The 144,179-nt window shown below is 41.5% G+C and overlaps 6 protein-coding genes and 5 long non-coding RNA genes across 13 annotated transcripts; 6 read left to right on the top strand and 5 right to left on the bottom strand.

Annotated features, from left to right (window-relative positions):
* Window positions 1–10,496: 10,496 nt before the first annotated feature.
* Window positions 10,497–11,546, top strand: LOC308100703 (mitochondrial fission factor homolog A-like; the record flags this gene model as incomplete). The annotated part of the gene is made up of 1 exon (XM_080449771.1): window positions 10,497–11,546. The coding sequence occupies one exon, from the start codon at window positions 10,497–10,499 to the stop codon at window positions 11,544–11,546; it is 1,050 nt and encodes a 349-aa protein (XP_080305897.1).
* Window positions 11,547–37,819: 26,273 nt separating this feature from the next.
* LOC308100704 (uncharacterized protein) lies at window positions 37,820–46,323 on the bottom strand (the record flags this gene model as incomplete). The annotated part of the gene is made up of 7 exons (XM_080449772.1): window positions 37,820–38,331; window positions 38,888–39,023; window positions 39,316–39,479; window positions 39,575–39,886; window positions 40,622–40,900; window positions 41,337–41,475; window positions 46,225–46,323. 7 exons carry the CDS (start codon window positions 46,321–46,323, stop codon window positions 37,820–37,822), a joined length of 1,641 nt encoding a protein of 546 aa, XP_080305898.1.
* A 4,729-nt stretch (window positions 46,324–51,052) lies between these two features.
* Window positions 51,053–52,749, top strand: LOC308100449. The gene is made up of 3 exons (XR_013934446.1): window positions 51,053–51,215; window positions 52,061–52,130; window positions 52,552–52,749. It is a non-coding gene; the product is annotated as an uncharacterized lncRNA (long non-coding RNA).
* A 4,096-nt stretch (window positions 52,750–56,845) lies between these two features.
* Window positions 56,846–58,848, bottom strand: LOC308099954. Its single transcript, XR_013934402.1, has 3 exons — window positions 58,686–58,848; window positions 57,769–57,838; window positions 56,846–57,347 (listed from the first exon to the last, which is right to left on the bottom strand). It is a non-coding gene; the product is annotated as an uncharacterized lncRNA (long non-coding RNA).
* A 5,509-nt stretch (window positions 58,849–64,357) lies between these two features.
* Window positions 64,358–112,681, top strand: LOC308100780 (endoplasmic reticulum junction formation protein lunapark-B-like). Of its 2 annotated transcripts, XM_080449889.1 has the most exons (16): window positions 64,358–64,493; window positions 67,639–67,696; window positions 70,944–70,985; window positions 71,391–71,441; window positions 72,674–72,810; window positions 73,002–73,060; window positions 73,262–73,302; window positions 74,384–74,467; window positions 74,754–74,805; window positions 89,973–90,080; window positions 90,614–90,700; window positions 91,419–91,524; window positions 105,370–105,440; window positions 106,932–107,102; window positions 110,346–110,441; window positions 111,700–112,681. In XM_080449889.1, the coding sequence occupies exons 2-16, from the start codon at window positions 67,670–67,672 to the stop codon at window positions 111,933–111,935; spliced, it is 1,368 nt and encodes a 455-aa protein (XP_080306015.1). In that variant the 5' UTR covers window positions 64,358–64,493; window positions 67,639–67,669; the 3' UTR covers window positions 111,936–112,681. The 2 variants fall into 2 exon arrangements, with proteins under 2 accessions (XP_080306015.1, XP_080306016.1); XM_080449890.1 differs by lacking the exon at window positions 110,346–110,441 and having other exon boundaries at window positions 90,593–90,700.
* LOC308100784 lies at window positions 75,201–76,878 on the top strand. The gene is made up of 3 exons (XR_013934460.1): window positions 75,201–75,593; window positions 76,312–76,542; window positions 76,679–76,878. It is a non-coding gene; the product is annotated as an uncharacterized lncRNA (long non-coding RNA).
* Window positions 77,854–79,950, bottom strand: LOC308100782 (uncharacterized protein). Its single transcript, XM_080449892.1, has 4 exons — window positions 79,884–79,950; window positions 79,280–79,451; window positions 78,532–78,680; window positions 77,854–78,425 (listed from the first exon to the last, which is right to left on the bottom strand). Exons 2-4 carry the CDS (start codon window positions 79,333–79,335, stop codon window positions 78,226–78,228), a joined length of 405 nt encoding a protein of 134 aa, XP_080306018.1. The 5' UTR covers window positions 79,336–79,451; window positions 79,884–79,950; the 3' UTR covers window positions 77,854–78,225.
* Window positions 80,007–80,834, bottom strand: LOC308100783. The gene is made up of 3 exons (XR_013934459.1): window positions 80,751–80,834; window positions 80,276–80,351; window positions 80,007–80,141 (listed from the first exon to the last, which is right to left on the bottom strand). It is a non-coding gene; the product is annotated as an uncharacterized lncRNA (long non-coding RNA).
* On the bottom strand, window positions 80,851–88,391 carry LOC308100011 (uncharacterized protein; the record flags this gene model as incomplete). Its single annotated transcript, XM_080448910.1, has 7 exons — window positions 88,176–88,391; window positions 85,527–85,695; window positions 85,290–85,439; window positions 84,936–85,038; window positions 84,709–84,835; window positions 81,203–81,501; window positions 80,851–81,076 (listed from the first exon to the last, which is right to left on the bottom strand). The coding sequence occupies exons 1-7, from the start codon at window positions 88,266–88,268 to the stop codon at window positions 80,851–80,853; spliced, it is 1,167 nt and encodes a 388-aa protein (XP_080305036.1). The 5' UTR covers window positions 88,269–88,391.
* A 21,243-nt stretch (window positions 112,682–133,924) lies between the features above and the next one.
* Window positions 133,925–134,787, top strand: LOC308100124. Its single transcript, XR_013934412.1, has 3 exons — window positions 133,925–134,031; window positions 134,438–134,600; window positions 134,695–134,787. It is a non-coding gene; the product is annotated as an uncharacterized lncRNA (long non-coding RNA).
* Window positions 134,788–135,502: 715 nt separating this feature from the next.
* Window positions 135,503–139,093, top strand: LOC308100097 (uncharacterized protein). 2 transcript variants are annotated; one of them, XM_080448998.1, is made up of 7 exons: window positions 135,503–135,623; window positions 135,698–135,751; window positions 135,857–135,960; window positions 136,081–136,200; window positions 136,283–136,330; window positions 138,781–138,854; window positions 138,993–139,093. In XM_080448998.1, exons 1-6 carry the CDS (start codon window positions 135,551–135,553, stop codon window positions 138,820–138,822), a joined length of 441 nt encoding a protein of 146 aa, XP_080305124.1. In that variant the 5' UTR covers window positions 135,503–135,550; the 3' UTR covers window positions 138,823–138,854; window positions 138,993–139,093. The 2 variants fall into 2 exon arrangements, 1 of the variants encoding a protein (XP_080305124.1); XR_013934408.1 differs by lacking the exons at window positions 135,503–135,623; window positions 135,698–135,751; window positions 138,781–138,854 and having other exon boundaries at window positions 135,874–135,960; window positions 136,081–136,330.
* Window positions 139,094–144,179: the final 5,086 nt, after the last annotated feature.

Raw genomic sequence — 144,179 nt, forward strand, 5'->3', positions numbered from 1 at the left:
GGTGATGTCATCACGGTGAGTGGGCAGGTGGGTGATGTCGTCATGGTGAGTGGGCATCTCTCTCCGTGTTTCCGTGAGCTCAGTGCAGTACTTGCATGTTTATTTATGTACTCACTCACTTTCTGCACTGGGCTTGGTTGTATAGGCAAGAACTCCAATTCTTCAATTAGCTCTTTAAAGTCAAACTGAGCAACAACCAACTCCAATACCTCTGCTTTGGCCATGGCAGCATCAGCTTCTTTCTGGAGTTGTAGTGCTTCAATGGTTGCGTCCAAGCGGGCCTTCTCCATATTAGCAGTAGCCTCTGTGCGGGCCTTCTCCATATTAGCAGTAGCCTCTGTGCGGGCTTTCTCCATATTGGCATTAGCTTCTATGCGGGCCTTCTCCATTTTAATGTTCATTTCTTTGTCAGCGTAGGCTGCTCTGGCTTTAGCAGCCTGTGCGTCAGCCATTGCTAATGCTGCTGCCATACTGGCTCTAGTTGATGTAGATGATCTCCTTGAAGATCTCGCTGATGATCGAACAGACAGCTTCCCTGAAGAGTTTGAGTGAGAGGAGAGTGACTCCTCTTTGTCTTGGCCTTTAGCCTCCGATCCATTCTCCATTGTAGTGACTGGGTAGGGCTGGTGAAGATGAGTGCTTGTCAGCAGCGTCCACAGTTAGTTGAAGTCCCTCGTAGAGTGCAATCATTTTACTGTACTGTTACACCCAAAGTGACTGTCCTTATTGGGCTTTCACAGCCAGTTAAACTCTCCCTTGTAATTGTAATCCTCCAAGGAACAGACAGTTGTTGATCAAGGACTGATTTATTACAAAAAAGTGTAAAACTGAAACACATGAAATGCAGAAAGGCACAAATTAGGTACAGATAACACATACAGGTAAGTATAAAAAGGTAGAAATTAAGTAGTTGTAAAAATAACAGCATCCAATTATATCAGTAGGCCCAAAGCCAGAACTTCCAACACTGCCATGCATGTTAATAAAGTTTGCACAAGTAGAACAGAATGTCACAATACTTCCTAAAATAAGTGGTCACAATGTTAGATGAAAAGCCTACTTACTTATTTTGCACATCAAAGGGGTTTAAACAACGGATGGCTTAAGATGACTAACAACACTCAACACTATCCTTCATGTTGTTTACAGGTGGAATGGGAAGTCTGAATCATTTCCTGTAGCATATCAGCTGCAGCTCAAGAACATAAACAGCGCCCCCTGGAGGCAGGGGGTACTAAACACTAGAGAAAATAGGAAGAACTATGCCCCCTAGAGGCAGTAAAGAAAATAAGGAACATGTTCCATTACAATGTTTTCTACAAGACTGTAGGTTTAGCTGAGAACATGTATGTCACCTTTTGGAAGGATGCATGATTGTGTAATATATAAAACCATGACTTAAGAGAGCTCTCTAACCTGGTGGTATAGTAAATAGTCAATCAATCAATCAATCAATCAATCCATTGAGTGATTGATTGATTGATTGATTGATTGATTGATTGATTGATTGATTGATTGATTGATTGATTGATTGATTCAAGATGTATTTATTCTCGAAATTACGCTGAGTATCTAAACTCATTTGCAGCGTCGTTGAGTAATACAATTTAGGAATCGGGAAGAGATAAATATATAAAAGTTATAGATATAAAACAAAGACAATTTAATTTCCTAAAACAATTACATATTGTGGTGTCTATTGTGGTTCTAAGATGACTCATCAGTGTTTAGAGTGACAATAGACAGTAGATGCTAAATAATAAATAAATAGAAAAACAAAAACATACTATCTTATGAATATAAATTAATCTTCATTTCATTCATGATTGCCTGAGACTAGGTTGAGAATTGAGACGACGTTTCATAAAATGACAGAAAAAGCAATTTCATCACGTCTTTAAAATTAAAGTCGGTCACAGCATTATGTCAGTTAAGAACATGGGTGTATTTGACATCTAACCACTATCCTCGCTGCTATGTCCATTTCATCTGATATGTTGCAGATGCACCAGTGTCAGTGAACATTCACAAAACATCCGACGGCGTGTTCGAATGTGTGTCTGACTCCAATCCAAAAGCTACGTACACCTGGAGCAGGTAGCTTGAGCCAACAAGTTGAAATGCAAATGTTAACCAATTAAAACCGAGAAAATTTAGATTTTTGCTCTTAAAGGAGGAGTTCACCCAAAAAATGACTTATTTTCTATCAATTGCACACCCTATGAAGCCTTGAATCCATGGATTCTTTTTTGTTTTTGTCGCATTCCTAAGCTAATAATTTGATTCCCGTCTCCTACCGGCTAATGTATCCGGTAGGAGACACAAAGTGTACCGGAAATACACACGGTCATCAAATTATTGTTTTAGGAATGCCACAAAAACAAAAATAAATCCATGAAATCAAGGCTTCATGGGGTGTGTAATTGATAGAAAATAAGATTTTTTTTGGGTGAACTCCTCCTTTAAGACTGCAGATGTACAAGCTCAGAGCCATTTCTTTTACATTCATGAAAAATCTTAAAAGTGTTGACATTTTATTTCACAAATCTGCTCTTCTGGGGGTGTCCCTGGAACAAAACATTATCAGATGGGGGGTCTGCGGCCAAACATATATGAATGTGGGGGTCCTTAGCACGAAAAAGTTTGAGAACTACTGATTTAGAAGGTGTTTGTAGAACCGGCCTCAGGTCTTAATGGGTTAAATACGTGACAGTATTTTATTTTATTTCATGGGGGGATAATTCACTCATCTTGAATGTGGCTGTGTCTCTGTTCTCTGTGTCTCTGCAGAGTGGACCAGTTATCGCCCAGATCTGGGATCAGCGCAGAGGGCGGCAGGCTGCGGTTCATCAGCCGCACCTCTGACCTGGGAGGTCTCTACATGTGTGAGGCATCCAACCCGCATGGACGGAGTCATGCGTATCTCAGCCAGTACTTTCTCACAGGTAGTGACACAACGCCATGTGTTCTCACTCTGTGCTCCTCGCGTGAACAGACGCGTTTTAACGTGTCGCATAGAAAACACACACATTTCACAACACATTTCAACTCTTGTAGCGGGGTGGGCGTGTGCGCTAACCAAGGACAAACGTGACAGTTTCACTCGGGAGTGCGTCCGCTTGTCGCCCCGCCTGTCCCCTCTTTCTTGACATTTGCAATTAGCTAACAATATAGGCATTTAGCAGACGCTCTTCAAGAAAGACTACAATAAGCAAATAAATAATAAATAATCACACACTTTACAGCAATGTAGTGCCTCAAGAAACTAGGATAGATTACCAGGTAAATGATGAACCTATAGCATGTCTCTAAAGTCTAAACAACATGCTATCTAAATAGCATTCTGTACATTTGAAACTAGAGGATACCAGATAAACAATTAAGGTAAACATTTGGATGTAGGAACAGCTAGAAGAGACTTCACTGCAGCCATGGGTACAGACTCATAGGGAATCAGAAGGTCACAAATGTAGCCTGAGGCCTGTCCACGATGTACTTTCAAAGTTCTAAGTGAAATGTCATGTCATGTCAGGTGCCATTATGTCTATTTGTGTCATGACAATGTCGAGCCTTTTACATAATGTCTTCTGTTCTTTTAGGAGACTGGGATCGTGGTTGGACTATTATTACCGTTACTGTGATTGCTTCTGTTGGTCTTGCAATCATAGTATTTCTGATAACTCAACATCAGTAGCACAAATTATTAGATATTCAGACAAATGCAAAAAATATACCATGAAGTAGTTTTCTTATACAGTATAAGCTGATAAGAGAGAAGAGAAGAGAAGAGAAGAAGAAGCCGTCACTTCAGAAGACCACCTAACGATCCACACGGAGACTAGGGAGAAGGAAAACAAGAGATACACAATCATCTAAACATTTTCTTCTTTGACCTATAGTTATTTCAGACATTAAGTTGTAAGCAATTTGTTCAAAAGATATGTTAGCAGTTAGTCCAAAAGAAAAAATGCTTTGTAGACAAAGAGTTTCATTTTGATAATGTCTGTGTTCATAAAAACCTTTTGATTGAGTGATTGATTGCTTTATCTTAGAGATCTCGAGGATGACGACAGGGATGGACCGTGATTGGACCACAGATCGGTTGACCAATGGGAACAGCTGTTAGTATCCCAACCCCAGCACAATTATTGTAATGCATCTCTATATTTACATAGGTGGGGTCCGGGGAACCCCAGGGGTTCTTGAAGGTGTTCCAGAAGGTCCCTAAAAATGAGTTAATATAGCATCAAAATCAGTTGAACAACTTTAATCCTAATTTTCTAGACATTCTACATTTATGTCTGCCTTTACAGATTAACCAGTTTGTAGTTTAGGAATACATATACTCTAGCACAAGGGTTCCAAACTTTTCAGGCCGTGACCCCCCAAAATAATCATATTTGAACTGGGGACCCCCCACCCTGACAACTACTTGGAATTGTAGGCATTACATTTAGGGGCCTATTTTTCGCCCAAGTCGTGCTACCCACTATTTGGGGATTTAGCATGGCGCAAGGGCCGTTCCTGTGGCCGAGTTGCTATTTCGCGACACCAGCCTTATCCCTAAAACACCTGCACTACCCCTTACATTATGCATATATGTGGTTTGGGTGTTCCATTAATATAACCAATCAGTGTGCCAGGTGGCAGGTGCCATTGCCTTTAAGAGCCGGCTGCGCTATGCTTTATACCCAGTGCTATCTCACACTCTCTCCCTCTCTACCCATGGAAGAGAGCCCTATTTTGCGCCCAAGTCGTGCTACCCACTATTTGGGGATTTAGCATGGCACGAGGGGCGTTACCGTGGACAAGTTGCTATCTTCCAACTCCAGCATTATCCCTAAAACACCTGTGCTACCCGTTACATTATAAATAGATGTGGTTTGGGCGTTTCATTAATAAAACCAATCAGTGTGCACGCACACACACACACGCACGCACGCACTAGAGCAGTAGAGCACATTTTATTATAGTGTAGAATTATATGTATATATAAATTACCATCAACAATAAATGCAGTTATTTATAATAAAGGTATTCAACAAAACTCCAATCACTTCACCACAGACTCCTTACACTAACAACATTATTTGACCTATTTCACAGCTCAATTTACAATATAGACATATAGGCTTTGCTGCCACCTTGTGGTGACAATGGGCAATTGCAGAATACATAAACATTAAAATGAGTGATTTACTTGCAGAACAATATAACTATGGCGTTTATAATGAGAACCAATAACAAATGTACATGTTAATGGGTTTTATTTGTTCTTAAACATCATTATTACAGAGTACAGCAACAGCAACTTGCTATGGGCCTGGTCTTCAAGATACACCACAACATTGGGATCCCCCTGTATTTGTCTAAATACTTCCTAAATGTTAATGAAGTCCATGATCATAACACCAGAGGCAGCTCCACAAATCATGTGCAACCCAGATTTGGCTCAACAAAGGGAATGAACTCGTTCTCATGCTATTCATCAAAAATGTGGAATGCCCTAAGGAGTAAAGGAGTGTAAAACCCTACTCACTTTCAAAACTGCCCTAAAGATACACCTTCAAGAGGCTTAACCTACCCCCCTACCCGCCCCCCCCCTACTCCTTTTTCTTCTCTTGTACATTTGTTTTTCACTCTTCATACCAGTAACCTGTAAGCTGATTGTATGACATTCTGTATAGTATTGTGTATATCTGTGTCTCTTATATGTCATCATGATTTGTGTGCATGGGGATCTCATCTTAAACAAGCTCAGTGCTTAATGAGTCTTCCAGTTTAGTAGACCTTGTATTGTGAATTTGTACTTCCATGTACTGTTGTTCCATGTCTTACTAAATAAAGTACATCAATCAATCAATCAATCAATCAATAAGGCACACTGACTATCAAGAGATGGAAAACATGGCACTTCCTGTCAAAGAGGTTGCCGACCCCTGACACCTTATATTTATGGCACATTTGACTACTTTGACAAGTAAAATAACATTATGCTAGGCCCTGCTTGTATCATTATAACGAATATCACTATTCTTAGATGATGGTGGTGACCACAACATTGAAATCAGGCCAACTAGCCCTTAGCTGAGAGATGAAGCAGGGACCCCCCCCCCCCCCGTACACACACACACACACACACACACACACACACACACACACACACACACACACACACACACACACACACACACACACACACACACACACACACACACCATATAAAATGACGTTGCAGATTAAACTATTTTCATGGATTTCATAGTTAGCTTCAAAGCGCTATCATCACTGTTTCATGTTTTTTTTGTTCCGTTTTTTCTATATATATATATTGGATTCATGTTTATGTTTATTATGTCATTTAACCACTTAAACCCTCAGTACTTGGCAAACTCTGTACTTGGTCTGATCTTTTTTCGCTTTACACAAAATGTCTTAGCCGAAAATAGCCGATCTACAAGCTTAGATCGCATATGTTCCCTCCAGAATAGGGATGCTAGGGTTCAAGTCGTTAATGTACTGTAATAAAACGTTCCTATCACACAAAGAGTTGGCCACCCCCTGTAGTAACTCTGAGGACCCCCTGGACCCCCTGTTGAAGACCCCTGACGGACATAGTTGAAAGCATAAGTTTACCCTATCTTTCATTTTGTGATTTCAATCTCTTAAAATATACAATGTCTTTGGACTTGCATCCTGGAAGGATAAGAAACTCAAGAGAATATTTGTTTTGGTTAGAACTGATTGAAAATAACATTGTACTTGATTATTGATTGAATACTTTATTTACAATTTGCAAAAGGTACAGAGGTACAGTTATTCAATAATGCTAAAAAGATACCACTTAATGCCCTGAGGGCTTGTTTCCATTGTGGTCCTGTGTATTCAATTCATCAAGACGTATCATATCAATACAAGAGATCATCAATACTAAAAGTAGTAAAAGTATATTTACAGAAAAACATTGGGGGGGTATATTCTTTTGAACTTCATCCAGTTGCAAATTGCAGACAGGTGCTCTATGGGGGTTTTGGAGGAGGGTAGGGAGTCAAACATTTTGATGGCTGTTAGTGAATATCACTATCACTGCGTAGAATATTAGTCTTCAATCTCTGTGTGGAACCTGTATTTCTAAGGGGCGTATAAAAAAGTGGCTCTGGTGATAAACCCGGCCCGTATTTGCATACTGGTTCCTGATTGGTGCCCCACAAGGGGGCAGCAAAATCCAACCTAGTGGAGCCAGACTAATCTGCCAATGGCTATTTTCTTTTTTTGCACTGGCAGATTCGTCTGGTTTCCAGGCTAGGGCATTCCACATTTTGGAGGCAATTCATCCCCATGTTTGCGCCGAATCTGGGGGGAATGAGATCAGTGGAGCTCCCTTTGGTGTTGTGCCCGTGGGTGTCAGTCACTTTTCATGATGTTTAAACTTGTATAAAATGAATAACATTAAAAGTGATATTAGTAAATTCGAAATATTATCAAGGTACGGCACCCACTTTGAGAAACCCTGTAGACCATATGTCATTAGAAAATGCTCTAAAACATGATTAGTACTTATGAGAGCTTATAACTAATTATAGTGTTGCAAGTAGATACCTTATAAGTCGTTATAACATTCTTTATAATGTATTATGATTATTGTTATTACTGATTTCAGTAGACTAATGTGAAATTGATGACATCAGCGATTTCCATATGGACATATATGGGTATGAAAGAAACAGATGGATATAGATCTCCATATATGCTCCAGAGCTCCAGTGTGACATCACACACAACAAACTGTGTGCAACAAAATGCACAGGCATTCTTATCTGAAAACAAAAAAGAAAAAATATAATGGAGATCTCTGTATCTTCTGTCTGTCTGCCTGTGTCCATTTTATGCCCATATATGCAGATCTGTCTGCATGTGCCCCTTTTATGCCCATATATGGAGATATCTGTATCTGTCTGCCTGTGTCAATTTCATGGCCATATATGGAGATCTCTCTATCTGTCTGTCTGCCTGTGACCGTTTTATGCCCATATATGGAGAGCTCTGTATTTCTATATCCTGATGCTGATATCATAAGCCAGTGGTTCTCAACCTTTTCAGGCCGCGACCCCCCAAAATAATCATGTTTGAACTGGGGACCCCCCACCCTGACAAGCACTTAAGTTGGAATATAAGAGTTTGAGGCATTACATTTAGTTTGACTCGTTTCCACAGATAAATATTGTGAAAATAGCAGATCTACAAGATCTACAACGCCTCGTCACTTCACTATCATCTAGGGACCCCCCAAAGATCATGTGGGGACCCCCCTGGGCACAGTTCTGTGCACAGAACTCTTAACTCGAGGGGTGATAGAAGACCAAATTGTTGGGGTGTAAGCTTCAGATGACCCCTTGAAGGAACGTGCCAAACGGTAATTGGGAGAGGCTTACGGATCTTGAGAATAATAATAAAAAAACGGGCCTGAGGAGGAGGCACAGGATTAAATTAGAAAATGTGCTGCTCGGAGCACAGGTCTCCACCAGGCCGGGTAGAAGTCAATCTTAGCCAATCAGGATTGAATATGATAAATCGGACAGATCCGTCTTGATCACATGACTATGACTATAGAGATAATGTGTGATGTCTGGACAAAATCTGTAGGACTAATATCCAAAAATGCCTCCTGGTGGCGCTATAACAGGACAATGCAAAATGCGGTGGTATTCTTTTCCTTGGCCTCTAGGAACTGTGTGTGCAAAGTTTCACGCAGATCGGTCCAGTTATAAGTAAAAAAAAAGATCGGCCTGTTATAGTGCCACCATGAGGCCAATTTAAAAAATGTAGGGTGGCATTTCATCCTTGGCCTAGTGGGAATGTGCGTACAAAGTTTCACAGCAATCGGACGCTGCGTTTATGATTTGAGGTATTTTGTTCAAAACGGGCCCCTCCTGAAAACTTTGGAAGCCAATCTTAACCAATCAGGACGGAATATAAAAAATCTGACAGATCCGTCTTGATCACATGACTATAGAGATAGTCATGAAATTTTGCAAAAATCTGCTGGTGGCGCTACAACAGGCTGATGTGAACAATGTGGGCCACTGGTTCTGCTCTGGCCTCCAGGGAGTGTGTGTGCACAGTTTCACACCGATCGGTCCAACGGCGTCAGAGATTAGGCCCCAGCCTGGTGCAGAAGCCCACATGCCAGGAAGGTCGACGTTGCCATAAACAACGCTCTTCGGACCATAACTGGCTGCCTGAAGCCCACCTGCCAGTACTAGCGGGAATTTCCCCGGCCGGCCTCCGACGAGAGGCTGCTACCCTCGCCCTTGTAAGGAAAGCCCGTAGACATGACTGGCATATCCTGCACAACACCACCACAACAGTGTTGCCTCTAGATAGGCTCAAGTCCCGCCACCCGTACAACAAGGCGGTACAAGAGCTGCTCAGGTCCATCCCTGAGGACCTGTCTACAGAGGCATGGCTGGCGGCAGCCTGGAAGCAGGAGTGGGAGTTGGCCGGGCCCACACGCATCCACCGTTACATCCAGGACCCGGGAGGCGGCATTAAAGGAGAGGAACTGCCACGCCGGCAATGGACCCCGCTGAACCGCCTGCGAACCGGGGTCGGATGTTTCAAAACATCCATGAGGAAGTGGGGCCTGGTGGACGTAGCAGCATGCGAGTGTGGGGAGCCGGAGCAGACCGCTGAGCACATAATCACAGTCTGTCCCCTGTATAAACCACCCTCGGAGGCCGGCCTCTTCGATGTGGGACCTGAGACGAGGGCGTGGCTGTGCACTACTGAACTGGACATCTGATGATGACACACGAAAGAAGAAGAGATTAGGTCTGAGGCAAAGGCATCGGTTCTAGGCTTCTCTGGTTGGTGTATCAGACTCCTTGAGTGATAGGCAAGGCTTTGTGAGGCATTCGTGCCAGGCTTCGCATGATATTCATGCTGGGCTCCATGTGATGTTCCTGACGCGCTTCACGTGACGTCCGTGCCATGTCGTCAACATGGGTAACAACGCATGCAGAACCGGTGCCGACCTCATCATCAGTGACATAATCAGTGACATCATCAGGGCATATAACCAACCAATAGCCTCATACATTGGCACCGGAATTACTTGCAGAATTACTTGAATGCGGAATTACTTGCAACAGTCGTATAAGAAAACACACACACACACACTTCTAATTAAAAACAACAACAGAGTTTATAGGACAATAGTTAGGTAATAGAAAGATAGAAAAGCTCAAAAAGATAACTAAATAAAGGTCCAGAAAAGGCCCAAATACAAAGTCTCAAAGATATTGGCCGGTATTTGTTGTCATTAGTCCGCAAGCCGCGTGGAGCGCCTGGTATACTGGAGTGATCGTTGGCATAATTATACGGCTGTATACTCGGACGTTCCTCTTTCATCTTGGGACTCTTCAGTTAGGAGTATTCCACGCTCCTTTGCCCTGCCCTTGTTGCCAGAAAGAGGTACATAATAACATCACATCTGGATGAGAACGTCAGCCTTACCCACCCCCACTGCTGCGGACGTGGCAGAGATGAACCGTGTCCATCGCTACCACCTGGAATACACAGAGGGCATCAACCAGCTCATGAGGATCCCAGACATCCTCAGGGTGACCCCTGCAGAGAACACCAAGGACCCGGGGGGCCTGCCGCCACCACCACCACCGCACCGGGCCGTGGCCCCCCACCAACACCACCACCACCACCACACTGCCACCTTCATGCACGTGCCGGAGAGGATCACCATAGCAGGGGAGGACGGTGATGACCGGGGCCTTCCATACTGTCGCCACCCCGGAGATTATTCACACCCGATCCACACCTCCCCCCCACCTCTGGACTCGTACACAATGAAGCCCCCACCCCACGTCCTGACCCTCCAGGAGCAACCTCTAGAGTCTCTGGAGGCTCAGCGGAAGACCACCCCGTCTCCCTCTCCCGTCCATGATGCTGGGCAGGACACCACCCTGTCTCCCTCTCCCGTCCATGATGCTGGACGGGAGACCATCCTGTCTCACTGCAGCCATGATGCTAGACGGGAGGGACAACACTGTCATCCACGCTCCCGTAGAGAAGAGCAAAGCGCCAGCAGTGAGAACGTGACTGAGTGCCAAAATGGCCGTCGGGTCGTCATCAACAGAGTCGAAGCCAGCGCAACCTCATTGTCGTCATCACCACCATCATCACCTGCTCCTCCGTTCCTTGTGTGTCCACCGCTCTGCTGTCCCGAGGACGCGGACACAAACCTGTTCACGGCGGGAGGTCTTCTAACGTACGTGCAGTCGACGACGCGCCGGGGCTACCGGCAGGCCCTAGAGCTCCTGGACAAAAGCAGGACCCACCAGCAGCAGCAGGAGGTTCTGGTTCTGGATGAACCAGACGCCTCCTCGCTCAGGCGACAGATGGCGACGATGAATCGCCGTCTGCAGCTGTTGGAGGAAGAGAGCCGAGAGCACTCCAGACGAGAGGTGTTCCTGTCCGCCGCCACGGTGGCCTTCTGGCTCGTCAAGACCTGGGTCTGGTTACAGTGCTAGCCGGCCGGTGTTGGCCGAAGATTTTAGCGAGAAAGAACAAGTGGGCCATGGGTCTACGAAAACAAGCCCAAGAGAAGCGACGTACTAGGCCACATGAGCACACATACACACACATAGCTATTTGTAGCCGATCTACAAGCCCACACACAACGTGACATCTTGTGGGGTCCCTCGCACATAATGTGTTCAGATGGGGGCCCGTGGACAAATACAAATGTGAAAATGCTCTATATTCTGATAGCACTCGTTGCTGTAGAATGTTTGTTCAGTAACAGGAGTCTTCTTGTCTCTCCAGCTCTTTATTAAACAGGAAATGCGTTTTCAGGTCAGGATACCAATTTTATCCAATCAGGATATAGAGAACTCAGACAGGATACCGATTCAACAAGTGAAATTGGAAGTGATGAGACAAAGAAATTAGCAAAGAAATTGGAACTGGAACATTATGAAAATGACTACTCTCAAAAAAATGTTCAAATGCTTTAACCTTTTAACAAAAAACCTTTTGTTTTAACCAAAAAATATCACTTAACCTACCTTTAATGTCCTTGACATGAAAATGTTTGCGAATTAGACAGCCAAATAGGCAACTACGCCCCTAAAAACCCTGGAACTACCAACAACTTTACAAGCCCAAAGTCTCTTATAATAAGTGTACATGGCAACACTGACCCAACACGTAGCCAGGCTGGGCACTAGGGTGGTGCAGCCGCGTACAAGTACCCGTCCACCACCAAGGGGGTCCAAAGGGTTCGAATCCACCACGGTGCATCCGGCTCGGCTGAGCGTCTATGTGAACACAACTGGCCCGTGTTTGGGGCAGGGAAGCCCGGCGGGGAGGTGGGTGATATTAGTCACTGCACGTACTCCAGCAGGCTGGGGGCGGAGCCTGTCAGCAGGGAATGCTGAACGGGATGCGTAGGACGAAAGCTCTACGTCCTTCCGGTGGGGGCTCCTCACTGGCAGGTGAGCCAGTAGGGTACAACAGTACGTCCTCCCGATGTGGGCTCCTCACTGGCAGGTTTTTAATGTATTCAATTTCAATTTCTACTGACTCACCTGCCAGAAGTTGTAAATATGAAATATTTGTCTAACTTTTTAGCAAACTCAGCATTAGAGGCGGGACTATTCGGAAGAAGCCTGCTGGTTCGTTCGTCAATCAGGGACCAATCAGAAGGCTGACTAAGGGTCAATTGGGGAGGAAAAATGGGGTTAGAAATAACTAATAAATAAATAACCCGTTAAGACCTGAGGCCGATTCTACAAATGCCTTCTAAATCAGTAGTCCTCACACTTTCAAGATTTTTCAAAAATGTACAAAAATAGCAGATGTACAAGTGACGAGCTGTGCGCTTATCTGCTATTTTTGAATAGCCAATGCAAAAATCTAAAATGACACAGATGTTTAATGGGATAAATAAATAAACAAACAAAGAAATAAATGAATACATACATACAGTAGACGAATCCACAGACGCGCTGCCTGTAGCTGCCTGTAGGCGGCCATTGCTGCGGTGTCGCGGTGCGGAGCGTTGACACCGCAGCTATGGCTGCCTACAGGCAGCGCGTCTGTGGATTCGTCTATAAAATAGGGCTAAAGTGGTTAATGTATGTTTTATAATATAATATATTTATATCTGCAAAGTAACTAGTAACTAAAGCTTTAAAATAATTGTAGTGGAGTAAAAGTACAATATTTGCCTCTAAGATGTAATGGAGTAGAAGTAAAAGTAACGCAAATTGGAAATACTCATTCACTCTTTCATCATAGAAATATTGCGCGAATCAGAGCCTATCTGTCGTTGGACGATGCAAAAACATTGATCCACGCTTTTGTTTTCTCTCGGCTTGATTACTGCAATGCACTTTACTCTGGCCTGCCAAAGAAAACAACTGACAGATTACAACTTGTTCAAAATGCGGCAGCCAGAGTTTTAACTACTAAGATGAGACAACATATTACTCCAGTTCTAGCTTCACTACACTGGCCCCCGGTTGTTTTTAGTATTGATTTTAAAATGATTTGACTAGTTTATAAAGCTCTAAATGGTCTGGCACCTTCCTACCTCTATGACTGCCTAGAGAGATATGTTCCAAACCACCCCCTCAGGTCTTCAAGTGCTGACCTGCTAGAGGTGCCTACAATGACAAAAACACGGTGAAGCAGCATTCTGCTTCTACGGACCGACAGCGTGGAATAAACTACCATTAAACCTAAGACAGGCACCCTCTGTGGATAGCTTTAAAGCACAGCTCAAGACCTACAATTCACTCTTGCTTTTAGCTGATTTTTTGGTTGATTTTTAAATCTCTGTGTTGTTATCCATGTCCTCACTGTATTGCCTGATTCACTACCCTTTGCTATGATTGTAATGTGTTTTATGCTTCTGCTTTTCTTATTTGCTTTATTGTTAAATTATTTGTAACTGTGATTGTATTCTTGCTCTGTAAAGCACTTTGAGCTGCATGTCATGTCATGAAAGGTGCTATACAAATAAAGTTTATTATTATTATTATTATTAAAGTAAAAAGTAACTCAAAATTGTACTTAAGTACATGTACTTAGTTACTTTCCACCACTGATTAAAGGCATATTCTGTTTTGTTCACGTAATTTTTATTATGGAGTAGCAGTTGAAAAGGATCATTTCAGTTATACATCATGCCAATGTGATGTCTAAGTTCTTCAGGAACTGGCTGTGTTGCACATTCATCAATTTGTATTTTGTTCAAGTTAGTTCATTTTAATGAGTCAATTTCAAAAATCTTAATTTTATAAATGCATTTAAATCTAAATGCAAGTGTGACTCCAAACATGACTCCAAGCATGTTGTAATAAGGAGGCTGTCACTTAACTGTGGATCAACTATGCATATGTCAAGGTTACCGTGCTTTTCATATTTTCAGTGGCTATAGGTGAAGTAAACACCGTCATCAACAACATGGTTTACAGGGAAATTGCCTGTCACTATAAGTAAATATTCTTTCAAGTCTGCATGCCACTGAAGCACAAATCATGTTGTTCCTCTTCGATGCGTATGGTATCCAGGACTGATCTAAATTAATACTATCATTTATTAAGGGTTAATAACAGTGTGGGAATTTGCATTCTAAATTAAGGAGACTGTGAGGCTTACAGCCTTGTAGGGTAAGAGAAAAATCACAGTTAGATTCAAGTTAAAATAGTGCTGTGAGAACTTTTGCTCTGAACAGGTGTGAAGCTGCGACCACTGCTTTAGGATGAAAGGTAAATAAGGGAATGCCCAGTCACAAGGACAGCTGACTCAACCAGCTGCTCTTAAATGTCATGTTAGTTAAGTCATGTTGTCTAAATCATTCATAGAAGGTTGAATACATATGTGTGTGGTCTTATATTGAGGCTAATGGGATGTTGAACAATGATTTCATATTATGAGCTTGTGTGGGAGTGCAGTTTGATAGATAAGTGTTCTGTGTTGAAACCAAGACAGATTGTGTGATTGATTGTGATGACTGAGAAGGGCTGGCCAGGAAGCCTGTTGTTTCTGAAGGCTTGTTTGTGAGTGGACAAGAAAGAGGACAGAGAGGAGGTCCATGTGAAATGTCTGTCTGTATATATTGTGATGTAGTTGTGATTTAAGTACACTCTGTGGATTGGCTTTGCAGGTGTCACGTCTGTGGAAATAAACACATTTCTATGGACAAACCGTCTTTCAAACTGGATTCTTGTGTATTTTTGCACTTAGGGAATAGTTAGGGAATAGTGATTTTCCTGTCTGATCATGGCCAATTTACGACATAATTGGCAACCACGCTGGGCCCTGTATCTTCCGGAGAGCGGACTCATTTTTAAACTGGTGTCCGTTTCTCCAGTCGATCGGTGGACAAAGAATCTGTATTTTGGTCCTTTTTGGATCCGACGGGACACTTCACTATTTTCCTGTGCGGCGAGGTTCCGGTTTTGAAAGGTGGGGTCGCTTAGATATGTGTGATGCATTAAACATATATCTACGCGACAACATTGATTACGTGGCTTCACTTCCTAGCCTTAATGTAGTACATTTGCTGATTATGTAATCTCTTAAATCCTGTAGACCCTTATGGAAAGGATGGAAGGCGGGACCTTTAGGGCCAATATGTTGATGATGATGATTTCCAACCTATAGTCTCTACTTTATGAAGTGTTACTTTTTTTTATGGAACTTTATGAAGTGTTACTATTTTTATGGAACAAGGACTCCGGTTATTGGTACTTGGCTCTGATCAGGCATTTATAGCACCGGCTCCCTGGTTAAACACGATGCTTTTTCTGGGGCGTCTAAAATGTCTTTTATGATGATGATGATGATGATGTTGATGACGATGATGATGACGATGACGATGACGATAATGTTGAAGTGTGTTTTGACTTGTTTTGATTGGCGGTGAGAAGGCGTTTTCATCTCTTTTTTTTCTTGTTTTCTGGTGATGGGGGAGTGGACCTGTGGTTCTGCTGATTTTCCTGACTTCTGTGTTTCATTTTGTGGTGGCTTTTCGGCCTTCTTGGTGAACACGGCTCTTTGGTGTCATGGCTTTTCGGCTGTGTACTGCTTATCTTGAATTATCACTTTCGTGGTAATAATGCTACTTTCTTTTTCAAATTGGCAGTGGTGATGCTGGCTTGATTTTGGTTCTGTGTTTGTGTTGTCTTGGGCTTGAGCGTTCTTTACGTTGTGAGGCTGGTCTTGTCTTTGTTTGTTTACTGGCGGTGGTGACGCGGTGCTGTTGTTTTGTGTCTTTGTTGTGTGGTTGGTGATGTCAGTTTTGGGTGTATGTGACAGTGTATGTGCGGTGGAGGTGATGTTTGTCTCTTTATAGAACACAAAATCAGCTTTAACTGATGTAATGATGTTTTCGGTTATAACAGCAGGACTTGTGCTTGTAACAATTGCCTGCCATCCAAAGGTGTCTTTGCGGAAAGTTATGTGATTATTTTGATGTTTTAGGAGATGTGAGTGTATGTGTGTGTGTGTGTGTGTGTGTTGTTTGTTGACACGTGCGATATTTTTTTCCCTGGAGGGGAGCGCGGTCTGTGATGTGATCTGTGTCTTGGGAGGGCGATTTTGTTTTGTTTTATTATTTTTTTCGCCTGGATGTTGAGAGTTTTTCGGTGCCGATGTGTGCTTGAGATAGCTTGGACCTAGTGCTGTTGTTTTTTGGGGTTGGTGGGTTTAATTTTTATACAACACATTGTAGGATGTGTTGTAAGAGGGGAGAGATGTGAAATAATTGTGTAGATATTCAATTGTTGAACAGAAACATAACTATTCAAAATAATAGTCTAAATAATAGTGAAAGTGAAATAATCTTTTTGAACTGTTAAAGTAATCTACAAAGAAGTAAAAAGTAAATTTAGGAATATAATTTGAATATAATTGGAATGTTATAAGCAAGGGTTAAATTTGATCGACTACAGACCTTGTTGATATCCGTGTTAAAAATATTTAATTGAATACTACTAAAGTTTTATTAGATAGAAACGATTTCGGTCTGTTTTGTGCTTTATTCATGGCAGTTTTAATTGTTTGACTGGTCTAGTGTATTGTTGTGATGTGCTGTTCCTGCTGGTGTGGGATCGAGGCCTTTTTCGGAGAGATTACAAATCTGGGAGTGCACGCCTGGAAAATTTCTGTTACTCTGGCCAGAAACAGAATCTTGTGTTCTCTTTGGAGGGGGCTGAGGTTGATCACGGCTGGAATAGCATGGCACGGCCGTATTTTGGATCTGTTAAATGGTACTCTAGATATATTAAGGAATGGATGTATTAGCTACACATACGTTCTTTGATTGATTGACAAATTATTTAGTTGAACTGAGCCATGAGTGATGAGTGAAGGATTTGGATATAATTAGAGGTTAAAAAGGAGGATTAAGCCATGTGCATTGGGGAGTTAAGAGAAGGTATCAAACCTTTTCTTTGCAGGTTTTCTTGAAAAAACACGGACTTTTCTTTGTTGTGCTTGGATGTTAGATAAAACTTTGCCTTAAATTGAGTGACAACTTGTTAACAGTTCCCGGTCTGAGTCATTATCCTTTATATATCACAAATTGAGTAAAATGCAGAGTTTCAATGGTGAGCTAAAAACCTAATTCAATGGCTCACCACTGGGGCTAAAAATAAGCTGAAACGTTTTGTCCAAGGAATAGATAATATTTATAATACTTAAGCATGCAATAGGAGAGCTGTTTGTCTTATCTTATCAGGAGCAGAGGGAACATTTATCTCCCCATTATGGAGATTTAAGGTGAGTGCTGGGTGTTGGTTACAATGGTGGATAAGAGTAGTTTCGGGAACAGACCTAAAGCAGCTGGCATGTTTACAATGTCAGTGGGTGGTTATTTTTAGCTATACTCCCAGTGGGGTTTGAACAGCGATGGATCTTGGGGGAGGGGATTGGTTTAGCAGTTCCCATGCCCGGGTGTCGAATTGTAGGAAAAGTTAGTAAGCTAGTTAATAGATGACAGACAGTTAGGGGGGTCTGTTCCATTTGTTTAAACTGCTCTGACACCCTTGTGATGGACACCACCAGCACTGACCATTGTAATCTGTACTTAAAGGGATATTTCACTTTCAAATAAAATAAACATTAAAAATAAATATTTTTAAAAAATGGAAAAAGTTATGGCAAAATCACGGCCCCCTCACACATTAGTAGGATACTCTAATGCGTGAGAGGGCCGTGATTTTTCCATTACTTTTTTCATTTATTTTTAATATATTTTTTAAATGTTTATTTTATTTTAAAGTGAAATATCCCTTTAAGTAAAATAGATTTATTAAGGAGTGTACACATTTTGAAAATATTGAGAGTGAAAGTTCTGTTATTATAAAATTGAGGATCAAGAGGGGAACGCTTATACAGAGATTACTATAGTAGGCCTACACATTTTGAATTATTGTCAGGACATAGAGTTAAATAGCTGCTGAAACAGTAAAAATTGTATTTATTATTAGGAAAATGCTAAAACGTTCTGATGTATGAGTAACAAATGGGAATCATTGTTTTGTAAAATATAAAGAGGAGGAAAAAATCTGAAAAGTAACATAGTAGACTATAATGTAAGATTGCATGAGTCAATGTTATGTAGGAATAAAACGATTAGGTCATAGCTAAAATATACTATATGTTTAGATTCTGTAGGAAAGGTTTTTCCAAGTGTTTTTATAAACTAAGAACAGATTGAGATGGAGAAAGTTGGAGACACTGATGGAATTCGGAGATGCTGATAGTCCAGAGGACAGACCATGGAGGAGTGGACGTGTCTATTGCAGCAAGGAGGAGTCGGTGGGATGTCAAAGGGAGCACGCCAAAGATATCGCTAGGACAGCTGCTCTACCCAAATGATTCTCCGATCTGCACTGCACTGCATCTCCACTGCTTCTACTGAGATCTACCGTTTCAATCCGACACCATCTACACAGCTCTGCGTCATCGTATCAGCAGGGAGGGGGTGCCAGGAAGGTCAACTTCTGAACCCAGCTCTGCAAACGTCCACGACGAGGTCCGGTTTGACAGCTCAGCACAGCAATACAGGATGGCAGAAGGACGGAGGTTTATAGAGCCACAGACGTCAAGCAGACGGCTATATGTTTCAGAATCCAGATTTACTGGTCCTTGAGATTCAACAAAATTTCATCTGCAAAATGAAGGTTACTACACACGGGTGGATAGTCCCATATGTTCTTTGTCTACGTCCAGCGCTGAAAATAGCTGTGGGCGCATACCCAAAAAGGCAGTGATTTCAAGGAAGTGGCCTGTTGAAAGTCTTTTTCGTGGCTTCAGTTTTTGGACAATGAGGAACAGCTTTTGTTAGTATAGGCGAAAAAAGTAACATGAGTCATGCGTAACATGAGTCAGTTGTTTTTTCAAATCATGATGGAACCATGGGCTCAAACAGTACAATAGGTCTTAATACAAGTTGGACAGCAAGCTGGCAGATAAATCCTAGTCATAATGATTATTATAATTAGATGTGGAAAAAGGCTATAATTGTGTGTGTGTGTGTGTGTGTGTGTGTGTGTGTGTGTGTGTGTGTGTGTGTGTGTGTGTGTGCGTGCGTGCGTGCGTGCGTGCGTGCGTGCGTGCGTGCGTGCGTGTGTGTGTGTGCGTGCGTGCGTGCGTGCGCGCGCGTCTGCCTGTATGCATGTGTTTGTTTGCATGTTTGTGTTTTATTATTAGAAATTAATACCCAAGTGGGAAACTGAGCCTCGACTATGGAGACATAGGGGCATTCAAGGAATAAGATGAGTATCACTGCTGCATCTCCATTGGGAAATGCCCAAAGTGTGTAAGAGGAGAATACTTAACCACTAGAAAAAAACACTGCCACATAGCTCAAACTAATTACACGTCAAAGGGGAATACCACTCATTTTCAACATTGAACTATGTCTTTAAAGGAGTAGTTCACCCAAAAAAATACTCATTTTCTATTACACACCCCATGAAGCTTTGAATTCATATAGATTGTTTTGTTTTTGTGGCATTCCAAAGAAAATAATTTGATGAACGGTGGAAAGAGGCTAATGTCTCCTTTGAGTCTCCTCCTATTGACTTAGGAATGCGACAAAAACAAAACATCCAGCATCCATATTCTGAGGAGAACCTTAGCGAAAATATTGCCAATCTGCAAGCTCACAACGCCTTGCGCTGCAAGGCGTTGTGAGCTTGTAGATCAGCTATTTTGGTGTAGAGGGAAAATAAAGCAGACTAAGTACAGAGTGAAAGTTTAGTATTGAGGGTTTAAGTGGTTAAAGGTCTGAAAATACACATTAACATGAATCCAACACTGATAATGTTAATAATGTTAAATAATGCTGTCAAACAAGATATGAAGCTATTGTAACGAGGGAACAACTGCCAGCCTATCCCCAGTATCTGTGTTGATGCCAGCCTATTGTGTGTGTGCTGCTGAGTATAATCTGTCCGTATTGGCTCTCAGGCACCAGAGGTACTGTTGCATATTGGTTCAGCCCACCTGTAGGAGTCAGTTGTATTCCGGGTTTAAAGTGTATGGACGTTCGAGTGTTTATCCTCCGCCTCTACAAAAGAACCAAGGACTTATAACTCAAAGACTGACAAGGTTATAGAATAACTGTGAGTTCTGTAACACATACCTGTACTGCTGTTTATCGTGCTGTTGTCCTGTAAAACTGCCGGTCCGACAAGTAAACAAAGTACTGGATAATCCTTCTTGTGGCTTTATTACACACTCGCCTCCACCATCAGAAGTACACAAAGTGTCCACACCACAGAAAAGTAACATCGCCACACTATCTATGAAATCTATGAAAAAGTCTAATCTGAAACACAGTTTTATACAATATGTAGTGGGGGGTCCCTGCTTCATCTCTCTCTCTCAGTTAAGTGGGTCCTTGGGCTGAAGACCCCTTGTCTAATGATTATATTAATCCAACAAAGCTGCAGTATCACTTAACAACATTAACCCATTAGTCACTGAAAAGAAAAAACATGTGAAATACTTCCAAGCTAATTAGTCTCACACTCTAATCGGTCAACAGACATTGGCCGGGTTTCCCAAAGTGATTTCAGGTCGTGCGTAGCCTAGGCAGCTGCGTAGGAGCCTCCATGCAACAGCGCATTAGCAACCCCGCTACACACTATCTAGTTTAGATAGCACGTAACGCACAACCAGCTGCTACTAATAAGGGTAGATCGTAGGTTTGGCCGGGTCCCAGCTGTGTAGGAGGCTCTTACGCAAGCTGCGTAGGCTACGCACGACCTGAAATCGCTTTAGCCTGCTAAGGTACTGCGTAGCCTGTGTGGAGAGAGGCTCCCGCACGTAAGACCCTTCGTAAGGACCGCATGCATTCCCTACGCAGCATCTCTTTGGGAAACCCGGCCATTAGATAGATACTTTATTTGTCCTTGCGGAAATTCATTTTGTGCCAAGCAGTCATCAGGATACAAAAAATCACAAACACATAACATAATTACAAAATACATACAAGCTATAGACAAGGTCACCAGTCATGGTTCAAGAGGCATCACATTACATTGACTGTGTTTACAGTCAATCCTGTTTCTTATTCACGAGGACAACTGACCTCTTTCAGCGTGTGAATATTTATAAATGAGAGGATCAATGATTTGGGGAAAACTCAGCCTGGCTCCATGTTTTATTTGATGTATTTATGTACTGTACAATGTGTAAACCAAATTAAACTAGATGACTCTTTTCTATACCCACCCTCACTAACCTTAACCTCAGTAAAACAACGACCTAACCTCAAGAAACACTATTTGTAAAACTAAGAATTCCAAATGATGATCACTTCAACACATTGTTGGGGACAGGGATCGAACTAGCGACCTATGGATTCACAGGCTACCTCTCTTCTCATTGAGCTAGAGATATGGCCTCCCTGAAGGTGTCTGTTGATATCTATAGCTTTTTCCATCTGTTATGAACCAAGCCTCTGTTTCGTTAACTACTCTAGATCACTGGTTCACAAAACATTTACCAATAAAGTTTTTTTGTTGTCTCCTCGGAATGGAAACTAGTGAAAATAGTCGATCTACAAGCTCACAACGCGTTGCTATCTGAAAAGTTGTGAGATTGTAGATCGGCTATTTTCACAAGAAAGTATGTCATACATAAAAAACAACTACTCTCAAAAAAGCATTTCATGTTATTTTTTAAAAATTGCACATCTCTGAATTAACAGGGTCATGTTTTGTACAATCATGTTGTTCCTCTTCGATGCGTAACATGAGTCAGTTGTTTTTTCAAATCATGATGGAACCATGGGCTCAAACAGTACAATAGGTCTTAATACAAGCTGGCAGATAAATCCTAGTCATAATGATTATTATAATTAGATGTGGAAAAAGGCTATATGTGTGTGTGTGTGTGTGTGTGTTTTTTGTACAATGTAATTTAAATATAACCTGCATTGAGTGGGGTTTGAACGAGAGGCATTCGGATCAAGAGGCTAACACTTTACTGACTGAGCTATTCAATCCACAGACTAAGTCAGTGAGAAAGGAGAATCCAACAAAACAAAACAAAAGGGGGAATGAAGTACGTCATACATTGAAAATAACTACTCTCAAATAAGCATTTCACGTTATCTTTAACAATTGCACATGCATTCATTGATACAGTCATGTTGTGTGCAATGCAACTATAATGACGTCTGCATGAGGTGAGATTCGAATGAGCGACCCCATGGTTTCAAGGCAGATGATTAAGCAGTCAAGCCATTGAACCAACAGACCTGAAGAGGTGATAAAGGATGATGTGTTAGATGTGTTCCTCATGAGTCAAGGGACACGTGTAAGCAAGTTTCACGGCTGTCGGCCAAACGAGGCATGACTTTTGCCTGTTTAAAGTTTGCATGTTCAAATAATTGCTATAGCGCCCCCTTTGACCAATTGGAGTAAGATTGGTTTCAGTGATACTTGGAATGACCCTCTACATTATTGCAAAGTTTCAAACAAATGTGAGTCTGCATGTATGTGTTAGGGGCAGAAGAATAATCTTCATAAAACTGCAATATTAATTGGCTCATAAAAGCTGTGCATGTTTTCACTTAGAAAAAAATCCCCGCCATGTTTTTGTCGGCATAGGTCAAAAGTCCATGTGTAGACAGTTTCGTGCAGATTGTTCAAAAATCCCAGGAGGAGTTTGATTTTAACTGCTTTTCATATAATTCAAAATGGTGGGAGATCTAAAGGTCAGAGGTCAAAAGTTTGAGTTTCGGGTCTTCGCCGTTTGGCATAGCCCTCTACCATATTGCAGAGTTTCGTAAAAAGTGACCACAAGGTTAGGCCAGAACTGCAAAAACGGCGGAAGAAACGGTACAGTTTCAAAGAGGTTTCGAGCCTGATAGGCCTCGAACCCTCAAATACAAGAACCGCCCCAGCATACGGTCGGTGGAAAGAAATGGGGGTGAGCGTGTTTTGGGGTGAGCCTTCCAGTTACCGACCAGATAGTGCATGGAGTTGAACACATGTACTGTAATTTGCGATGCAGCCAGTTTGATTCTGGCCGGTGACCTGCTGTGCTGCACGCCCTCAGCTTCCTGTCACTCCACAATCTATACACTAAAAAACTGCCCAAAAAAAAAATCTTAAAATAAACACACCTCTGCACAGCATGGCAGCACTATGCGTGGCCTTCACACTGCTTAGCAGTGGCTCTCAACCTTTTCAGAACGTGACTCCCCAAAATAATCATATTTGAACTGGGGAGTGGGGACCCCCCAAACTAGTTATATTTGAACCGGGACCCCCCAAACTAGTTATATTTTAACTGGGGACCCCAAAATAATCATATTTGAACTGGGGACCCCCCAAAATAATCATATTTGAACTGGGGACCCCCCAAAATAATCATATTTGAACTTACATTTAGTTTGACTGGGTTCCACAGATAAATATTGTGAAAATAGCAGATCTATAAGCTCACAACGCGTTGTGAGCTTGTAGATCTGCTATTTTCACAATATTTGAATATATTATTATAAAAAATAATATTTTTTCTTATGTTATTTGACAATTTGGCCAAAGATTGACCAGTTTTTATAGTATAGTTTGTTGATTACTTTTGATGCAGTAATGGTCTTTTTTATTTTATTTTGTTTAGGTATTAAAAAGGTCTTAAAAGTCCTTAAATTGTCACTTGGCTGTATGAAGCCGCTCTCTGCAAAAACTCTTAAATGTGGTTTCTTAAAAAGCTGCAGAACGCACGTAGACCTGCCTCTCTCTGTGACACCCATAACAATCTACTATAGGGACGGAGGGTTTGTGAGGGCTTGTCGCTCGCCTACAACAAAACAACAGAACTTTTACAAAACAACCCTGTTGTTGTTTGTGACATCCTTAAACTCATTCAATCCCGGAACGCACACACTGTGTCATTTTAGATTTTTAGCTAGAACCATTATTGTATACTATTCAAAAATAGCAGATCTACAAGCTCATAGCGCGGCACCGAGTGCTGCGCTATAAGCTTGTAGATCTGCTATTCATTTTTTTTTTTTTATCTTGAAATGTTTTGCAAATCTTAATTTTTTTTCAAGCGGAAATGTTTAACTCAAATCTTTGCTTCTGGGGGATTCTACAAAATGTCTTCTAAATCCTAACAGTTTTTTTTAAAAATACTTACGTTGCTATAATATCAGTGGTTCCCTTTTTTCACGTCAATGACCACGCAAAATGATATGCATTTGTCCGCGGACCCCCATCTCAAAATATTTTGTTCCAGGGACCCTCAGTAGCAAAGATTTGAATTAAAAAAGTACATAAATTATATATATTAAAAGATTTGCACACATTTTCATGATTTATTTAAAAATATATAGCCAAATAAATCTTAAAATGACACACAGATGCGTTCCCTGTCTTAAAGGAGCATTTCACCCCTGGAAGAACTTACAGTCACTCAATGTTAATAATATTTGTAGTGGATAACAGTAGCAAAATTTGAAATTTGCACCCTATGGCCAGAAAAATATAGAAGTCTGTGTGTTTGACTGGGGTTTGACTGGACTGCTGCATTACTACAATGACCATAATGCTTTGGGGCACTGCCCTTCCTAGTGGGAGGGGAGGCTGCGTGGGGGTGTGGTCTACATTGTAGTCAGGAAATAAGGTGAGATAAAGAGACTATGAGTCAAATGACTCATAGTCTCTGATGATATGGATACAAATCTAAAAATACAGATAAAACACAAAAAACACACCAGTTTCATGTTTATGGGTCCTAGACCTAGATAAAAATAGGTGTTTGATGCAAAATCTGTGAAATGTCCCTTTAATTTGTTAAAATAGGTCACAGAGGTCAAAAGTCAGACTGTGAATATTGTGTTGAAATGTTGCATCAAATGGATCAGGTTTACCCCCACTTTCTCTCAGCGTAAATGCCCTTTATAGTTGATTAGAAAGGTTTAGAAAAGAACGTCAGATATGTGCATAATATAGTCTCAGTAGGGTGTTCAGAACTGTTACTTTTCAGGATTAAAAAACAAACAAAAATATCAACAGTAGAAGATCTACAAGCTCAAAATGTTGATGCTTTCGTGTGACGCCGTAGTAAAAAAAAAGTCCTTAAAAGTCCTTAAAGGAGCATTTCACCCCTGGAAGAACTGTGTTTTTGACTGGGGTTTGACTGGACTGCTGCATTACTACAATGACCATAATGCTTTGGGGCACTGCCCTTCCTTGTGGGGAGGGAAGGCTGCGTGGGGGTGTGGTCTACATTGTAACTTTCCCCTCCCAGTTCTCACTACAACAACATCAACACATGTTGTTGATGTTGTCGTCAACATCAACCAGTGTTGCCATGTCTGCTTATTATAAGCGACTCTGGGGCTTTGTAAATATTGGTTGTTGCGGGTTACCTTTTTTGGGCTTGTTTTTAAATATATAAATAAAATAATTGTGTACTTGTCCACGGACCCTAATCTGAAATTATAATTTCTGCCAAGGACCCCTGTACCAGATTTGTGTTGTTAAAATGTTTCAAAAAAGATTCCATACATTTAGCGCTTTTTTTCTTAGAAAATAGCAGATCTACAACCTCACAATGCATCACATCGCTACGCATTGTGAGCTTGTAGATCGGCAATTTTCAAATAGCCCATGTCTAGGTTTCAAGTGCTCTTGGCATAGGTATTTTCTTTTGGGCTTGTTTTCATAGACCTGGTTGCTTATTTCTCTCACAAGATCTGGCAACACTGAATAGACTTGAATGTTCCGTTCCGTGAAACTATTCAATCTTTGCTGCTGTTGTATTGTGTTCTGTATTGATTGCATCTTTTAGCAAACTAAATATCATGTGTAAATTAGCAGAGTAGCGCAAATGTGTGTGTGTGTGTGTGTGTGTGTGTGTGTGTTCAACATTCCTTCCCAGTTCCCACCATGAAGACAGTCTGGTGCTGGTGAGATCCATCTATAGTCGGGACATCCATGGCGATGAGGCATAGTCAACAATATAATAATACACAAAACGTTTCATACTCATGTCATGTGTGATTGCTTATTTCTGAGAACGTAATGTTTCACTGTCATTCCCAGTTATATTCTTTGGACTAAACTTATAGAACACATGATGGCCATTACTTTAGAATATATGACATGCTAATGTTCAAATACTCTTGTCATACACAGCCTAATCGTTTTTTTATTTTATTTTTCAAATGAGACCGTTTCATGCTTTCAATTGGTGTATATGGATAATATTAGGTTTTACTATAGCCTATTGTATCTAAGACCAGTAAAGTTGAGTCCAATGTGCTGGGGTCCCCAGAAAAATAATGATTACATGTAGAAGTAAATACTAACAGAATGTACAAGAGTTTTTCACTATTATATCTGTAATGCTTACAGTCATGTAATTATGTACCATTCTGCCAAATGAAAGACCATCTCCTATCCTATATCATGAAACAGTTCAAAAGAACCCTTATAGAATTGGGTGTACATACATTTTGTCATTATAAATGCTTACACACTGTAGAATATACCAATGAGTAGAGCAAGCAGTGTGTAAATGTAACAGTTTTATTTAGAAAAAAAATATATATGGCTGTAGTCCCAGGTCTTCATTTGCAGTTCCTTAATTTTTGCAGGCTGATGACAGTTTCTGTCCTGTCATTGGAAAGAACACATTAGATTAGACTTGTAGTTTACATGGATATCATCCGACGTGATACCTAATTTATTCTTAGTTGCATGTGTAGCAGGATGGGCGTTGGTTCCCATTCTACCCACGGCCCATCCTCCGCCCACTCATCAGTGGGCTGATTGACAACAGTATTAAAGCCACGCACCTCCAAACACAGTTAGCTGTCTGTCCCCACACTGCTCATACCATTCTTTCCAGGCTGGCCTGTTGGGCTCGCCTGTGTGTCTGCATCGCGCATCAGCGCAGGTATGTCTCTCCGTCTTGCTGTTTATGCTATTGTTTTATGCTGCGTAGGGCATGGTCTTGAACTTGACCATGACCGTTTGTGTCTTTGTAGCCCCGGTGTGTCTACCCAGCTGGTTGATGTTTTGCACTGGGCGTGCGTGTTGCTTCATGCTGCACAACTGGTATGTGGTGGTCCTCCTTCTCCGCAGTATAACCAATTAATTCTATGTCATAGCGGCACTATAATAATCATGGCCTTTATATTGCTACAGTTATTCCTACCGGTGTCCGCCGCTGCAAGCGGGCCATCATGGCTTCCGGCTTTGCTGCATAGCGGTACGTCACTGTGTGTCTCCCTGCTCCTGTCTTAATGAACATTAGTATTATAAATTGGTAGAATGACACGGCCACTTATCGTTTCAGGCACTGTGATACCACCTGCTGCTCTGCTGCTTTTTGACTCATCCACGCCTGTAATACAAACCCTTCATATTGACGCTCCTCGCTGAGGTTCTCCTCTCCCCGTTTCTAAACGGCGTGGACCAACTGGCTCAGCTGAGCATACACCCTCATATGGGTTTAGAGTATTACTTCCCGACGCAAATGTCCCCACTCGGGCTCTCAGCCAGCCTTATTGTTTATTTGTTTATTATTTAGCGTTATTGCCTTTTCTGTTTATTTGCTTATTCTGTTATTTGTTTATTACTTATTTTGTTATCTGCTTTTGTTTATTTGCTTATTACTTTTGTTATTTGTTTATTTTGTTTATCTAGTGCTTTATGATCATTGTTTCTTTTGGGTGAGACTAGGCCTATAGACGGCATTCCATTATAATATATATAAGATATAGTAAATATATATATTATTATATTATATATATATATTATACATAGCTCCCCTAATCCAAGTCCAATGTTAAACTACTCTAATTGTCCGACACCACTAAAACCTACTCTGTCTTGCAGGCCTTTTGCTGGGGACCTCTTGGTGTGTGGAAGCAGGTGGCGGCCGCCCAGTCGGGTTGTGGTAACCCCCCCCCCTTTGCTGTGCTTTGAGTGTGAAACCGTGTGCTGTGCCGGGGTGCCCTTCCTCTGGGTCGGTCGGCCTGCTCTTCCTCCCCCTTCCCCCCCAGCATCGGCCCTACCGGCACCTAGGTTTTATTATTGATTGCATTGTGACTTTGTTTTAGCTATTACTTGTTTTGCCCTTTTATTATTGATGCATTTACACTGTTCTTAAATTATAATAAAGCTTTTTGTATATTTGCCTAAAGCACTGTTTCTGCCTTTTAATTATTTTGATCTTACCACGAACTTGTGTGAGGAGCAATCTTTGTTCAGGCGATTGGTTTACACTGTAATCATTTCCTGGGGTGCAACTCCCCAGGTGGCGTAGTTGGCTATAATATATATTTACCCATACCGCCCTGCTACAAATTGGCGTGGGTCGGCAGGACGTACAGATCAAAGGCAGAGACGTGTTTAGTTTTATTTTTGTATTTGTCTGTTTCTGTTAACTTTTTTTTTTGTTGTTTTTTTTTGTTGTTTGTTAACTTGTGTTTCTTTTGTTTAAGGCAAAGCAGAGCAGCAGTGGGTATCAGTGGACGTGAGAGGACCCATTGGTCGCCTGAACGGACTCCCTGGTTTCCGCTTCAGAACCTGGGTTGTGTATTCAATTTGGTCGTAAGTCTTGGACATTTTCTGTCACCGCTATGGAGGCGGAGCTGCATGAGCTCAGGGAGCTGGTAGCACAGCTAAAGGCAGATCATTGTTCATTGAGGCAGGAGCAGAGAGATACACAGCCAGGTACTAATATAGTTCCCTCTGACGTGTCAGTCCCACCTTCTCCTGTACCCCCGTTGGGTGGGGCCAGGGTTATTTCACCAGGAAGATTGGTCTTTGTGCCGCGAGATAGAAAGTGCCCATATTTCAGTGGCAAGTCTGGTATAAGTATAAATGAATGGGTGGAGGAGGCACAGGCTTGCATGCGCACTCGCTATCTCTCAGCCATAGACCAAGCTTTCTTCCTATTTGACCATCTAGAGGGACAGGCACGAGAGGAGATAAAATATCGCCCTGCTGCGGAGAGGGAGGATCCCAATAACATCATTGGCATTCTAAAAGACCTTTATGGGTGTTCACAGTCCTACGTAGTTTTACAGGAGGCATTTTACAGCAGAAAACAGCAGGATGGAGAGACATTGCAAGAATTCTCTCTCGCTCTGATGAGCTTGATGGAGAAGGTCAAGCAGCGGGCTCCGGCCAGCATGTTTAATGCAGAGGTTGTGTTGCGGGATCAATTCACAGAGCACGTCATGGACCGAGCCCTTCGACGGGAGCTGAAGCAGCTGGTACGCTGTCGTCCCGCCATGACGCTGCTGGAAATTAGAGAGGAAGCTGTTCATTGGGAACGGGCAGGCAGGCCCTTTTGTACAAAGCGTGGCAACGATTCCGTTCCATCGACGCATGGTACCCAGTATGCGATTCACGGCAGGGCACACCCGGCGAGCGGTGACTCGCCGCAGGGTTCAGAGTTGGGGGCGATAAGAGAGATGCTAAAATGGCAACAGGATCAATTGAACCAACTAATGCAGGTTATGGCTCTCTTACCAAGTACTCGTCACCCCCCCCGTGCTGGTCCTGTAATATGCTGGAGGTGTCAGCAACCCGGCCATTTAGCCAGGAAGTGTAGGGGTCGACGGGTTCCCCTCTACCCTGTACAGATAGCAGTCCCACCAGAGCCAGTAGCTCTTGCTACTCAGGCCACCATCACAGCACTGCCAGGCCATAGCTTGTCTGACTTGCAGACTTTACAGACTGGGGACACGGTCATCCAAGAGGTTCTGGGGTACTGGAGGCAGGGGACACGTCCAAATCCTACGGAGCGTAAACAGCTGTCAAAGACAGCGTTAACACTGCTTGGTCAATGGGACCGCTTGGTGGAGAGGGAAGGCGTACTCTACCGTAAAGTTTTCCGCCCGGATGGAGCGGAAGAGTCATTCCAATTGGTCTTGCCTATCGTCCTGAAGGACAATGTCTTGACGCAGCTACATCAGGAACATGGGCATCAGGCAGTCGAGCGCACCACCGAGTTAGTGCGTCAGCGCTGCTATTGGCCCGGCATGTCCGCTGATGTGGCCCGCTGGTGCCTGGAATGTGAGCGGTGTCAGGTGGCAAAGGACGCCCGACCGCCTGCAAGAAGTTACATGGGTCCCTTACTGGCTTCCCAGCCCAACGAGATTGTGGCTGTTGACTTCACAGTGTTAGAAAATTCTCGGACAGGGTTTGACAATGTTTTGGTTATAACCGACGTGTTTAGTAAATACACTTTGGCGATCCCCACTAGGGATCAACGGGCATCCACTGTTGCTCAGGTCCTTGTAACAGAGTGGTTCTATAAATTGGGAGTCCCTGGGCGCATCCATTCTAGTTGGGGCCGAAATTTTGACGCGTCTCTATTTCAACAGCTGTGTAGCCTTTATGGAATTGAAAGATCCTCCACTACTCCGTACCACCCTGCTGGTAACGGTCAGGGCGAGCGCTTCAATCGAACTCTACATAACCTCTTGCGCACTCTGCCCTCTTTCCGTAAGAGGGACTGGGTCGATTATCTTCCCCAGATGCTATTCTGCTATAACACCACCCCCCATCAGGCCACAGGTGAGACCCCTTATTACTTACTGTTCGGGCAAGAACCGCGTCTACCTGTGGACTTCCTGTTGGGGAGGGTCCCGGAACCGGTAGCGGGTAGTGTAAATGCCTGGGTCATCGAACATCAGACCCGGCTTCAGATAGCTTTTGAGGGGGCCCAGGACCGTTTGACGGTTGCGGCAGACTGCCGAGAAGCACATCATGGCCGCAGGGTAGTCAGAGCTCCCAGGCCCGGTGGCGCCATGTACACCATGGCACCGGTGAGCGAACCAAGCAGAGTGAAGCATGTTCATCGCACCTTCCTCAAACAACGGGTTGGGCGAGAGTCTCCGGTCGGGACCTCCCCAAATGACCAACGGGTCGAGAGGTCACCACCCTTGGTGGGCGAAGACCAGAACGAGGGTGACTGGTTCGTTCTTCCTTCAGAAATGCCCCAGTCCCATCTGGCTTTGCCTGCAGATCCACTTCTAGCGGGAGCTCCCCTGCGTCCTTCTGGCCATCCAGACTACGCCTCGGTTGGGCCTGTGAACCCAGATGAGCACCCTACTGCACTAGCAGTTTTACCTTCGGGATCCTCCGTTTCTCGGTTGGATGAACCACCCGGCAACAGAGACAGTGATCCACAGATGAGTCCAGAGTGTGGGGAATCTTGCGATGATGATTCGGTCCCCATTGTGCTGGTGGCTCTTCAACCATCTGCGGTAGTGCCGGTGGACTCGTACACCCCTGGTCAAAGGGACCATCCCTTGATCATACCTTCCATCTTAGTCGAGTCCAGCATGGTACTGCCACTCTCTACATCACTGGTCTCTCAACCTGATGACACATCCGGTAGTAGTGAAGTTGTCCAACGGAGAACTTCGAGGTCTACAGCTGGCCACCATTCCAACCCTTACCATCTCCCACAGGCAGTAGAAAGGGGGCTTAATGATTCCCCTAGTTTGGCATTGAATGCGGTCTCGGCCTTGTATAGACCCTGGAATCAGGGTTTGGATGTAACTTGTCATCGTCGGGCCGACGATGCAATTGGGGGGGATGGATTGTAGCAGGATGGGCGTTGGTTCCCATTCTACCCACGGCCCATCCTCCGCCCACTCATCAGTGGGCTGATTGACAACAGTATTAAAGCCACGCACCTCCAAACACAGTTAGCTGTCTGTCCCCACACTGCTCATACCATTCTTTCCAGGCTGGCCTGTTGGGCTCGCCTGTGTGTCTGCATCGCGCATCAGCGCAGGTATGTCTCTCCGTCTTGCTGTTTATGCTATTGTTTTATGCTGCGTAGGGCATGGTCTTGAACTTGACCATGACCGTTTGTGTCTTTGTAGCCCCGGTGTGTCTACCCAGCTGGTTGATGTTTTGCACTGGGCGTGCGTGTTGCTTCATGCTGCACAACTGGTATGTGGTGGTCCTCCTTCTCCGCAGTATAACCAATTAATTCTATGTCATAGCGGCACTATAATAATCATGGCCTTTATATTGCTACAGTTATTCCTACCGGTGTCCGCCGCTGCAAGCGGGCCATCATGGCTTCCGGCTTTGCTGCATAGCGGTACGTCACTGTGTGTCTCCCTGCTCCTGTCTTAATGAACATTAGTATTATAAATTGGTAGAATGACACGGCCACTTATCGTTTCAGGCACTGTGATACCACCTGCTGCTCTGCTGCTTTTTGACTCATCCACGCCTGTAATACAAACCCTTCATATTGACGCTCCTCGCTGAGGTTCTCCTCTCCCCGTTTCTAAACGGCGTGGACCAACTGGCTCAGCTGAGCATACACCCTCATATGGGTTTAGAGTATTACTTCCCGACGCAAATGTCCCCACTCGGGCTCTCAGCCAGCCTTATTGTTTATTTGTTTATTATTTAGCGTTATTGCCTTTTCTGTTTATTTGCTTATTCTGTTATTTGTTTATTACTTATTTTGTTATCTGCTTTTGTTATTTGTTTATTTTGTTTATCTAGTGCTTTATGATCATTGTTTCTTTTGGGTGAGACTAGGCCTATAGATGGCATTCCATTATAATATATATAAGATATAGTAAATATATATATTATTATATTATATATATATATATTATACATAGCTCCCCTAATCCAAGTCCAATGTTAAACTACTCTAATTGTCCGACACCACTAAAACCTACTCTGTCTTGCAGGCCTTTTGCTGGGGACCTCTTGGTGTGTGGAAGCAGGTGGCGGCCGCCCAGTCGGGTTGTGGTAACCCCCCCCCCTTTGCTGTGCTTTGAGTGTGAAACCGTGTGCTGTGCCGGGGTGCCCTTCCTCTGGGTCGGTCGGCCTGCTCTTCCTCCCCCTTCCCCCCCAGCATCGGCCCTACCGGCACCTAGGTTTTATTATTGATTGCATTGTGACTTTGTTTTAGCTATTACTTGTTTTGCCCTTTTATTATTGATGCATTTACACTGTTCTTAAATTATAATAAAGCTTTTTGTATATTTGCCTAAAGCACTGTTTCTGCCTTTTAATTATTTTGATCTTACCACGAACTTGTGTGAGGAGCAATCTTTGTTCAAGCGATTGGTTTACACTGTAATCATTTCCTGGGGTGCAACTCCCCAGGTGGCGTAGTTGGCTATAATATATATTTACCCATACCGCCCTGCTACACATGCGCACCGAAAATAGCAGACCTACAAGCTCACAAAGTGTCGAGTCCGCTACGTTGTGAGCTTGTAGATCTGCTATTTTCGGGACCCGCCGCCCGCCGACGTCATGACTCAGTAGCTCTGAAACATGACAGTCATGGCGGAGCTTCAACCTATGGTGTTTGCACTTTCTACATGTACCGTACATCTACATAAACGTTCAGATTTCAAATATAAAGTGCTGACCTCATGCCACGGATGTTACAATTTGAATCGGGTGGGTCTAAGTACCAGTATCTTCCGTATTGTTTAATAAAAAGCATTTTAATCCAATCGGTGGCCATTTTCTCCTTATGCTTTCAATTACGCGACCCTATCGGTTGGGATGTATATTGCACTCTGATCAGTGGCGGAACAACTCAAAGCCGGGCCGGGAGGCACAGCACAGTGATCAGGCCCCCCCTGCGCATGCACGCACGGTGCACATCCCGTGCGCGCGCAAAATTGTGCGGGTTTTCGGCGGATTCGGTCACTTTTTGGGGGGCTTTTTGTCACTTTATTTCGGTTTTAGGGTTAGGGTAGGGTTAGGGTTATGTTGTTTAATTCATATTTTTGCCTGATTTTACCGATTTATTATCCGACGGCCCGGGCCCTCCTGGGTCGCGGGACCGGAGGCGGCCGAGTCCCTGGCCTCCCCGGACGCTCCGCCACTGACTCTGATACATTATACATCTAAGAGAAAATGGCCATCGTTCGGATTTAAATGTTTTTTTATTGAACAATACGGAAGATACGGGTACTTAGACCCATCCGATTCCAATTGAAACATCTGTGGCCACGGGGTAAGAACTTTATATTTGAAATATGAACGTTTATGTAGATGAAAGGGTTGTGAATGGAGAAAGTGCCAAAACCAGGTTGAAGTTCCGCCATTGATTGATTGAATATTTTATTAGGCAAAAAATTTAAAACAGCACAGTTACATTTAAAATACTTTGTCTAACAGGTCCGTTCATAAAAGTCCGTGCGGACTTGTTTCCAATGAGGGCCTTGGTATTCAATTCATAGGCATATATAGTGGCACCACAGTTCAAATATCATTACAAAATAAACAGCAAAAAAAATAACTATGTACAACAAAAAAAATAAAAAAAAGGGGGGAAAAAATTTACAAGAACAGGGGGGGGTGGGAGGGTCTGCTGTCTAACGGGAAAATGGTACTACCTCCTCCTTTGGCCTCCTGAAAGGTGATTTTTTAAGGCTCTTTTAAATGAGCCCAGCGAACTGCATTTTTTGAGGGATGGAGTTAGACTATTCCAATCCTGGGTGGCAGTGCTGTAGAAGGAGAATTTGCCCATGTTTGTTTTATGGGTGGGTGGTACCAAATTGTTGTTAACGCTCCCTCTGGTATTGTGACTGTGGGTGTCGCTAACCTTTTGGAGGTATTTACTCAGATATGCGGGAATAGGGGGCATATCGGGCAAATTTGCATTTACAATTTTGAAGGCCAGTCCCATTTTTTGTTGTTTAACCCTGTCTTCCACTCTGAGCCAGCCTAGGCTGGCAAAATGGGTGGGAGAAAGGTGGGTTATGGGCCCCAATCCGAGGAGTAGCCGAATCAGTTTGTTTTGGGACATGTTCCCAAAAAAAAGACATGGGTTTCCGAGGCTACAGGCAAAGTCAACGATAACAAACGTTCCGTTCACGCCTCGGCTCCACGAGCTAGTTTAGTCTACCTGAGGGATACAACATGAGATTATAGTGATAGTGGCAACTTTACAGCATGTTTACTTACTCGAGAGACAAGCGTCCACCGTCCACGGTCCGTGTACATTCTGTCAGTTCCACTAAGAAACATCCCCGACGGGTTGTTGCTCCTCACTGCCCGCCTAGCTGCGTGTGGGTCCTAGCTGCGTGTGGGTCCGGGTACTAAAGTATAACTCTGATATGTTTGCAGACGCCATGATAGTACATGTGAGGTAGCTAATGGGAGTGGTCGAGTGGGGAAAGAAGGTTGAACAATGTTACGGTGAGACCTTCGGGGACGGTCCTTTGAGCTATGGGTGTTGGTTTGGATTTGAACTACACCTGTAGTCACCTGCAGTCATGTAGTGCGGACATAAGGTGAGAAACTTCTGAAAACGTCATTAGACGCTTTGGGAAACGTCTTATGGATAAAAAAATTCTAAAAACACAGATGCAACACAAAAAACACACCGGGATCATGTTTATGGGGTCCTAGACTTCATAAAAATAGAATTTTTATCAAAATCGGCAAACTGTACCTTTAAATTGTCACTTTACTGTCATCTGAGGCAGTGCTTCTCAAACTTTTTCATGCCAGGGACCCCCAAATGATAAACATTTGGCCGCGGACCCCCATCTGAAAATGTTTTGTGCCAGGGACCCCCCCAGAAGCAAAGATTTGAGTTAAAAATGTTTGCTTTAAAAAAAAAATATATATATATATATTCAAAGATATGCTATATGAAAAGTACTCATAATACGGAATGTCCCATTTCACAAGTTTCCAAATGTATAAAATCCTTTGAAAATAGCAGATCTACAAGCTCACAAGCTTGTAGATCTGCTATTTTGTGGTTAGTGTATGTTTTGTAATAATCACAATCTTCACTGTAACTAGTAATACACATTTTCAAATAATTGTAGTGGAGTAAAAGTACAATATTTGCCTCCGAGATGTAGTGGAGTAGAAGTAAAAGTTTAGAAAATCGGATATACTCCAGTCAAGTAAATATACATCAAAATGGTACTTAAGTACAGTACTTGAGTAAATGTACTCATTTACTTTCCACCAGTGTTTGGAACGCAGTTAAAAGTTTCAAGTTGCCATCACAGAAAAGGGCTAGCCAGTAGGCAGTAGGCTTAATTGACCTGACATGGTTTTTATTACCAAACATTCAGACACAATAATAATAATACAAAAAAATATTAACAAAAACAGGCCTTCAATAATTAAAGAGATAGTTCACCCCAAAAATTACAAATTTTCTATCAATTACACACCCCATGAAGGCTCAAATTATTTTTTTTGTCGCATTCCTATGACTGGCGAAAAGATGCTAATGTAACCGGTAGGAGACTCAAAGTTGACTCTTTGTGTCTCCTACCGGAGCCACCTCTGGTCATCAAATTATTGGCTCAGCAATGCGACAAAAAATAAATAAATCTCCATGAATTCAAGTCTCCTTGGGGTGTGTAATTGATAGAAAAGGTCATTTTGGGGGTGAATTATCCCTTTAACAAACACAGGCCTTCAATAATCATGAACAAAAACAGGCCTCCAAATGTTTCGGCAAAACGAAAGAACTAAAAATGGTCGTTCATGAGGTCAAGGTCATGGCATTTTTCTTCCTTCCTCTCCTCACTCCCAGGCGTGGGCCACGACAGGACGGGGAGGAGGAGGTGGTAGCTGGCTGCCCGCTCTGGTGCTGGGAGGAGAGCAAGTTTGTGCGAGTATAGCTCCACTGATCACGTCCAGCCCAGATTTGGCACAAACAAGGGGTTGAATTCGTTCTCCTGCTATGCCACCAAAATGTGCATTAGTGGTGGAGGGGTGTAAAATCCTACTCTCCTTCAAAACTGCCCTAAAAGAGTACAGTACCTTCAGGAGGCTGCAATTCGAAACTGGTCCCTGTAAAAGTCATAACATAGCCCTCCCCCGTCTCTCGAACTGTTTACTGTACATATTTTTTGTTTGTCTAATTTTTTTAAACTGTTTCTATGATGTTCTGCATAGTAGTGTATATCTGTCTGTCATTTAATGTCACTATGAATTGAATACAAAGGACCCCAATGGAAACAAGCCAATGGCTTTCTTGGGTTTTTTAATTCCTATTAGCTGACCTTGTATTGAACATGTGCTTTTTTCTGCAAACTTATTCAATCAGGCCCGGACCTGGCCTAGAGGTCTCATAAGCAGCCTGACAGCGCACCGTGGGTTCGAGTCCCGTTCCCGGCGGTCTTTGCTGCATGTCTCTCCCCCTGTTTCCTGTCCATCTCTACTATAGAATTATAAATAAAAGGCAGAAAAAGCCACAAAAAAAAAAAACGTATTAAAAAATCAATCAACCAACCATGAGCCAGGTAAAATCCTGTCTAGGCCACCAAATTACAGCCGGCACTGGCTGTTGCTGGTGCTGATGGTGATGGTGGTGCAGCTGGTGGCACGGTCGTTTCCCGGGTAGAAGAGGCCATCATCGGAGGAGCCATCGGAGGCCCCTGCAGCCCGGCGAGGCGCTCGAGGGCCGCGGCGCTGCGCTGAAGCGCCGTGACGCCTTGGGCCATGAGTCTCTCCTGTCTGACCAGCCTGCTGTTGAGGCTGCACAGACCCCGCCGAAGGGCGCCCAATTCCCGCTGCACCATGCGGAACCCAGCCTGCTGGATCTCCTGAATCGGGTGATGGTCCTCCTCCTCCTCCGGTCCAGTGACCACGTTGTTCCTGAATGGGCGGGGTGGTCTCTGCCTGGCGGTACTGGGACCCGGTTCTGCCGCCGCTACCCCCGACGGACCTTCACCCGGGTCCGGATCCGCCTCCTCCTCGGCTCGCTCCTCGGCCCCGGTTCCTGCCTGGTCCGCCTCCTCACTCTTCACTTGAAGAGGTGGTTCATCTGTGGGCAGTGTTGATTTTGACAGCAAATTCTGATTTAGTTTTAGTCATAGACTTTTGAATACAATTCCATTTAGTTTTTGTCGTATTTTAGTCATCTGAAATGTTTTAGTTTTTTTCTAGTTTTAGTCGACTAAATTATAAGATTATAGTTGACTAATACTAGTTGATTTGGTCGACTAAAATGTTTTCTGGCGGTGCCTTGATGGCGTCATAATGGCTGATTTTACACTTGGTTGCATGCTGAAATAGCAGATCTACAAGATCACAACGCTTGTGAGCTTGTAGATCGGCTATTTTCAGAGCTCAACACCCGAGCGCAACCAAGCATAAAATGACATGTCTTAGTTCTACTGGATCTCTTCTCCACTCGTTTTTATTTGTTGACGAAATTGTCAACACATTTAGTCTTAGTTTTAGTCATCATAGCTTAGTTTTTATTTCATTTTTATTTCGTTTTCGCTAGTGAAAAAAGGTAGTCGACCAACATTTTTCGTCATAGTTTTAGTCGATGAAATCAACACTGCCAGGTGCAAGTGGCAAAATTATTGAATTACCTCCCTCGGCTCCACCATTCTCCGCTGGTCCCCCAATGCCATATATGCTCTCTGGGAAGAGAGTGGAGGCGGCGAGGACCTCCGGCGTAGCTTGTCCTCCTCCTGAGGGCAGTCGTTCCCGCCTGTTAGCGGCGGCCTTGGGAGTGATTGAAGGAATTATTTTATTGACAATTTCAAGGTACAGCAGCATGATAGAATAATGGGAAAATCCCAATGGATGAATCGCGAGGACAAAGGCTTGAGTCAAGCCTAAGATACCCATGTACCTGTCAAAGTACTTCAAAAACCTAAATGAAGTCCACAATCACAACACCAGAGGTATAGCTCCACTGATCACGTCCAGCCTAGATAACGTTATGAGCATACGTTCCCGGATTGAATGTGTTAAGAAGGTGACGAAATGACACACATAATACAGGCAAACAAACCCTTCTTTTCCTCATTCTCTTCGTCGTGTCGAATCTCCTCTTGATCTGGCAGACGTGTCTCTGGATGCCGGAGAACGCCGAGACGGCCTCCGCCACCTCGACCGCCGGGCGTTGTCTCTTGCGGGCCTGGACGTCGACGACCCGTAGATCCTCGCCTGCCTCGCCTTGACCTCATGCATGAGCAGCTTCTCCTCGCCTTCGGAAAAACGCTGCGAGCGTCTAGCCGGCTCCCAATGATTGCGTGTCGTGGATTTAGCACGTTGCAGCCTTCTTTTCCTCATTCTCTTCGTCGTTTCGAATTTCCTCTTGATCTGGTAGACGTGTCTCTGGATGCCGGAGAACGCCGAGACGGCCTCCGCCACCTCGACCCACGCCCGCCGGGCGTCGTCTCTTGTGGGCCTGGACGTCGACGACCCGTAGATCCTCGCCTGCCTCGCCTTGACCTCGTGCACGAGCAGCTTCTCCTCGCCTTCGGAAAAACGCTGCGAGCGTCCTACCGGCTTCCAATGATTGCCTGTCGTGGATTTAGCACGTTGCAGCCTTCTGCTCTTCAAGGCAAAGGCACCTGGCACTAGAGTTGTCACGATTACAAATTTAAGTTGACGATTAATTATCACTCAAATAATTGCGATTAACGATTTAATTGCGTTTCTGTCGTTGAAAATTTATGAAACATTATGAATAAAAATCACATTTCTGTTTGGCTTTTAGCTTTCGTAAACAAAAGTCGCACAGGGCAGATATGACGAATAACACATATCTAATTACTTTATACTTAAAAATAAACATTAACCCATTAACTGCCAGAGGTATTTTCATATTTCTTTAGCCAGTGCCAGAGTTTTTCATTGAAAAAAAAAAGTACTCAGGAGCCGGGATACAGAATTTTTAAGTTTTAAGTTAACAAGGAAGTGGATAGGAGTCTAGATCTTCGAAAATTCATATAAAAAAAAAATATATATATATATATATATATATATAATTTTTTTTTTTTTGTTCACGTAGATCTACGCGATCTACGCGATTGGCACGTGGCGGCTTTAAATAGGTTCGCGTAGATCTACGTGATTGGCAGTGAATCAGTTAATAGTGGAAATAGCCGATCTATAAGCTCAAAACGCGTCGCATCGCGACGCGTTTTGAGCTTGTAGATCTGCTATTTCCACTATTAAAAAAAATATATATATATATGACTAAATGTCTGTGTGTCATTTTTTATATGATGATTTTAACATGGAATTGATTTTGACGATTATGCAAAAATAATTGATATTAGACGATTATGTAATAATTGTGACAGGCCTACCTGGCGCGCCGTTCAGTTTGATTGGTGCAGCCACACCCAAACCACACCTTGCCTTTTTAAGGCTGCAGAGACCCCGCCGGATCTCGAGCATCGGGTGATGGTCCTCCTCCTCCTCCTCCTCCTCCTCCTCCTCCGGTCTGACCACGTTGTTCCTGAATCGGCGGGGTCTCTGCCTGGCGGCACTCGGACCCGGATCCGTCTCCTCCTCCTTGGCTCCTCCCTCTCCCGCCGTCGCTTCCTGGTCCGTCTCCTCCCGAAGTGGTTTCCGCCACTGTTCATCTGCAGTGGTGGTAAAAGTACTTCATGTTTTACTTAAGTAAAAGTATGAATACTGCATGCAATGTAGAAGTACTCTGTTACAGGTAAAAAGTCCAAATTTCAAATTTACTAAAAGTACAAACGCAAGTGTATTATTTCTGACCATCCATGTCTGCACATTAAAGGGATAGTTCATCCAAAAAAATACTTTTTTTTCTATGGATTAGTCACCCCATGGAGACTTGAATCCATGGATATTTGTTTTTGTTTCAGTCTCATTCCTAGGCCAATAATTTGATGACCAGCGGACCGGTAGGCAGCGGTTCCGGTAGGAGACACAAAGGTTATCAAAATAATGGCTTTTGGGTGAACTATCCCTTTTAAGCATGGCCTTACTCCCAATAAATAGACCTAAACAAAACCAGGTGCAAGAGTGGCAAAATGATTGAATTATTACCTCCCTCGGCCTCCGCTGGTCCCATGATGCCATACTCTGGGAAGCAAGTATCTGGGAAGAGAGTGGAGGCGGCGAGGACCTCCGCCGCCGTAGCTTGTCCTCCTCCTGCGGCCAGTCGTTCGCCTCCGTTAGCGGCGGCCTTGGGAGTGATTGAAGGAATTTTATTAACAATTTCAAGGTACAGCAGTATGATAAAAAATAAAAAGGGAAAATCCCAATGGATTAACCCATTAAGGCCTGATGCCAATTCAAAAAAATGTTTTCTAAATCCTAAGTTCTTTTGAAAAAAATATCAAAATATTTTTCACGATTTTTCAAAAATAGCAGATCTACAAGCTCATAGCGCGGCAATGAGCTTGTATATCTGCTATTTTTGAATAGCCTAAAGATATCTAAAAGTAACACAGATGCGTTCCCGGTCTTAATGGGTTAATGGCGAGGACAAAGGCTTGAGCCCTAAGATACCCATGTACCTGTCAAAGTACTTTTAAAAAAACATACTTAAAAAAAACGTAAATGAAGTCCCACAATCACGACACCAGAGGTATAGCTCCACTGATCACGTCCAACCCAGATTTGGCACAAACAACGGGTTGAATTCGTTCTCCTGCTATGCCACCAAAATGTGGAATGCTCTACCAAAAGTCATGAAGGAGTGTAAAACTCCTTCAAAACCTCCCTAAAAGAGTACCTTCAGGAGGCTGCCATTCCAAACTGGCCCCTGTAAAAGTCATATCCTAGCCTATCCTTTAAATATACATTTTTAACTCTAATCTTTGGTTTTGGGGGATTCTACAAATGTCTTCTAAATCCTAACAGTTTTTTTGAAAAAAACGTACGTTGCTATAATCAGTGGTTCCCAAACTTTTTTTCATGTCAAGGACCCCCAAAATTATATGTATTTGGCCGCGAACCCCCATCTCAAAATATGTTGTTCCAGGGACCCCCCAGAAGCAAAGATTTAAGTTAAAAAATGTTGCTTTAGAAAATATATATATTCAAAGATTTGCACAAATGTTCAGGCTGGGTAAGGCAGGTGTCCCAAAATAGCAACTTAATAGCGGGGGAACGCCCCTCTCGCACTCCTAAATGCCAAATAAGTGGGTTTAGCTGGGGACCCACTGGAACCCCCTCAAGGACCACTGGTGGTCCCCGGACCACTGGTTGAGAACCACTGGCTTAAGACAAAGCAATGTAGACACTGTCTGACATGAAAGGAAAGGAGTGATCAATCAATCACTGTCAATCAGACCAGCAGACATGTATAAACAGCAGTAACTCAGATAAAGCATGGTAAAATGATAGCCATTGTTCACGTGACGCTCGTCTGTCACAAGCGTCATGGAACCACTCGTTCCTGGTTTGAGAATATTTTACATTTACAACCGCTACATCTACATAAACGTTCACATTTCAAATATAAAGTGCTGACCCCCAAGTCATGGATGTAACAAGTCGAAGCGCCTGGGTCTAAGTACCCGTATCTTCAGTATTGTTCAATAAAAACTAAGCATTTTAATCCGATCGGCAGCAATTTTTTTTTTAATAACGTAGCAGGGTACAATACACCTCCCAACCGATAGAGGCGCCTCATTGAAAGCAAATGGAGACAAATCCGGAGAAATGGCCACCGATCGGATTAGAATGCTTTTTATTGAACAATACAGAAGATACGGGTACTTAGACGAGAACGCTTTAACTTGTTATATCCATGGCCGTGAGGTCAGCGCTTTACATGCAAAATCTTGAACGTTTATGTAGATGTAGCGGTTGTAAATGTAGAGTATTCTCAAACCAGGAACAAGTGGTTCCATGACCATGTTTCAGGGCAAGTTAAATGAATACAGCAACTAAACAATTGACTTACAGTGCTGCAGTGCTGTAATGATGAAGGTGGTTACTTTGAAGCAGGTGAACGGCTATTGTAACTGTATTCAATAACTATTTCATGTATTTAGTAACTATCATTTAGTAACCAAACCGCTTTCTCTGCTGTTGCTACTATGTTGCTACTGGAATTAATAAATAACCCACAATGCATTGCGCACTTAAAGTGGCAGGTACATGTTACAGACCCCCATCTCAAAATATTTTGTTCCAGGGACGCCCAGAAGCAAAGATTTGAGGTACAAATGTTTGCTTTAAAAATATATATTTTCAAAGGTTTGCACAAATTTTCACGACTTTTCTAAAATAGCAGATCTACAAGCTCATAGCGTGGCAATGAGCTTGTAGATCTGCTATTTTTTAATGGCCAAAGTATAAAAGGTTAAAGTGGTTAAAATGATTGTGATGCTATATTAACACATTTTGCAGGGGACCCCCTGGAACCCCCCCAAGGACCCCTGGAAGCCTTGAATCCATGGAGATTCTTTTGTTTTTGACCCATTCCTGAGCCAATAATTGGATGACCGGTTGCATTCCCGGTAGGAGACACAAAGAGTCTCCTTTGAGTCTCCTACCGGATACATTAGCATCTTTCCGCCGCCCATCAAATTATTGTCTTAGGAATAATGAGACAGAAACCAAAAAATATCCATGAATTCAAGTCTCCATGTGGGGTGACTAATCCATAGGAAAAAAGTCATTTTGGGGTTGAACTATCCCTTTAATGTAAAGTAATAGGCAAATAATAGTCAGCTTAATGTTATGCTTGGAGCCTTTCTAACAACTGCAATGCAGAAATACTCTGTTACAAGTAAAAGTCCGGGATTACAAATTTACCTGAGTAAAAGTACAAAAGCATTGGTATCATAATTTACATAAAATACCAAAAGAAGAAAGTACTCATTATGGCTAAGTTTTCAAATATATGAAATGTATCAAAATCTTTTGAAAATAGCCGATCAACATGCTCACAATGCGTCGCATCGCGACGCATTGTGAGCTTGTAGATCGGCTATTTTCAAATGGCTATTTTTAAATGGCTTAACCAAAGTGGTTAATGTATGTTTTGTGATAATAATCAAAATCTACAAAGTAACTTGTAACTAAAGTTTTCAAATTATTGTAGTGGAGTAAAAAGTACAATATTCTGCCTCTGAGATGTAGTGGAGTAGAAGTAAAAAGCATTGGAAATTGGAAATACTCCAGTAAAGTACGAATACCTCAAAAGTTTACTTAAGTGCAGTGCTTGAGTAAATGTAACTCACTTACTTTACACCTTGTTTTTTTTTATGTAATACTTTATTTAGAAGTTTTCAGAGAAAAAAGCACATGGAAGTATACAGTTCACAATACAAGGTCAACTAAATAAGATTGAAAAGCCCAGAAAAGCTGCAATGGCTTGTTTCAAATGGGGTCCTCACATACTCAATTCATGGAGAGATTAAATGACAGACATACACTACTATGCAGAACACCATATAAACATTTAAAACGTAAGAAAAACAAAGAATATGCACAGGCAGCGGTGGCCTAGTGGTTAGAGGGGCTGCCTTGATACCGGAAGGTCCCTAGTTCGATTCCCCAATTCATCACATCAATCATGAATCACCGCTGAATAGCCCTTGAGCAAGGCTTCCATGCAGGGTCTGGCTGTAAATAAGTTTCGCACTTAGTCCAACACCCTGGGTAAACAACTTGCTTTGCTTTGCTTTGCTTTACAGTAAACAGTTTTTTTTTGGGGGGGGGGGGCTAGGTTATGACTTTTACAGGGGCCAGTTTAGAATTGCAGCCTACTGAAGGTACTCTTTTTAGGGTAGTTTTGAAAGTGAGTAGGTTTTACACTCCTTCACTACTTTTGGTAGGGCATTCCACATTTTTTGTTGCATAGCAGGAGAACGCATTCAACCCCTTTCAACACCACTGGCCATACGAGTATATTAAATGTGCATGGCACATTTCCTTTTTGAATATGAATCATGTGTATACATCAGCATTATCAGGAAAGAATCCCCCCCCCCCTCCCCCAAGTCCCCCCTCTGTAATAATAGGATCTGTCTGTTTTGAGCTCCAGTCTTCAGTCTGTGGTTTCCGCCCACAATTTACACTCAGCATATTATCTGACACTACTCTGCATGGCTGCTGCTTTGGTTTGGAGACATTCCTCTGAAAGAGAAAACTGTGAAATGGAAAACATTCTTCCTACCAACTGATCTGCAAAGAAGACATTCTCATACAGTATTCTAAACACATTTGTCTCCCATACTGCAACAGACCAATGCAAATTATTTGTAGAAGAAGCGACTACATTGGTTCAGGGTTGGTGTATATAATAATAAAAATAAAATGTATTTGTATAGCACCTTTCATGACATGAAATGCAGCTCAAGGTGCTTTACAGAGCAAAAATACATTACAGTAAAGTACAACTAATTTAACGATAAAGCAAAAAAGAAGAAAAGCAAAAACTTAAAACAACATTAAAATAATAGCAAAACAGTGAGGACATGAATAACAACAAAAACAAAATCAACCAAAGCAAGAGTGAAGAAGTAGGTCTTGAGCTGTGCTTTAAAGCTATTGCTCCGTCACAGTGTGTGTGTGTGTGTGTGTGTGTGTGTGTGTGTGTGTGTGTGTGTGTGTGTGTGTGTGTGTGTGTGTGTGTGTGTGTGTGTGTGTGTGTGTGTGTGTGTGTGTGTGTGTGTGATATGCCCCCCTAGGGCAGTGGTTATCAAAGTGGGGTCCTTGGGGGAAGTTCCAGGGCGTCCTCTGCAAAAATGTGTTAAAAAATACAGCATCACGATCATTTTAACCACTTTATCCATTTATACGTTGGCTATTTTTTAAAACATTTGAAAAATATCGAAAATGCTTGAATAATTCGGAATAATTTTGATATATTTTTTTAACATTAAGCTTCTCTTCTGGGGTTCCCTGGCAAAACATTTTCAGATTGGGGGTCCGCGGCCAAATACATATCAATTTTGGGGGCCCTTGGCATTACATGAAAAGGCTTGAGGACCACCGACCCGGGACCACCGACCCGGGACCACCGACCCAGGACCACCGACCCAGGACCACCGACCCAGGGTACTGTTGTCATCATCAGCTCCCCCCAAACTTGCAAGCAGCTCAGCCTCAGTGTGACTTTGTATGGAAGATTTTACAACTCGTAATTACGGAGCTCGATTTTAATGATTACAAAGTTTACATTTTTACTTGCAGACCCTAGAAAACGAATGAAACAGTGAAAACATTCGCGAGTTGTATTTTGCGAGGCCTAAAATACAAGTGAAGTGACCAATGGAAAATACTTTTTTTGCGCTTTGAAGATAAATAAAGTCCAATAAAATCTTCCATATACCTTTGAGAAAGACACTGTCATGTTTGTCACTTCGCTATCAGTGGAATCACATGAATGACTCTGTATTGTTGGCATTCACTTTGTAGATCAGGGGGTGGATGTTATGTGTTGCTCAGAATGCCTTATAGTTTGTCATTTTGTCCCCTGTTTACGTATTATGCCATAAAAAAAGGAGTAAAAATTAGTAAACACAGTGTCCCGTACCCACTGGCCTTTTTAAAACACACCCTGGAGACAGGAGCAGGGAGCCATGTCTCCAGTCAAAATGCAGTCGTGGAAAGTAACTAAGTACATGTACTCTAAGTGCTGACACTGTACTTATAAGTACAGTTGTGAGGTAGTTTTCCCACTTTTGAGTCGATGGAGGCTGCTAAACAGTGTGAAAGTGTGAGCAATGTGTAGGTGTGTTATTGAGAGAGTGTGTGTGTGTGTGTGTGTGTGTGTGTGTGTGTGTGTGTGTGTGTGTGTGTGTGTGTGTGTGTGTGTGTGTGTGTGTGTGTGTGTGTGTGTGTGTGTGTGTGTGGGGGGGGGGGGGGGTTTCTCTGCATCCTCTGCCCTGTGTAGTGTCTTTGATTTATATGGTAAGTGTGCAAGCCCGGACGTCTCGCCATAAAGGTCCTTACACACCGGCGAATGTGGCGAATATACGCAAAATTCAGACTTGTTCCGAATAATTAAAAGACGCTTTTTCGCTTCGCTTTTTCGCGCCATGTACGCTTGCATTGACTTTATAAGGTTTTTTAAAAAAGCGTATTATTCGCACGAAAAAATCGCCCCGGTGTGTAAGGACCTTTAGATTAAAGTGTGGGACATGGGAAGCATTAGATATTCCATTAGTGCAGCAGCTCCTTCTGCCCTCTAAATCATGGGCCTTTACGTGGCATAATGTCTTCTTGTGTTTACTCTGTGAGGATACAACTTAGTTTCTGCCTGATGCGATTTGTATCATCATGCAGTTTGGGATTTATAAGACTCTAAACTTATGAAAGGTTAAAGCTGTTCTGTATGGTGGAACTTTCTCACAGACAGACAGACAGACAGACAGACAGACCGACAGACGTTGCAAGACAGACAGACAGATGACAGACAGACAGACAGACAGACAGACAGACAGACAGACAGACAGACAGACAGACAGACAGACAGACAGACAGACAGACAGACAGACAGACAACACACCCCGTGAAAAAAATTGTGTGCCCACACAAACTGCACACAACCAAAGCATAAAGTAGAAGGTAAATTGTGCTAATGTGATGATTTCAAGCACAGGAGGAACATTTATATAATATTGAGAGAGAGGTTGATGCATTCGGGGTATACAGTCAGTGTCTGTGTTGCCTTTTGGAACACAATGTTGACAAAACGCTAGCTTTAGGAAAACTGCATTCAAAGAAACTTACATATTTATCCAGATCTGATGTGGTGCCTTTTAAACTTTTTTTCCCCCCAATTTTTCTTTTTGGGGGGCTAGTGAAAGTTACAGGTATGGTGTGTATGATATTAAATGATCATTCATGAAATATGAATGATCCTTAATCATATTCCATCATATTATATGGAAGGGCCCCATATAATAAGGGCCCCATATAATTATATGGAAGGGCCCCAGACAGACGTTGCAAGACAGACAGACGTTGCAAGACGTTATAAGATATTTTACTTAAGTAAAAAGTAGCAATACCACAATATAAAGATACTCTGTTACAAGTAAAAGGCCTGTGTTCAAAATGTTACTTGAGTAAAAGTGCAAAAGTATTGGCCTCAAAATATACTTAAAGTATCAAAAGGGTACCGTTTGAAAATAGCAGATCTACAAGCTATACGTATACCGTGACAGATGCAACCATCCCTTTGTCCATCAGTCCATTTGTGTTGTTATTTCTTGTCAGAATAAATGGAGATTGTCTCCAAGGACAGTTCTGGGTCCGTCTAGACTCTAATCCATTCAACACAACGCAGAAATAAAGACTACGTCAAAGTTGCACCAGGGGTGATGCAACTTTGATGATGGAGAGGGCCACTATATTTCCACACTCACTCCAGAGGGCCACATTGCATTTACTGTCTCTCGGTACTTTTTTTTCGCCAGTCTTTCACACAAAAGTAGCAAAAATAGCCGATCTACAAGCTCAAAACGCGTCGCAGTGCGACACGTTTTGAGCTTGTAGATCTGCTGTTTTTGCTATTGCTATATTTTGGAATTGGAATCCTGAAAAGTACATTTTTTATTTAATTTCAAATGCATTTAGTTATACTTATGTTAACTTTATGAACTTGAATACAAATACATTGGACATAAAAAAGACAATATAATTGTAATACTATTCATTAAGCTACTAATATAGACTGAAGTAATTAAAGCGGGTCATGTTTGCATGTTTGGAATCGTAACAGCTGAAATCAATAATATATCAGTATTCTGATATTAACCTGTGGGCCGCATCAAGTGAAGGTGGGGGCCGCATGTGGCCCCCGGGCCACCAGTTGCCCACACTCCTCAACAGTGAAGAAAACAGGGAGGAGGTTGTGATGTGATGCAATGCGCCTCCTTTCTCATCTCTCCCCTTGAAGCTGTAACATAAATCTCCTCCCACCTCCCCACCGAGAGACAAGGCCATATGCTCAGGGCGTGGCCCCCAGAAACACTCCTTTTTACCTGCGTTAAACCCACACAACAAAACCAAACATCACAGGTCCGTAAAACTAAACCTTTTTTTATAAAAGGGAGCTGGAAATGGAGAAAAAAGACAAAGGGATGGTTGAGCATCTGTCACGGTGCAAAGAAGAACATCTGCGTGGATGGAGAGCTTCTCCAGCTCAATGAGAAGCATTGTGGTACCAAGAGGGCCATTACCTTCTATAACCCCTCTGCACCATGCAGGAGGAAGCAGTGGTAGTAGTAGTAGTTTATTTTGGTCAATTTAAAAGCATATCAATACAACGCCTTCATTAGTTGTCATAGACCAAAAAGGTGTAGGCTGAAGCCTTAGCTTATTATGCCTACCCGTTTTATCTTTGTATAGCTATCAAGAACTATGTAAGAAAAAACAAAACAACAAAAACAAACAACAGAGAACAACAGCGACAACAACAAACAAATACTAGAAAGTACTGTTCCTGAAGAAACAGTGTGGGATCGCTAAAAATGTTGATGGTATTCAGTATTGATAGTTTTATACGTTTTAAATGTATTAAAGTATTAGTAGTGCTAAAGGTTTGAAAGGTTCTAAAGGTTTGAAAGGTTTATGGTTCTAAAGGTTTGAAAGGTTTAAGGTTCTAAAGATTTGAAAGGTTTAAAATGTTTAAAGTATTAGTAGTGTTAAAACGTTTTGATAGTGTTGAATAGGATTCCCCATTGAAATGAATAGGATTTTTTTTGCAATTAAAAGTGAAATATCTCTAAAAGTACAAATTATTTCAAAAATTCGAATGGTAGCCGATATGTCCTAAGTAGGCCGAACGTTGTAGAGTTGGAACGGAGTTTGTAGCTAAAAGTATGAAGGACTATAGTTAGGGTCCAAAAAACGGGCGGAATATGGTATAGTATAATAAGTAGTGGCAATAACATTAGTGTGATCGCTTTAGCGATCCCACAAATATGTGACTTAAACTATGGGATTAGAACAGACTCAAAATTATCTGTATTCGTAAAAGCAGATTTGTACTTGTAGAGGCAATTTGTAACAAACAGTCTGTATGTGCAAATCAGATTTGTATTTGTAAAGTGCAATTCGTAAGTCTTATTGTCAGATTTATAATCCGTCTCTCAGATTTGTAACTCAAATATGAAAATGTGTAATCCATATAACATTTGTAAGTCATGTACCAACATTTGTGTGTCAACTTATACATTTTAGAAGGAGATTTATTTGTGACTCTCCACCGATTTGTGTGAGTCATTATGAGACTCTTTTACCTCGCTGTTAGTCATATGATTCGTAACTTGTAAAAAATAAAATCACCTATGCATGCAGAGTCATTTGTATTTGTGTGTCTAAATGTACAACTCGTATATCAACATTTGTGTGTCAACTTAGACATTATAAATGCAAATGTAGCTGTCAATGTGCACGGATGTGTGTGAGTGATTTTGAGACTGAGAGAACAGTCTCATAATCATCTGTATCCGTAAAACAGATTTGTACTTGTAAAGTCCAATTCATAATTCTTATTGTCATATTTGTAACTCAAATATCAACATGTGTAACTCGTGTATCAACATCTGTGTGTCAACTTAGAAATTATAAACGCAAAAGTAGCTGTTAATGTCCACGGATGTGCACGGATCATTTTGAGACTGTTCTACCGTGCTGAAGTCACCGCAATTTGTGATTCGTGTTGGGAGCAGTACCGAGTGCCTCCAGTAGATGGCGGCCATGCACAGATTCGAGGAATGTCTGGTATGTGTTTCCGCACGGACCGAGTTCAGTGTGACACACCAGGCTGGCTCAGACTGACACAGAGTAACGTGTGCTACGTTCTATGTTAAACTATATTAAAAGTGTAAGCAGCTACAATTGCTTTAACCATCCATTCTTGGTGTATGAGAGGCAAGAAGAAACAGTGTCTTTGAAGTTTATTACAAGTACAAAGGGAAATGTTTCTGGAATATGGACAGGCTGACTGAGGTAAATAAAAGTTTTATAACTGTTATAATGCAACAATCTATTTGTTAAGTGTGTTTGTCAGTGGGGCCTTTTGGGCTGTAGTTCATGTAAAAAAAAAAGTTTACTATTGTGGCTAACGCCACATTAGCATAGCTCCGCCAAATCAATACATTAATCTGTTACATATGGGGCATTAAATGAGACATATAACTCAATTAGTATCAACGTTAGACCCACGTTTGAATTCATGGAAAGTTCTGAACGTGTTCTGTTGATCTGTAAGCTGTTGGCTTAGCCCAGGGGTCTTCAACACGGGTCCGGGACCCCTAGGGGGTCCTCAGAGTTACTACAGGGGGGCTGCCAAATCTGTGTGTGATTAGATTTTTTGTTTTGTTTTACATTAACCACTTGAACCCTATTATCCCTATTCTGAAGAGAACTTAAGCCAAAGATAGCAGATCTACAAGCTCACGAGGCCTTGTGAGCTTAGATCGGCTATTTTTGGCAAAGAGGTTTGGTGTTGGTCTATGAAATCTATGAAAATACAATTTTATACAGTTTGTAGTGGGGGTCCCTGCTTCATCTCTCTTTCAGCTAGGGGGTCCTTAAGCTGAAAACGTTGAAGACCCCTGGCTTAGCCTATATTCTCATTTGTTTATGCATATATATCAGAGCTTGATATGAGACATGTCCCCGTTAATTATGTTAGCTGCATACTGTTGTTTACCTGCATATGGAGTCTGCATGCTTTCTGTGTTCTTAAGAAACACAATGTTGTTACTAGACACACATTTAAAGTCACATCGTGTTGTGATCTTGTAGAACTGCCATTTTTGAATTAAAATATTAATAACCTCCTGTTTCAGTGCGGAGGGGAGTCCTGACAACCAGACAGCCTGCATTGATACCATGTTCAGACACCAGTAGCAGATAAAGGTATGTGCAGTAAGGTTTATTTTATTGTTTTGTATTATTGTATCATTATCATATCACATCTTGTTATCTAATTTCTGTCGTGCCGTACAAATGGACCCAAACTGGTCCATTGGGTTCCATTTGTATGCTAGTTAAGTTGGCACTCAGGATAAATATACTTGAAAAAAAAAAGCTATTCTTCTTGCGTTGACCATCTTATGAGCCAAAGGTCGCAGTAGGTTCCTTCTTGTGTCAATATTGTTAGTCTGGTCTGGTTATTACAATGAATATACCAACCTCACCAAGTCAAATGTACTTACTTCTATGTGCAAGACATTGTACCTAAAAAATTGCAGCATTCGTTATGTGTGATTCTTAAAATAGACTGATTCTTTATGAAAATCTAATCGTTTCTTTATGCATATTGCCTTTTTGCATACAGGGACCTCTGCTCTGACCACCATTCGACATCCCTGACCCACTGTTGATCATCTCAACTGGATGTCTGAAGGAGAACAGCTGTACATCCGATCACACTGCAGCCTCTACCTTGTTGTGAAGTTGGACTCGTTTCCCTGTATGCAGACTTCCTCCCTTCATACGTACACTCTGCTGCCCTGTCTCTCCTCGAGGCCAAAGGCACCCACACCTGACGTGACATGGTTCCATGGCTGTATGATCATGGTGTGATTGCAGGAACGATATAATGAAATCCTCAGTGTTCATTTAACTCTTGAGACTGTACAAATGAAAACAATGTGTGGGCGAAGGGGTGGAATTCAACTTTGTTGAAATTTGACTAAAACTAAAAGGCTTTTATTTGTATTTGCTTGCGTTTACATCAGAAATAATTTGTTTGTGAAAGACAGACATAACTAATGACATGAACAAAACATGATTGGTTACATCCATTCTATACTGCACCATATTGTATTATAGGGCATTAATAATAAAATGTTGTATTATACTCTGACTGTAATGTCTCACTATTTAATTTGCTGATTTTGAGTTAATGAGATGTGTTTTGACCTGAAAGGTTACCATGATGGAAACCTAGTTTGAAAACGCCATTTCCACAATGTTAAAACAACAATGCACAGACATATACTATGTTATATTACAAAAGGGAGACGAGACTTGTTCGTTATTATATTATACGTGTTTTATTGGCCGCTTTAAAGCTGAGCTTTTAAAGTGGTATGACAGTAAATTCTGATTCACAATTATGGGGCCAATTATTTGCAGAACATATATCTTATCTACAAGCTCATAACGCTTCAGTTCAGAATGCAATGTGCTGTGAGCTTGTAGATCGTCAATTTGCACCGACTGTTTGCCACATAAAAGGGACGCTAGGGTCTGAACCTCATGCTATCCATGGACCAGCTGACAGCACTGGGGTCTTCTCCAGCCTGGAAGATGCAAGCCTCACCTCCTTGCTCACCTGTTGTGAATAAATCATACTCCTTGAATCTGGTTTGTTACAAATGCCAGAAATGTAGTTATGCTACAGGATATTACATTTTAAATAATGTGGGTTTTCATACCAACAACAACAAATACCTGAGTGTATTAAATATCATTTATGCGGTGCTAATAATATTTACTCTGTCATGGGGGCGGTCAGTGCATGTTTGCAATAATACAAGAAGCTCTGTCTCTAGTCTGTGAGCCAGGGCACCAAATATGGGGTCATCAGTTCACTCACACACAAGCTCAGCACACAGTGTCATGCCCATGACAGCATCCCCAAACTGGTGAGCAGAGACAGTGTTCCAGAATCCATCATGGTGCCAACAGACGAGGTCTGGCTTAACCTCTCTGGCATGGAGCCCAATGCACATGCATCTTCAGCAGGTACTGGGTTAGATATCAAGCGTACTTTGCATGGCCAGCAAGGAAGAAGTGTAGTAATTTTGGTGGGGTTTATGAATTGAATATTCCACTATGATCAAACCATTCACTGATCCAAGCTGGGCCTCTATGTTGCTGACGCATATGAACACAACTCCACAAGCATAATTATGAAGAAGCACTGCCAAGGAGAAGGTTGACCCCAGAGGTCAAATGCCCTTTTACACACACCGCTGCAGACTACGTGCCCCGCCACACACACACGCACGCACGCACGCACGCACGCACACACACACACACACACACACACACACACACACACACACACACACACACACACACACACACACACACACACACACACACACACACAAACATACAAACATAGTTTCCTAGACCCACTGGCTAGGATAGACAATGTTGCTGACATGGAACCATGACATCAGGACACAAACTTGGGACAGATTTAAATTGTAAATAATGCCATAATGTGCAGACTGTGACAGTTAGCTGTCACAGGGAAAGCTCTGCTTCCAACCAAATGGCCTGTGACCTATGACCTTGAGATCATCGATCCTCAAGCATTCTCCCTTAAGCATGAAGGTACATTTTTATTATCATTTGATTATTATTACTCATTATTAATGATTCATTATATTTCCAATATTCTTTTTAATTAGGAACCAGATGTGTGACTCTAATTTACAGTGGGAGAATATTGAATATAATGAATACATCCTTGTAAGGGAATGAACTTTAGGTTGAGTTAATTAGTTAGTGTTGTGGGCTCAGATTTCCCCCCCCCCTCTTTCTAAACATACCTTCTTTTGTTTCAGCCAATGACAGGGAGAGGCTTGAATTTCACATGGTATTTGGAATGGATGGACAATAAATGACCATCTCCTCATGCCCAAGACTCAGTCTTGTTGTGTCTCGTATGGTCTTATCTACGTTTGTATGCCAAATCCTCCCCTTGCCTTGTTTTAGTGTCAGTTAGGTGTCATTCAAAAAGGGTAGGCAAAATAAGCCTCGGCTTCAGCCTACACCTTTTCGGTGCCACTAGCATTAGTGGACTCAAATGTGAGTATGTATATTTGCTCTTTTAAATGGACCGAAATAAAGATAAAGATTCAATATTGCGTTATCTTCTGCAAAGGAATCAAAGTCGTGCCTTTCATCACACCAGAGGAAAGTCGAGACAGAGAGAGAGAAAGTATCACCATTGTATTTGGGTGCTAATTTGGGGTGAGATGAACTTACTCTATCAACAATATCTCACCAAGGACTCCAGCACCTACACTCTCTCTTCGCGAAGACTCTAATGCTATCAGCATAAAGACGACTGTTAACAGTGAAGATTTGCTGGCACTTAAGGAGTATTGAAGAAAAGTTGTTGGCAGGAGACGAAGACCAACAGCCCCAGAACGCTACTTGAAAAGTGACCCCTGTCAATCAAAGGTCTATTCCCACCATCTGATGTGTAACGGCAATAGGATTGTACTGAGTATTAGGCCTGTTTTCATCAACTTATTGACAGGGCTCTTTAAACTAGTGTTTTAGGCTGTCTCTATTTCTTTTCAGCCATCATATCTTCCCCTCTCTCTCGATCCCTTTAGTACAATTAGTATACCATATTTAGAACATAAAGTTCTAATCAGGGACCACAGCAGAAATTACATCTTGTATGGCTGTATTGTAACATTAAGATTGCCTATGGCATATGCATTTTAGTTAATAAACTTCCTTGATTAGAAATAAAAGTTGTTTGTCTTTTGTATATTGCTGGATGATCTATGACCCTGCCTCAGCCAAGAATTTTAAATCCTTTATGAGACTGATCTATATTAAAAACAGGTAAACTGGTGATATATAATTACATTGATATTCATGACATTTATTGATAATGAATCACTAAATTACCCCTATCCGTACTACAGAAGTACTTCATCATGTGCTTTATGAGAGAGAAGGTGACAAGTTAATGTCACTGTGTCTCCCTGCGCAAGTGTAGGAAGAATGAAGTTGTCTACCCACTGTCAGCCAGTAGGATGGAGATGAGCAGTGTCCAGGTACTGCTCAATCTGTTCAAATGTATTTGGCCCAGTTTACAGAAACCAATTCAAGAGTGCTCCTGATACACTCAGGACTTACCACTGAATTGTACAATTACAACAATGTAAAATTACATTGTAGAGCTGTACTGGCTGGTTCCAGCTTAACTGCAAGGTTACAACAAACAGCTGCATGTCAATGGTGAGGTGAATACCGTACATGTCATTCCCATGTCAACCAGTGACCATATCTGCTACCTGCATGGACACCTACTTGGAAGAGAAGGTGTGAGAGAGACCTTGACCTGACCTTATTAGCACATACGGTAGGCCTAAGGCTTGCATCTTCCAGGCTGGAGAAGACACCAGTGCTGTCAGCTGGTCCATAGAGAGCATGAGGTTTAGACCCTAGCGTCCCTTTTATGTGGCAAACAGTCGGTGCAAATTGACGATCTACAAGCTCACAGCACATTGCATTCTGAACTGAAACGTTATGAGCTTGTAGATAAGATATATGTTCTGCAAATAATTGGCCCCATAATTGTGAATCAGAATTTACTGTCATACCACTTTAAAAGCTCAGCTTTAAAGCGGCCAATAAAACACGTATAATATAATAACGAACAAGTCTCGTCTCCCTTTTGTAATATAACATAGTATATGTCTGTGCATTGTTGTTTTAACATTGTGGAAATGGCGTTTTCAAACTAGGTTTCCATCATGGTAACCTTTCAGGTCAAAACACATCTCATTAACTCAAAATCAGCAAATTAAATAGTGAGACATTACAGTCAGAGTATAATACAACATTTTATTATTAATGCCCTATAATACAATATGGTGCAGTATAGAATGGATGTAACCAATCATGTTTTGTTCATGTCATTAGTTATGTCTGTCTTTCACAAACAAATTATTTCTGATGTAAACGACCGCTCAGCAAATACAAATAAAAGCCTTTTAGTTTTAGTCCATGTCAAATTTCAACAAAGTTGAATTGCACCCGTTCGCCCACACATTGTTTTCATTTGTACAGTCTCAAGAGTTAAATGAACACTGAGGATTTCATTATATCGTTTCTGCAATCACACCATGATCATACAGCCATGGAACCATGTCACGTCAGGTGTGGGTGCCTTTGGCCTCGAGGAGAGACAGGGCAGCAGAGTGTACGTATGAAGGGAGGAAGTCTGCATACAGGGAAACGAGTCCAACTTCACAACAAGGTAGAGGCTGCAGTGTGATCGGATGTACAGCTGTTCTCCTTCAGACATCCAGTTGAGATGATCAACAGTGGGTCAGGGATGTCGAATGGTGGTCAGAGCAGAGGTCCCTGTATGCAAAAAGGCAATATGCATAAAGAAACGATTAGATTTTCATAAAGAATCAGTCTATTTTAAGAATCACACATAACGAATGCTGCAATTTTTTAGGTACAATGTCTTGCACATAGAAGTAAGTACATTTGACTTGGTGAGGTTGGTGTATTCATTGTAATAACCAGACCAGACTAACAATATTGACACAAGAAGGAACCTACTGCGACCTTTGGCTCATAAGATGGTCAACGCAAGAAGAATAGCTTTTTTTTTGCAAGTATATTTATCCTGAGTGCCAACTTAACTAGCATACAAATGGAACCCAATGGACCAGTTTGGGTCCATTTGTACGGCACGACAGAAATTAGATAACAAGATGTGATATGATAATGATACAATAATACGAAACAATAAAATAAACCTTACTGCACATACCTTTATCTGCTACTGGTGTCTGAACATGGTATCAATGCAGGCTGTCTGGTTGTCAGGACTCCCCTCCGCACTGAAACAGGAGGTTATTAATATTTTAATTCAAAAATGGCAGTTCTACAAGATCACAACACGATGTGACTTTAAATGTGTGTCTAGTAACAACATTGTGTTTCTTAAGAACACAGAAAGCATGCAGACTCCATATGCAGGTAAACAACAGTATGCAGCTAACATAATTAACGGGGACATGTCTCATATCAAGCTCTGATATATATGCATAAACAAATGAGAATATAGGCTAAGCCAGGGGTCTTCAACGTTTTCAGCTTAAGGACCCCCTAGCTGAAAGAGAGATGAAGCAGGGACCCCCACTACAAACTGTATAAAATTGTATTTTCATAGATTTCATAGACCAACACCAAACCTCTTTGCCAAAAATAGCCGATCTACAAGCTCACAAGGCCTCGTGAGCTTGTAGATCTGCTATTTTTGACTTAAGTTCTCTTCAGAATAGGGATAATAGGGTTCAAGTGGTTAATGTAAAACAAAACAAAAAATCTAATCACACACAGATTTGGCAACCCCCCTGTAGTAACTCTGAGGACCCCCTAGGGGTCCCGGACCCGTGTTGAAGACCCCTGGGCTAAGCCAACAGCTTACAGATCAACAGAACACGTTCAGAACTTTCCATGAATTCAAACGTGGGTCTAACGTTGATACTAATTGAGTTATATGTCTCATTTAATGCCCCATATGTAACAGATTAATGTATTGATTTGGCGGAGCTATGCTAATGTGGCGTTAGCCACAATAGTAAACTTTTTTTTTTACATGAACTACAGCCCAAAAGGCCCCACTGACAAACACACTTAACAAATAGATTGTTGCATTATAACAGTTATAAAACTTTTATTTACCTCAGTCAGCCTGTCCATATTCCAGAAACATTTCCCTTTGTACTTGTAATAAACTTCAAAGACACTGTTTCTTCTTGCCTCTCATACACCAAGAATGGATGGTTAAAGCAATTGTAGCTGCTTACACTTTTAATATAGTTTAACATAGAACGTAGCACACGTTACTCTGTGTCAGTCTGAGCCAGCCTGGTGTGTCACACTGAACTCGGTCCGTGCGGAAACACATACCAGACATTCCTCGAATCTGTGCATGGCCGCCATCTACTGGAGGCACTCGGTACTGCTCCCAACACGAATCACAAATTGCGGTGACTTCAGCACGGTAGAACAGTCTCAAAATGATCCGTGCACATCCGTGGACATTAACAGCTACTTTTGCGTTTATAATTTCTAAGTTGACACACAGATGTTGATACACGAGTTACACATGTTGATATTTGAGTTACAAATATGACAATAAGAATTATGAATTGGACTTTACAAGTACAAATCTGTTTTACGGATACAGATGATTATGAGACTGTTCTCTCAGTCTCAAAATCACTCACACACATCCGTGCACATTGACAGCTACATTTGCATTTATAATGTCTAAGTTGACACACAAATGTTGATATACGAGTTGTAGGCCTACATTTAGACACACAAATACAAATGACTCTGCATGCATAGGTGATTTTTAGTCACCTATGCTTTAGTTACGAATCATATGACTAACAGCGAGGTAAAAGAGTCTCATAATGACTCACACAAATCGGTGGAGAGTCACAAATAAATCTCCTTCTAAAATGTATAAGTTGACACACAAATGTTGGTACATGACTTACAAATGTTCATATATGGATTACACATTTTCATATTTGAGTTACAAATCTGAGAGACGGATTATAAATCTGACAATAAGACTTACGAATTGCACTTTACAAATACAAATCTGATTTGCACATACAGACTGTTTGTTACAAATTGCCTCTACAAGTACAAATCTGCTTTTACGAATACAGATAATTTTGAGTCTGTTCTAATCCCATATTAAACCCTACATCAATGTCCACCACAAGCCATGGTAGTTACAAGCTCATTACCCTCAGATGGAGGCTATATAACGTTAAACCTACAAACAGAAGGCAGAGGGGGCGAAATGTCCTTGTTTTCTTATACGTGCACTGAGGCGTGATTTTAAAGGTAAATACTCTTTCCCCAAAATCAAACAGGTCTTTGTTGTTTGCCGAGAGGTAAAGAGGCGGAAAAGTGAGTAGGATCTGAACTGGTTTCCATGTCAAACACTTCAATTCACCATAGAAACTCAGATCTTAACGCGGAAACTTTATTAAACTGTGATCACGGATTGATAAGGGCGAATTTCTATCGGCCCCCTTTTTATTGTGGCCACGGCAGACTGACAGAGGTAAATTGCTCTTTTAATTAAAGCAATGCACCAGGGGAAATTGCTGTCTAAATATTGTCTCACAGAGAGATGGGGGCCAGTGACCAGGGCCGGATTACCCATAGGCCGTATGGGGCGAGTGCCCTGGGGCACCAGCCAATGGGGGGCACCAAAAACAAAACAAAAAAAAATATTTTTTTTTTCTTTTCTTTTTTAATAAGAATGAAATAACATAACCCTAACCCTAAAACTGAACCAAAAACCGGAAAGAAACTAACAAAATCCGCTGGGGGGACGAGAGGCTACATGCATTAGAAAGCTTGACGAGGATGCAGTTATAGCACCAGCCATTGAATTATTTTCACTTTGTCTTGATTTTATTTCAGAGATCATCAGCCCTTATCAGGAACCTGTGTGTCAAGGAATTATTTATTTCAAAATACTACACTTAAAGGTAGGGTAAGTGATATTTTTGGATTAAAACAAAAAGTATTTTGTTAAAAGGTTAAAGCACTATATTCTGATAGTAATAATTGCTATATAGTGTTTGTTCAGTAACAGGAGTCTCCCCGTCTCTCCAGCTCTTTAATAAACAGAAAATACATTTTCTGGTAGGTGTCAAAATCTCAGCCAATCAGGAGAAAGTACCCATTTTTAAGCTTCATTTCTATAGTGTTCCTGTTCAAATTTTGCCTGCTCATTTCTTAGTGTCATCACTTCCAATTTCACTTGTTTAATCTATATCCTGATTGAGTTCTCTATCCTGATTGGATAAAATTGGAAATGAAACTGAAACTGAAACGAAAATGCATTTTCTGTTTTATAAAAAGCTGGAGAGACATGGAGACTCCTTATATGGACAGGACACTCTATAGTAACGAGCACTATCAGAACATAGACCCATTTTGCAATTATTTGAATAATTGCAAATCACTTACCCTACCTTTAATTGGCCAATAAAGCTTTAAATGGTTTAAATAAACGTGGGGAGCATTTTGTTTTTATGCACCACATTATCTGGAACACACTCCCAGAGAACTGCAGCTCTTATTTCTTTAAAAACACAACTGAAGACGCTGTTTGACACTGCTTTTGATTGAGTTATTTTGTCATTTTGTCAAATGTCATTTTATAGTTTTATAATTGTGTTTCCTCTGCTTGATGTTCTGTGCATCCTTTTGTAACCAAAGGCATCAACGGGACGAGATGGTCAGGGGGGACCCTTATACCCTAAAGTAACTAAGTACATGTATTCAAGTACTGTACTTAAGTACAATTTTAGTATTTACATTTTTCAATACTTTTACTTCTACCCCATTACATCTCAGAGGAAAATATTGGACTTTTACTCCACTACAATTATTTGAAAACTTTAATTACTAGTTACTTTTTCGATTATTTCGATTATTATTACAAAACACACTGACCACTTCAGCCCTATATATATTTCGGCCATTTGAAAATAGCAGATCTACAAGCTCACAATGCGTCGCATCAAGCTCACAATGCATTGTGAGCTTGTAGATCTGCTATTCAAAAGAAAGATTGTTTATACATTTTGAACTTCTGAAATGGGACATTCTCCACAATGAGTACTTTTACTTAAGTACATACTGTAAGTAACAGGGTCTTATTACTAGTCATAGACTAGTAATTTTGGACTAGTTTCAGACTAGTCTAAAATAAGAGAGACACACAGAAGACACACAAAACCGAGGATATTTCAATAAGGCCAAACGTCACTGGGAAACAAAGATTTAGAGTATATTAAGTCATCTGAAATGCTTAATATAATATTGAGATAATGAAATCTTACTTTAAAAAAAAATGCTAAAAAAGGTTTGTCAAATTGGGTTGTAATTACAACTCTAAACTTATTTTTTTTGTTCAGCACAGTTAAAATACCATTTTGTTATTTCAATGTTATATTTCAAAAAGACTTGTGTTATGCTACAGTATTATCTTCTTTCTGATGAGGTTCGTCCATTACATGTTTTTATTCTGTACTGTAGGACTTGATTTGTTTCAAATGTAAAGTGAATAAGTGTATCATTTATTATTATTATTATTGCATTACACATGAACTTTGTTACGTTGAATTCTGCATAGAAATCCAGGGTTGCACGAAGACCCTGAACTCAGATTGACTTACTGCCTTTTTTATTAAGGTGCAAAGTACATTGAACTGGGACAAGGTATAAGCTACATTGAAACGTAGGCCCAGTTCAATGTACTTTGTGCATTAATAATAATTAAAAAAAAACAATCTTTGTTCTTTGAACCTTGATAAAAAGGCAGTAAAATAATTTGAGTTAGTCCAGTGCCTGTAATGCACCGGACCTGCCAAACTGCACCTTTATTCTTAAAAAATATATATAATTATATCTGCATATTGAAAATGTTTCTTATTCAAAGGCACATAATGATTGACACATTAACAGATAGGCTTACAAGACAAGCCACAAGACTTTAATAAAAGAAAAAGGACAACCCGCCCCCCAAAAAAAACAAAACAAACAAACAAAGGAAATACAAACGTAACATAACATGACATTACACCAGTGGTTCCCAAACTGTGGGAGATCAAACAGGGGGGTCCCCAATGATTAGCTTTAATGTGTTTAGCTTAACATTGTTTTCTCACTCAACAGTAAACAAACCAACATACATTAGTGTATGGTATCTGCACATTTATAAAGTTACAATTTAAGGACTTTTTAAGACCTTTTATATAATACATTTATTAAGATATAATAGTCATTTGTCTGCTAATTGAAACGTGTAAAACAAAATGTAAACAGTGGTGGAAAGTAAGTACTTGTACTCAAGTACTGTACTTAAGTACAATTTTTAGGTATTTTTTACTTTACTGGTGTATTTCCAATTTTCAGTACTTTGTCTTTAACTTCTACCCCACTACATCTCAGAGGCAAATATTATTCTTTACTCCAACTACGATTATTTGAAAACTAGTTACTAGTTACTTTGTAGATTATTTTTATTATTACAAAACATACATTAACCACTTCAACCCTTTACATTTCAGCCATTTGAAAATAGCCGATCTACAAGCTTGTAGATCTGCTATTTTCAAAAGATTTTTATACAATTTATACATTTGTGAAATGGGACATTCTGCACAATGAGTACTTTCTACTTTTGGTACTTTAAGTACATTCTGATACCAATACTTTTGTACATTTTGAATTCCGTACTTCTACTTGTAACAGAATATTTCAGTATTGATACTTTTACTAAAAGGTAGGGTAAGTGATATTTTTGGGTAATTTTTTTTTGTTTGTTAAAGGTTAAAGTACTATATTCTGATAGTAATCATTGCTACAGAGCGTTTGTTCGGTCACATGGGTCTCTCCAGCTCTTTAGTAAACAGAATATAGTACATTTTCAGGTAGGTGACACATTTTAAGCCAATCAGGAGAGAGCACTGAAAATGCATTTTCTGTTTAATAAAGAGCTGAAGAGACATGGAGACTCCTTTTACTGAACAAACACTCTATAGCAATGAGTACTATCAGAATATAGAGCTATTTAACACTTATTTTAACCAAAGTAAATCACTACCCTACCTTTAAGTAATAATGTGAGTCCTTTTACCACCACTAAACAAAATGTATATACAAATGGTTTCATAGGGGTCCTTGGCAGTGGTGGAAAAAGTACTCCAATTCTTTACTTAAGTAAAAGTACCAATACTGCAATATAGAAATATTCTGTACAAGTAAAAGTCCAGAATTCAATGTAGGCTACTTGAGTAAAAGTACAAAAGTATTGGCATCAAAATGTACTTGAAGTACCAAAAGTAAAAGTACTACATTATTTAAAAATAACAGATCTACAAGCTCGCGTCGTGATGCGACGCGTTGTGAGCTTGTAGATCGTCTATTTTCAAATAGCCTGTATAAAGTAGGGCTGAAATGGTTAATGTATGTTTTATAATATAATCATTTATATCAGCAAAGTAACTAGTAACTAAAGTTTTCAAATAATTGTAGTGGAGTAAAAGTACAATATTTTCCTCTGAGATGTAGTGGAGTAGAAGTAAAAGTATTGGAAATTGGAAATACTTAAGTAAAGTATAAACATGGTACTTAAATACAGTACTTAAGTAAATGCACTTCGCTACTTTCCACCACTGGCTCTTTGGTTTGAATGAGAATCACCGCTTAGCCTTTAAGTGTAGAGAACTACAACGCAAAGAACTCTGGGTAAAAAATAAATGAAGGCCGTGGCAGACGACGTCATCGGGTCGCGCCGGGGGTTGACGGCGCACGGAGCCAAACAAAACGAAACAGCTGTGTGTGGTGGATGACAGTTTGACGGGGCTCTCTCTCCCTCTTTTACCGCTCCTTCTGGTTCGAGTCCCGGTGCTTCTACTAGTCTGCTCTCACACTGAAAACAACGCAAGTATAACAACAACAACAACAAACCCAGCTGCTTTATTTTCATTGTTTTATTGAAGCGTTTGCGCTCGTGCACGTTTGACCTGCTTTTTTCACTTTAGCTGTAGCGCTATGGGTGCTAACTTTACTTCATGTCAGCAGAGAGGGGAGGGGGGAGTAATGATGCAAATCAGTGGTTCTCAAAGTGGGGGTCCTTGAGGGGGGTTCCAGGGGGTCCCTAGCCCTGGTCCAGAGCGTTAGTGAGTTCTCTTTAACGCTCTGCCAGGCGCGCTGCTATTCTCATAGACCTGGCCCTGAAACATGACTGTCATATCATGACAGTCATGGAACCACTTGTTCCTGGTTTGAGAATATTTTACATTTACAACCCTTACATCTACATAAACGTTCAGATTTCAAATATAAAGCGCTGACCCCCAAGCCACGGATGTAACAAGTTAAAACGTTCTGGTTTAAGTACCCGTATCTTCCGTTTTGTTCAATAAAAAGTATTTTAATCCGATTGCTGGCCATTTTCTTGTATTTATTTTTATTTTGTATAATGTATCAGAATGCAATACACCTCCCAACCGATAGGGGAGTTGAAAGCATAGGAGAAAATTCATAGAAAATGGCTGGCGATCAGATTAAAAAGCTTTTTTATTGAACAATACGGAAGATTCGGGTACTTAGACCCGGCCCGGGCGTTTTAACTAACAACATCCATGGCCGTGGCAACGCTTTATATTTGAAATCTGAACGTTTATCTAGATGTACTGGTTGTAAATGTAGACATTTTCAAAAAACAGGAACAAGTAGCGCCATGACTGTCAGGGCTAGGAATTCCACTTCCCTGCGAGGGCTCCGTCAAAAATAAACAAAACCATTTCTTTACTCACCGAATCAAAGGCTGTGTTGTGTTGTTGAAAGTATTTTCTCCAGGGTGGAAAGCCTCTCTGGACCCCACCTTCTCTGTATAATACACATTTTGGGCAGAAATTAAAATATGTACGCCAGACGGAAATTATTTTATTTACTCCACTACGCCCTCTACAGATATGGTCAATATTGACCAGATGAAGTCTCTTTTTGGGGTCTCTGGCATATCTTTTCAATATGGGGGGGGAAGGGGGTCCGTGAGTTATGTATCAATTTGGGGGTCCTTGATTGGCTTGATTCGACTGAGATTGGCATTCGAATCAGTCTGAGTCGACTGCCAATCTCTCAGTCTATTTGGGCTGTAATGTCTGATTTAACTGCTTACTGCTGATTTAATTGCTTAAAAGAGGAGTTCACCCAAAAAATGACTTATTTTCTATCAATTGCACACCCTATGAAGCCTTGAATCCATGGATTCTTTTTAGTTTTTGTCACATTCCTAAGCTAATAATTTGATTCCCGTCTCCTACCGGCTAATGTATCCGGTAGGAGACACAAAGTAGATTATTTGTGTCTCCTACCGGAAATACACACGGTCATCAAATTATTGTCTTAGGAATGCCACAAAAACAAAAATAAATCCATGAAATCAAGGCTTCATGGGGTGTGTAATTGATAGAAAATAAGTAATTTTTTGGGTGAACTCCTCCTTTAATGTCTGATTTAACATGTACTTGCTTGGTTTCTCCCAATAAACCATGATGTGTATATATACTATTTTTGGCAAACTATTAGTTAATTAATTAATATAACAAACTAGGCCAATCTCTGTCGAATATTCTTTTTTTTCTTTTTCATAATTCGACTAAGAGATTGGCAGCCGACTCAGACACCCCTCGACTGTTTAGTCGACTATTCGAATAATTGAGGTCAGCCCTAGATTTCATAGATAGCTTCATAGACTTGTTTGACAACACGGCACTAGAACTGTGTGGCGTTGTTGGATTCATGTTAACCCATTAAGACCGTGAACGCATCTGTGTGTCATCTTAAGATTTCTTTGGCTATTCAAAAATAGCAGATGTACAAGTTCATAGTGCGGCACCGAGTGCTGCGCTATGAGCTTGTAGATCTGCTATTTTTTTAATAATAATTTATAAAATTGTGACTGTCTGTGCAAATCTGATATATATATATATATATATATATATATATATATATATATATATATATATTTTAAAGCGAACATTTTTTACTCAATCTTTTTTCTTCTGGGGGTCCCTGGAACATCATATTTTGAGATGGGGTCCGTGGCCAAATACATATCATTTTGGGGGTCCTTGACATGAAAAGGTTTGAGAACCACTGATATTATAGCAACATATTTTTTTTTCAAAAAACGGTTTGGATTTAGAAGACATTAGTAGAATACCCAGAAGCAAAGATTTGAGTTAAAATGTTCGCTTTAAAAGAATATATATTCAAAGATTTGCACACATTATCAAGATTTTTTTGAAAATAGCAGATCTACAAGCTCAAGCTACAAGCTCAAGCTATGAGCTTGTAGATCTGCTATTTTTTGAATAGCCCAAAGAAATCTAAAAATGACACCGATGCGTTCCCAGTCTGAATGGGTTAATGTGTTTTTTTCAGACAGTTAACTCTCTCACTGCCAAGAACGACTTATGACGAGACATCGTCATAACGACCTGGCTGCCAAGAATGACAGAACCAGAGATAACGCGATCCGAAGATGTACTGCTCCATTCACTTCCTGGTTAACTTATTACTTAAAAATGTCCTGTATCTCGGCTCTTTTTTTTTACTATGTATTTTTGGCCGAGACATGTTATTTTCAAAGGCGTATAAAAGCGAACGGGAGGTCGCGCTGAATTTATTTTTCTCTCTCGGAAGCACAGTGAAACCCCCTGTGATTAGCAACCATCAGGGGATCAATCATACTGGAGATAAATATTCTGTGACTACTTCAAAAGGTAAGATAATCGAAAAATCGCTGGCAGTGGGTGCACGCAGCCAGAAATAAGTCAGCTGATGAGAAAACGGTGAAATCAAGTAGGGCAGTGCAGGCCGGGCATCAAGGTCGCTGTGGCCGCGGGGGCATCTATTCTTTCGAGGGGCACACGGCCAAACAGAGGGGCAACGAGCGCCGTGGCCGTTGTGAAATTCCTGCCCTGGATTATACCACCAAATAAAACCAACCATTCAGTGTGAAAGTCTGTATTTTAATGTGTATTTTAACGTCACATTTTTGTGTCTTCTTATATAGTAAACCAGACAGACGGCTGTGAGTCACAGAGATGGGGGCTGTCATCTCACGATGGAGGGTAAGTGTGTGTGTGTGTGTGTGTGTGTGTGTGTGTGTGTGAATCAGAATCATCTTTATTGTCACATCACAGGGTTTACATGTGTAAAAACAAGTGGGTGAAATTCCTCTTTGTGTGAGCTCCATCATTGATTTAATACTTAATTAGTCAGAGATGTAAACAGCACGTGGTATGGTCAGACATTAACACATTCCATGCCAGAGGTTAATCTCATAATGTACTCACCAGTGCCAACGTTTTATTGTTGTTTTTTTGTTTTTTTCACGTCGCCATAGACCTTGTTAAAATCCTTAAGATTGAGCTCTGCACTGTTTGTAAACATCGCCGAGGTCTCCCTGCGTCTACCAGTGAAAACCACGTGTCAAACGGACCTCCATTGTTGTAGTTAGAATGGTTTACGTTAAACAGTGATATGCGAGGAGAAAAAAATACAAGGAGAAAATGGAGTTTCAGTGCGCGCTTTAGAATGGGGGCCGACGGGATCGGCAAAACGGGATCCCGAATAATTCCGCTTCCGGTGGCGTTACAATGAAATGTGCCGTAATAAAAATTGAGATTTTTTTTTTTTTAAATGAAAAAAAACCCACTTCGCGTAGATCTACACGATTGGCACGTGGCGGCTTTAAATAGGTTCGCGTAGATCTACGCGATTGGCACTCAATGTGTTAAAGGGATTCTAGGTAACTTTAAGCCTAAATTTAAAAGTATTTATATATATATATTTCGCATTTTTTCCCCTCTATCAGCCACTATATAATGATGCTGGGGTGTTATCCTGCATTGAAACACAGTCCTCTTTCTGAAATCCGTATTTTCCCTACTATTTATGTTTTGACATCCGGGTATCCGGGACATAAATGAAATGAAGTGCATGTGCGTCCGTGCGCGTCCGTGTCCGTGTGAACTGTCCCATCAGCGTCCTCGCTCAATGTTCTGTGATTGACAGCGAAGGTTGGCCAATCAGGTGGCGAGTTTGAGTGAAACTGAATGGAACCGAGTCCAGCCTGAGTGCACCCGACCAAAAACGAGCGGCAGCCATCTTTTCTGTGCGCTATTTTCTCCACCGTTTTAAAACTTCAAAAAGCTCTCAAACTTCTATTTTGAGGCACGGAATTTACTTATAAGATATCGTTCGGATAGAATTTAGTGGTTTAACTTCATGTGGTCAATTAGTCATGACAGAGCCTATTTAAAAAAAAATATAATCAGAGAACAGGCAGGGGCGGGCAGTGACACGCATTGTATCCGAATAAAGCAACCTATTTTCGACATGGCCCTTTCAGAAGTCCCCCTGCGTCACTTGTCTGGTGGTCCAACCCGATCTCCAGAGGAAACGTTCTCTTTGAACGTTTTTGAAATTCCGTGAATAGACACAGAAAAACCCGAAATTCCGTGCATAGCCGCCTCGCATCTCCCCCATTGTGACTAAACCATGACGGAGGCGCGCAGTCACAGGCGAACTGTCACCCCGTGAAGGACCACCGAGGGAGCTAAGGCGACCGAGTTGCCGTCCTGAACGGTGTGACGTTCGCCTGTGCCTACTCAGCGCCGTTTGAGTACCGATAGGCACAGAATCGTAAATTTTGTTGTGGGGACTGCTCTGCTTCCGGGTTTTTCCGGGTTGCGACTGCTTACGCCCACCGTGGGACTCGCCGTACATATGCACGCAATTTCTGGGTTTCTAGGCGACTATCCACGGAATGAAGTGCACTGGATCCGTGCAATGTTACGGAGATCTCTGGAGATCAGGCTGGGTGGTCGGGAAAACGAACTGCTGATGAGGAGGGGGGGGGGGGGGGGGGGGGGCGGAGTGTAGGGGCGGTGTTTGACAACAGTTTTTTTCTTTTTGTTGATCTCTGAAGTTGCCTAGAATCCCTTTTAAGGCTAAAAGGATAACAAACAAGTCCTGGGGACTTGTTTCCATTGTGGTCCTTTGTTCAGTTCATCAACATAGCATAACAAATAAACACAATAATTCATGTCATCAACAAATACAAAACACTATATGTACAAAGGAGGAAAAAGGGAAAAACGTCAGAAAGGTGAATGCCATCTCCTCTCTAGAGAATTGCATCTACCTCCCCTTGTGGTCTCCTGATTTTTCAGGCCAGTTTTGAGAAAACCAGTGATTCACACCTTTCAATGAGATTAACCCATTAAGACCGGGAACGCATCTCTGTCATTTTTAGATTACTTTGGCTATTCAAAAATAGCAGATCTACAAGCTCGTAGCGCGGCACTCGGTGCCACGCTACGAGCTTGTAGATCTGCTATTTTTTTTAAATCATGAAAATGTGTGCAAATCTTTGAATAAACTGTATATATTTTTTAAAGCGAACATTTTAACTCAAATCTTTGCTTCTGGGGGTTCTACAAATGTCTTCTAATTCCTAAGAGTTCTTTTTTGGAAAAAATTTATGCTGCTATAATCAGTGGTTCTCAACATTTTTCTTATCAAGGACCCCAGGGTCAGAAGCTAAGATTTGAGTTCAAAATGTTTGCTCAAAAAAATAAAACACTCAAAGATTTGCAAAAATGTTCACAAATTAAAAAAAATAGCAGATCTACAAGCTCGTAGTGCGGCACTCTGATACATAATACATCAGAATACTCAATACATAAAAATGTAATCAGTCTCATTATTAAGCTTCTGTGTTGTTTTATGAATCAGTCACTTCAGTATTGAAATTGGGTTTGCTGCTCAAAGCTTTATTTTACACATTGCACGTGATTGCCATCTGCTGGTGAATTTGAGGCAGTGTTTTTCAGTCTCTTCAGACAGACTACTGCACAACATTTACAAATGATGACATAATATGACAGCTATTAGGTAATAAATAAATAATTATGTCGTAATTGCAACTATTTGAGATGATCACAATTGTTTTGCATAATCGTTTAAAATTTTGCTTGATGATCAATTGTCACAAATAATTGCGTTTAACGATTTGTGTTTCTGTCGTTAAACATTGGAACATCATGAATACAAATTACATTTCGGTTTGGCTTTTAGGCAAAAGTTGCACAGGGAAGATATGACAAATAACATACATATTTAATTACTTGATACTCTCAAAAAAAGATTAATAGTGGAAATAGACAATCTACAAGCTTCAAACAATCATTTCCATGTTTGAAAAGATATGAATATTTTTAACATGGAAATTATGACAATTATGCAAAACAAATAATTGCGATTATCTCAAATAATTGTGTTTTTATCGTCGTTTTTCTTCTTTCCACGCAGACAAAACCAACCACTGTGGAGCAGCTGGAGAACATAGACAAGGTACACACACACACACACACACACACACACACACACACACACACACACACACACACACACACACACACACACACACACACACACAGCTGTTACATTTTTTCTTTTTCTCTTAATGTCAATCCAAGACGCTGATGCAGTCATTTATTTCCAACATTGGTTCCTATCCGCAAGTTTCCTATTGGGCGTTGTGGGCATCACATTCCTGTCGATTTGATCCCTGATACCTGATCAAATCAACAGGAAGTGATGCCCACAACGCCCTAGGAAACTTGTGGATACATTTGTAACCTTATTTGCAATGCTCTGGGCCTTTATATCTCTTTCAGACTCTCGGGGGTTCAACGTTTTGATTGTCACATAAATACATATTTAGTATTTGATCTATGATCTCTGTCTTGTCTTTAGGATATCAAATCACTGGAGGAGTTTAGAGCCAAGAACCAACGTCTGTTAAAGGTGAAGTTTACAATATTATTATTCAATAACACTTTACTTAAAGGTCGGGTCTATAGTATATTATAATGCATTCATAAGGCTTCATAACACTCGTTATGAATATTTATAATTATGCAATTATGCAACAAGGTTTATGAAGTATTGTAAGTGCTGGTCATAATGCATTATAAGCTCAGTGGAACAACACACTATACTGTAACTACCATACCTTAGTAGTCCATGGGTTCCCAAACCTTTCAGCCCGCGACCCCAAAATAATGCGGCCATTGACTTGCGACCCCACCTAACCCTGGAGGTAATTTATGCACATATATTTGCACGTTCGGTGTGCATTTGTAATGTATTTTAGTATGACTTTTGACTGTAGGCCTACTACTTGTACTGTTAATAATCTTGTTAATAATCAATCACATTTATAGTACCTAATGAGATGGGTAAAATGTACTATTTGTAATCATTTTTAGAATGTATTTCATTCATTCTGTTGAATATATATATATATATATATTTTGTAAAATATTTGTTATGACCCCAAATAATTTCGCGACCCCGCCGTCAGTGTCGGTCGCGACCCCAACTTTGGGAATCCCTGCCTTAGTCAGTCATAAATGGTCTGTTATAAGTTCTCTGTCATAATTGTAAACATTTGAGCTTATAAGAGCATATAAAGCATTATAAATGTGATAGAAATAGACGTTGTGAGGACCGTTTTCCTGGTCTGCACATGAAAAAAAAGAAGTTGTTTTGTAGTTAAATACAATTTGTTTTAGTTATGTTTACGAGTAGGAATAGATTCCGGTTGGGTTTAGGATTAGACATTTTTTAGGTTAATTTTAGGGGTTGGAGTTTTCCCAATACTTAGATGTGCGGCTAATCGCAATTATTTGAGATAATCGCAATTCTTTTTGCATAATCGTCATAATCTTTTTCATGTCGAAACTCAAAAGATTTTCATATATTTAATAAAAAAAACAATATTTTGAGCTTGTAGTTGGGCTATTTCCACTATTCATCTTTTCTTTTTAATAATATAAAGTTATTAAATGATGTAGGTTATTTGTCATATCTGTCCTGTGCACCTTTTGTTCACAATTAATTACAATTAAATCGTTCATCGCAATTATTTCAGTGACAATTAATCGTCATGTAAACTTTCATAATTGTGACAGTCCTAGTCCTCACAAGTATAGTAATACAAACCTGCGTGTGTGTGTGTGTGTTCCTCTCCACAGCTGTGGGTGGGTCGCTTGCTCCTCTACTCGTCAGCATTGTACCTGCTGACGTGTCTGGCGGTCTACTGTCTCTACCTGCCTGAACAATGGAGCCAGCGCCTGTTCATGGCCCTGCCCTTCTTCTGTTACCCCATACTGTGAGTGTACCACAGCGGCGCCGGTTCCCCAAATCTGTCTTGAGATTAGTGTGAGACAAATATATGAACATAGATCTGGTAACAATACAACTGATACCTCTCTGGCCCTTTCACTCTCTGTCTGTCTGTGTCTCTCTCTCTCTCTCTCGCTCTCGCTCTCTCTCTCTCTTCCCCCCCCCCCTCTCCATCAGGGTGTGGTTCATGAGGAAACTGTTAATCTTCCTCTTCTCAAAACGCACAGAGAGAAACAGTTAAGTTTCATATTTAACCTTTTAAGACCTTTTTACTTCATTGTACGACAAACGGCAAAGCATCGCTGATCTAAAAGCCACAACATGTCACATTACGACCTGCTGTGAGCTTGTAGATCTGCTATTTCTGCAGTTTTTTTTCAGTGATATACTTTGTGAATAGATTCTACATAGAGTCATGTGTTGATATCGTGTTTCAGATGATAAGCTGGAAGACCTGAAAGTCACCAAAAGAAAGATAGTAAGTATCACATAAAATGTGAAATAGTGTGCTTATGTAGAGCCTTCATTATTTACAATATACATAGCATTCACCCAGTCACACACACATTCACACACCGTCGGCAGAGGAAACCATGCAAGGCGCCATCCTGCTCATCAGGAGCAGTTAGGGGTTCAGTGTCTTGCTCAAGGACACTTTGACAGTAACCCAGGGGCAGCTGGGGATTGAACTCCTGTCTGCCTTTTTTAGGAATGAATTAATCATCATTCTAAGCAATTGACAAAACAATAATCTACAATATTTTATTGTAGCTGGTTTAAGATTAATTGAGTTAACCCATACAATTTTTATTACTTAGGCTATTCAAAAATAGCAGATATACAAGCTCATAGCGCGGCACCGAGTGCCGCGCTTTGAGCTTGTAGATCTGCCATTTTTTCTTTTAAATCATGAACATTTGTGCAAATCTTTGAATGTATATTATATACTTTTAAAATTAACATTTTGAACTCAAATCTTTGCTTCTGGGGATCCCTGGAACAACATTTTGGGTGGTCTTAAACATGAAAAAAGTTTGAGAACCACTAATATTATAGCAACATAATATAATTAAAAAAAAATTTTAGGATTTAGAAGACATTTGTAGAATCCCCCAGAAGCAAATATTTTAGTAAATATTTGCTTTAAAAAACATCAAAGATTTGTACACTTTCATGATTTTTCTAAAAATAACAGATCTACAAGCTATTGGTGCGGCACTCGGTACCACGCTATGAGCTTGTAGATCTGCTATTTTTTAGCCAAAGAAATCAAAAAATTACACGGATACGTTCCTGTCTGAATGGGTTAAACACCATAGCACACTTTGCTGCTGTGTAACTCTCTGATCGTATTTTAAATTGTATTATTTTCATGTAACACATGTACATGCATAGATGGAAGATGAGAACATGTCAGTTCTTTCAGTGCATTTGCTGTGTTCGTGTCAAAGGACTTTCCTGATGTGTGCATTATTTGTAACTGGAGGTGTCAGTCATATTGGGGATGGAAGGGTCCCGTCTTCAGGGTGGAACTAAAGTTGTGTGGCGTGTGTTTCCAGCTGGAGGACGTGATGGAGACGGAGACGTACAAGAACGCCAAGCTCATCCTGGAGCGCTTTGACACCGAAGCCAAGAAGAAAGCTGTGAGTCTGTCTGTCTGTCTGTCTGTCTGTCTGTCTGTCTGTCTGTCTGTCTGTCTGACAGACAGCTGAATGAATGAATCATGTGTTTGTCTATCTGGGTAGTTCTAGTATGGTAGAAAACGACCTTGACTGTGTAGTCCTTAAAGGAGTAGTTCACCCAAAAAATCGCTTATTTTCTATCAAGTATACACCCCATGAAGCCTTGAATTCATGGTGATTCTTTTTAGTTATTGTTATAAATATTGTAGTATTATAATGTAGTTATTAGTGTATTCATTGTTTTTAGGAGCTGGAGGCCACACCGCAGCGTCCTCAGATGACCCCTCGTCCAGGACAAGGTACACAGCCATGACATCACAGTACACACTATGACATCACAGTACACACTATGACATCACAGTTAGGGATTGGACGATAATCATCACGTTTATCGTGATAAGGAAACGCTCACAATAATCCAGGATGAATACGCTTTTGTTGAGCTGCAAATTCAGCACCACTTAAACCCTCTATACTTAATAAAACAGACCTGTAAAGAGCACATTTGGTACACTCTGATTTCACTCTACACAAGTCAATTCGCCAAAAATAGCAGATCTACAAGCTCACAAGGCGTTGCGCTGTAGATTCCCCCCAGAATAGGGATGCTGGGGTTTCAAGTGGTTAAAGGCCAACTTGCAGGTTAAACCCTACTCTTCAATTATGTGTAGTTTACATCATTGGTATCTAATTTCAATATTTATTTTTTTCCATTTTACGCCGGAAATTCCGCTCAGAAAGGGTTAAAAACGTCCACGCACGAACAACATGTATGGAGCCAGTCAAAAACCTTGTTAGACGCTATCAGCGCCGTGACGTCACCGAAGGTTACTTTTCCCTTCCTCTCATCCACTACAATGGAGTTTGACTAGTGCGGAAAGACATTTTCTTGATCCAAAATGGACGCCTTACAAGAGGAAAATGGGTTTAATCGTCGGAGAGACTTTGACGGACCAGCACCATACAATTTCGAGCCTGTTAGGCAACCGAGACCAGCAGCAGATGCCTCTTCTGTCAGACCTCGATATCGCCAGGAGATGGAGACATGGGGTCACAACAACATGTGGCGGATCGGTCAGACGTCTTGGTAAGCGCCATTATCAACAGTATAGCCTAGCGTTGCATTGTATCAATAACGTGCTGGAAAAAGTACTTGTATTACTTAAGTAAAAGTATCAATACTGCAATGTAGAAATACTCTGTTACAAGTAAAATGTACTTGAGTAAAAGTACAAAAGTACTGTCAAAAAGTACCAAAAGTAAAAGTACTCATGGTGCAGAATGTCCCATTTCACAAGTACAAAATGTTTTTGAAAAATCTTTTGAAAATAGCAGATCTACAAGCTCACAAGTGCTTGTAGGGCTGAAGTGGTTAGTTATGTTTTGTAATAATAATCGAAATCTACAAAGTAACTAGTAACTAAAGTTTTCAAAAAAATACAAACAATATTTGCCTCTGAGATGTAGTGGAGTAGAAGTAAAAGTACTGAAAATTGGAAATACTCCAGTAAAGTAAAAAAAATACCTCAACATTGTACTTGAGTAAATGTACTTAGTTACTTTACACCACTGTCAACCTTATTAAAAGTATGATAATTTGCCTCTGACCTCCATTTTCACAAAGTAGGCTACAAATATGTTGATTGTTACTTGAATGCTGTTGCTAATAGAATAGTCCAGGTTGTTATATAGCCTAAATAACTCATTATCAGTATTTTTTAATTTCAAGGACCCCCAGTTTGATATGCATCAGGCCACAGACAACATTGATATAATATATAGACCTTTTCTTTTTTTTGTCTCAGGTGTCTGTGTGGAGAATGTCAACCTATGACCACTGGTATAGAGAGCGTGTGTTGCAGAGAGAGACAGCCCTACTGGAAGCTAGTAGAGGATTTAGCACCCAGACCTGAGAACATCCGGTGTCTAACACAACACCCTGGATTTGAAGGTTCCTGTCTGAATCCTTTCGTGCTGCAGATAGCATATCTCGCCTTCCGCCAGGAGCATGGAGCACTAACCCTCAGGACTTTTGAGTAAGTTGTACAATATTTTATGAAGTTTTATGACGCACCTGAAATGAACATGACCTGTATTTCATGCCTACTGCAGTGCTGACACCTGAATTTCCCTTGCAGGATTAATAAAGCACAATCTATCTCTCTCTTCCAGCCAATACCGCTACACAGCATACAGACAGATGGTTCGCTGGGCTTACGGTAAACTTGGTCGCCACAGTAGGAGGGTCGTACCTGCCTGTGTAGTCCACGCCATCAGACAGACATTTCCAGAGGAAGGTGGAAACTACAGAGGCTTCTCATGGCCAGACTTGAGCCAATAAAGTTATTGAACTGAATTGACGGTATTCATGTTTTTCTTCTTTAGATGCCAAAAACATTTGGTCACTATTGTCAAAGATATGATATACTATATGCCATCTATGTTATCATTTATCACAGATTGACCATATGGATTAAGGCAATACAATTGGACTTGCTATAGCATTACAAGTCATAAATAACCATGCAGGGTTTTGATTAAGAACACAAAATGATTTTCTCATCATTTGCTTCTTACACAGTAAACGGTCATGTGTAGTATAGTCAACATTTAATCTTTTCTTCTACTTACAGACCAGGTTGTCAAAATGTAAATACATGTCATTAACAGATATCAAGAAGTAGCATTTATGTCAAAGTGCTTACCTAAAGAGCAGTTGCTTACACAACACAAGTATATCATCTGTTATCAACAGGGGAAGCCAAACGCAAGATATAGACTGAGTTGAAGAAAACATTTATTTATCACAGACAGACACACATTTGAAATATTTATTTATGTCCACATAAACAGAAGTACACGATGTACAAAGGACATAAACACTGCCAGTGCAGTCAGATAATGGGGAAACAGCCAGTTACAAAGTGCATGTAAGGCAGAGCATTGTGCATACATCTGTAGCCTAGCTGAGAGATGGTCTGCTCTAGCCGATGATATTTCAGCACTTTGGTTAGGAAGGCTTACTCTAAGCTGTAATCAAAAGTACAGCCGACCTCGAGAATGAACACCTCCCTATGGTTTTCATTAACAACAATGACATCAGGGGTGTTAGCTGAAATGTTAGAGAACACAGAATCATCGTTACACAGGTTAAACATGCTCGGCTTCACAGTAGAATGCTTATACAGCATGATGGAGGACCTGAAAATAGAAGTGATATCTTTAGATAACAAATCCACTATTCTGTCATGCCTACTTATGTAGAGTCCCCTGTATACATGGCACCCATTTAAGATGTGGGACATGGTTTCAGCTATTTGTTCATGTCCATGATGTATACAGTGAGGAGCATGGTTGCCTGGAAACCAGATGGAGAGGTTAAGTTTAGAAGGTAAAACCTGCAACCTCGCTTTCAGAGTAAAGACAACAATGCATTCGTCTAAAGCAACATTTTTGAACACAGAATGACAGACAGAATGGTCCGCAGCAGCGAGACATGCAGTCTTCCCTTGCAACCTCAGTTCAGTCCAATGCCTTTGCTGTTGTGCCCATAGGAGGGGATTAGTCAGTGGGAGTTGGTGTTCTGTTCCACACACAGTCATAGATGCTCTGACAGAGATACTGGGGTCAGATATAAAGTCCTCCAAGACAGCCATCGCCTCAGAGTTAGACCCTACCCACTTCAAGGTGACATCAGCCCAACACCACAGATAGCAGAGCTAGCGATCCTGGTGGCCAGAAGAAAAGCGGGACTGCTGTGTCAGGTACTGGGTCACAGCTTCAGCCTTGTCGACCTGTTGGAAGGTTCTTGCAACGGGGGCAGGAGCAGCAGCAGCCAAACCTTCACTGACGGCTCTCAGGGCTGATGGACTTCTGGCATATTGGTCCTTCAAAGAGCCCATCAAATCAAATGCATAGTCTGAAGAGAAGAGAATATTATATTGAAACACACACATTATAAAAGTATAGCAGTATTTCCAAATGTGCAAATTGTTGATAATTCCAAATAGTTATTGAACACACACCGTAAGATGGTTTGTCTTTGATGGGATGCACAACATGTTGCCCTTTACGGAACCTAGGGTAGGACACTGCGTAGCGTGGTTCTCCAGCACAAGTAGTGGCCACTGTTCTGTTCCCATTGTGGTTGTAATGTATAGCTGCTAAAAGGAGCCTATGGAAAGGAGAAACATTTTATGATAATTAATTTTATGATAATTAATGTCAGAGATGAGGATGAAAACTGAAACGCTCGCACACTGTGGGCTCCAGTTGTAAGAACAGTGCTGCTGTGACGTTTCGAGAGCCCGAAACATCACAGCAGCACTCAGGTGTAATAAAAGAAATCCTACAACTGGAGCCTGCAGTGTGCAAGCGTTCTCTTTCAGTTTTCATGTTATATTTTTTTGCTTAGCACCGGCCCAAGTTTGGTTGTGGATTGCGCATGTCTCTCCTTCATTTAGAGATGAGGATGAAGGCACAGTTACCAAGGGTGCAAGTGCACACCAGTCCTTGCAAGGTGCCAGCCAACGAAATAAACACTGTGGGATAAGAGTCGCCACACCCTCGTAGCTGCCGATTGCAAAAACATATTGTGTACACAGGAGTGTGCGGTGACTTTTTATTCTACTGTAATGAGGATAAGATCTTTTCATTCAGAATACATTTACTTAATCATTCTGAAATTTCAATGTATTGAAATTTCTAATTTTGCATTTTTACTGCCAAAACCAAATTATCTTACGACACTGATCCTTAATAGTCTGACTGTACCTGCTATGCATTCCAAGGAAGGAGAACCCTGTGTGCTTTGGGGCAAAGCGGATCATCAGGGAGTGGAACGCCTCGAGTGAGTAGGTTTGGTTCTGGGGAGACAGCTGCCGTACGTCTTTGATGAACAGTTTTTGACTCACAAGAGCCTCCAGTTGAACAGCTGCTGATGAACCTGCACACACATACAACATCAACTGATTTTTCAATCTCTCCCTGATCATATTCTTTTTTGTACATATTTGTGAAAGGTTATTATACAACAGGTAGTTCCGACCAAGCAATCTGATTGGTTGAAATAGCCATCTAGCCGTGCTTCAAACCAGCATGATAGCACGGGCCTAATCACATAATAAATCACTCCGCACTGCAGTCCGCACCTGATTAGACCATATATGGCACAGCTGTGCTGTGACGTCACGCTGTCCCACGGTAGGAAAACAAACAGCAAGGCGAAAATAACTGATCTACAAGCTGACAACGCGTCGCGATAAAGCACACCCTCTCGTGTAATATTGCTTAATTCACATAGATATTCATTCAGACCATCAACAAAGTAACAGATCATGAAAAAGTGAACGTTTGCACATTCCTGAGCGATAGATACCTGGTTCAAGCCACTCCTTGTTTCTGTCCTCTCCTTCCAATGGCTCATGCTGACAGGCAGGGAATGCAGGCGTGTCATGCTCATGTACGTCTTGAGCATGATTGACCAGGCTTCTCCACTTTGCCTCCATCATGTCTGCATTGCCACTGGGAGTAGAACCGGCGGTCCAGTAGAGGTGGTTCACAAAAGACTGCTTCCAGAGCTTTATAACCTCACAGTCACGTTCTCTCGAAAGGGCATCCAACTTCTTGCCTACGGCTGTTATTGCACGCACACACACACAAACACACACACACACAAACACACACTTTAAAATGGCACTGACAAAATTGAACTACTGTGATTGGTCTTGCCTTCCATGTAGCCATGCATTTTCAAGGACAAATACTTACATTTGGCAATATGCCAGATATCAAAGAAGTGTTGTGTTCCTTCAGCGCACAGCACATCTCGCACCCATTTTGCTACCTGCAGAATTGGTTGAATTGTACAGATATATGCCAGAATTTATGAGTTAACTAACCCTTCAAGTAAACTTGAAATGCATTCACATTCAAATATTTCTAAAGTAAAAAAAATACAAAAAGTAATCTATCACCACAGAGCCCCTCTCAGTTTCTTGATCGCCACAAGTTGATCGCCACATGAGACCCATTGTAACCAAATTGCCATCTTATAAACACAGGAGACTTTATTCAACAGCTTTCAGAGGTAAATATCTCCAATTCCACTGCCAACATTTATTTGGTTACCCTTGACGTGGCCTCCCTTAGTTTACACCAATATCCCCCCATGACTTTTCTGCCAATTCAACTATCACCAGAGAAAGTGTGTGTGTGTTTGTGTGTGTCTGTCTGTCACTTGTACCTGGCGGTTTCTGTCGGTGACAAGGACTGCGACTTTCAAGTCCTGCTCCTTCAGTAACTTGATGCTGCGTTGCAGGCCCTCTATCTCACACCAGTTGCTGTTAGCAACCTCTGAACTCTGGAGCACAATCAGAGAAACAAAAAACAAACCTAAACAAATGGGAATCCAAACACAAACAAAGTAGAATGTAGCCACATAGATATGGCAGAAGGTACATGATGCATGAATAACAGACCTGTACAAGCTGAAGGTCAATGACTTTATTCAGCCGGTCCTCAATAAGGGAGTATGTCCCGTATTTGGCACAGTGTCCTGGACTGTCCGATCTGTAAAAAGCACAAGGCAAGAGGAAAATTATGGATAGATGCCAAATGTCTTAATATACAAATTATTAATGTTGTACTTATGTGTATATTCTAATGATGAATATAACAATGAGCATGGTAACCAACCTGCAGTCTCCAGACAGAATCAATCCTCCTTCCATCTCCTTCAGCTCACTGAGGATACTGGCTTGCTGGCTCTGCCAGGCCTGGATGACGGTGGGAATGGTGTAGTAGCGCTGATGGCGGAAGTAGGTGTTCACGCTGGTGCACTGTAGGCCAAATAGCTGGAGCATTCTGAATGTCTGCTGGGGCATACACCCTGAAAAGTGTACAGCTCCACTGAGCTGCAGGTTGCACTCAGGCATATTTCTGTGCAGCATTGACTGGTTTCGCCAAACCCTCTTGAATCCACATGCTGAACAGACCTATGAAATATATTCAAATGATCAGTGGTGTACTGTCTGTGTGTACTTTCTTATGGCTGAGGAATAAAGTGAGAACGTTTTTGAAGAAGAAAAAAAACACAGAATTCAGCATAAGACACTGGGTTTTATGCTGAAATCAGATTGAAAGCACTATAGACCGGGAGCCAGGCCCAGCCCTCACGATGTTCTCTGCTAACTCTGCTTTCACTATTATTTCCTGTTTGCATATACCTTGGGCCATCACAAGTTCATACTGAACACCCCCAACTCGGGGCCGTTTGGTCTCAGGGGCCCCAAAACCCCTTTTTGGGGCGAAATTAATGTTAATGGCAATACTAATGAATACTAATGAAGTACTCAATTCAGTGACCTACGTTCAATGAAGTGAATGGCAGGTCGTTAAAATATGTGAATTCCTTCACCAGTAGCCATTAATTATCACCCCAAGAACGATAGCCACACACATGATAAGCCTTCACGGCTTCACCTCAGAGTTAGACTAGTCAGACGGTCAGACCACATTCTTGCTGTTTGTATTGCTGCCCCCCAGCCCAGCCACTCCTGGGTGCAGCGTATCAGATGCGTATCAACGTATCAGATACGCCGTTTCGAACCGTTTTTGGATGTATACGGTGGCGACGAAAAAGATCTGCAGGCCATACTGCGTACACAGCGTACCACGGTAGAACACATCACTGGCCCTAGGAGGGGTCCACGCACGATTGCTTATTTATTTATTTTTCTAGTTTGGATTTTTGGCATCCATAGGACCCCTAATACAGGGATTTTGATCATCCCAAGAAAAAAAGTGGTCCAAAGTGTTTTTTTCCCAATGTTTTATTATCCCTATGAGACCTGCAGGATTGCTGGCTGGAACGCTGGCGAGACTGTCTTTCGGAGACTTTGGCAGGCTCAAATTTAGACGTAGCCCAAATATAGAGATATCATTTGATTCTAGACAACCTCAGGTTTCCAATGGGACCAACCTTGTCATGCTAGACCACATTTTGGCGAGGGAAAAACAGCCCTCACCATTTTCCAAATCTCATGCAGTTTTGGGCAAGAACCATGCAGTTTTTTGCACGCAGTACAAATATGTAATTTCTGCCTATTGTAAAAAGGAGACCACTTTACTGTATCTATAGCTGTATGAGACCACTGTACTTAATCTATTGCTGATATGAGACCACTGTACTGTATCTAGACCACTGTACTGCATCTATAGCTGTATGAGACCACTGTACTGCATCTATTGCTATATGAGACCACTGTACTGCATCTATAGCTGTATGAGACTATAACTGTATTGCATCTAGACCACTGTGCTGCATCTATATCCCACTGTACAGAATATATAAACCACTGTACTGAATCTATAAACCATTGTACTGCATCTATAGACCAATGGTCCAGTGGTCTACAGAGCCTGGGGGGGGCCCAGGCTCTGGAACAGCTTGCCCTCAGTGGGGGGCGGTCGCCGCAAAGACTCGGTAGATGCAGTACATTGGTCCACAGATGCACTACAGTTGTCTATAGATGCACTACAGTGGTCTATAGATGCACTAGAGTGGTCTATAGATGCCCCACAGTGGTCTACATATGCAGTTGAGTGGTCTACAGATCACAACAGTGGTCTACAGATGCACTACAGTGGTCTACAGATGCACTAGCGTGGTCTACAGATGCACTGTGGTGGTCTACAGATCACGACAACGGTCTACAGATGCAGTATAGTGGTCTACAGATGCACTACTGTGGTCTATAGATACAGTAGTTAGTCTATATATGCAGTACAGTAGTCCCATACAGCTATAGATCCAGTGCAGTGGTCTCTAGATGCAGTACAGTGGTCTTAAGATGTAGGATAATGGTCTGTAGATGCAGTACAGTGGTCTTAAGATGTAGTATAATGGTCTATAGATGCAGCACAGTGGTCTCAAGATGCTGTACAATGGTCTTTATATGCGCAGTACAGTGGGATATAGATGCAGCACAGTGGTCTAGATGCAATACAGTCATGGTCTCATACAGCTATAGATGCAGTACAGTGGTCCAAATACAGTACAGTGGTCTCATATCAGCAATAGATAAAGTACAGTGGTCTCATACAGCTATAGATACAGTACAGTGGTCTCCTTTTTAAAATAGGCAGAATACGCAGTACAAATATACATATTTGTACTGCGTGCAAAATGGTTCTTGCCCAAAACTGAATGAGATTTGGAAAGTGGTGATGGCTGTTTTTCCCTCGCCAAAATGTGTTCTAGCATGACAAGGTTGGTCCCATTGGAAACCTGAGGTTGTCTAGAATCAAGGATCTCCATCTTTGGGCTACGTCTAAATTTGAGCGTGCCACAGTCTCCGAAAGACAGTCTCGCCGGCGTTCCAGCCAGCAATCCCGCAGGTCTCATAGGGGTAATAAAACATTGAAAAAAAACACTTTTTTTTCTTGGGATGATCAAAATCCCTATATTAGAGGTCCTGGATGCCAAAAATCCAAACTAGAAAAATAGATAATAAGCAATCGCACGTGGACCCCTCCTAAGGCCTCTACTATGACTGAATATTACATTTTCTCCGATTTGATGTTTAGTGCAGAATTTTGGCTACAGAAAGAGTAATTTTGGGACATGGGAGGTTTTCTATATACAAGTGAGGCAGTGATATTCACCATAAAGTGCTGGAAAATAATCATCTTTGTTGTTATTTGTCAAGCAGACAGTTTTTTTGTGTGTGTTTCTGGGGATGTTGTAGGTCATATTTAAAAATACAATGGTAGCAAGCACCAGAATCCTATTTTGCTACTTACCCCTATGTGTCAGGATAGTCCATGCCGAATTTCATATGTGTAAGACAATTTATGTAATTTTAGTAAATTTATATTGCCATGAATTTCGCCCCAAAAAGGGGTTTTGGGGCCCCTGAGACCAAACGGCCCCGAGTTGGTGGTGTTCAGTATGAACTTGTGATGGCCCAAGGTATATGCAAACAGGAAATAATAGTGAAAAAAAGTTAGCAGAGAACATCCTGAGGGCTGGGCCTGGCTCCCGGTCTACTAGCATAATGCAAAGTGATAACCCGCTTCAAACTGCACTAAGATCAGACAAAACACATGAAGTCCACTATGCAAAGTGAATGCATGACATTGACACATTCCAAGAGGGTACACGCCACCAGAGCTTTCTACAGGTGCAGGATAAAAAGTACCTGTTGGATTTTCACAAATGTCCCCTCCTGTCTCTGTATGATGGCTTGCGTGGCCTCACAGCAGCTCGGGCAAGTGGCAAACAGCTCCATGAGTTGGCTGTGACACACTATATACTTATCGATATAGCTGAGAAAAAATAAAGGAAAAAAAAACAAAAGTTTGATTAACACTGAACAGTCAGTATCGTGACATGAACAGATTAGTGTAACTGTGTAGTGTGTCTTACCAAGGGGCAGAGGAAGCTTCAAGGTGTGGCGAGTCATCTGAGTTCTCAGAGAAGAGCTCGTCTTCAGCCTCTGGAACCCAATTGTCATCACCTTTCTTTGGTGCTGAAATGATTAGTCGATACATCGATTAGTTCATCAACATAATTAACACATTCTGATTTTAAAAGCAATTAATATCATTCATTCGGTAGGGGAAAAAATGATCTTTTTTTTAATTTGTTTTTTTATCCCACGATTTTGTAACCCTATTTTTTACACCCAGTGCCAATTGTCTATGTAATCCTGGGCACTACCTTCCCTCTGCCAACCTAGGGAGGCCAATATCGATTATAATTGGTTGCACGGCCCCTCACCTGACTGCTCGCTATCACTCTGAGAGATGGTGCATTGGCTTTGCATCGGACTGGCCTCAAAGCTTGAAATGTCTGTCTGTGTTTCCACAGACACCATTTGGGGGACTGCCTGTGTCCCCAAGGACAACATCTGGGGGAAAACCTGGATGCCTGTAGAAAACAACAAGTGATATAATCGTAACCATTCTCTATAAAAGGCTGTGTTGGCTAAAACGTGCAAAGCAAATTAAAACCTACCCAAAGAACGGTGTGGTGGTCTCCGGTAGCTATACTGAGTTGCCTTGTGTGCCGACTCCCTTTGTGGCTCAGAGGGTGGAAGAGAGGGTTCAGAAGATGGGCCAGCTTCCTCCTCTTCCATCATAGGCTCCTCTGTCACGTCAGGAGTCGCAGAGTGGCTTTGAAGCGTCTGTTGTTAAAAAAAAGGAGCATTCAGTGTTTACGGTTCTCATAGTGGGTTCCAGGAGGTACCCATTAAAATGAGAAAAAGTTTTATTTCACTATTATTAATTACACTCCAACACTTAGACCGCAGGCAGGGCACGGACTGTGGACCTCAACCTTTTCAAATATTGGAAATAATTGTATATCTTCAACCCCTACACTAAAGTAACAGAACTAAGGGATGTTCATTATGCAATCTACTTGATCTGATCATAACCTTGCTTTCAATGAATCAAACTCACTCTGGCCTGTGCTCTTACACAGTGGTAAAAAACATTTGCTGCCTGCTCCGAACGCCATGAAAAACACTTTTATCATTACAGATTTTCCATACTTGTGTAGGAAACCTGATTTTACATGACAAGATAGTCTACAGTACAAAATATTTTCAAATGGGGTCTGCAGCCTAACGTGTAATTGACAATACAATGAGAGCCACTGACTTAGGAAACAGCTTGCATTAGACAATGATATTCTTGTACCTCAAGCTTTTGCATGTGGATAACAATTTGTAACATTTTAATTTGCACATGAGCCTGCAAATAGATCACATACTACACATGATACTAAATGTACATAGGATATCATACATTGAATAGCAGTGGTGTAAAGTAACTCAGTACATTTACTCAATTACTGTACAAATAAAAATGTATGTAACAATGTTCACTACTTCTACTCCACTACACCTCAGAGGCAAATATTGTACTTTTACTCCACTACAATTATTTGAAAACTTTAGCTACTAGTTACTTCATAGATTTAGATTATTATTATTACAAAATATACGCCACTTCACCCCTATGATTATTTGAAAATAGCCGATCTACAAGCTTACAACTTGTGACCTTGTATTGAACTGTACTTCCCTGTATTTGTCTTTGCAAACTGTAATAAAGTATTCAATCAATCAATCAAAGGCTGATTGATTAGATCTGCTATTTTCAATATATATATATATTTGGAAATATGATAACGTCTGAAATGGGACATTCTGCATAATGAGTACTCTTACTTTTAGTACTTGTATAGTAAGTATATTTTGACGCCAATACTTTTGTACTTTTACTCAAGTAAATTTGAATTACCGGACTTTTACTTGTAACAGAGTATTTCTACATTGCAGTATTGATACTTTTACTTAGGTACAAAACTTGAGTACTTTTCCCACCACTGTTGAATAGCATTATAACTGCTCAGTTTCGCCTAGCTGAGGGCTCATACCAACATTTATACTTATAGTGTTCAGGGAAATGCTGATAGCTTCTATCCTCCCCCTCCCTAGCCCTGAAACATGACTGTCATACCATGACACTGTCATACCATAACAGTCATGGTGCCGAGTCCCCCCGGTTTATAGCGGTGTTCAATTTTTTTACATTGCCAACTCTCACATACATAAACGTTCAGATTTCAAATATAAAGTGCTTACCCCCGAGCCACGGATGTTACAAGGCGACCCGGACCGCGATAAGTACCCATATCTCCCGTATTGTTCAATAAAAAGCATTTTAATCCCATCGCCGGCCATTTTCTTTTTTTTTGGGTAATGTATCAGAGTGCAAATACACATCCCAACCGTTAGTGTCGCATGGTTGAAAGTATCGGAGACTTTGGAGAAAATGGCCGGCGATCGGATTAAAATGCTTTTTATTGAACAATACGGTTGATACGGGTACTTATCACGGTCCGGGTTGCCTTATAACATCCGTGGCTCGGGGGTAAGCAGTAAGCACTTTATATTTGAAATCTGAACGTGTATGTACATGTGAGAGTTGGCAATGTAAAAAAAAAACGAACACCGCTATAAACCAGGGGGACTCGGCACCATGACGCTTGTTTACAAGCGTCATGTGAAGCATGGCTACCCCCTCCCCTTCTGTTTTTGGCATCGCTACTGACTGCTTACCAGTGGTGTAAAGTAACTAAGTACATTTACTCAAGTACTGTACGCGTTGTGAGCTTGTAGATCGGCTATTTTCAAACATGTGCGTACTTTTACTCGCTGTGTACGGGCATGTACGGCTCTCCCGTGTTGCCCATCATGTGCGAGAAACAAGCGCTGGTGTTACGACATCCGAGCAAAACAACTAACCATCATCGGGTCCAAAACACGAGCAGGACGGGGACACACACATCGCGGGGTCCAACCAGGTATATGAAAACAAGCCTAAAAGGAGCCCTTCGCCCCCGGTGGTCCCCCGGCCCCGACCCCCACTTCGGCAGTGGCACGTAGGTGTCGAACTCTAGAGGTTCATTTTGATACCAATACTTTTGTACTAGTACTCAAGTACATTTTTAATTCCGGACTTTTATTTGTAACAAGAGTACTTTTACTTTTACATTTTAGTACTTTTTCCACCGCTGCTGCTTACATGTACTTTTGATAGTCCTGCAAATCCTAACACATGTTAGCGTCAAAAAGATAGTTAGATCCACACTTACCCGAGACAAACCAAGTTTGTTTACTGCAGCAACAGATCTTGCACCCACAGAAGCTTGTCCAGGCGACTGTATAGAAGGTACAGCACCTTCCATAAGTCTCACCCGGTCCAAAGTCCGGAATCCCAATCTATGGGAGATGAGATCCCCTTGGATATAATCCTCCTCTTTGAAATGGGCTCCACATATTACTGAGTGCCGGTCTTTCACCGACGACGCAGTAAAATCAGCCCTCTTTACCTGTACAAACCTCACCCATGATCTAATGGCTGGCGTGCCTTTCTTTGGAAAAGCATGCACTTTATGTCCAGAAAGGGTGGAATTGGTACACCCACCACACGCACAAATATTTACCATTCTTGCAACTAAAGTCAGGCTAGAGAAGATAAAATAGCAGATCTACAAGCTCACAACGTGTTGCCTCGGTTAGTAGTCAACAAGTGCAACCAGGATGTAGTAACAAGAGGGCTCTTTGCTTCCGCCACTACCTGCGTGTGAATCTCAGCGCCCCCTGCGGGCCTGATACCTGCTGTGACGTCATCATTACGCTGACACACGCACGCTATGAAATGTGGACCAAAATATGCGCGTGCATGAGGGTCGTGGTTGGGCGGACAAAATGTTCGATAAAAACGCTAAAACTGGGTCAATTTCGCTAATTTTTTTTTCCTCTTCATGAAAGTCACCTTTGTCCTAGTCCACATTGTGTATTGAACAAAAATACAACCTGCAAGTTGGCCTTTAACAAAAATGCCATTTAATTTTTTAAGCATATTTTGATCATCGTTAATTGCTATTATTTTTGCCAAAATAATCGTGACATGATCCCTATTTCGCCGATCTACAAGCTCACAACGTGTCACGTTGTGAGCTTGTAGATCGGCTATTTTCAAATAGCCTACATGTAGGTATATATAAGGCTAAAGTGGTAAATGCATGTTTTGTAATAATAATCCAAATCTACAAAATAACTAGTAACTAGAGTTTTCAAATGAAAGTAATGGAGTAAAAGTACAATATTTGCCTCTGAGATGTAGTGGAGTAGAAGTAAAAGTATTGCAAATTGTAAATACTCCAGTAAAGTAAAAATACCTCACAATTGTACTTAAGCACAGTACTTGAGTACCTGTACTTTGTTACTTTCCGCCACTGCTGGAGAGGGAGAGAGTGGAAATGGTTGGATACCCGACAGGACCGGAGACCCGTACGGGTCCGATCCGTATTTTATCAAACTCACTCTGTGCCGGGTCGGTATCGGTTCTATTACCTCGTAACTTGGGTGTGTCTATCATTATGTGTAATACCCGAGCGGATCCGAGAAAAGCCCGTACTGCTGTGTGACTGTGTGCGCGGCGCGCTGCACTGATCAGGAGAGAAACGCAATGAAGTGCAGTTTATCCCATTTAGACCGGGGAAGAAATCTGTGTCATTTCTTTGGGCTATTCAAAAATAGCAGATATACAAGCTTGTGAAACAGCATAGATTAGATTAGCGCGGCACCGAGTGCCGCGCTAATCTAATCTATGCTGTTTCACATATCATAGCTTAGGTCTTGGCCTGACACAACTTCTCAGTCATGAGATTGTATTTTGCTATAATCCATAAGTACGTCATACATAGACAATAAGCTCTGCAGGCCACAGGCCAAAGGGTCTGTGACACTTGCCCCTTTGTAGACAAACTTTCAAGAACTTCCCAACAATGGTGAAAATAGCAGATCTTCAAGACGTGTTGTGAGCTTGTAGGTCAGTATTTTCAAAGAACACAGTAATAACATTCCTCTCTCTCTCGTCTTGTCAGAGATTCGCCACAGAGGGGCGCCAATGAGACCAATGGGCCCCATTGGTATGGTGATGACCCCTCAGCCTGGAGGAAGACCCCCGATGGGAGCAGGAGGCACGCCTACCGGTAAGAGAGAGAGAGACACACACACACACACACACACACACACACACACACACACACACACACACACACACACACACACACACACACACACACACACACACACACACACACACACACACTTTGATAATATATTGTTTAGACCACTGTTTCCCAAACATTGGGTCCAGGACCCATCTTTGGGTCAGGGACCAATTTTAGTAAATATCTCCTTTTTTCCGTTTCCTACATTTAAAACAAAATATATTATTTCAAAAGATTTATAAAAGTTTGAACTCACAAACTTTATCAATTAAAAAAACAAAATTTCTCCAAAAGTATTTCATAAATAAAATGAAATAATATAATAATTTCCATAAATAAATAAAATGGCAGATCAAAAATGGCAGATCTACAAGCTCACAACGTGTCGCTTCGTGCTGCGTTGTGAGCTTGTAGATCTGCTATTTTCAAATGGCCGAAATGTATAAAGGGACGATGTCACTGCGATGTCACATGTTTTCTTACGTCTGCAGGTATTCCTCTCTCCGCTCCAGGGGGACCCCCGGAGCGTACTGCTATGTCTGCCTCCAGCCCCCAGGGGGCAGTATACAGAACTCCCTGCTCTCCTATACCAGGTGTAGGTATGTACTATGTAGGTGCTGGCTTTGTGTGTGTGTGTGTGTCCATACATACTGTTTTATGTCTCCTTGTATGTAAGTGCGATTTACTTTGTATGTCTGTTGGCGTCTTTCCATATCAGCTCATTTTGCCTTTATTCACCTCGCCTTTAGGGGTCATGTCCACAGGAAGTGTTTATTTTTTTTAGCTACGGGGTGTTTTGTACATAGATCTAGAAACCTAGATACCTCATTGGAGCGACCTGTATCGCGGCCGCCATTTAGGAGAAGGCAAGCTGCAACTCAAAGTGACTACTGGCCAATCATGGCATCATAATCCGGGACTTGTCAGAATCTAGCCGAGCCTTCTAATGCAGTGGTTCTCAACCAGTGGTCCGGGGTAAGATAATCGCAAAAATTCACACATTTTCAAGATTTTTCAAAAATAGCTTGTATATCTGCTATTTTTTAATAGCCAAAGAAATGACAGAGATCCCGGATTGAATGGGTTAACCCCTAACACGGCCCCTGCTCTTTCTCTTGCACAATGTGTCCCCGAACATAATCCTGTTAACGAATAGTACAATAACTTCATAATACTGTTAACTATTATTATTATAATAACATTGTGGTGTTGTGTATCCATGCGAGCTTGGCTGCTGTCACTAGCTTTGCTGCGTGACCAAGACCAGCTCTCCAGAGTGAATTTACCGTGTGTGTGTCTGTCTGTCTGTCTGTCTAGGCCTGCACCCCCCAGGTCCTCCTCTATCCAGACCCATCCTTCCGCGGGACAGAGGAGCTGTGGACAGAGTTATAGAATATCTGGTTGGAGATGGACCACAGAACAGGTACACTATATCTATCAATGGATTTATAAAGTATCTTTTGTTCAGGCTGGACCTCAAACTCTAATAAATAAACCCTTATTTTCAACAGCATTGGTTCTCAAAGTGGGGTCCGGGGACCCCCAGGGGTCCTTGGGGGGATACCAGGGGGTCCCCAGCTAAATGAGTCAATAAAGCCAATCATTAACCCCTTTATCCATATTTTATACTTTGGCTCTTCAAAAATAGCAGATCTACAAGCTCGTAGCGTGGCACTGAGTGCCCGCGCTATGAGCTTTAGTAGGGCAGTTTCGAGGCTCCGTGAGCACCCCAAAAACACATCTCTGTAACCTGTTTTTTTAGGACCCTAAAGGTGTCTAGTTAAGTTTTAATCTTGTTGCCCTGGTCAAATAATGTCCCATATTGTTTATTTTAACCCTTTTGTTACACCTATTCCCAACCCGAACCATACAATGGAGACAATAGAAAATACCATAACTCTTGAAGTAAACAACATACAGAGACAAATGAACACATTTATATACATAATTTTGACCCAAGGAATTCATTAAATGGTTATTATTAAGATTCAAGCAGGTCTTGACTATTTCAGGACAGAAACGGCAAAAAACTAACAGAAAATGTTCACATTCACAATCACATCTATATTAATCCTTGTATTAAATACTTAAGGTGTATTCTACTTTACCCCATGTTTTTTAGTACCCTTATGGTGTCTAGTTAAGATTTCTTCTTGTTGCCCAGGTCAACTAATGTCCCATGGGGTTCATTTGGTGACCATTTTAAATTGATGTCCACAGGAGTGCCGTTTTCATATCTGAACCAGACAACGTACAAAGACAAATAAACCCGCTTTTTCATAGAATATTTACACCAGGAATCTAATAGAAAGGTCACTGACATGGGACAACCATTCTTTATAGGTGAAAAACACACAAATATCAAATTCTGGCTTATATTTAGGCATAATATAACTTTCTTAAATAATCAAAACATAATTTCACTGATCAGTATCATCCATCTCAACCTCTTCCCTCTTATCATCATCATTGAATATTGTTAGGATGATCATACACCAACCTGAAAGCCTTTTGAAATTTGGGGTTCTTCTGCAGCTTTTTGAGTGGTGCCACCTTGCCCTTGAAGGAACTAGTACAGCCCTGACCACTGAATACATGGTACCCAAGCAGGGTGCTACAGTATGGCTGCCCAAGAGAGGTTGCTAGCTCTGTGACATTTACCAGCTACCAGTGCCTGCCTGTGCCAGTGTCAAGGTAGATGAGCAGGTTGATGTCGTCATCAACATCAACAATCATTCTTGGCAAATCTGCTAACACAAGAACTCACCAAAGTTATCTAGGTATTGATCAATCAACTCACTTCTCAATCTAATGCCACAAGTTTATGAGCTGTTCCTTCCACGATGAGAGCAGCTGTTTCACATTTTGCCAGCCGGGATGCTGCCTCCTTACTCCCCCAGACCTTGAGCATCAACTGGCAGAGCTGTCGCTTATTTTCCTCATTGCCCAGAAAGAACTTAAAGTCCTGGGGTTTCCTGGTGGCTGGACCTTGCACTATGAATTTCTCCGAAAGTCCACGCCTCAGCCTCTACTGCGCCCTTGATGGAATCAAGAGTGGTCTTGATTCCATCAAGACGCAGTCGAAGCTGAGGCGTGGACCAGCTCGCTTGCCCCCATGCCAGGACACACTCATCCCCCACATCCAGTGGGTGAACTATAGAGTGACCTGTTACAAGTGAGCAGCTGAGAATCTTTTGGAGGCCTAAATCCTATGATGATGGTCAGGGGTGGCAGAAGACAGAAGGAGGGATTTTGGAGCCTGTCTGGTCTTGTGGGCATATTCTGCTCCTATCTCTCATTGACCTGTTGGCTGCTGGTGTCATCAGTGATGATGATGATGATGATGAGGGATGAGGTGGAGTTTGATGATGAGATGGATGATACTGATCAGTGAAATTGTGTTTTGATTATTTAAGAAAGTTATATTATGCCTAAATATAAGCCAGAATTTGATATTTGTGTGTTTTCACCAATAAAGAATGGTTGTACCATGTCAGTGACCTTTCCATTTGATTCCTGGTGTAAACATTCTATGAAAAAGTGGGTTTATTTGTCCTTGTACGTTGTCTGGTTCAGATATGAAAACGCCACTCCTGTGGACATCGATTTAAAATGGTCACCAAATGAACCCCATGGGACATTAGTTGACCTGGGCAACAAGAAGAAATCTTTACTAGACACCATAAAGGTCCTTACACACCGGGGCGATTTTTTTCATGCGAATAATACGTTTTTTAAAAAAACCTTATAAAGTCAATGCAAGCTTCCACACCAGTTTCGCGGAGCGAAAAAAGCGTCTTTTAATTATTCGGAACGAGTCCGAATTTTGCGTATATTCGCATATTCGCCGGTGTGTAACCGCCTTAAGGGTCCTAAAAAAAACATGGGGTAAAGTAGAATACATTACATTACATTACAGTACACCTTAAAGTTGTACAATGCAAAATCACAAATAACGATTTTTAGCAACCTCTGCTGGTCACTACCGTCACTGCATACAATTTCCCTAGTCCTCGATTACCCAGAATTCCATTCGTTTTCACCGGAAGCCGGAAGCGTTTCAAAAAGCGATCTTTTAATTGTTTTATACTATCTACGGATCGTTTCTCTTAGCCAGTGGAGCATTAGTTACCATGAGCTGTGCTTTCTTTTTCTGTTCTTTTTCGATCTCCCAATTCTACATTCTCTTAACATCAGCGTGAGGTTCCTTTTTGTTAATAGCGCGGTAGTTCCTGGCCAAAGAGGAAACCGTTGCGGTAGTTCCTGAGGACGTCGGCCACGACGTCATGACGTTGGCCAGGAACGTCATTTTCCCGGGAAAGTCCCCCCCGTACACGTTCAATAGAAAATATATAAATAAAAGGCTTCCGGGGGTGAAATTCACGGAGTGGGTGTTGTGAAACTTTTGCCACTCGCAAAAGATATACAATTTAACTTTAGTTTTGTTGAAAACGTTACCTAGTATTACTTTAAGTATTTAATACAAGGATTAATATAGATGTGATTTTAACATTTTCTGTTCGTTTTTTGCAGTTTCTGTCCTGAAATAGAGTCAAGACCTGCTTGAATCTTAATAATAACCACTTTAATGAATTCCTTGGGTCAAAATTATATATAGAAATGTGTTCATTTGTCTCGTCTTGTATGTTTACTTCAAGAGTTATGGTATTTTCTATTGTCTCCATTGTATGGTTGCGGTTGGGAATAGGTGTAACAAAGGGTTAAAATAAACCCCATGGGACATTATTTGACCAGGGCAACAAGATTCAAACTTAACTAGACACCTTTAGGGTCCGAAAAGACATATGGTAAAAAAGAATACACCTTAAAAATGCAGTACCAATAGAAATATAGATGTGATTTCAAAATATTCTGCATTTGTTTTTGCTGTTTCTGTCCTGAAATAGAGTCAAGATGTGCTTGAATCTTTGTTATAACCACTTTAACTAATTATTTGGGTCCAAATGATATAGAAAAATTTGTTCGTTTGTCTCTGTAGGTTGTTTACTTCAAGATTTATGGTATTTTCTGTTATCTCCATTTTATGGTTTGATTGGGAATAGGTGTCAGAAAGGGTTAAAATGAACCCCATGGGCCATTATTTGACCAGGGCAACAAGAATAAATCTTAACTAGACACCATAAAGGTCCTAAAAAACATATGGTAAAAAATAATACACCTTAAAAGTTTAGTACAAAGAGAAATATAGATGTGATAATTGTGATTTGAACATTTTCTGCTAGTTTTTGGCTGTTTATGTCCTGAAAGAGTGTCAAGATGTGCTTGAATCTTTATAATAACCACTTTAATGAATTCCTTGGGTCAAAATGATATAGAAAAATGTGTTCATTTGTCGCTGTATGTTGTTTACATCAAGAGTTATGGTATTCTCTAGTACAGCGCTACTCAACACGCGGCCCGCGGGCCGCATGCGGCCCGCACGCCGCGTCTTGGCGGCCCGATGGTCAAACCCCCCAAAAAAAAAAAAAAAAAAAAAAAAACTTTTTTTTTTTTTTTTTTTTTTTAAATAAAAATATACATTTTAAAAATATACATTTCCGTTCAAATGTATGGGTTGCTAAAACATTTTTCAAAAACAAACAGACAGACATACATACAGGTGCGTCAATTGTTACAGGTATAATGCATAGTTTTCTATGCATTTGGGGTTTTTGGGGGGGTTTGACCCCCACATTTTCCCGCCCAGGATAGGTGTCCCTTATTTCAATCTCTGGGAGTTGGCAACCCTAACCTTGCCATACCTTAGCTTTTGCTGAACTGATGCCACTGGACATACACACAAAATAAACTGGTACAGTGAAAAGAATATGATCAGGGGTGCACATAACTGGTGCGCAGGTGCGCATGCGCACCCAAAATAAATAATGAGCACCACATCAGACGACGCGAGGCGCTTTTGCGTACCAACAGCTGGGACCGGAATTTCCAAGCTTTTATTTTTTAGCAAAACTAAAAAATAAAAGCCTGGAGATTTACTTCCTGAAGCCACACTCACACACTCACGCTAAAGCACGTGTCGGCCCCATGTACAGCCATAGGCGCAGGGGGACGCATGCTGTGATTGTGTGAGCCTCGCATCCTGACACACAGACAGGCTGCGACTCGCAGCCCGCTGCACGCAGCGGCTGTTAGAGGCACTCGTCAGTCACCGATGATGAACGTACCGTAATGGTGCAAAAATATGCCGTGAACGTCCCAAATTTGGCGGATAAAAGCAGCGCAGCACAGGGCACCAACCTTGGGGGGTTCACCAAACAGCGTGAGTGAAAAAAAAACGGCGACATTCGGAACTGTCCCGGTGGGCACCGTGCTGAAACCCCCCCCCCCCCCCCCGTTGACAAAACGGAAAGTTATGTGCACCCCTGAATATGATGTCAAAATGTACATTTTATTGTGTGTTACAAAATCGAAAAATCCAAAATAGGACCGTAATTTTTATGGCGGCCCCTTGGACTTTTGGTATTTTGCTGAGTGGCCCCTTAGCCATCTTAAGTTGAGTAGCCCTGCTCTAGTATCACCATGTTATGGTTTGGGTAGAGGGTAGGTGTCAGAAAAGGTTAAAAATAAACCCCATGGGACATTAGTTGACCAGGGCAACAAGAAGAAATCATAACTAGACACCTTTTAGGGTCCTAAAAAAACAGGTTACAGAGATGTGTTTTTGGGGTGCTCACGGAGCCTCGAAACTGCCCTACTACTTGTAGATCTGCTGTTTTTGAAAAATCTTGAAAATGTGTGCAATCTTTAAATCTTATTTTTTTTTAAAGGTGATTTTTTTTTTAACACATCTTTGCTTCTGGGGGGTCCCTGGCACAACCTATTTTCAGGTGGGGGTCCGCGGGCCAAATACATATCAATTTGGGGGGTCCTTGACACCAAAAAGTTTGAGAACCACTGTAGTCCGGTCTGTTAGCAAAAAAATGTGGACACGGCTGACAAAAGGGCCACATTTCTTCTACATGCTCTCCATCACCATACGTTTCATTTTGGACGGGGAGCCACGTCATCAAGATGGCAGAAGGCGGCCATCTTGGATTTCAAAGATGGCCACCATGTAATATCTATAAGTGCCAATATCTCGGCTTTCAAGCCACTTAGAAGGTCAATCTAGGTGTCAAAATATATATTTTTGGGGTCAAGGAATTTAATAAAGCTGTTGAGAATATCAGCAAGTAACTATTTCTGCCAATATTTGAACATTTGGTTCATTCTGGCAATTATTCTGGTCGCTTAGGTCCAGATGTGGACACAGCGACCAAAAGCATCACATTCTTTCCACATGCTCTCCATCACCATAACTTTAAGTTTTTGGTAGGAGCCACATTATCAAGATGGTGGAATGCACCCATCTTGGATTTCAAAGATGGCCAGCCACCATGTTATAACTGCCAATAAGTGCCAATAGTGCCAATATCTCGGCGTCCAAGCCACTTAATTAATCTTGGCTAATCTTGGTGTCAAAATTCAATTTTCTGTGTCAAGGAATGCATTTAAGCTATTGTGAATACCACTTGATTTTTGTTTGTACCAAGATCAAATAAATATGTTAATTCTAGCAATGCATATTTACATAATTTTCATCTTGGTTAGTGGTAGGACACATTGAAAACTTGATAACCTGCATGAAGTGAATTATTAGCTTCAATTTCTAGAATAACAACATATTAAAATTATCTGTCACATGGACAACTGCAAAGATCTGTGCAATTCCAGTGTGCCTTCTTTCATGAGCACCTTGCACCACAACCACTTGGCCAGTTTAATGTAGGCTTTTGACGCCATCGGTAGAATACTCCACACAGGAAGCCAGTAGAATGCTCCACACAGGAAGCCAGACCTGGTTGTCGACAACCAAATGTCCATCCCCTCCTTCTGGACTAGGTGTCGGCTGCTGGGCCAGTTCAGACGAGGCCCAGATCCCAGACTGGTAGACGTCACATGCTGCAGCAGTGAATCTTGAGTTGGTGGAATGTATTCCAAACTTCCAATCATTTTGTTCTTCTGGCCGAAGCACTCTCTAGGTGAGTAAGTAGGATGCGGGAGTCTATCCCTGTTACAATGCGCATAGCCCCTCAGAGATGGATTGCTGAGGTGGAGTCAAAGTGCCACACCTACCATCAGCTCCCAGTACTTACTGCAAGACTTGCCGTACCCAGGCCGTGCTACTTATATGGTGAGTTGATGGTGACGCCGCCCGGGATTGAACCCATGACCTTGTGGTCGAAAGGCGAGCGCTCTACTGACTGAGCTACCCGGTGCTTCATTGACAAATTCCAAATCACTCGTTATATCATAAATTATGACTGTGGAGCGCTCAAGAAGTTGGTTATTGGTTATCTTTGGTCACAAAAGTGTATGGATTTGCTACCATGCAGTTTAAGGCCTGGGTGAGGACCGGGTATGAATTCCAAGCCAATCATACTGGCTTCTTCCCTTTCCCGCAGAATGCGTCACAGCCTGTGTAAAAGTGGAAGATGGGAAGTGCTGTAATCTTTGGCCAGAGCATGGCAGATGGTATTTATGAAGATAGGTGTAGGTCTTGCCAGTGCCAAAAGCGACCCAGATGTCTGTAGATAGGCATGAAACTTGGTGATGAGGATAACGACAACATCTGTATGGATACATACATGAGTACCAAGCAGGTAGAACAGCCATGCTGCTTGATGGGCATCAAGCAGGTGAATCCGTATCCTGGTGTCGGCTTCTTCATGGTTACATGGCAGCATGGAGTGGCTGGTGTCTGTGCTGACCACTGTGATGCCAGATGTAATGAAGACCAGCTTGCCCTCTGGCCAGGCAGTTAATGCAATCTTTCCGGAGAATAAAGTAAAGAGCTCCTGCTTGTTCATAGGGTCACACAAGAAATCAGACCAATTCCCCGGCAGCTTGTCCTTTCACAGCCACCTTCCGTCGTATCCCTTGCCTCTTCTGACATATTTCCCAGCCGTAGTTTCCCTCTGTCAGACAGAGAGGGAGGGCATGGATGGTTTTCATGCTTAACACATTGACCGCCGGGCCCGTAGTTCTACGGGCCGTTAAATCCAACGGTTAAGCGCCGATCCCGTAGCCTACGGGCTGTGGTGCTTTTTCATTTTTTTTTTGATTTTTTTTTCAATTTTCTAGGGGGACCATTTTCAGTGTAACACCACCCGAAGTCGACCGGAAGTGCGATCCCGTTTTTTGTTTCCCGTCGGCCTCCATTCTAAGTCGTACACAAAAAGCCCTGTAAACCTATGTAGATTTTCATCCTCGCATTTCCCATGTTAACATAAACGGTCACAACTCAAACATGGCGGCTCCGTTTGACACGCGGTCTCGACGAGTAGACACAAGGACATGTGCACGTTGTTTACAAACAGTGGATCGGGCAATCTAAAGGATTTTAACGGGGCCTATGGCGACCTGAAAAAAAAAAAAACAACAATAAAACCTTGGCACTGGTGAGTACATTATGAGATTAGCCCTTGGCGGTGGATGTGTTAAAGAAGGTGCTCATGTCCCCCTCTCTGTGTTGCATGGATATAATCAGGAGAAGAGTGCCACCACATCATCCTTCCACATTGAGATCTGCCCTGCCTGCTTCATCTTGGTTTTGGGTGTTGGGCATCTGAAGAGAAGCAGTGAGTTCTATGTTGTGCATAATCTAGCCGAGGCATGCAAAGTTGTGTAGATATTCATTACATTACAGTCATTTAGCAGACGCTTTTATCCAAATCGATATATTGCCAGAATTAACCAAATGTCCAAATCATGGCAGATATAGTCACTTGCTTACATTCCCAATAGCTTTATTGAATTCCTTGACCCCAAAAACATAAATTTTGACACCAAGATTGACCTTCTAAGTGGCTTGGAAACCGAGATATTGGCACTTAGAGATATTACGGTGGCCATCTTTGAAATCCAAAATGGCCGCCTTCTGCCATCTTGATGACGTGGCTCCCCGTCCAAAATGAAACGTATGGTGATGGAGAGCATGTAGAAAAAAATTGGCGCTTTTGTCAGCCGTCTCCACATTTTCCTAAAATCTGGTCTTAAGCAACCAGGCTACTGGTGTGCAGAGCGTGCACTCCCTTCCTCGCAATCTCCCAGTAGGCCAAGGACGAACCTCTATCCCAAATGTTTGAAATCGGCCTCTCTGTGCTGCTATAACTTCATGTTTTGTATAGAACTCTGGAACCATTATAGGTCATACCATAAAAAATTCTCCATATAATTGGATTCACATTATTGTGGGTCATTAGACAACTTTTTTATTTGGGTCCAAAAGGCTTACTCACCCGCCCCCGCTCCCCCGGAATACCGTATACCCAAATATTTCAATCAAGTGCCACAAGCTGTTCAATTTGTGTTTCTCTAAATTGAGTTCCTCTTCAACAGGGGGTCCGTGATCCCTAGGGGGTCCACAGACCTACTGCAGGGGGAGTCGCCATAGTGTTGTTTGATAGACAATTTATTTATTTTCAAAAAAGGTAATATACGTATCTGAAAATAACACATTGACATAAATCCATGATTATTATTTTTTTAAAGATATTTTTGGGGCTCGGGATTCGAAGCCGCGACTCGCTGAAGCTGCTTTAGAGCATCGAGTGCCGCGCTATGAGCTTGTAGATCTGCTATAAAAAAAAATTGTGTGTGAACATTTTGTGCAAATCTTTGAATATATGTTTTTAAAGCTTTTTTTTTTAAATCTCATCTTTTAATGTATGTTGCTATAATATCAGTGGACCACCCACAATGACATGTATTTGGCCGTGGACCTCCATCTCAAAATATTTTGTTCCAGGGACCCCCAGAAGTTGTAACAGAGTTAAAAATGTTAGCTTAAAAAAAAACATTTTAAAAGATTTGCAAAAATGTTTTAGATTAAAAAAAATAGCAGATCTACAAGCTCATGCTATTTTTGAATAGCCAAAGAAATCTTGCGTTCCCGGTAAAAAAGCGTTAAGACCCCTGCTATAGAGACGGGCATGAATGAGTGAGATTATCTAAATGCAAACGGAACAGTCATCAGGTAAATGCCTGTTTGGCAGTTAGGAAGTCACACGAACAAAGATCAAACAAAGGTTTCATATTTAGGTAGTGCTGAAAACATACTGTATATCCAAGGTGCAGTGTAGTGCAGCTTTTAGTATTATTTGCAAACATCATAAAGGTCATCTAATGATATATATATCTTATATTATAGGCTAGGTGTGAAATAGTAATTTAAAACGTTTGCACATATTCAGCTGAGATACATTTCTTTGGATTCAAACGTTTCATTTATTTAAGAAAAAAATGACTCAATACTCAAAATTATGTTTCATACACTTTCCAACTCATTTATTTATTTACATTTTTATTTTTTTAGTCCCTGAATTAACAATTTTTGGTCAGTTTATATAAAAATATTGCAAACAGTGGCAGCCTTGATGGCTGTTTCCATTGTGGTCCTATGTATTCAATTCATAATCAAGACATACAAAAAAAATTCAAGACAATTGGTGGCAAGCTAGAAGACTTACTATCTAGGTCCTGTTTTAAATTGCAGACCAGTGCTCTTTTTAGGGTGATTTTGAATGAGTATAGGGAGTCGCACCATTTTATGTCTGGTGGTTGGGGCGTACATCTGAGCTCTCATGTTGATGTCTCAGACATCTCATTGTCTCGCCCCAGGTTTTCTGGATAAGTTGATTTCTCAAACATCTTATTGTCTTGACCCAGGTTTTCTGTATTTATGGTTCTCTGTTTTTCTGGGCCTGTATCCCCCCCAATTAGCCTGCTGTAAGGTGAGATGTCCTCCCATTCCCTGGGGTCATCGAAAGGGTCAGGCTTGTTGTTGTCAAAGAAGCTCTGGAGTTTGCTCTTGGCCAACCTGCTGGCGTAGTCCACAGCAAAGGCATCAAGGTGCTCCTTAAGTTTCTCGGCATAGCGTTGCTTGAACGTGCGCTCGGGATAGCTCTCCTTAGAGCAGAAGTTTGAGCAGCAAATGACCATGACACCAACGGCGGCAGCTACGATGATGACCCACCAGCCCATCATCTGCGGATGAATAGAAAGAGCACACACCCTTACATAAAGCTCTATTGGACATTAAAACTATTATTACAATTATTATTAATTACACAATTGATATGCTGATAAAGTCCATCGGATATTTTATATCAATCTTGCACAATTTGTCCATGTGCTTCCCTCATAACAAAGTAATGCCCACATTTCATTCAAAATCAAGAATCAAGGTTTTACCGTGTTATGTCACCAACTTATACAACTTAGCACTTAGCAGCGAAGTGATTTTTGGGACTTGTTCCGCTAAAGATTGTCACTACAACATTTCTCTTCTTGTACTTCTATAAGTTGGTGACAAATAAAACCTTCTTGATTGAAATGTGGGAATATTTTTTTGATAAGAGAAGCTCAAGGACAAATAGTGCAGCATTGATATGAAATATCTGATTAACCCAGCATATCATTTCTGATAAGGCTAATCAGATATTTTATAACCCTTCAAGACACTACACACACACACACACACACACACACACACACACACACACACACACACACACACACACACACACACTACCAGAGCATCTGCTAAATGCCTAAATTGTAGCAGTGCTTACCTGTGAGTGTGCCCTGAACATTAGAAGCTGCCCCGTGCTGTTGCCATTAGATTTGTCGCAGGGCAGTTTGGCCAGCTCCCGGTGACAATCCTGTGTCTTGTTCACACAGTAGCCTTTCAGACCGCTGGCAGCACACTCATAAAAGGTGCCGTTTAGCAGTGCGGCGCACAGCCATATTATAGGGACTACGCTGGCACGAACGAAGATTGTGCAGTCTTCCCATTCCCATTTGCATTGTTTCTTACGGTTGAAACACTCTGTGTAGATCCACCACAGTCTGGTGCTGAAGAACAGGCCAAGAATCAGAAGCACCGCAGCCGGGCCTAGCAGGAAAGTCATCCCATATGCAAAGTTCTGTCTGCTGCAGGGGCAATGAAAGGAGACCACGGAGAAGATATGCTCACCACCGACCGTTATCAGAGCCATAAGACCGTAACCAATGATGGTCTTCTGTTTCATGAAGTAGTTCAGGAACGCTTGGAACTTATCCATATTGCCGATGAGAATGTTTCCAGATGCACTCAACAAAAATCTATGCAAGATGGTAGAAATTAAGTAAAGCAAAGTAAATCTAGAATCTGTACTCTCTGCACTGAGTTTACATCTGCTGTGGCACTCCCTTTGACTGCCCTTTAGCTCTGGCTTTTCCCTCCCTCCCTCCCTCCCTCCGCCACCCACTCTTTCCCAACCTCTGGCTCTTTTCCGCTGCGATTGCATGGTGGCAGATCTCAACCGAAGTAACGGTCAATTGTCCCGTCTCGTTGTGAGATACGGAGATGGTAGCAGTTCACTTGTGGATAACGCCCCAACTTGTAGAAATATTAGACCCTCCAGAAAAACGCGGGCAAAAATCCTTGATTATGCGATGGAATATCCGGGGGGTTTATGTGAATTTATGTGGTAAAATTGCAAAACAATGCCCCAGCAAGATGTATAAATATTATAAAAATTGATTTAACCACTTTAATCATAATATATATGCCAAAAATGCATTGAAAGGCAAAAAAGCAAACCTTTGTCAACTCTGCATTTCAACTACCGCACCATACTTACTAAAACATGACCTTATGTCATTGTAAAACCCACATAAATAAACCAGAGTTTAGCATTATTTCACTTAGCACTCTCTAAAGGGCTTAAAAATGTTATGCTTAAAAGTATCTGCTTCCATGGAATACTACTGCTTTTGTCTGAGGAGCTGGTTCGCTGCCAACGTTTCAAACTCAGTTTACAATAGACGTCGCATCAAGAAGGATTCACTTTAAATTGTCATCACGTAATTTTCTTGAATTTTGGTTTATTTAGGCTATTATTGAGCAAGGGAGGAGAGCGTGTCTTCTGCTGCACTGTGCAGAGTCGGGTGCAGCCAGCGCACGCACGTGCGTGCACACACACACTGATTGAGCCGATTGGTGCAACAATAATGTTGCAGACATTATTGTATTTCTTAAAAGCAATCTTCAGTTGATTCATTACAAAAACAAGCACAGTAAAACTAGGACAACAGAGGCCATGTTATTGTTGTTACCCGTGCAGAAGACATCGTTATTGCTCTATGGCTTGATAACGCCTTACAATCATTTTATGGCTATTAGAGTTCAATCTATATTGTGTTTTATTTATTATTGTTCTTTCATCTTCTGCCACGATGCCGAACTTTCCCCAAGGTCCCAAACTCTGCCAACTGCATTGTGGGCCAACTAATGTGCTATGTTGATTGTTGATATCTTATTTTATGAGAGAGGCAGCCGAACTGCTGATAATTTTTATGAAAGGAGTTACAACAGCTCAAAATCTGTCTATCTTGTAGTTTTTTTAAAAATGTGTGCAAAATCTTTGAATATATACTTTCTTTTAAAGCGAACATTTGTAACTCAAATCATTGCTTCTGGGGGGGTCCCTGGAACAACATATTTTGAGATGGGGGGGGGGGTGGTCCGCGGCAAAATACATATAATGTTGGAGGTCCTTGACATGAAAAGGTTTGAGAAGCACTGACATAGAAACATACGTTTTTCAGAAAAACTGTTAGGGATTTGTAGAATCCCCAGAAGCAAAGATTTGAGTCACAAATGTTCGCTTTAAAAATATATATTCAAAGATTTGCACAAATTTTCCACTATTTCCCCCCCCCAAAAATGCAGATCTACAAGCTCATACTGTAGCACGGCACTCGGTGCCGCGCTACCGTATCAGCTTGTATATCTGCAATTTGTTTGAATAGCCAAAGAAATATAAAAATGACACAGATGCGTTCCCTGTCTTTTTTTTCTTTTCTTTTTTTTAATCCCGCGATTTTTGTAACCCATTTATTTTCACCCGGTGCCAATTTCCTAAGTGATCCTGGGCACTACACCAGCCCTACACCAGCGTTACACCAGTCCCCCACAGCCTAGGGAGGCCAGGGCCGAGCTCATGCTTCCTTCAATGCATGAGAGCCAACTGACCTTCTTGTCACCTGACGGGGGAGTTTCCCCGGTAGGACGTAGCGCGTGGAAGGAACACGTTATTCCAACCAGTTCCCTTCCCCTCCATCAGGCGCCCCGGCTGTCATGGGGGAGGCGGTATAGCGACCAGGATTGCGTTCCCGGTCTTAATGGGTTAATAAAGTATTCCCCTCCTCTCCTCCTCAGATATGCTCTGATATGCCAGCAGTGTTTCTCTCACAATGGAATGGCTCTGAAAGAGGAGTTTGAATATCTAGGTGAGAAACTCACACTCTGACACCACACACACACACACACACACACACACACACACACACACACACACACACACACACACACACACACGCAAGATAGTTGTACAAGCTCACAATGTGCTGCGATCTTGTAGATCTACAATCTTCGCTATAACATTTTTTACCCTCTTTAAAAAATAAATAAACTCATCTTGCTATACAGTATGTCTTAACTTGTTGTGTTTTTTCATAAATTAACGCCCCACTTGATCATACTACAGCGTCACACACAAGCATCAAAAGTAGCAGATCTACAAGCTCGAAGCGTGGCATCAAGCGACACATTTTGAGTTTTCGATCTGCTACTTTTGCTATTTTTTTATTTGAATCCTGAAAAGTAACTGTTTTGGACATAATTACTACAAGTTCTGAGTTCTGTGTTTCCACAACTCAGGGTTAGTAGCACCTCTTGAACAGAACCCAAATTAGGTTCTGAGCACCTTATCAGAAACACAGTGGTAGCTTGGCTAGTAGGGGTGTGGCTTTAATTTTTGAGAAGTGGCAAGTTCTGGGCTTGGCAGATAGCCTAAGCCTACCAATTGTATTTATGTTACAGCAGTTTTATTACTTTAATTTATTGTTCTAGTAACTGAGTGTCAGACTCAGAAGTTAAAATGTGTGCAAGCGTGAATACATGAGACTAGCCTGGCATGGCCAGACTCATATTTTTTTTCCCAATGGCAGATTTGTCTGGAACCAGGCTAACATGAGACATGTTGTCTTGGATGTGTGTTTACATTATCAGTTGATAAAACCTTTACAATTGTAAAAGCTACTGCTTTCATGTCAGCAGACTGAAGTAGATCCTGAAAGCTACTGCTTTCATGTCAGCAGACTGAAGTAGATCCTGAAAGCTACTGCTTTCATGTCAGCAGACTGAAGTAGATCCTGAAATCCTATGTTTTGAATCGAGAATCGTTTTGGACATAACACTGATGATAGTGCTGTCAAACAAGTCTATGAAGCTATCTATGAAAAAGTTTAATCTGCAAGTTGCAACATAATTGTATACAATACGTCCGGGGTCTTCAACGTTTTCAGGCCAAGGACCCCCTAGCTGAGAGAGAGATGAAGCAGGGACCCCCTACTCTATATTGTATAAAATTGTGTTTCAGATTAAAGTTTTTTTTTTACTTAGTCTGTTTTTTTCCCCCTCTACACCAAAAATAGCCGATTTACAAGCTCTCTGAGCTTGTAGATCGGATATTTTAGGCTTATGTTCCCCTCAGAAAAGGAATTCTAGGGTTCAAGTGGTTAATGTTGAAGACCCCTGCAATACGTAGTGTGGGGGGTCCCTGCTTCGTCTCTCTCTCTCTCAGCTACGGGGGTCCTTAGTCTGGAAAAACGTTGAAGACCCCTGAAGTGGTTCTTCGTGCTGTCATGACTGTCACAACTTAGAAAAAAAGTCCTAACTGTCATTCTCTCACTGTTTGGCCCCTCCCCTCCCGGTGGCAGCGTTCCGGTGTGCGTACTGTTACTTCCTGAACCCGGCCAGGAAGACCCGCCCCCAGGCCCCCGTACTTCCTGAGTTCAGCTTCGAGAGGAGGCTGAGGGCCGAGTCGCCTTCGCCAAGACACGCCCCTCCCTCCGGGGCAGACACCGAGGAGAGTGCGCCCCCGTCTGGAGGTACGCACGCCCACGCACGCACGCACGCAACATGCTATTCCTCGTACAATGAAGTATATGTGTTATAGGGAAATTGGAAAACCAGTGAAATTGAAAAAGGAGCGCTCGTTTTCACCCCCCCCTCGCTTCCACCCCCCCCTCGCTTCCACCCGCCCCTCGCTTCCCCCTTTGTTATCGATTCACTTTGATTGCGACTGGTGACGTTAATCTGTCTATGTAATCAACACACCTGTTACTAGGCAATTCTGTAGAACCAACACTAGAGGGCAATGCAAGCCACACTAGAGCCCACGCACGCACGCACGCACGCACGCATACTAATTAGAGAGTGTCGTGGATAGTAACCCATGAAAAGATCTATTCTTCCCCTATCGGTTTACAACTCGGACGGTGCTGAGTCGACTAGCAGACCATCAGCCGGTCGGCGCGGGCACTCGCGCCTGGAGGCGCTATCACCGTCTCGCGAGTTAAAAATACAGCGTTACTCTGCTCAGTTTGGCTAACCGCTTCATTATCCAACCTGTCATAGAATATTTCTCTCATATTATCCATTTTATTTTCAGCGCTCCTCAGCGTTCCCCTAGCGTAGCTTCCTGTTTGGGGGGAACAACAAAAGCCAGGTCCGCCTCGCATCAAAGCCCCGCCTCGCGCCGAAGCCCTGCGCCTAAAAACGAGCATACCTTTCCAATTTCCCAACGAATGCCAATTTTCCTGTAACATATAGACCACTTAGGACTTAATTTAATCATAACATCATTATAATCCATCACCATGTAGCTTGAAGATCTATTGTCTCGACGACGGAGTGTAAATCGAGCTTAACCCATTAAGACCGGGAACGCATCTGTCATTCTAGCTCCATAAAGAACCTCTCACTCCGCTATACAGCTCCGAGATGAGGTTCTATGTCGTTCTCATCCAGAATCGGTGGAACGTCCGCCAAGGCTCCGCTGTTTACCCTTTTGTATACATCGTATCCCAACACTAATGGTAGATTCCAAACCGCATGGATGTTTAAGGTTTGGTCCGGAGCATAATATTTTAGGTCCGGAGCGAAACTACCCGTTTAAATCGCTTATTTAGTCAGCCTGTGGCCATGTTTTCCATTCAACCCGGAAAACCCCCCTACGTCCGCTGCCAGTACTGCTCCCGGTTTGGCTACAATGGGAAACATGGCCGCAGGCTGACTAAATAAGAGATTTAAATGGGTAGTTTCGCTCCGGACCTAAAATATTATGCTCCGGACCAAACCTTAAACATCCGTGCAGTTTGGAATCTACCATTAGTTTTGGGATACGATGTATACAAAAGGGTAAACAGCGGAGCCTTGGCGGACGTTCCACCGATTCCGGATGAGAACGACATAGAACCTCATCTCGGAGCTGTATAGCGGAGTGAGAGGTTCTTTATGGAGCTACTGTCATTCTAGATTACAACCATTATCTTGTACTGACGAAAATGAGGTGGTAGCTCGTAAGATATGTTTTAACAATATAAAAGATAAAATGGATCACATTTTGATCTCTCTCCTCACCTAATTATGAAGTATTTTCAGTTATATGTGAATACATCTGAAACAGACATTCTCCTGTTTGCATGGCACACGTGTGAAAGGCCAACACAGTTTCCCGAGCTGATAACCCCGAACATTTTCCAGACATCATTATGTGGAAACTGCCTATGTTTCAAAACTGGTCTTGAGACAAGACTGAACTGGAGCTTACAACCCTCACATGCAGAGACACACACACACACACACACACACACACACACACACACACACACACACACACACACACACACACACACACACACACACACACACACACACACACACACACACACACACACACACACACACAACTAAATAGTGAGTGGCAATAGGGCATACTAGTGGCGGCCTTTTTGATAGAAAACCCACATTCTTCCGAAAATATTTATATAAATGATTTTAAGCCTGGAACCAAGCCATCCATGCTCCTGGTGAATCCTGACCATAAAAATTTGATTCTTTGTCAAAACATATTTGAATTGTATTATATACTATAGTTAATAAATACCCTATTTTTGTTGTTGTTTTCAAATATTTTTGAGTCAAATGTTTTATGGTCATGATTCACCAGGAGCCTGGATGGCTTGGTTCCAGGCTTAAAATCATTTATATCAATATTTTCAGAAAAAAATGTTTTTCTATCTGTGGCACCACAAAATGGCCGACACTGCTATGCCCTATACAATGTTGCCATGGTGAATATTGTAAACAAGATGTTGTTGCAGTGATACTGATATGTGTGGTCCTAGGTGTGTGTTATTATCAAAATTGTACCCATGTACAGTACTTGAGTAAATGTGCTTAGTTACTTTACTCCACTGGCTGTACCAGCATTGATAGAAAATCATGTTGTTGAAAAGTTTTCATACATTTTCAAACATTTTAAAAAAATAGTGGAGGGCACGGTGGCACAGTCGGTAGTGCTGTTGCCTCACAGCTAGAAGGTCCTGGGTTCGATTCCCGCAGGGGACGCTGTGGGCGCTGGGGGCGTGTTCTCTCCTCCGCGTCATCAGTGCCCATACCCTAGGTGGGGTTGGCGAAAGGGCCTTTCTGTGTGGAGTTTGCATGTTCTCCCCGTGTCTCCTAGGGTAGGTACCCTCACAAAAACATGCAGTAATCCTGGTCACTATACTGCCTCCCCCTGGCCAGCCGGGGCGCCTGGAAGGGAACTGGTTGGAATAACGTGTTCCTTCCACGCGCTACGTCCAACCAGGGAAACTCTCCCCTGTCAGGTGACAAGAAGGTCAGTTGGCTCTCATGCATTGAAGGAGGCATGAGCTCGGCCCTGGCCTCCCTAGGTTGGCAGAGGGAAGGTAGTGCCCAGGATTACATAGACAATTGGCACTGGGTGTAAAAAATAGGGTTACAAAATCGCGGGATACAAATTTTAGATAAAAAAAAACAAAAAAAGTGGAAATAGCTGATCTACAAGCTCAAAATGCTATTCATATAAAGTATAAAGTTATTAAATGTTAAGTTATTTGTAATATCTGCCCTGTGCACCTTTTTTTTTGTTTACGAAACCTAAAAGGCCTAACATTTTTATTCATAACGTTCAATGACAGAAACACAATTGAATCGTCGATCGCAATCATTCGAGCGACGGTTTAATTGCCAATTGAAACGTTCATAGTGGTGACGGGCCCGTCACAGACGGTTGGTTAACAGGATGGATGGTTCTCCCTCTATAGCCAAGGCTCCGACTCCATGGAGCTCAGTCCACAGTTTCACCAGTACCCAGACCCAGCAGCAGCCCCGCCCCCAGATCCAACTTCAACACAACCCAGGTCCCCCCCCCCCCCCCCCCCGCTAACCCCTTCCCCCTGCATCCTCTCAATTCTTCTTTAATCTGGACTGATTTAATGGATACAATCTATGATCCTAGAGAACAGTGGTTCTCAACCTGTTCAGGCCATGACCCCCCAAAATAATCATATTTGAACTGGGGACCCCCCCCCCCCCCCAAATAATCATATTTGAACTGGCCCCCCCTCCCAAAATAATCATATTTGAACTGGGGACCCCCCCAAAATAATCATATTTGAACTGGGGACCCCCTAAAATAATCATATTTGAACTGGGGACCCCTCCAAAATCATATTTGAACTGGGGACCCCCCCAAAATAATCATATTTGAACTGGGGACACCCCAAAATAATATTTTAACTGGGGACCCCCCCAAAATAATCATATTTGAATTGGGGACCCCCAAAATAATAATATTTGAACTGGGGACACCCCCCCCACAATAATCATACATCGTTGCTGTATATCGTTACTCCAGCAAAGGGGGGTGGAGTTAGCTGGTTTTGCTGACTCCAGGCTCCACCCCCTTTTGACCTCCAACCTCATTGTGAGCTTGGAGGTCCATTCAGCTGTTCTTATCAATGATGAACAAAACCTCCTAACTCCACTTTTTGTTTTGTTTTTTCAATTCCTGAAAAAAAAGTAATTCTTGGTCTGGTTAATAACGTAAAAACTCTGCATCTTGCTGATTCTGATTGATTGCCTCTTTAAATGTTGGAATGATGGTGGTGTTGGTGGTAAATCTAATGTACCATCATTTTTAGGGATGCACGATTAATCGGTCATCATAGAACTGATATCGACATAAGTTTCCTACCTGAAACTTATATTGCAATGTCGATATCGGTCGATTTGACGATGCAGTTAATTATCGGCCAAAATGTAAATATTGTGCATCCCTAATTTAAATGCATACAGTATTACTAACGACAGAGTACATTCTCTATTCAATTTAACACTTTGAAATCTGCCTTGATCTGTATCCTTGATACTTAAAACTGCAATCCACTACTAACTTAAATGATTTTTTTTTAAATATTATTATTATTATTATTATTTTAACCAATGTGTAGGGTAGAGTATATTAATATATTATTATTATCATTATTGTTATTATTATATTTTTTATGGTAGAGTATGTTAATAGAATATACATTTATAATAATTATTATTTGCTTTAATTCGATATATTTCCCTCCCTCATCGTTTTGTTGTTTCCCGGATAACTCGTCCCTGTAGATGAGAGAGAGATGGAACAGGAAGAGGCGGGGCCTACACAGGAAGTGGAGAATGCGAGTCAAGCGGACGACACGCAGCAGGCGACAGAGGACAGAGAAGTAGAAGTAGAAGTAGAAGAAGAGCTGGTTCCAAAGCGTGAAGAAGAAGAAGAAGAAGAAGAGGAGCATGAGCCAGCTCAGAGAGCCCCTTCAGGCCAGGAGGGTGAACTGCAGCCACCTCTGTCACAGGCAGAATAGATTGACATTGGTTTCTCAAAGTGGGGTCCGGGGACGGGTCCATTTGGTTCCATTTGTACACTTTCAGAGTTATGGGGGTCCTTGAAATCAAAAATCCACTATGACTAGAATTATGACAATAGTTCATTGTCATATAATCCGAATTATTCTCATAAAAATCAAAATAAACTCCTAAAACAATAACCTAAGGATTGTGCATTCGTGGAATGAGTAACACAGCTAACCGTGGGTAGCGCCCCCAGAAAATGTCACTCACATGAGACTGGCACACATAGGCTCCAACTGTCGGTGCGTTGGTTGGATGCAGGTCCAGTGAATAGGCTCCAACTGTCGGTGCGTTGGTTGGATGCAGGTCCAGTGAATAGGCTCCAACTGTCGGTGCGTTGGTTGGATGCGGATCCAGTGAATAAGCTCACCTCTCTCTCTGTGTTCTTATAAGGGGTGGTGTGTGTGTCTGTGGCTCCTCAGCTCAGCGTATAGAAGGCTTTGTGGTACGGAGGGAGGAAGGATATTTTAAGACTTTGCAGGAAGTGATGCTGCATTCTTTTTTTTCTTTCTTTTCCAAAGCAGGGCTGACGTTGGTGAAATGTGGTCACTTGCTCGCTCGCTCGCTCGCTCGCTCACTCACTCACTCACTCACTCACTCACTCACTGACCGACCGACCGACCGACCGACTGACCCACCAACAGACACACTCACGCACGCACGCACGCACGCACTGCACACACCTGCCAGCACTTGAAGCTCAAAATGAGAGTGAAGACCAACGGAATAATGTTGCAGGGGATTTTGGCAACAGTTTGGGGGCCGCTACCCACACGGTTCACTGTGTTGCTCATTCCACAAATGCACCATCCTTACAAGTTATACCTCATTATAAAGGTGAATAAATCTGGCTTTCCGACGACATAAAATACAATACCAATTGGTATTATTGAAGGGGAGAAATAATCGACCGAAATAAAGTTTCCGAGCTTTTTGTTTTTGGAGTTTAGTTCTAGTCATGATAGACTGACAACTTGAGGCACGGCAGATGGAAAATGTACAGATTTGCACTCATAATTGTATTTATTTAAGTTCTTTCGTTCCCTACAGTCCATTGTTTTATCCATATGACTTTAGTTTGTGTTTTTGGTTCCTATCCCACCCTTAACACCTTTACCGCCGGGCCCGTAGTTCTACGGGCCGTTAAATCCAACGGTTAAGCGCCGAGCCCGTAGTCCTACGGGCTGCGGTCTTTTCGCGCATGCGCGGTCCGGGTGCACTTTCGGAATTTTTTTGATCCACTTCCGTTTCCGGTTTGATGACAGGAAATAGAATTATTTGGGATCCGGTTTCGACGATCACGCCCGCTCCCATTCTACAGACGAAACTGAAACTCAATTCTCTTCCTGTAGTTTTTTCTCCTCGCATTTCACTGTTTAACGTAATCCGCTCTAACTACAGTCATGGAAGTCCGTTTGACATGCGGTCTTCACTGGGAGATACAGGGAGATCTCGCGGACGTAAACAGACCGTTCACGGCTCAATCTTAAGGATTTTAACAAGATCTATGGCGACATGAAAAAAACAAAAAAACAACAAAAACACCTTGGCAGGTGAGTACATTATTATGAGATTAACCTCTGGCGGTGGATGTGTTAAAGGTCTGGTAAGGTTTTTTTTCTTCTTTTGTTAAATACTTAAAGCGCTATATTGTGATAGTATACTAGAGTGTTTGATCAGTAACAGCGGTCTCCCTGTCTCTCCAGCTCATTTTAAACAGAAAATACATTTTCAGGTCGGGATACTAAGTTCATCCGATCAGAAGAGATTGCCTATTTAAGATCTAATGATCTTTAGAGTTACAGACCTCACAGGTCTGTAAACTCTGAGAGTGTACAAATGTACCCTCACGGGTCCAGTTGGTTCCATTTGTACACTCTGTGAGTTATGGTGGTCCTTGAAATAAAAACACGTTTGAGAACCAACATTTTAACTGAAGCTCAGGTGCAGTAACTGTGCTGAACCAGCGGAGGGCAGCTCTGCTCTTATTCACATAAGAACAGTAGGACAGAATCTGGAATAATCAATATGTTTCTAATAATAATAGCTCAGATTTATATAGCGCTTTTCTAAGTAGCCAAAGTCACTTTGTACATAAAAGAAAAGGTAGCAACCAAACTGTACACTTTCTGAACAAATAATGTATGATATTTACTGGTTAAGACGACACAGGCATTCATTTGTAGATTGATACAGTAGGTTTATAAGGTCATTTCACAATGGACTGTTGGGAACAAAATATACATTGAAAATATTCCATCCATCTATATGGCTTCCAGGTGTCATGGTCCTAAAATCAATAGTGGATTGATTGATTCATTTATTGATTGGTAGAAAAGGTGACTGAATGATTGTAGTTTAAAAACAGGAGACTCCCTCTGTGTCTATGAATAGACTAGTTGGCTGCTATGTTATTGTAGGTAAGTTAAGTTAAATTGTTTAAGTTTGTTTAAGTATTTCATTAGTATGATTTGTTAGTGAAAAAACGTCGTTTTTTTCCCCAGGTTATTTCTGCCAATGATTTAGCGTATTGGAGTGTTTGGTTCACAAGGGGGTTTTAAGTCTGAAATGCTGGAGAAATGTTATGAATTCCTCTATCAACCAAATGCGTAATGTTTTGGATTTAGCTTGTGTGTCCAACAAAATTGTTTCTTCCCAGCCTAAAATCACCACAAGAAAAAACGCTTCCAAACGGCAAGTTGAAAAGATGTCAACTGTCAACAAGCAGATAAAAACGCCACACTCCCGTAAACAATTTAAAACATACGCTGACAACAAACAATTAAAAACATGCATACATACACTCAAAAGCGCAAATCCCGGGGCAGACATGTCCCCCTCCCCCTCCTTAAGCTGGAGTGTGATTTGCTCAGGAAAAAAAAACATCTAGGTGGACACGGACGGTCCCTGCTGATGTTAAACTGAACCCAGCCTAGATTTGTTGACCAATTCATGTTCCTACCCCAAGATAAACCTCTTGTGAATCAACAAATCACTCCCATGTGTTTACATGCACTGTCTGAGAGTGTACAAATGGAACCGAATTCATTTGTACACTCTCGGAGTTAAAAAAAAGGAAAACATTGGATTACTCTTGAGTACCTGATATGCTCCTATTCTGTTAACGACGCGTTTATACCTTGGATTACACATTACAGTACCTGATCCGTAGACATACAGTAATTCAGGGAGTGACGTTTACATGCATATTTAAGAAGGAAGGATAACTTAATGTGGATATGAGCTATTAGGGTTTTATGTAGGCTGCCGTGTGCATTGATGCAAAACACCTGCGTTTGTACAATAGCTTTCTAGTTGCACTAATATGTGAAGGAGTAGACCGAGATATAGAGAACATAGACCAGACCAAAATACAACAGCTAGCTACAACAGTAGACCAGTGTTTTCGTCCAAACTATTCTGCACCAGTGGAGGGTGGGGTTAAATATATCAAAAAATGTACGGTGTGAGGTTCATGCTGATGCTGGGTTAAAGTGCATGCCGTACCACTGCCGCAGAGTGCATCCGGCTTGGCCGGTCGCTCTGACCAACACAAGGGTCATGTTCACAGGGCGGGAAGCCAGGCATATATTTTTCAAGTAACCCCTATGTGCACTCTGCAAATACTTAAAATATTTTTCTCTCTTTATTCAAAATCTCTTTTTGTAGGTGTAGGTTGATTTGTCCCATCCATAGATAAGAATTTAATGCAGTAAGTTAATCAGTTTGTCCCTGTTCCTCCCTACGCCTAACAGACCTTGATGATTAGTCATCTGCCCTACAAAGCCAAAGTGCAGTAACTACGTTTTTGGACACATTGACTTATTTGTGTATCCCAAAGGTCAAATTAGCCTTTGGGATTTTGGAAGATACACAATTACCTCAAGAACAGATATACAATTAGTGTAATATCACGTATATGCAATAACTCATTTGGCTGACCAATTGAAACACTTTTAACCCTTTTTATCAGTTAAATTATTTGCATAGACACTGCACTTTGGCAGAATAGATTTGTCCTTTGACCACACACCAAAATGTTCTTGGACGCATATGAAGGATTCTTAATTGACAACAAAAGGGACGCTGATGTTGTGCCAGTTCCTGCGCCACATAGAAATGTAATTTGCCAAAATAATGTGTTTTTGTTTCATTCTGAAATTGCACTGAATTTCTCTCGCTATTTATGTAACAATATTTTGCGTTTTTAACTTACTAGTCACAACTTTGCCTGGTTTTAAACATTATACGAAGCTTTAGCCTAAATTTGAATCCAGCATCGAACAAATAAATTCCCATTGGTCTGCACCGCTGGTTCTCAAAGTGGGGTCCGAGGACCCCAAGGGGTCCTTGAGGGGGTTTCAGGGGATCCCCAGCAAAATGAGAGAATAGTTTAATCACTTAAGCCCTACTTCATTCTTCGGCTATTTTCTTTCAATACATATCTGTTTGGGGGTCCCTGACACAAGCATGTTTGAGAACCAGTAGTCTAAACCTTTGGAATTGTGTAGATTCCTTTACAGTGGGAGGATACATCATAATTTAAATAGATTTTCATCATATTGAATGTTTTTACTAGAGTTTCAGTAGACACTGTTGTGTGGTGATTTTACTGATTGCATTTTTTTAAAGACTTAAATCCATAATGAAACTCATGTCATGGAAGGATATATTAAATGTTTACAGTTTAGCAGAACCACTATACAAGAATTCAAGGCTCTGACGACACATTGAGATAAAAACAAGTAAATGAGCCACTTAAACCCATTTAGACCGGGAAAGTCATTTTTAGATTTCTTTGGCTATTCAAAAATAGCAAATCTACAAGCTCATAGCGCGGCACCGAGTGCCACGCTACGAGCTTGTAGATCTGCTATTTATTTGTTTAAATCGTGACAATTTGTGCAAATCTTTAAATATATATATTTTAAAGCGAACATTTGTCAAATGTTTTGTTCCAGGGACCCCCCAGAAGCAAAGATTTGCACAAATTGTCACAATTTTTTAAAAAGATAGCAGATCTACAAGCTCATAGCGCTGCACTCGGTGCCGCGCTGTGAGCTTGTATATCTGCTATTTAAGTGACAGAGATGCGTCCCCGGATTGAATGAGTTAAACCCCGGCAGCCTTATTGTGGGGAAAGCTTTGGCTGAAAATAGCAGATCGACAAGCTCGCTACGCGGTTGAGTCGCGTTGTGAGCTTGACGATCAGCCTATTTTCAGCAAAAGCTTTCCCCACAATAACGGAAAGCTGAAAAGACACTAGCATAGAGCCCTGAGGGACTCCGGTCAGGGGTTTAAGTGGTTAAATCTAGTTCTGTAAACAATGGATTACATGATTTTATATGTAGCCTTATTAATGAATTCCCCCGATGTTGCCTCTTTCCCCTCAGCAGCGCCTGCTTTTCTCTCATTATCTTTGTGTCTTTGTGTGTTTAATTAAAGTCAGTTTACCAGATGCGTCAAATGTTTGCCAAACGCTGGTTGTCATAAAGTGAACGCATGGCCGGCCTAATAAAGTTTTTTGAACATGAAACATGGACCATTTATTTGTCTGCTGTTAGTGTTTTCTGTTCAGCCAGGGGACTGGTGCTTTTGGTGGTGGTTTCTTTGCAAGCTCTTGACTTTCACGTTATTGTAATTTTGTCTCTACTACATGTGTAGGAACTAGCAAGGGACCCAAACTTACAAAATACATTATGAATTAACCACGTAAGATTAACCACGTAAGACCTATTTCAAATATAGATGCAGGTCGGCTATTTTCATTTTCCTTTTTTTTCTTATTGCTGCATTGTTTTTCTTTTTTACATTTTAGGGGGGGGAAATAATGGAGCAATTGCAATAGCAATGTATTGATATTTAAAAAAAAATGTAATCTGTACTTTTGAATACTTAAGTACATGTGTACTGAGTCCACCACCGGGGAGAGTCACATAACCAGCTGAAGCACTTAACACTGTAACATCAGGCATATGTATATATATAATGTGTCACAAGGGTTATCTAAAGAGGTATTGAATTTGCAGCTCAACAAAAGCGAATTCATCCTAGTTTATGACAGGACAATTTCACGATAAATTTAAATCTCTGCGATACGATTATTGTGAGTGTTTTTTAATCACGATAAACGATATTAACGATTATCGTCCCATCCCTAATGACATCCTGAGGAAGTGATGCTCTTCTCTTAAGAGATTGTGAAAAAAACATTAAGAGCATTAAGAGAGTGCAACAGAAACACATTATAGAAGGACATCTGTACACAATTAAAACTAGTTGAATGAATGAATGTTTATTTAGAACATTAAAACACTAAATAAATGTAAAGAAAATACACAATAATTATAATAATCATAATTCCAATACAATAACACTAATTGTTAGAAAAGGAGTATGAAGGAAGCCTCTGCTTATCTGATCCTACCCTTATTTTACCATTTCTAAATCAACTTAAATCAAGTCTCTGTCTAGATAAAAATTACAATATATATTGCCCCACACTTCCACACCGTAAGTAATGTATGGGAGTATGAAGGAAGGTAAGGAAGGTATACAAGGTATATAAAGATGACTGATTTATACAATCTCTTACTTAATATAATACTGATAATGACTTTGATATTTTTTATTTCAAATACTTTGTATGTTGCTTCCAATGTAATTTATTATCTATAATCACTCCAAGAAATTATCTTTCCATTTCTATATTATTTATCATTTACACAAGTTAATGGAAAGGACTTGAGAATAGAACATAATAAAATAAAATAGATAATTTAATCACAATGCAGATTAGAATCAATAACCGCAGTAAAAGGCTGTGGCAAACAGAAAGGTCTTCCGTTATGATTTCAAAGAACATTAATACAGATGTGACAGGATTTACGGTTAGGCAGGGTTACAGCCAGGTGTGTTAATGCGTTATTACGATGTATGTGTCCTCATCTGCATCTTTTTTTTCTTTTAATTTAGAGTAGCCAAAAAAAATGTACACCCTTTTTCTCCCCAATTTAGTCATTAAGCCAATCGATTCCTCTACACACACATTTCTGTGTTGTCACTGCTGTTGTAACACTCCCCTCTGACAGGCTCCGCCCCCAACCCAGAGGAGTACATGCAATGACCAATATCAGCCTCCCCGTCCGGCTTCCCTCCCCCGAACCAATTGTGTTCACATAGACGCCCGACAAAGCCAGTTGGATTCGAACCCAAAACCTCCGTGGTGGTGGGCAGTGACTTTACCACTGCGCCACCCGAGCGATCCTTATGTGCATCTTCAGGTAACATTTACGATTGAAGGGTTTCTCACAATCTGGATAAGGGCTTTTCCCCCATATGTGTCTTTTCAGATCTTCAGAATGGGTAAAGCTTTTACTACAAACTGAACAAGCCAAGGGTTTGTCCCCTGTATGAGTCCTCATGTGTATTTTCAGATATTCAGATCTGGTAAAGCTTTTGCTACAAACTGAACAAGCAAAGGGCTTGTCCCCTGTATGAATCCTCATGTGCGCTTTCAGATATCGAGACGTGATAAAGCTTTTACTAGAAACTGAACAAGCAAAGGGCTTGTCCCCTGTATGAATCCTCATGTGCGCTTTCAGACATTGAGACCTGATAAAGCTTTTACTACAAACTGAACAAGCAAAGGGCTTGTCCCCTGTATGAATCCTCATGTGTGTTTTCAGATATTTAGATCTAGCAAAGCTTTTGCTACAAACTGAACAAGCAAAGGGCTTGTCCCCTGTATGAATCATCATGTGATTTTTCAGATGTATAGATTGGGTAAAGTTTTTGTTACAAACCGAACAAGAAAATGGTTTGTCCCCTGTATGATTCCTCATGTGTCTTTTCAGAATGTGAGTACGGCTAAAGCTTTTACTACAAACTGAACACGCAAATGGCTTTTCCCCTGTATGAGTCAACAGGTGTCTTTTCAGAATGGTTTCTTGGTTAAAACTTTTGCTACAACCTGAACAAGCAAATGGCTTTTCCCCTGTATGAGTCAACATGTGTCTTTTCAGCTTTTGAGATTGGGTATAGCTTTTGCTACAAACTGAACAAGTAAATGGCTTTTCCCCTGTATGAATCATCATGTGTCTTTTCAGACTTTGAGGTTGGGTATAGCTTTTACTACAAACTGAACAAACAAAGGGCTTGTCCCCTTCATGAGTCATCATGTGTCTTTTCAGATCAGCATTGGAAACAGAGACTTGGCCACACTCTGTACAACAAAGGCTTTTCTTTCCTGTTTGACTCCTCATGGATGGTGTTTGTTTTGCTGACAACTTCTTGCTCAAAGACAACCTTTGTCCTTCCACACGTTGTGTTTTGTGTGGTTTCAGTGTGTTTAAAACAGACTGATCATCACTGGGCTTCCACTCATCACTGTCTTCAGTAATGTCAGACTCAGAACAGTGTGAAGAGAGGAGCTGGTCAGCACTAGTTGGTTGTGATGGTCCACAGTGCTCTACATCAGCTTGTGTTTTCATGTGTTCAGTTGAGGTGCTGGCTAGAGGCTCTGTCTTTCTGTTTTCATCATCTTCACTTTTCACTAATTGTAATGTCAACGATGACCCTGCAGCCTCCTCTGGTTTTTGAAGTAGCGTCTCCTCCTGTTCCTCTTTAATCTGTGGAGGTTCTAGTTTCATCTGGACCAGACTGGGACTCGTCATCTCCTGCTGTTCAGAGGAAGCCTCCTCTTTACACATAGACAGGAATTGGAGATCTAGAACAAGGAGAGAGATGGTAACGTCATTCAATTGTTTATCAATTGGATACGATTGATTCTCCTATACGTATTGATTTGTTTTGTAATGATTTTGATAGTCTTTGCTTCTACAGCTTGGCAAAGCTGTCAATAAACAGACGCTGCAACCGGTCGTCACTTTCTCACTTTTCTCCCTATTGGCTAAAGTCGCTGTTGAGGGATTTTGCCTGTCAATCATCGCCTGATTAATGGGGCGGCCATAGCTGAGTGGTTAGGGAGCCCGCCTAGGGAGCCAGAGGCCCTGGTTGCCCCAGGTACGATTCCAGGCCACGCCAGCATATGTGTCGATGAAATGAAATTTGTCCCTGAGCAAGACTCTTAACCCCTAATTGCTCACAGGCCCTCATTGGAAACAAGCCCGCAAGGACTTTCATGAACGTCCTGTTAAAAAGGAATTATCCTTATCCTATCCTAGCCTCTGCTCCGCCCCCCCCCCCCCCCCCCCCCAAGGAAAGGATAGGGGAGGGGCGAGGAGGAGAGTGGGCGGGATTAATGGCCTATGACTTCACACTCCAAGGGCCAAGCACAGATTACTTTTCATCCTAATTATTCAGAAAACCCCAGACCACAGAAAATCCACTGACTGTTCAAAGTTCAGTTTGTTGGGGTATAATTGAGGTCATAAACCACCGCCCCCCCCCCAAAAAAAAAAAGTGAAAATGAATGTCATAGAACCTTTAAGGCCAGACGCATTTTAGTCTGCGATGTGTGCGTTATCTGCATATTTTGTATTTACATTTATTGCCCATATATCAGTATGTTTTGTGTCATACATTTGCACAGATTTCCACCCTTAGAGAAATAGTTCATTGCACTTTTGTTGCTGATCTCTAAATTCTTCAATATCTCCGTCCCAACAGGCGCCATCATGGCGGCGGTCAAGGAATTGTGTCACAGCAGCTTGCTGATTAGGGTATCCTGACTGACGGTAAAAACCTTGGCATGCCACGGTGAGTGCGTCTGGGAGTTAGGCGAGGATGTGGAGGCGATGGCTGACACGTCCTCCCTAACCGACAGCGACCACGGGAAGGTAGGGTACACTCTCACGCCCCATGGTTCGAGCACAGATCCACTGGTGGCTCTAAATAAAGCTGAGGGGGACTTGAGAGTCTAAAGCTGGCCTTTAGACTCTGAGAGGTGGAGTCCCAAACTAAAACCAAGGAGGTTGAGCTGATGAGCTGAACGGACAGTAATGATGGCCTCTCAAATAGCTGACACAACACACACACCCTTCACACCCATTACAGACTAATGCCCTCAGGCCGTCGATACAGAGCCTCGACATTCACCAAAAGGGGCTCAGCTAGCTTCGTGCCTACCTCCATCAGACTGCCGAACGCCTAGGTCTGGTGGAGCCCGTACTGCCCTACCCCCCCATATATAATTGCTCCATATGGATTTAAATCCATCATGCTTTTAAGTACTGTAGTTTTAACTGTAGTTAGTTAGTGTTTTTTTATAGTGACCTGGGTATCTATGTATTTTGACTGTATGTTGTCTTTTAACCACTGCACAAACAAAGTTCCGAAAGGAAAATAAAGTAGTTTGATAAAGTGTCAAACGCCCATGTTAAGCCACAAAACAGGAAGTGCTTTGTAACAGCCTGTTCATTGGTCAAATCTGCTTTGCTGAGTCGCAGCCTGAACAGGTCTAGGTGCTAATATTGAGTTAGTCATAGCACCACCTACTGGCAACATGAATCATAGTCAAGCACCACCTTATGTTATTGGTTACTGGAAGATACAGTATTGTCCCTAAACATGTAAAAACTACTGCTACGTATGGAATGGTTTCTCTGTGGTAACAACTGTGGCTGAGCTGCACATACTGATGTCAGCATGGCAGCTTTAATATCAGGATGCTTTTGCCATGATGAATGTATACTGAAACTTGATAAAGGTGATTGCCCTACAACAGAATGAAAAGCAAGCCAGCAAGACATAAAATGAAAAAAAAGAGAGAAAAAAAGAAAGAAACAAAGAAACTTACTGGCGTCCAAGTGTTCTTCTTTAACTTCAACTTTAACGTCATCTTCAGGTTCCTGTTTAATAGAAACGGTGCTGGTTGGTGCTGGAGAACTCATCTTCACCTGCAGGCTGGACTCCACACACTGGTCTGGAATGAAGGAATAGAATCAACACGTTGACGGTGGTCACACAGTGATGATGTCATGTTTTCAACGTAGTGCACAGTGATGATGTCATGTTTTCAACGTAGTGCACGGTGATGATGTCATGTTTTCAACGTGGTGCACAGTGATGATGTCATGTTTTCAACATAGTGCACGTGATGATGTCATGTTGTCAACGTAGTGCACAGTGATGATGTCATGTTTTCAACATAGTGCACAGTGATGATGTCATGTTTTCAACGTAGTGCACAGTGATGATGTCATGTTTTCAACGTAGTGCACGGTGACCAGACATTCTGGTTTGGCTGGGATCGTCCCCGTTCCAAGCCGGGTGTCCCTAGTCCCCATAAATATCTCTAAAAACACTAAAATGACCACCGGCTTCGGATGCTGTCATTGCACTGAATGGGACATTATCAGGTTTAATCAGACTATTGATTGGTATACGTAGGTGAGATACTGACCTACCCACGGGGCTCAGGGTAAGTGTTTTGTCGTTATTCTGTGGGATGATGAAAGTTGGGGCATTCACCCCAAAACATGATTTACGATTCTGTGCCAGTGGTGGAAAAAGCACTCAAATTCTTCACTTAAGTAAAAGTACCAATACTGCAATATAAAAATACTCTGTTACAAGTAAAAGTCCAGAATTAAAAATTTACCTGAGTAAAATTACAAAAGAATTGGCATCAAAATGTGCTTAAAGTACCAAAAGTAAAAGTACTAAATATTTGAAAATAGCAGATCTACAAGCTCACAACGCGTGAGCTTGTAGATCGGCTATTTTCAAATAGCCTAGGTATAAAATAGGTTTAAAGTGGTTAATGCATGTTTCATTATATCATAATGTATTATCTGAAAAGTAACTAGTAACTAAAGTTTTCAAGTAAATGTAGTGGAGTAAAAGTACAATATTTGCCTCAGATGTAGTGGAGTAGAAGTAAAAGAATTGGAAATTGGAAATACTCAAGTAAAGTACAAATACCTCAAAATTGTACTTAAGTACAGCACTTAAGTAAATGTACTTAGTTACTTTCCACCACTGTTCTGTGCCTATCGGTAAATAACTCGGACGGCACTGAGTCGGCTCAAGTGAACTTTGCAACGTTCGGCACGGCAACTCGTTCGCTTTAGCTCGCTCTGTGGTGCCTCTCATGGCTCAAGTTCGGTAGGTCAGTATCTCACCTACTTAGACCAGTGGTTCTCAACCTCTTCAGGCCGCGACCCCCAAAATAATCATATTTGAACTGGGGACCCAAAATAATCATATTTGAACTGGGGACCCCCCCACCCTGATTCCACAGATAAATGTTGTGAAAATAGCCGATCTACAAGATCACAACGCCTCCCAATGCGAGGCGTTGTGAGCTTGTAGAAATTATATTCTTTTTATTGTATTTGTATCTTTTTTCTTAGGTATTAAAAAGGTCTTAAAAGTCCTTAAATTGTCACTTCACTGTGATTTGGGGACCCCCTTAAAATCATGTGGGGAACCCCCTGGGGGTCCCGACCCACAGGTTGAGTACCACTGACTTAGACCAATCAATAGTCTGATTAAGCGTGGGTAGGTCAGTATCTCACCTACTTAGACCAATCAATAGTCTGATTAAACGTGATAATGTCCCATTCAGTGCATCGACAGCATCCAAAATGGGTGAATGACCCAGTTTAACATTTACTACCAAACTGTCACGGTCATCACCACAGTTTAAGTGATAATACTTGTGTTGAGTGTTTATAGACGTTTTTATCATGTTCTGTTTAGAGGTGCAGTCACTGAATCACTAGCTGTGATAAGTGCTAAAATAATTGTTCCTCATCCCAATGAAAACACCAAGTGAAAATACATATTTAATGTAAAAGATGCAAAAGTAGCATTAACAGCACATCTACAAGGTCGATGCGATGAGCTTGTAGATCGGCTATTTTCTGAACTTTTTAGTACCTGCTTGAAGTGATTTAGGGTACCGTTTTTTTAATTTTTTTTCATATTGCCACCCTGATGCAGTGAGAAAATGAATGGATCACCATATAATCAATAGTTGATTGATTGATTGATGTAGTTTATTTAGTAAGACATGAGAACAGTACATGACAGTACATAACAGTACATGGAAGTACAAATTCACAATACAAGGTCTACTAAACTGGAACTCTCATTAAGCACGCAGCTTGTTTAAGATGAGAACCCCATGCACACAAATCATGATGACATATAAGAGACGGACAGATATACACACTACTATACAGAATGTTATACAATCAGCTTTCAGGTTACTGGTATGAAGAGAGAAAAAATAACAAAAAAACAAACAAAAAATAATAATAATATATATATATATATATATATATATATATATATATATATATATATATATATATATATATATATATATATATATATATATATATATATATATATATATATATATATATACAAAAGAGGAAAATGAAGGAGGGGGGGGTAGGTTAAGACTTAGACATAGGCCATTTTCGAATTGCAGCCTCCTGAAGGTGTATCTTTAGGGCAGTTTTGAAAGTGAGTAGGGTTTTACACTCCTTTACTCCTTTTTGGTAGGGCATTCCACATTTTTGATGAATAGCATGAGAACGAGTTCATTCCCTTAGTTGAGCCAAATCTGGGTTGAACATGATTTGTGGAGCTGCCTCTGGTGTTATGATCATGGACTTCATTAACATTTTGGAAGTATTTTGACAAATACAGGGGGATCCCAATGTTGTGGTGTATCTTGACCATGCCGCAATATTTGCCCTTGTCGACATCTTGTTTGATAGAGTCGTTCAAATAGAGAAGGCATGTGTCAGTGGAGTGGTTTGTTCTGAAACCAGATTGGAATTTGTAGATTAGATTTTTCTCTGCAAGATACTTATCGACCTGTTCATAGACTATTTTTTCCATGACTTTCGAGATGGAGCTAAGAATAGAAATAGGGCGGTAGTTGCCAGGGTCTAATTTGTTTCCTTTTTTGTACAGAGGGGTCACCCTTGCTTTTTTGAAATCGTTAGGGACCCGTCCCTGTATGATGGAGAGGTTTATTATGTGGGTAATGATTGGAGCAATGGAGGCGGCTGAGTCTTTTAGAAATTTGGCGGGGATATTGTCGAGGCCTGTGGCTCTGTGTTGATGAAGAGCACTCAATTTTTTAAACACCTCTTCTGTTTTCACAGGGGAGAGTTTAAAATCATCTTTGCGTACACCCTGTTTTTCGTAAAATGAGTCAACATACTCTTCACCATAGCACCCAGAGTGAGGGGGTAGTTTTTCAACCAAATCTGAGGTTATGGTCGTGAAGAATATGTTGAGGATTTTACTCACTTCATGTTTGGATGTGATGAGAGTGTCATTCACCTTGAGGCTTATGTTTGTAAACCTGGTTTTTCAATTTCTTGCTGCAGCCTAGTAGGTTGTTGAATAGCTTCCAAAGCTCTCGTGGTTTGCTTTGATTTTCCTCAATTTTGTCATCGAGGAAGCTTTTCTCTGCTAATAGGAGCATGCCATTAACCTTGTTTCTTAGCTTGTTTTTTTCTTTTTCAAGTTTAGCTACGTGGGATTCGAGACCTTTGTTAAAACATTTGGCGAGTTTGATCCTACCTTTATGAAACTCAGAACACTTTTTGTTTCTGACTTTCATGGCAGTTACAACCCCAATTAATAGATTGCAATGCAATAACATAAAAATGTAAACAAACACAACTCATTTGCTCAGATACTAAACTATGCCTCATTCCTGTACATTGTAGAGTACTAGAAGTAAAAAAGAAAAAATCGTTTGGGGGTACAAAATCATGGGATAAAAAAAAAAGAGGGACCCCCGTGAAACATCGCGACCCCCGTGAAACATCGCGGACCCCATCGGCTGTTTTTTTTTGCACTACAAAGCCTTGACTACAGCACAACAGATCTGTGTGTGTGTGTGTGTGTGTGTGTGTGTGTGTGTGTGTGTGTGTGTGTGTGTGTGTGTGTTTGTGTGTGTGTGTGTGTGTACCAACATACGCTGGTGGGTGAGTGTGAGTGCACCGTTCTTCCCCGTCAGCCAATTGCAGTGCATTTTTGCCACCTCCGCGACTAATGTGACGCAACGGGACTTTTGAGATGGCCATGCCCAAAATACATGCGTGTGACTGGCCGCCCCTGCCGGTTCTCTGAATTTTTATTTTTAAATAGGCTCTGTCATGATTAATTGACCACACATATGAAGTGAAACCACTAAATTATATCCAAACGATATGGTGCCTCAAAGAAGAAGTTTGAGAGCTTTTAGAAGTTCTAAAACATTGGAGAGAAGTGCGGAGAAAACTGCCCAGGGAAACAATGGCTGCCGTTCGTGTTTGGTCGGCTGCACTCGGAGCCATTCGGGCTCACTCGAACTCGCCACCTGATTGGCCAACTTTTGCTGTCAATCACAGAACGATGAGCGACGACGCTGATATGCTCGGAGAGTGAGGTTGGGTTGCCATGTCCAGGTGTTGTAAGCGTGAAGTGGGTGTAAATTGGTTAGAGAAAGTGCGTCGACGCATGCGCAGTGCGCAGCTTTGTGTTTTTTCATGAAGCTGGTTGCTTGTTGCTCGCGCACCAGTGGCGGACGCAGGATCTCTTTATGAGTAAGGCCTGGCAAGTACGTGGTAGGCCCGCCCCCGCCCGCCCCCGCACTGAGAGGGTGGGGGGGGGGGGGGGGGGGCGGGTCGCCACAGATAGACAGCGGGAGAGAGTTGAATAACCTCTTCAAATAACCAGAAATGAATATATTATATTATATTAATTGTAGGCAACATACATATTTATGGTTTAGCTTAGACATAGCAGTTGGTAGATAGTTGGTAAATGATTAACCATGACAACGACTTTTTCAAAGATGGATTTTTATTTTGTACTTTCTTATACCACAAGCAGTCAGATATAATGTACATGAGATAAAATCGGGGAAAAAACACTTGATACTCGAAAACAAAGCTGGCAATAGGCAACAAAAAAATGGCTATACAAGTTGAAGAGCCTGATTATGTGATCATAATCTGATTTGCCTATTAGGTCTCTTTCAAATGTCAAAAGTGTCAAATTGTTTAGACGTTCAGTTAACATAGACGCTCTCAAGCGGGACTGGACTCTATTTGTCGCAGAGAACAGTCTCTCAACAGTGCAGGATGTTAGCGGGAGAGTTATGATGGCCCTCAACAGACGGTTAACATTTGGAAAAGAGCACTCAGGACGGTTACACACCGGCAGTCCGACACACCGGCAGACCGACAATAGACTTCCATTGTTCGGACTAGCGGTGTTTTCAATTTCTTTTAAAGACGTTGCCAGTCCGACAGTCAAACACCGGCAGTCCGACACACGCACACCGGCAGACCGACAATAGACTTCTATTGTTCGGACTAGGGGGGTTTTCATTATTACCCTTATTATTATTATTATTATTATTATTATTACCCGCATTATTATGTATTAACACAAACCAACCTTTTTTTTCTCTCTCTCTCTCTTCTCCCCGTTTCGGTCTATGAGCAGTGTCTGTGTCATGCGCAAAAAGAACAGATTTACAAGCTATCAGCACTGTGCTATGTACAGGATATTAGCTTGTAGATCTGTTCTTTTTGAGCATGCGCCACCGCGCAAAGTTATGACGTATACTATGCAGGTCTGGGGTCCGTGTGTGGCTCAAAAATACTTTGAACACTTGGAAGTATTTATACTTTGTCATAAGACAGGGTCGCGCAACTAAAATAGCCGATCTACAAGCTGACAACATTGCTCCATCATAGTTTGACAGTGACGTAATTTTCACTAGAAATTGCCTGTTCTCTCAATAGATGAACGGCCTGTACGTGCAGTGGTGTAAAGTAAGTACATTTACTCAAGTACTGTACTGTAGCCTATACTTAAGTACAATTCTGAGGTATTTTTTACTTTACTGGAGTATTTCAAATGTTCGGTGCTTTTACTTTGTATTATTTTATTATTGTTGATATTGCTATTATTGCTATTATTGCTATTATTGCTATTATTATTATTATTACCCTTATTATTATTATTATTATTATTATTATTATTATTATTATTATTATTATTATATTATAGCGCATTGGCGTGAGTGCGCTCCCACGGACGGCCTGGGTCTGTCTGTCTGTCTGTCTGTCTGTCTGTCTGTCTGTCTGTCTGTCAGTCTAACTATCTATATATTATCTATATCTATATCTCTACAAGCTTTGCCAAAAATAGCCGATCTACAAGCTCACAAGACCTCTCTCTCTCTCTCTCTCTCTCTCTCTCTCTCTCTCTTTTTCTCTCTCTCTCTGAGCAGCGTTGCCAGATTCTGCGAGAGAATAAGCAACACTGCTAGTGGCTCCACATTGGCTTAGACTTGTCACATGACCTGTGTAAGCCAATGTGGAGCCTAGTAGTGTTGCCAGATTGTGCGAGACAAATCAGCAACCAAGTCTATGAAAACAAGCCGCGACCACCTGTAAATTCACTGTTTATTTCACACAGTGCTTGATTTTAATAAATGAACCCAGTACATTTTACTGGGTTCCAACTGACACAAAATGTTGATTTATTCATTCTGATCTGTTTGAAAAATAGAAATATAGGCCTCTCTCTTATAGGCCTACATGCCTCCTTTTAATAAAAGCCCGGTACCCAGTTGAAACAAATACAAGCCTGGGTCACTATTAGAGGATTTACTATTGTGTATTAAATATGACCGCGTGCGTGCGTAATGACGCGCAGATAAGCAACGATGTTAGGTAATTGTACCAGCTGACATGGGTGTGGAAAACATCATGGAGGCTATAGATTTAAGTAAGAAAGTATGAAACAAGTCTTATTTAACGCTGGACATCTTGTACAAATGACGTTGGCAAACAATTTTGCGTTTGGGTTTTTCGGAGGCTCGGGTTATGTACGGGTTCGGTTCTTGTATGTCACGGTTCTATACGGGTCGGTTTCCGACAGCTCTCGGTGCTGTTCGGGTCCGGTTCTCAATTTCTAATAATGGCCCGGGTCCATTCCGTCACGGGTATTTTTTTCGCGGGTCCATTCGGGTATGGGTCCTTCATATTGGACCATAGGCCGGGTCCATTCGGTTCCGGGTAAAAAAATCACGGGTCCATTTGGGACATTTTAAAAATACAGCTTTTGGCATTGAAAATAACATTTTAGAGCATTTTAAATATTATAATATATAATACACCAAATATTGCATGGTCAAATGTACATTCCCACACAACATAAAACACAAAAGTATAACTAAGCAAATATGAAAAAAAATCAAGTAAAGAAAAATGTTTTTGGCAAAGCCCCATGATTATTTGAAAACAATGTAAAGATTGCATAATAGTCTCAGAACTTTGTAAAACGTAGGACAGCATTGACCTCGCCAAAGGACACAAATGATTCATTCAGAATAGGCCTATTTCCATTTGACTAATTTATGTAGTACAACATTGAACTAAACAAAAATCCTACTTAGCATGAGATTGCCTGTGATATACACGCCATGAGGATATTCAACAGATTAATTGTGTAAGCGAAACAAGCATTTCACAGCAACAAAACAATGGCATTTCCTTTTCAAAAGGCGAGAGGGGGGTTTATTTCAAAGCAGACACAACAACTATGATTGCTGAGCAATGATAATTTCACATGAAAATAATTACAGTATAAACAATACAGTCGAATCAAAATGAATTAACCTAATGTAGATGATAATAAGCCTTGGCAGCACAAAGTATGAAGTAAAATAACACTTTAGATTATAAAATGATACTGACATAACAATGATGATAATGTTAATGTATTAAACACATTTCTAAGTAGTTCCCAAAAGATTAAGTGTATAGATGAAGATTAAAGGCAGTAAGGCACAATATAAATATGTACAGTCAAGCAAGAGAAAAGGCAACAAATAGACACGCGGGAAAAAAATAGTACCACTCTATTGCAAATTATAACAACTTATGGGATTTAAAGAACACATTAAAGAATTACCCCTTGCCTCAAATAGGGTTAAAGTGCTTAATGTAAGTTTTGTAATAATTAAAATCTAATGAAAATAGTGCAGCTCGTTACTAAAGTTTTCAAATAATTGTACTGGAGTAAAAGTACAAAATTCTCCTCTGAGATGTGGTGGAGTAGTAGAAATAAAAGTATTGAACATTTAAAATACTTCGCTAAAGTAAAAAAATACCTGTTTTTGCTCCTTCTCGTGTGGCCGAACGCCACTTGTCCCTCTAAGAAGTTAGTCGCCGAACACACGGGGGCACGAAACTAGTTAACAAGGTGGAGTCTCGTTCGTTATTGTAATCAAACAGACAAATCACTCCACCAACTAAATAAAAAATACCCAAACGGGCTAAAGTGGTTAAATTATTCCACTAAAGTAAAAAATAAATAAAAATTGTACTTAATTACCGTACTTGAGTAAATGTAGTTACTTTGCACCGCTACTTGATAATTTAATGGACGGGCTAAAGTGGTGGGCAAAAGTGATTATAAAGTAAAAAAAACTAAAAAACTAAATTGTACTTCAGTACCGTACTTGAGAAAATGTACTGTTAGGCCTACTTTGCACCGCTGGAATTAATGGACGGGCTAAAGTGGTACAAAATAAATGAAAATTGTACTTAAGTACCGTACTTGAGAAAATGTACTGTTAGGCCTACTTTGCACCGCTGAATTTGATGGACGGGCTAAAGTGGTAAAACATAAATGAAAATTGTACTTAAGTACTGTACATTGCACCATTGAAAATAAAAATACCCACACGGGCAAAAGTGGTTAAAAATACTCCACTAAAGTAAAGTGGAAAAAAAAAAAAAAAAAAAAAATCGCCTAGACAACAAAATTGTGTATGCAGTGCGAAACTGCATTCCAATATTGGTCTAGGGTCCTCCCTCCTCGCCGGTGTGGGTACAAGATATGCTCGGCCTGCTCGGCCATGCGCGGGTCCTTCGCCTGCGACTGACGTCACACACTATGATTGGCTGTACGTCTGAACGATGACGTGGCACATTGCGATTGGCTTTTGGGCTTTTCAAAAATATACTGGAAAATACTAGCCTCGTTCCCTCCCAGTCCCAGCGCAGATAAGGACGACATCACATCGTGTTATCATGGCTACTTGTACTTATGAGGAAGAAATCAGACATTATGTGATCAATTCTGCGTACCATAGCTCCACGCGTCACCATCCCAATCCGGAGAGCCGAAAGGCTGTCATTCGGAAGGCGGCCAAAACATATATGATGAAAGGTAAGTTAAATTGGGTCTATCGGGAGCTTTAGGCTTAGCTTAGCTTAGCTTAAGTACAGTCAGCTAGTTTCAACCATCCCCGTTGTTGTTTTCTTTGATTCAAGTGAATGTAAGTACTATAAGTGATAGTAGATGTTATATTCCACCCACTTGCAACAGCATATCTTGTGTAAAATATGCAGTGGTGGAAAAGGTACTCAAATGTTTTACTTAAGTAAAAGTATCAATACTGCAATGTAGAAGTACTCTATTACATGTAAAAGTCCCCAATTAAAGATTTACTTGAGTAAAAGAACAAAAGTATTGGTATAAAAACGAACTTAAAGTACCAAAAGTATTAATGTTTTAAACTAGCAGATCTACAAGGTCACAACGCCCCACAATGCTTGTAGTGAGCTTGTAGATCTGCTCTTTTCAAATGTTTTTCAAAAATATTTGCCTCTGAGATGTAGTGGAGTAGAAGTAAAAGTATAGACAATTTGAAATAGTCAAGTACATTTGAAGTACCTCAAAATTGTACAGTATTTGAGTAAATGTAGTTAGTTACTTTACACCACTGAAAAAATGCAAAAACAATAATTCCATGAAGCTTATCTCACACTGTTAAAGCCTCTCTACCACAAAACACAATGATATGTACTTCAAGGTGAATTTAAAATAAAATAATCACTTGTATTTGAGTAGAAGTAGCTAAAATGCTATGTCCCAATCATGTTTTTAAGCTTCAGTTACAAGTAAAACAAAATCAAGATATCTCATTATTATGATGTAGTAATGGTTCTAAATGTTTCTCACCAATTGTGATTTATTTTTTACTGCTTAACATCTTCAAATCAATGTGTGTCCCTGATTAGACTAATCCACCTGTACATGTCCAATGACTATTCCTCTAGTCACATGACTAGAGGAATAATCATGTGAATAGACATCTGATGTCTTTAAAGATGTGAATATTATAATAATTATGCATTGAAAACACTTTTGTGCACACACACACACACACACACACACACACACACACACACACACACACACACACACACACACACACACACACACACACACACACACACACACACACTCTCTCTCTTGTGTATGTACAGGAGGACATTTGTCCCACTTCATGTGTGATGAATTTGGTCGTGCATATTATGGAATAATTAATTCATTTAGGTAAATATGTTTTCCTGACAGCTGAACATCCCCTCTTTCAGGGAAAATGTAAAAATCCTTTAAAATGTAGTTTTGAAGAAAGTTACTAGGCTGAAACGGCACCGAATTGTAAGAATGACTCGCATACACACTGAATGAATGTTGTGTTTTCCTACTTCATCAGATGGAAAGCTGTACTACACACAGCAGGGAAAACTCCGCCTGGTGATTTTCACCAAAGATGAGGTCTGTCAGGTGCTCAAGGAGTGTCATGACAACATTGGTTCGGGGGGGCATCCAGGGAGACGTAGAACATACGAAAAGGTTTCTACGTCATACCACTGGCAAACCTTGAAGGCGGATGTAGATAAATGGGTGAGAGATTTTGATGGAGTAAGCTTTGCTTTTGAAAGAAATGTAGTTGCTTTATTCATTGTAATTTGTATGCTGCCCGTTCGATCAGATGCCTTTAAAGTTTTACAAAAATAGTGATGTCATCCCGGAATTTCTGAGTCCTCACATCGCTCCACATATAACAAGTATACTTGTTAAAAATTACTTTTAATACCCTGTTTTAAAGGTTGATGAGTGTGATTGCTGCCAGCACCATGAGAACATCAAGACAGTTGCACCTGTCCTTCATCCAATATGTGTGAAAGAAGCGTGGAGTGTCCTTGGGGTGGATCTGATCGGTCCGCTTCCCACAACCGCAAAGGGGAAGAGGTATCATCATATTGTGTGAAGTGTTGGGGTGTAACCCTCTTTGAATGAACAGTTCACCCTCATGCTAGTTAAAACACTGGTGCAGTTTGTCCATAAAACACAAGAGGGGTTACGTGACTGGTCGAGAGCAAGTGGGTCTACATTGACTTTATATTATGTACTGTACTGAAGTCAATGGAGACCCACTTGCTCTCCAGTAGTGCAGGTAACCTTCCTCTGTGCGTTATGGACAAACTGCACCTGTATTTTAATTGGCATGAGGGTGAGTAGATGATGACATGATTTTTGGGTGAACTGTCCCTTTTTAAATGCATTTCTTTGGATAAAAATTTACCGTCAGGAATGTAGCATTTATTTACATGTATGTATGTATGTATGTATGTATGAATGATTTATTGTGTTGCAGATTCATTCTGACAGCCACAGATCTCTTCACAAAGTGGGTTGTGGCGAAATCCCTGTACACAAAAACAGCAGCTGAGGTGTCCAGGAAAATAGTAAACATTCTCCTGGACCTAGGCCTGGTACAGCGGATAATTACAGACCAAGGACGCGAGTTTGTAAATGAAGTAAGTATATAAAGTGTATGTGTGATAGTGAATGATTGTTATCAAATCATGATGTATTTGTCAATGTTGTTTGCATATATGAATATGTCTGCAGCTCAACCGTGGTGTTTTGGAGGCTCTGGGTGTTAAACACTGCATCACATCAGCCTACCATCCACAGTCCAATGGACAGGATGAGAGGACCAACAAGAACATCAAGGATGCTGTGTCAAAATACTGCAATGAAGCTCAAAATGACTGGGATATCCATTTAAGGGGCATTGTGGCAGCCATCAACACATCAAAACAGGTCATATTGTAACTACAGCAGATGGAAACTATATATAACAGAGATGGAGAAACTGTAAATTCAAATTATTGTTCTTTTTTTTTTACACAGAGGTCAACCAAGCATACACCTTATTGTGCACTGTTTGGGCGACACCCTCACGTCCCTGGTGTCATTAACTCCACACAACAAGAGGACGAAGGGAACTCTGTATATGATGTGATGGATGAGACGGAGGAGCAGCTGGAGACGAAGATGAAAGACGTTTCAGATATGCATGCAAAGGTGATGATGGTGAAATGCAAAAATTATAAATTGCGTCATGGAGCAGTGTGCAGGCACTACCTATTTTTGTCCTATGTTGCTTTTTGACAGTCTAGCACCTGCATTTTTGTGATGTGCGTATATCTGCTGTCCTGCAAAATGCCACTTTTGGTGTTAATGTCTTAAAGTAAAAATTCATTATAAGCATTTTCTTTTTCAGATCTACCAGAACATTAAGAGTGCACAGGACATGCAGAAAAAGTCGAAAAAGAAATCGTTCTCCTTTAAAGTTGGCGACGAGGTCCTCAAAGCCAATAAGAGGAAGGAAGGCCGAAAAGGAGGGCGACTGGAGAGCAATTGGTTTGGACCGTATGTTGTCAACGCCATTTCTACCAAGGGTGTGGCGACTCTGTCGAGCATGAAGGGCATTCAGCTGAAACAGAGAACTAATGTTTCGCAGTTGAAGCCCTTCATCAGGCCGAATTTCAGAGGTATTGTTAATACAATCATAAATGGTAAAGACTATATATGTGGTTGTTGCATAATACCATATTCTTCTCCACAGAGTCCAAAGAGCCAGAAATCGACGTTGACATCCCTCAAGACGACTGCTTCCCAGGTACATATGTAAATGCAGTTTTGTCAGCAGCTGTGGTAGTAAGGAATATAGCCAAAATCCTGAATTGCCATTCCAAATGCATGTCCCTTTTCCTTCAAATAACAGTTGAACGAAAGTCCCTGTCTGTGCCTGAGCAATTGCTACATGAACATTCCTACTGGTCTGGTGCAAGCTGGTTAAGGGAGATGCAACCAATTCAAAAACTGCTGGTTGGTGTGAATATTTCAACTAATATATTCTCACTTGTGAATGTTCATTTGTTTTGTTTTTACTCTGTTCCTTTTGTATGTTTCTACAGTTTTTAAACAGTTTCGCAATCTATTTTTCAGCTGAACTATGTATTAGATTCCACCAAAAATGCAGCAGAATTAATCGTGAAGGATGGGAATGTCTGTCTGACACGAGAAGACTTTCTGACCTTGGGCCTTCCACGATGGATGGAATCTAATGTTGGTATACAGGCTGTGGCGCTTAGTGCATTGGGTTCAAAATGAATGCACACATTACTTACTTTTTGTTCCTCTATCGCAGATTGGAAATGCATGCCTCAGGCTTGTGAGGGAAGACGCTGAAAGACATGTGAGGTTTTATCCTTCATCAAAACATAAACAATGCACTGGCATAAGTAGGCCACCTCCACTCCTTTCAATAACACTTGAATGCCTTTAGGTACTGCTCCTGAGGGGTGTAAACTAACAGTTGTGTAGTGCAATTTTCATGATAATGTAATTTGTCAATATAGGGAATAGATGTCCACATTGTTGACATCTATACAGTTCCAACGTGGAAGATCCCAACTGTAGACACACTTGCTGCTCTTCCTGTAAGTTTTTCTTTTTCTGTGACAGTCTGTGTTGTGTGAGATTGATGCATAGTACTGCAAAATCACTTGTTTTAAATGCTAGGGTGACATCAGGTCCAAGGACGTAATAATCATCCCTGCCTGGAGTCGACAGCCAAACCAAGCTGATCACTATTTGCTATGTGTGAGTCTAGTTCAAATCCTCAACAGTCTTAAGTAATATTGAACACATTTTGTACTGTGCATTTATTTCTTGTTTTTTTTACATGTCATGTATGTTGGAAATGTTTGACAGGTCCTGAAGCCAGCAAAGAGAGAGCTTATTTTGCTGGACTCTCTTACACCTCATTGTTTTGGTGACAGCTGTTACCATAAGATCTTTAGGTTCCGTAACATATTAACATTCAGCCCTGTTCTGTGGCTTGTTCAATTCCATGTTGGGAATTCTAAACAATTCATAGCATTCTAATGCTGTAAAACGGGTCATTGGTCCGGTGTGGTTGTTGAAATTACATCTAATTTATAAATAATATATAAATTGCATCTAATTTATAAAATGGTTACTCCACAACTACGACTGCAGCAGAATACTATGAATTGTACGGCATGAAGGTCAAGCCTTGTTCAAAGGCAGAACGAAAGGTCAAGCCTTGTTCAAAGGCAGAACGAAAGGGTCAAGCAAGCCTTGTTCAAAGGCAGAACAAAAGGGTCAAGCCTTGTTCAAAGGCAGAATGAATGTTCTGACACCAATGCAAGTATACAGTGAGTAATTTGGATTTTCTGATTGCTTTGTAACAGTGACCTAGCTCATCGTATTGCTCCAGGCAAGTGGACAACATTGATCGGCGCAGACATTGAGGTACATTTGTCTTGAATGTCTGTCTTGTCCCTTTGACCACAACGCTGTGAGTTGTCTAGCTAAGGCTGTTCCCAATTCTTACAGGGTTTCCCTCGCCAACAGAGTGGGAATAGTTGTGGTGTGTTCATGCTGATGGTAAATAACTTTCTTTTGTCTTTATAAAGTGTTATTGTTTTATTTGAAACTGTCATAAGTTCACTTATCTTTGCCATTCACAGTATGCACTCAGCCTGAGCACAGACGTCCCATTTTGGTATTCTGAGGTGAGTATCTTTCAAATGACATGGAAGCAGCAATAGTAACAGGATCTACCATTACAATGTTTCTTTTGTAAATATTTACAATATTCATAATGAGTAAGGACAATATAGAAGTATATTAAACTCTAGTAGCCTACTAGCCACACACCACTTTATTGTTTATCTATTTTACATGGATTTATAACTTGGTATAATTACTCCTTGACTTAAATCTTCTATAATTTCATTTAGAGGGACATGGACAATATCAGGAAATGGTGGTGCATTAGACTGATGGAACGGTTCCAGATTGATGGGTAAGACGAATGTAAATGTACTTCATAAACACCATTAGTTAAGGCTTTAATTAACCTTTTATGACACTAATATCTAATTCAAAAGCCACGGGCAGAGGTTTGCATACTGGACCAAAGAGGCCACAGCCTTGCTTCAAGGGTTGCTGACGCCACTAACCAGCAGAATACCTAAGGTCATGAAGACGCAACATGAGGTGAGCATGATATTGATGTCAGAGAACACCCAGTGGCATGTGCATGCTACTATGTGTGAAACTCGTAGAAATTCAGGTTGTTTTGTAAATTATGTCATATTAATATAAATAATATTCCCTCAAAGGTTCTGTCTGAAACAGCTGAAGGGTGTTTCATATTGGAGGTAAAAAACATTTGTTTTTTACTTCAAACTGTTACAGCTGAATTACTGCCCATAGATTAAGAGGAAAAGAGAGACTGAAAACGTCAACAGACTGTGTTATGATGACAGATATGTAGTCCCAAGTGCTGTCAACTTCATATGTGTTTGTGAAAAATGTCTTCTTCCCTGACCTATATTTTACAGTTGCCAACGTCTGCACTCTTTGAGATCCTCAAAGAAGTGGTACTCCAGCAAGGAGATGAGGCATATCTGACATTGGCTCTGGTTTGTAGGACATTCAGAGACATTGTGTCGGACAACTACTTCCGGAGGCTGGCCCATTTTCAGTGGCTTGACAGTAAGTACTGTGGTGTCTTTGCACATTTTCAATGGCTCTATGTAAATGTGATCTTTTGGCACACAATTTTTTTTACACAGGTGTAACAACATGGAGTGCGTTCTCTGCATCATACAGAACAACGTTCTACACAATGTTCTCTATCGACACCTGCCGTGAATGTGGCATCCTTTTTAAAAACTGCAAACCAGGTATACATCTTATACTGGATAGTGTTGTATCTGCGTGATTACACCTAATTGGTGTCATAACTACGTATATAGACCTCATGCAGAGTGCAGTGGTGACTTGTCAATACTTTTTTTTCCCTTCCTATCTCTGCTTTACAGGATATGTTGGGAGGGGGAAAAGAGGAGAGATATGTGGCGTGTACTCAGAAAATGACCATCCAGGCTACTGCACTCACTTCTGCAGCCAAATGCAATAGGTAAGCATATGCTGGACACACAAATCCCAAACTCTGTCTGTCTATGCCTAAACTATATAAATATTACCAGAACAATGTCCCACCATAAATATGTAAGAAAAAAAATGTCGGTGTGGAGGGGGGGCTCCTCCACCCAGCCTTGTACCCAGGATCGGGGTGCATTGGGCTGGGTAGAGGGGGACGACCGAAGTGGTCCCCTGGTTCTTTTTGAAAAACAACAAAAAAAAATTCAAGTCCAATGTACCACCTTACAAATTATAGAAAAAAAAAAATGTGGAGGGGGGTCCGCTCCACCCAGCCACGTACCCAGGATCAGGGTGCATTGGGCTGGGTAGAGGGGGACCCCCGAGGTGGTCCCCTGGTTCTTTTTGAAAAAAAGAGAAAAAATGTCAAGTCCAATGTACTTGTACTTTCCACCTTACACATTTTAGGAAAAAAAACTATTTGTGGAGGGGGGTCCGCTCCACCCAGCCACGTACCCAGGATCAGGGTGCATTGGGCTGGGTAGAGGGGGACCCCCGAGGTGGTCCCCTGGTTCTTTTTGAAAAAAAGAGAAAAAATGTCAAGTCCAATGTACTTGTACTTTCCACCTTACACATTTTAGGAAAAAAAACAATTTGTGGAGGGGGGTCCGCTCCACCCAGCCACGTACCCAGGATCAGGGTGCATTGGGCTGGGTAGAGGCGGACCCCCGAGGTGGTCCCCTGGTTCTTTTTGAAAAAAAGAGAAAAAATGTCAAGTCCAATGTACTTGTACTTTCCACCTTACACATTTTAGGAAAAAAAACAATTTGTGGAGGGGGGTCCGCTCCACCCAGCCACGTACCCAGGATCAGGGTGCATTGGGCTGGGTAGAGGCGGACCCCCGAGGTGGTCCCCTGGTTCTTTTTGAAAAAAAGAGAAAAAATGTCAAGTCCAATGTACTTGTACTTTCCACCTTACACATTTTAGAAAAAAAAACAATTTGTGGAGGGGGGTCCGCTCCACCCAGCCACGTACCCAGGATCAGAGTGCATTGGGCTGGGTAGAGGCGGACCCCCGAGATGGTCCCCTGGTTCTTTTTGAAAAAAAGAGAAAAAATGTCAAGTCCAATGTACTTGTACTTTCCACCTTACACATTTTAGGAAAAAAAACAATTTGTGGAGGGGGGTCCGCTCCACCCAGCCACGTACCCAGGATCAGGGTGCATTGGGCTGGGTAGAGGGGGACCCCCGAGGTGGTCCCCTGGTTCTTTTTGAAAAAAAGAGAAAAAATGTCAAGTCCAATGTACTTGTACTTTCCACCTTACACATTTTAGAAAAAAAAACAATTTGTGGAGGGGGGTCCGCTCCACCCAGCCACGTACCCAGGATCAGAGTGCATTGGGCTGGGTAGAGGCGGACCCCCGAGGTGGTCCCCTGGTTCTTTTTGAAAAAAAGAGAAAAAATGTCAAGTCCAATGTACTTGTACTTTCCACCTTACACATTTTAGGAAAAAAAACTATTTGTGGAGGGGGGTCCGCTCCACCCAGCCACGTACCTAAGATCAGGGTGCATTGGGCTGGGTAGAGGCGGACCCCCGAGGTGGTCCCCTGGTTCTTTTTGAAAAAAAGAGAAAAAATGTCAAGTCCAATGTACTTGTACTTTCCACCTTACACATTTTAGAAAAAAAAACAATTTGTGGAGGGGGGTCCGCTCCACCCAGCCACGTACCCAGGATCAGAGTGCATTGGGCTGGGTAGAGGCGGACCCCCGAGGTGGTCCCCTGGTTCTTTTTGAAAAAAAGAGAAAAAATGTCAAGTCCAATGTACTTGTACTTTCCACCTTACACATTTTAGGAAAAAAAACAATTTGTGGAGGGGGGTCCGCTCCACCCAGCCACGTACCTAAGATCAGGGTGCATTGGGCTGGGTAGAGGCGGACCCCCGAGGTGGTCCCCTGGTTCTTTTTGAAAAAAAGAGAAAAAATGTCAAGTCCAATGTACTTGTACTTTCCACCTTACACATTTTAGAAAAAAAAACAATTTGTGGAGGGGGGTCCGCTCCACCCAGCCACGTACCCTGGATCAGGGTGCATTGGGCTGGGTAGAGATGGACGACCGAAGGGGGTCCCCTGGTTCTTTTTGAAAAAAAGAAAAACAGTACAATGTAGCACCATACAAATTTAAGACACACACACACAGTTATAACATTTTTCAGAATGTTTTCATTAACTTGTATTACATTTTTTTCCTTATGATTTTTCCTTTGTAAAAAAACATTTTAAATTGTGAATGAAGCAACTAACATGGACATGTCAGTTACTAACTTATCGATAACTATATCTGCACTCCTATGCTTGTTTTAGGTACCCCTGAGTGTACTCCTGGCTGCCTGCCTCCTCCTGCCTGCTTCCTCCTGAATGCCTCCTCTTGACTGCCTCCTCCTGCCTGCCTCCTCCTGGCTGCCTACCGCTGCCTACCGACTCCTGGCTGCCTACCGCTGCCTACCGACTCCTGGCTGCCTACCGACTCCTGGCTGCCTACTGCCTCCTGGCTGCCTACTGCCTCCTGGCTGCCTACCGCTGCCTACCGACTCCTGGCTGCCTCCTGGCTGCCTCCTGGCTGCCTACCGCTGCCTACCGACTCCTGGCTGCCTACCGACTCCTGGCTGCCTACCGCTGCCTACCGACTCCTGGCTGCCTACTGCCTCCTGGCTGCCCACTGCCTCCTGACTGCCTACTGCCTGAACCACTATTCCTCATGGGTCCATTTGGTTACATTTGTACACTCTCTGAGTTAAATTGACACAGATGATTTTACTGTGCGTGATTCCCCTGCTGTCAAATAACAAACTGTCTCGGCAGACATCCTGACATTGTGTTATGCTCTGTGTATTATCCCTGGCGGGGGTGATGGAACTCATGCATTCTAATTGGCCGAATCTTTCAACATAGATTTTGCACCGGGCCGGCATTGATTGGCACAAACATTACCCTCGTTTTTATGTGAAACTCCCACCTTAATAAATCAGTGCAACCCAAACAACGGAATATGAGGACCCCTCTGCTGAGGAATTATTGGTTGATGTTTGTCTGTGTTGGGAGGAATACTGGCAGTATCACACTAAGCACAAATGGTGCTAAATAGCACTAAACATGGTTCTTTGGCTCGTAATTATAGGATAATCTCTTTTGGCACTATATAACTCTTAAAAGGTGCTATAGTACAGAATTCATGACAAAAGTCTGTATGCAAGCAAACTGTGCGTTGTATCTGTAGAGGCGGTGTTGCATGTAACGACTGGTTTGCATGCAAGATTTGTCCGTTCACAAATGTTATGTCCACAAATGCATCAAGATAACAGGTTGAACTCGCACACTACAGACACAGACCATAAGTTACAAGCGTAAGTCATGTTTTACAAAGCACAAAATGTTTTGGCATTGATATAAACCTATAGTACTTTAGTCCACATTTTATAACATGTTAAACAAAAATCCACTTTTAACCTCGACCCCTATTTCAGAAAAAGATTGGAGACCACAGCACCAAAAGAAGGTGTGTGTATATATACACAGTACACCATTTAATGGTGCTATATACAACCATTATTGATGCCTAAACTAAGCTGAAGAACCAGTACAGAGCCTCTAAAGAACCATAGGCTATAGGGGCTTAACATGTTCTGAGTGCAGCAGCCAAATTACAGCTGAAGAATACACAATTTTGTGTGTGTGTGTATGTATTCTGGACAGACTCAAACTCTTAAATATCAGATGCACCATGTATAGATCCAGCCTGACTGACTGCCTTGGCCCCTGTTGACAAGGCATTGACAGAAAACTGTGAAAACAAGACGTGCTGTCAGTTAATCCTCCTGTTAACCCTGTAGATCCCTGCCTACAACCTCTTGACAAGAGCTTTTTCCTCAGAGATAGACTGGAAACCACCATGAACACCACCTGCACACGACACGTGGAATGTATACGTGTGCATTGTGTAGATTTACTGGGAGGAGAAAGGAAGTTGTCAGACTTGTGTTAGTCCATGAATGTCCATGTGATTTATACTCGGACGTACGGCAGTGTTGTGCGCAGACGATCAACGCAGTACAAGCTCACCACACGACACATCACAAAGTACACACTCTTCAACCAATTTAATTATTACGTAGCAATCGTTTCATCAAAAGCTCATGTCTGTTTGAGGATTGTGTGTGTGTGTGTGTGTGTGTGTGTGTGTGCGCGCGCACGCACGTGCCCGTGTGTTTGTGTTTTGTGTTTGTGTTTTAGGATTTGCATATCTTGACTAATATTTGTTATCCTTCAAAATAGATCAAGACATCCATTTCCTTTGCGGAAAACAAACATTCAAACAAAAACCATTCGCAGGAGTGGCATCCATGACACTTGTAGCCTGCTGCAACCCTCCTGATTTCGTGTATAAAGGGGCGTGTGTATAGAGCCGGCGAGAGACGGCGCCTGATCCCATTGGTTCACCGATCTGTCCGTCAACCCCCGCCCCGTTAACACAACATTACGAGCGACGCCCACTGCACTCTGGTTGGTTGGGAAATGAAACACTTCCTCATACCCAGTACAGGCTATAGTTGGGCCAGGCTTTTATTTTTTAGCAAAACTAAGCAATAAAAGCCTGGAGATCGAGGCTATGACACTTGTATTTCAGCTCTCTTTATTCTTGGAAGGAACTAGAGGCTTTCATAGCCTCATTGTAATTATCTGAGGTGAACTGCTGTGGAGGGGGAAAAAAGAGCCTTACATAACATAGCTTGTTTGTGTCTGTGTAATGCATTTACACAGAATGTCAACACTCAGGCTAGATAAGACTGTTCTAAATCTGTGGTCTTTCATGATTTTATACAGAGTGGTAAATAAAGTGCTATTGTGTAGCTGGCGGGTTCTCACGCCTGAATTGAGAGCCTTTTTTGATGTCGATATTATTTCTTTGCTTCTTTGGAGAAATATGTCTTCTGTGAAATTATCTTAATAAAAATGAATAAAAAAAAACATTTTCTTACAGAAAGAGACATTGTTGATGAATGATTCTTTTGCAAGCAATAAGATAATAGCCTTCTGATAAAAAGCAAAACCTAGAAAACAATATTGCTACAG

The sequence above is a fragment of the Gymnoscopelus braueri genome, assembly GCF_963280865.1.
Source record: "Gymnoscopelus braueri genome assembly, chromosome: 14".
Classification (NCBI taxonomy): domain Eukaryota; kingdom Metazoa; phylum Chordata; class Actinopteri; order Myctophiformes; family Myctophidae; genus Gymnoscopelus; species Gymnoscopelus braueri.

Coding starts and splice junctions, on each gene's coding strand:
- LOC308100780 (XM_080449889.1), top strand. CDS start 67,670: ATGGGGGCTGTCATCTCACGATGGAGG. Junction 90,701..91,418: donor CTCTCCTATACCAGGTGTAG/GTATGTACTATG, acceptor CTGTCTGTCTAG/GCCTGCACCCCCCAGGTCCT. Junction 110,442..111,699: donor CCAACTTCAACACAACCCAG/GTCCCCCCCCCC, acceptor TCGTCCCTGTAG/ATGAGAGAGAGATGGAACAG.
- LOC308100782 (XM_080449892.1), bottom strand. CDS start 79,335: ATGATCCGCTTTGCCCCAAAGCACACAGGGTTCTCCTTCCTTGGAATG. Junction 78,681..79,279: donor TTCCTTGGAATGCATAGCAG/GTACAGTCAGAC, acceptor TCCTTTCCATAG/GCTCCTTTTAGCAGCTATAC. Junction 78,426..78,531: donor CAAAGACAAACCATCTTACG/GTGTGTGTTCAA, acceptor TCTTCTCTTCAG/ACTATGCATTTGATTTGATG.
- LOC308100097 (XM_080448998.1), top strand. CDS start 135,551: ATGAAGGGCATTCAGCTGAAACAGAGAACTAATGTTTCGCAGTTGAAG. Junction 136,201..136,282: donor CACGATGGATGGAATCTAAT/GTTGGTATACAG, acceptor CCTCTATCGCAG/ATTGGAAATGCATGCCTCAG. Junction 136,331..138,780: donor GGGAAGACGCTGAAAGACAT/GTGAGGTTTTAT, acceptor TGCATCATACAG/AACAACGTTCTACACAATGT.